This window comes from Onychostoma macrolepis, chromosome 19 (assembly GCF_012432095.1).
Source record: "Onychostoma macrolepis isolate SWU-2019 chromosome 19, ASM1243209v1, whole genome shotgun sequence".
Lineage (NCBI taxonomy): Eukaryota > Metazoa > Chordata > Actinopteri > Cypriniformes > Cyprinidae > Onychostoma > Onychostoma macrolepis.
Window position 1 is genome coordinate 9,499,292 of NC_081173.1, and position 144,179 is coordinate 9,643,470.

Sequence of the window (144,179 nt, forward strand, 5' to 3'; positions counted from 1 at the left end):
TCAAGGGCACACAAATATCAGTTTTCACATAACCAATGAGAACAGCTGCAGCCATTTGTTTTAACTGCTGGATGGATGCTATAATTTGAATAACTGATAAAATCTGTGACTTTCCATGAACCTAGTGTCTGGCAAGCAAAACTGGGGAATTAGGTTAAGTGTGTCTGGGCCCTCTTTGGTGTCTCAACAGTGCCCCCTACAGGCGGACGAGAGGGGCGCCACTCAAAACAAATTACATCATAGATTGCCTGCCCATTCAATGCTGCTTCTTGCAGACAAAGAGCAGACAGACTTAAAGCTGAGACACATTAGTCTAAACGTGGCGAGATAAGGGACGTCTGTAGAAGAACGTGTCTGTCTGTTCGTTCTGATGATGTTGGCTGCGCTGATGGCCATGGGACTCACAAAAATAATATGAAATTAAACATTTAGTCACCAGGGCTGAAATAATGTGGAATGTCTTTGAGATAATGCATTACATTTTGCAATAAAGCACTAAAGGTAGCCATGTAAAGTATGCAGGCCTTTGTGAAAGGAAAAAATATATGTGCTCACTGGGTTTTGAAAGAAGCAGTGTAAGATCTACATTAAATGGCACTGCATTGATTTTGAGTGGAACATTGTTAAGATTATGGTTCAGAGACGTTTCTCTTTCAAATGAAGAACATGCCATCTAATGGCAAGTGAGGGGAAGACAGGCATCACATTAATACAGAAATAGAAAAATATATTTACTAATTTAGAATAGATTCACTAGTAAATAAAAAAAACTGATCAAAACGTAAATAAATAAATTGACAACACACTGGAGGATCATTATACAGCTAGCATTTTAATTCAACAGTGAAGCAAAAAAAAAATAAAACAGTTCAGGGCTGTTCACTATTTATTCAAATATTTAATATTTTATTTGAACTGAAAATTTAGAAATTCCCCAGTGATTCTGCTTACTCCTAATATGGGTCACTAGACTTTTTTTTTCCCCCTCAAGGCCTTATGACAGACTGGTTAATACCAAACATCCTGACAATATCATTTGGAATTTGATTCATAAGTATAATTTCTTGTTAATATAAAAAATTAAAGTGGCACAGTATATCCTACATGCAAAACTGGTCAAACTATAGGCAACATCTTGTTCGGTTTTTTTTTTTTTATTTATTTTTATTTATTGGTAACTGAGGATTTCAGAAGTTTCTCAAGCTCCAATAAAGACAAAAAAAAAAAAAAAAAAAAAAAAAAACTATCCATCTCAGGATAAACTAATTCTGAATGATTGATGTTTAGCACCAACTCAGGACATAACAGAATTTACATAGAACTGGTTACATAAACTGAAATCATTGCTTAAGTGATACAATATAACGATACACAAAATCAGTAGGGCAGAATATGCAGAAATTCATAACTTTATTAAAAACAATTTGCAAACAAGTGATGTGCAGTTTACAATCCACATATAAAACTTCACATTTTCACACACATTGGCACACAAAACTGCCTCTTAATTGTTATAAAAAAAATAAATCAAAATCTACATTTGAGTAAATCAAACTGCACAGTAGAATAGAATAGGCCTACATACTGGTGATTAATCATAACATTTTCTATGCAATATGGATGTATACATGACCAACACCCTCATTCCAATGCAGAATCAAGAGAACTAGTGAGCATTAGCACTAATTCAAAATTATGTACCATAATTTACTTTAACCACAGCAAAAACTGCATTAACAAGTTACTTCACATTTGAAGTATTCAACAATTGAACTCTCCTAAAAAGGTTACAGAAAATACAACTAAAGTAACAGATCGGCAGTCTAATTTGCAGGAATAAAGATTGAAAAAGGTATTAGAACAGTGGCCTGTTTATAAGCATGTAATGAAGCTTTTCCAGAAGATGTGGGGTGGGGATAATAATTTATTGGAATGGACAAAGAAAGAGAAGAGAAATAATGCTGGGGAATTAATTAGAGCTACAAAAAAAAAAAAAAAAAAAAAAAAAAAAACTACTGAAAACCCTACAATTTTCTGTGGGACACTAAATGTTTCATAATCATGTGGCAATTTACGCCACAGATGTCCATGATGGCTTCGTAAGACTTCAGTCTTCAGTGCAATCCAGATACTGAAATACATTCAACATTGAGGGGGACTAGGGTCATATCCAAAGTTTACTTTCCAATCTAAAGTTTAAAACATAAGCCAAAACTGTAGTACCGGAACACGCAGAATCATTACGTTGTTGTTTACACAATGAAGCGCACCGAAATGCATCAACATTGCCATTTCTTTGCACAAAATCATTTGGTAACAAAAGGGATAAGACACCGTAGCTCAGGAAAACAAATTTGATTTTACCCAGAGATCACTACACAAAGCACTCGCTCCTTGATCTGTGCCCTGAGATGCTGAACACTGGCAAAAAGCATACTAAATGAAAGAGCACCAAATGCACTTTGGATCATTCAATAAACAACTCTGATCTTCTTTGATACTTAGCTAGCCTATGATACGGAGATGTTTCCTTTTCCCCAAGAGAGCAAGCAAGAGATTCTCAAATGAACAGAAACGTCCACATTGAGAGTAGAGAAATACTCCATTATGACGAAATTGTGACCTTTTGGCGTTATTTGTAGATGGGCCGTCAGGAAAACTAGTATGACAAAGTTCATAGACAAATCACACAGCTCATGCAATTCACCACACTAAAAATAACTTTAAAATGACATTATCAGGATACAGAAACCCATCTGTACAGTATCAGACAACAGAAACCTTGGATCCCCGTAGCAGTAAGATCCATGCGTAAACGGTCAATGTCAAATGCGACAAGGAAAATTTTAGAATTCATTAAGTTCAGTCTGTAGTTCATCCCCAGAGTTATGCCCACCAATCTCGCCAATCCAGATTTCATTCAAGAACCAAGAAGCACCCATCGACTAACTTGAAAACGTGTCCGATCGGTCCCCGGGATCGCTCATATCCTGAGCAGGTCATCCAATGCTAGTGTGTCCAGGTCGCAGGAGTCAAACAGATCGCTTATGCCCTGCTCGTCACCCAAACCCAGCATGTATTCATCGCTGAGAAGAGCAGGAGACAGCGGCACGAAGGGGATGGACTCCTCCGGCTGCTGGAGAATAGAAGACAAGGAGGAACTGAGGGGTGACATGGGGGCACTTCCAGTCAGGGGCCCATAACCGTTGACGCCACCGTTAGAGATGCCGTTCATCTTCACACCATCAGCCATTCCATCTGTAGCTGCTTCTGAAATGATAAAGAACAGGAAAAAAAAAAAAAAAAAACTTGAAATATGAACTTTTTTTTTGGAAGGACCAAGGTATTGTTGCTGTAGAAGTTCTTGCCTTGGGAGACTTTGAGAAACGCAGGGTGATTTCCATTCACATCAAGGCCATTTTGCAACAGGCTCCCGGAGTCACCACCGTCCGTACAGAGGAAAACATCAATGGGACCCTTGGAGCTACTCAGGTGGACCTGTAAACTCTGAATGGACATTAAAAAGGAGTTCTAAGTATATGGAACAAATACAAATCACTTTTACTTAAATGAGCTGCCTCTACTAGATCAAAGTAACTATTTGACCCCGTTTACACCAAGTGTAAGAAGCATTTTGGTCAACCCGAGCACAAGTAGACAAGTGAGACATTCCCATTTACCATCTCTTTTGGTCTCTTCTGTCTTGATTTCTTTGAGGGTAGGGTCGTGTGCATTTTACTTTCACTTCCAAATTAGCGGCAATTCGGCGTAAAGCAATTGTTCGTTTTCAGGTCATTTGAGTTTTCCCTCTTTTATTTCCTTCACTTTTAAATAGCTTAAAAGTGAATTCGCAGCAATTCGGCGTCAATTGCTTGAATGCAATTCAAGCAACAAAATACATCAAACTCACTTAACCTTTATATAAGTCATAGAACTTTTATTACAAATAAAAATACACCATGCTCGCGCCATGCTATATACCATGCCTTAAGTTTTTAATAAACTTAAGCACTGTATATAGGCCTATAGTTTAAATCTCTTAATCAAAAATTAAGATAATAAAGATATAAAAAATAAACAAATTCAGTGTTAACCAACAAGAGAGTAAGAGTAATCTTCTGCAGGAACACGGGTTCACTTTTTGATCACAGTCACGAACTGTAATTTCTTTATCCTGTAAAAAGCGGCGTTATATTTATATTCAGACAATTACACGCCGTTATCCCTTTACAGTTCCTACTCATAAAATGTGCACTACATCTTGACTTGTAAACATTAATTTAACGTTCAACAACATTTCAGCACAATGAATGTTTTTGCGCTGAATATTGTCTCCCTCTCCGACACGCGTTCACATGCCCGCCGCGCCGGCCCGTTGCACATTCAGTAAAGATTTTAACTTAGACTGTCAGGACGGAACTTTATGCAAAAATGGAAGTGCTCACGTGAATTTGTGTCTCATACAGATAAGGATATGACCGTAAACTGAACTAACCCTCAATCAGTCAAAGCGCCTGACAGGGCAAGCCATTACACTAATGTATAGGCTTAAAGCTTAAAATAAAGAATTCTCATGTTTTGGGCAGCTTGTGTCACAAACTTCTCCCGCAGCATCTCATTCTGTTTCTACCACTATTTTTAGATGCGTTTTGTACATAGAAATGCGTTATTCGGTGCTGTAATTTGACGCGACCGGCTGAAGCTGTACGTGCACTGTGGGCAGGCCCGACTAAATCGATGAGAATCGTTGTAGATGATTTTCATTATCGATAATAACCGATTTTATCAATTAGTTGTTGCAGCCCTATTAACGTTAGTACGTTGTTATAGCATGTACAGTTGAAGGCTACTCTCAATTACACTGCTTATTTATACAAGGCTAATCACATACAAAGAACATTTTCTCTCTATTTTCAGGTTATTGTATGAACATACAGAATACTGAACATTATGAAAAATATTAAACATTGACGTTAGAATACTGTTATGTTCTTGCATGGACAGATGTAGGCTACTGTCAATTACACTGCGTATTTTTACCAGGCTAATCATATTGTCAGCGTAAACGCATAACGCTAATGTCCACCTCGGGCTTGCATGCCTTTGACTAGCGATGGTATGTCAGGTGTAATTGCAGTAACAGCCAGTCTAAAATCACTGTGGACTTCCAGTCTGTTGCGGGACTGTTTTTATAGCCACTGAATGCTGCTTCAGAGAGGTAGGTGGTACAGAACGGAAGAACGATCTTTGTAATGGCATAGTTTGTGAGTTTAGGTGCAACAACAGCTCCCTGACTATCCAAAGCTTTTTGAAACCATTTTCCTGAAAGTACTTTGACAGCGAATCAGTCTGAAGTTCAGCAAGCTCATCTTCACAGCCAAAATAACCCTCCTCATGTCCATAACCCAAGAATCATTGGACAATGCACCAACATCCGCAAAGCGTGACTTTAATTCCACCTGAAGCGAAGTCATGTGATGGCAAAACTCTGCGTGCAAGATGCGCTCACGGTACCCCCAGAATATTGAAGCAGAAAGGGAAAGTGTTGTAAATTCCCCCGTGACATTTTTACAGTCTTGTATTACAGTTTGCGTATGAAAGCATTGATTGCTTCTTTGCACTCCAATATGTTTGTCTCAGTGCCCTGCAGTCTCTTGTTGATCTCGTTTCCCAGGGAAAGCAAGAGCTGATAAAATGTAAAAACTGTAACTTGAATGCAATGTAAGTCGCTTTGGATAAAAGCGTCTGCTAAATGCATAAATGTAAATGTAAATGTTATAAAGAGTGAATGTGTCAGCAAGGTATGCGCTTTTAATCCAGAACACATCAGTCAGCTGCTCCGACAAAGTGTGGTCTTGATTTTGTAGATATTCCAGGATTTTATCCCTCAGTTCCAGAAAGCGCACGAGCACTTTGCCCCGCGAAAGCCAGCACACCTCTGTGTGTAGCAGTATCGTTTGATGTGCTTCATCTTCACAGAGCTGTGCAAATAATCTCTGGTTTTTAGGGCGACTTTGAATTAAGTTTACGACTTTTACAACTGTTGCCAGGGTGTCACGAAGGTATCTGGACAGTTTTTTTTAACTGGCGAGTGCCTGGCAATGTATCATACAGTGGAAGATTACACAGTCTGGAGCTTTTTCCGTCAAACGGCTGTTAAATCCTTTATTTCTACCCATCATAACGGCAGCCCCATCAGTTCAACAAGCGACAAGATTTGCGTAAATTGGCAGACGCAAGTATGTCACTTTTCAACTCGTCTCTATCAAAATACTGTACATATACGATAAGCACAGACTCTCCCGCAACTGTGGTAGTTTCATCCAGTTGTATAGCAAATTGGACTTTTCTAAGCTTTTCGTGCAACTGTTTTTTGCCATTTGATCAATTCTGTCTTTGACGGTGTTGTTAGAGTGGGACAGATTTAACCTTTTCAGCTGCTTGTGGGCCACACAATCCCTCCACTATTTTAATGCAGGCGGGCTTGATTAGCTCCTTTCCAATATTATGCTGCTTTTTTGCCTTGACAATCAATAGCAAACACTAAAAGGAAGCTTTAGTTGCTTTCTGCAAGTCATTTCCTGCTCTTTCGAATACCTTTCTGACGTCTGTCGGTCTTTTTGGCAGAGCCATCTCTTTTTTTCTCTTGAAGAATTCCTGATCTTTACCGATTGTCTCTGGATGCTTTGTTTCCTGGTGTCGTTTCAATGTTTGGTTTCATGTCGTTTGCCAATTTTTCACCACAGAACACACATTCTGGCTGGGACTTCTCTTGACCTTCAATAAAACCAAAATTTAAGTAGGTTTTGTCATAGTGGCTAAACTTTTTCTTCACATCTGACGAAGAATCACCGCATTTTCGTTTCTCTGACATTTTTCATTTGATTGATATTGTGTTGACACGCACGTTATCTGAACCGACAACAGCCAATGACAGTCGTTCCAGCTTGGAACATGAACGTAACTGGCTAGCGTAAAAGAGAATCGTTAATATTTTATATAAAGAGAATCGTCTTATTTCAAGCACGATTTTTTAAAAACATACAAAAATATTTTAATATAAAACTATTAGTGGAACATTTTATCTTTATTTGACCTCAAATCATATAAGCTCCTGCGACCCTCAGGTTGGGAACCACTGCTCTAACTGAACTAAATGATTTTTATTACTATTAAAATGAAAATGACGGTTGGGGCGGTGCCACAGTGGACAAGTGAAGTAACTGGTGTTATGGCTCAAAGGTATTACCGCCAACACGGTCTAATCGCAGCAAGCCTAGTCTGTATGTTGTGCTTTTTCTAATCTTTCGAATGTTGCGAAATAAGTTTGTGTAATTACAGGAACCACTGGAAAATGATATGGAAAGGAGCAGCTTTCGTTTCTTCTCTAAAAGCAACAGAACTACACCAAATGCTGTGGTTTCATGTTAGAACAAGATCTGGGAAAAACCGGGACACACCAGTAGTCAGCTGTTGGCAAGCACAGGGTGTCTACAGATATGAATAAGTTAGATTTAAGACTTAAGACCTTTAATGCCACCATATGTAAAATTTAAGACCAAACCTGTGAAGGAAATACACATTATATTACATGCGTAAATGTAATATTTAATGTGTTTTTAAATTTAAAAAACAATATCATTGCTGTCAAAAATGCTATTTATTACGATATACAGAGAACTTTTCATATCTGAAGACAATATCCCATACAAAATATCCCTCAAAAGCTCCACATCAGCAATATTTTAGGTGGTGTAAATAAAGCAATATTTTCATCAGTTTTCTATTCAGCATTTACATATTTAAATTTGCATGTTTTTAATATTTACCCCAGGTTGTCATTTACCTCCACAAAGTCCAATATTTTTTAACCTTATTAAATGTATGTGTCTTTCATGTCAAATTCTTACAACTGAGGAGGAAAACAGGGCTGTTAGCAATCAAATAAAATTTTCACTACAAATTTACAACCCCAATAAATAATGTTATGAGATTAATGTTTTAAATAACTTTTTTTTAATATACAAATAAGAAATGTTGGTGGAAAAATGCATACTTTTAAACCAACTAAACCACCAGTAGGTGGCGGTAAGTCACTTATTCAACCGATTCATTCAAAACACCGAATCATTCAGTAACTACAATGCGAGTGCTGCTTGGAGAATGTGCAATACTTCTGATCTTTGTTTGGAACCATTTTCGTTGGTGAAATAGAACAAAATAGTCAATATTCTGTCTAAAATGTAAGTAACTACTTAACTACTTGTTTCTTGAGCCAAAATCAATGTAACATTTGCAATCATGAAAATTTAGCAAAATAGTCCCCTTGTCATGGTATGTTATCATCATCATCGTTATAAATAAACTAAACATTTTGAATTTTTACCTCAGTATGTTTGTTCTGGGAGTTTCTTTATGTTTGCTGTTATGCTCATTTGATTTGATTTCTCCATATAAGTCTCTCACAGAGACAGACAGCATGAGCCTCAACAGCGCAACATTGATACCAGAAATACACTATCCATTATCAATCGCCGTTTACGCTGAATGTAATAAAATGTCACTTAAGTTTTAATCAAGCTATGTGTCCCGTCGGACAAGTAAAATCCTCGAGCAATTTTTCAGTAAACTTGCATTAACCCATTTAAAGCAGCTAGGAGGCTTGTCAGCGAGCTGGTGGTATTCGACCTGCATTCTGCTACCGCAACTCTCTCTGATGATGCAGTAACTACAGCGGGGGGGAATCTTGCGTCTGTCCAATGATTGTAAACGGTCACTGGGTCCGTCTGGACACACTGAAGCATTTGCCGGATTAGTTTTTTTGGTGTGTTCCACATGTCGGCATGCTGAATCAGTGCCGGGGCCATCGGTAAGAGCGAGAACTTTGATTGGATGTTGAGTTTAGTGAACAAGTCCGTACACAAATCAAAAGTGATCAAAACTTTGTTTGTCATGTCACCAATGAGTCAACTTGTGTTATTTAGCGGTTCAACATGACAACACAAATCTAAACCACATAGTTTGTAAATGAATGACTCAAATTAAGAGGGTTTTTAACCTGTCAAAATGGCTCTTGAAAGAGTTTGACTCATGCCACAAATGGTTCACTCACTCAGTGAATCAGTTTTTAGAGTGGCTATTCAATTAACATCTATTTCACTCAACCTCAAGTCATTTCAGCCATATCCAACTCAAAATAAGCAGAGAGCTGTTAAGGCTCCCCATATTCTCTTGCTTGAGAATGCATTGTTAGGATTTTATTGATACTCATTGTCCAAAATTTGGTTCAAATGCGGCTTGATCTCCCTTCACGAAAATATTAACAACCGTTCAAAACAGGCTTTTAAGACCTAATGCATGAATGCAATATATTGACACCTAAATTCTTTCCCAACTGTGACATTGACTTACCAACTGCATTTATAAGAATACTCAAAGTGGGCATACTTGTGTATTTGACCAATCAGGAACAATCACCCCTATTCATTACCCCAGCATATTCATTTTTTATTTATTTTTTATTTTGTCTAACCTCAATGGACTTATCAAAGAACCAAACCTGCTTCCTGTCAAAGAACGCAAGAGCCCCAAGCACAATCACCTATTACATAATCATCATGAACCAATAACATTTTGAAGTGGTTTAACAGACAAAGTAAACCTTTCTGGAAAATTTGCACGGAGGAGAAAACTGAAACACCTTGGTTTCGGACAGATTTTGTTTGAATTGACATTACTTGCTCATATACTGTGCAATTTCATTTACAAGTATCTCAGTATTTTTGCTTTGTTGTAACTAAAACGGTAGAACAGGTGCTAGCAAGACCAAAGGTTATGGGTTCAATACCCAGGTAAAGAACAAACTGATATAAATGTAAATGAGTACCTTGAATGCAAATGCATAAGTGTAAACAAAAGAATACTGGGGACATTTATGGTGTTGTACTTAAAGGGATAGTTCACCCAAAAATTAAAATCACCCCACATTTTACTCACCCTCAATCCATCCTTGATGTATGTGTCATACGACTTTCCGCTAACTATCATATGTGCATTCACGAGAGAATGGCGCTCCAGCAGATGATTAGGACATGTAGCATATGCTCCTGTGAGAATACAGTATCCTGATAGCCAAGTTTTGTTTACTGCAATATATCGAAATCCTGACATTTTTCTTCACAAATCCCTGTTTTATATTTTAATTCAAGACTGGTGTTTTGTTTTGCTCTCCACTGCGCTTCTGCGTTCGTCACTCATCACCGGAGCTTACGCTGTGCTAGGCGATGTCAAAAATATAGCATCAATAATCGCCTTAAATATCCCGATATCATCTACCCAAGTCCCACCGCCAACAGGAGGTGTAGCTCAAATAGTAGAGCATGGCGCTAGCAACGCCAAGATCATGGGTTCGATTCCCAGGGAAAGCAAGAGCTGATAAAATGTAAAAACTGTAACTTGAATGCAATGTAAGTCGCTTTGGATAAAAGCGTCTGCCAAATGCATAAATGTAAAATGTAAAATAGAATAGGCCTATAACCTAAATAAGCATGAATTATATTGGAACGCATCTCCAAAATAATCACATACACAGATGCACGTTGCCATTACACTAGTCAGTGCCAAACAACAGGCAAATAAAATATAAACTGAGGTTACAAAAGTGATTCAGTCAAGATCAGTGAGGGATTTTCTTTACTTTTGTTCTTTGATTAACATTAATGACTGGCGGCAGCGGCTGCTGTCAATGCACACATCCAATACACCCTTGTTTTCTTTCTCAACTCTTTACGTTCACAGTCGGTTATGTCTCAAGTATTTATGGGATATTTTGATATAATTCTGACAAACACCGAAACACGAACAATGAAAAAAACGAACACCCAGTATAATTACTTGCAGAGTAATGAGAATTAAAATATTTGAAAATATTACATTTGTTGTGCGTTTATAACTTAGCCCAGTTATTATGGAAACAACGATGAAAATGTTTTTATTTATACTGCACGATTTTGGGTTGAGGCTTGAGCACCCACTGGCAGAAACATAAATCGGCGCCCATGTAAGAGGCAGCTTTTGTGTGTGCACGCTGAAAACAGCGCACGAATGCAGAAGAGAGTTCTATTTCGTCTTCTTGCGGTTGAATCTTTTTAAAATCACAAAAAATGCACACACACGAATCAAGATGCAGAATCTAAATGTAATTATATAGCAAGTAATTCGATTCCTGACCTTACGCATCTGATCTGATTTCCAAAATTGGAATAGCTTTTCGATTCCTAACCCTCCTACTAAATTATTTCATTCTAGCATGCAAAAAGACCTGTATGGTGACTACGTAAAATATTTTTTGCAACTTACTATCATGTGTTTATCATGTATAATTTTTTCCCGCCCCAATAATGTCGATAATCGTCTTTTACCAGACTGTTGACATCGACACCGTGATACTTACAAGACATCGTCGATACATGATAATATCGTCATATCTCCCAGCCCTACGCTGTGCCTGTGTCATCAGCTAGAACGCCACTCTCTCGTGAACACGCGTACAAAAGTGAGCCATGTGGAGCATTTTTTGTGATGGATGGATGCTCTTTATTGGACTTCAAAACCTCAACAGCCATTCACTGCCATTATAAAGCTTGGAGGAGCCAGGGCTGTGTTTCCCAAAACCATCGTAAGCCCAAGTTGATTGTAGCTCCATTGGTTTCAAAGGGTCTACGATGTACTTAAGCTTACAATGCTTTTGGGAAACACAGTCAGAAACATTTAATATAACTCTGATTGTATTTGACAAAGAAAAGTCATATACACCTAGAATGGCTTGAGAGTGAGTAAATCATAAGGGTAATTTTAATTTTTGGGTAAACTATCTCTTTAAAGATTGTGACACCTCAATCAGTGCACTAAATAGACATTTATAGGGCTGCAGTTAAAAACAGTCATTTTGTTGTAGCATTTAAAATGGCTACCAACAAGGCTTTTGAGAAGTTGTCTTATATAACTAATTTAACATAAGGCAAAATACAGTCAAGATTTCAAAGTGTAGAAAACAGTCCTCAACTTGTTAGTCCTCAATAGTTCTCATTCTTGATGTGAAATGCCTAAATATGCATAAACTAAAAGTTAAATTTGTTTACCTCCTTTGGGTCAGGCACCTCCAACTTTGTTTCAGATGGAGCTTTAACCGCTATGACAGTTTGGTCTTTTAGGCTCTTTATTCTTCGGATGTCCTGATAGGTCACATAGGCATATGTGAGAAAGGTTAAGGACAAAACAGGGAATTACTTTAATTCCTGCCAGTGCTCACGGTTTCTCATCTTCAGTGGCTATTACACACTTAAAGTACAGATGAGTGCTAAATAAAGGATATTTCTGACTGTGTATCTCTTCAGTCATCTGCTGGACGTTACGCGTGCAGGTCTGAATGAGCTCATCCAGGCGTCTCTCCTCCTGAGTGAGCGCCAGCATCTCTCTGGCCAGGCTGTGACTCTGCACGGCTGGAGATGGAAGGCCACCCTCTGACGGCAAACTGGAGCCCCTGCAAACAGCAAAGAACAAGTCAACTCTTAAAACTCCTTAAATCTAAACTAGAAGCTCAAATATACTAAACGTCCAAAATAATCAGCGTTGCTTAATGCAAACCACACTTTTAAGCAACTCACAGCCATTGTATGTTGTTCTTTGACTTCTTCTTGATGAGGCGCACCCCCTCCAGCACGTTGGTGATGTCATACAGACGTCTCTTCTGGACGTTGAGCACAATGGCGGCTTTATTGAGATCCAGCACTCCATCGGAGGACTGCGCCAGCAGTTGACAGAACTTTTTAGTCAAGAATCCCAAGGATGTGTCGTATCGGGTCTTCTCCGGTGGGGTTTTGGGAGCTGAAATGTAAGAGGTCATTTAATCATTCATAACTCTGCAGCAGAATGAAGGAGGGCTGGTTGGTAATGTAATTATATGGTATAACTTAATATTAGGTGGCTCTACACACTTATCACATCAGCAAAACCGTGGAACCACAGAATGAACTTTATACCTTTGGGGACCTTCAGTTTAAGAGCTCCCTTGCGACTCCGGAGGGTTTTAGCTGGCTCGCTGTACTGGTGGTCTGTGATGTCCAGCTCCAGTCTCCTTTTAGCCTGTTTCAAGAAAATAAAATATGAAAGGTGATCCAATCTTTCAGGGTTACTAGATTACATATAAAGTATAAGCATTACACAATTGAAATGTTGCATAAAATGGGATTTTTAGCTTTTCTGTACATTTAGACTAGTCAATGTCCTCATTTTAAGAACAGAACGGGTGCAATATTCATAGACATGTCTGAGTGGATTGAACCCAATACTTACGTTATTTGGAAAAGTTGGCAAAATGATTGGGTAATAAATCACAAAATCTGCCAATATATTGTCTGCGGCCCTTAAAAAGTACATTTATCAAGAGTAACACCTTGTAAGTGCCTAAAAGTGCATTTTTTGCAAACCATTCAGGATTCATGTAACAAAGCAGCAGATATTAGTTTTACCTAATAATACAACATTTAAAAGTCAACACACATGGAGCAGGGGGGGGGAAGCAAAATGGCTGTCCTCCATTACTAAAGTCTTAAACTCAGTGACCACTGAGAAACTTAAAGTACCACTGACCCAGAGATAATTATAGATGCAGTCAAGATCTATTTTTTGCATTTTGCATGTTGCATGTTGCAAAAACCCTGCTGTCATCATAACTTGTTAAATAGGAAACAGTTTGATGTCATAGGAAGTGCACTTTTAATGTGCTGCACAAATGCATACATGCATTGCAGCTTGTGTAAATGTACAGATAAAATGCATATTTTTGTATTTGGGGTAAAAAAAAAATAAAATAAAAATTTATAAATGTTTTGATCTTAAAATCAGATTTGCTGAATTTAAGGTCATACGTTACCTTGCTACGTCTCTATACAAATGAGACAATAGATTGTTGTAAACCTGTACATTTTGCAGGGAGAAAAATAACACCCACAAACAAAAATAGTAAGCCTAAATTTCATATTTTAACACCTCCTCTAAACGGTCTCAAAATGAGCAATTTTCTTATATCAACATTACATTAACATTAGAATGCTCATAACTGCATATTTAGCCTCACAATTTTGTGATTCATATTCACAATATAATCTGAATTAATCTTGTATGACATTATTTTTAGTTTTATTGTTGTTCCTTCATCCGCATCTGCTTTTCCTATCCATGTTTTTCTCCCCCCCCCCACTTCAGTTTTACATTTATCGTTTTTAAATTGAAACCATCTAGATTGGTTAAGTCTGAAGTAGTTATAATTGCTGTATTGTTTCATGTCCTGAACACTACCAAAAAAAAAAAAAAGTTTGATCTCTTGTAAGCCGTTTAAGTTTGGGTAATATGAAAACCATCGACCTCACGTACGCCAAATTGCATCCTAAACAGATGCCAGTCAGGAGGTTTTGCAGTAAATAACGATAAAAACAACAGTTAGCAAAGCATTTGGCTTAGCACAGAGTCCGCGAGCTCAGAAATGACTCCATCCCCCATCCTAAGACAACAAACCAGGGCCTAGACTCCACTAATTCAAGCTTTTGCGAGTTTAGCAGACTCTTAGACTTCTATTAGACCATATCTGATCGATATTACACTGCACACTATCTATATCAGACCTATATAAAGCGATTTACAGCAGCAACCCTCGAGCTTTCGAAGAAAACTTTAAAAGGCGTGCAACTGGACAACCAACCGAGTTACAAATACTACACTATTGTTATTTATAGTTTAAAAAATCAACAATGCATTAAAGCTTGTCTCATACAGTTACAGTCGTATTGTCCAATACAGTTAAAGTTAAATCGTAAAAACAGCAAGGACTACATTGCGGAAATATGCATGTCTGTTTGTGGTAAACAGTCATCATGCGTCATTACGCATTTTTTGGGGACAGTCAATAAGGGTCTTAATTAGTTAAGTATCTGAAACGTGCTGATTCGTTTTACACAATAAACCTGCCTACTCCAGATACTGAATGCACATAACGCAGCTCCAGCAGTAGCCATGATGACAGCAGAAGTAGGCTAAGTGGACTTAGCCTAACGACTTAACATTTACAGGATTGAATGTGCAACACTTAAACACTGAATTAAAGCAGACACTTACCGGTGGTCGTCCTAGTGTGGGTCGCAGTCCTGTCCCATGTGTCGCTCCTTGTAGAGGAGTTGTGTACAAACTGTCAGCAGAAGCCTCGGGCACACAGACATTATTAGTGGACGGCGGTGTGTTTATTTGTATACGGGCTGCATTGGAATAAGCTGCACACCGTCGATCGGAAACCGCACTAAAAACACCGTGTTGTTCACCTCTAACAACCCCTGTTAACATTACTTGTCCTGGGACCGAGGAACCCCCCTTTCTCATGATCCTCAGAGGCGCAGGTTCCCTTTGTCCCACTTGTGCTTTGAGGCTCGTTTTCTCTCAAATCCGAGCGAGTGGATATAAAATAATCATAAATGATGAAAGCGCACAGTGTTAGGAATGCATTGCTGTAATATGAGTGAGATTGCTAAAGCCTAAAACACCCGATGTAAGCGATTAAAATGCGATGCAAACTCCCTCTCGCTAGAGCGAAAAATGGCTCCAGGAAGCGGACAATGAAGTAGGGGATGAGGTTTACGCGCGAAAGGTCCTCCCGCGAAACTCAGATTTCCCGGGAAATATTTGAAACGGATTTGCATACGCGAAATCATTCGCCAGCACCGTTCTGTTTTCCGCCCTCAAGTGCTGACGTGTAGGTATAGTGGAGCCAATGAAAACGCACAATTGCGGATTTGTTTTAATACACCGGTTTGTCCTCTAGGGGGCGTCAGATGTATGACACATTCTTGGTGCACTACATAAGCTATTTTAATAAACTGAAAAATAAATCTAACAGACACGTAAATGTAAACATGAAACAAAACGTACACAAATCCAAAGAAGCTCAAAAAATATGTTTGTTTTTTTAAAAAGCATTTGAGAGTTTTTGTTACCCACAACCAAAAGAAACAACAAAATTAAAAGTTATTTGTTAATTTAAACAAAACAAACATTAAATGAAATCAAATATTAAAAAAAAAAAAAAGTCAAGTTATTTTAAATCAGTTACTTGGCAAGGCAGCATTTGTTGTACTAAAATTATTAAAACTAAAACTGAGATAAGAATAACAATTAAATAGATATATTGACAGAAACACACCAAAATGACTATTAATTAATCTTTAAAATATGGGGAATAAATATATATATATATATATATAAAACTAATTTTAAATATTGTTAAATATTGTATAAATGCTAGTTCAATAACACTAAGAGGGACTTCATTTGAAATCTTCTTTCCGCACCCTCCAAGGTTATACTATGGGCAGAGAATCTTTGTGTGGCTTTAGAAAACCTTAGAACTAGCATACAGAAAAAATAAATAAATAAATGTACTGCAACTTTTAAAATATAATCAAATTGGTATAATAATTATAATAATATAATTAAATAATAATTAAACAAAAAAAGAAAAACACTTTTACACAGTTTTATCTATGACATATGTATTACACATAATGGAAAATTCACACTGGCTTTGAACAGGAAACAAAGAACAACTGTTTCACATCTGTGTTTTAATACAAATTCACAGTAAATAGTTTAACAGGAATAATTTTTATGTTTTAAAATATAAATGCATCAAATGAATTTGAGCAGTCTTTTCTTAATCATCATCATCATCAAATCTGATCTTTTTCCCTTGGAACACTGTGATTTGTGCCTGCTGTTCCTTTCTCTTCCTGCTAGCCTCCCAGGAGGGATGAAGGGACTGCTGGGGTGGGTCTGACATCCTGCCAGGTGGACCTCTGGGATTCCGCTTCTGCTCAAACTGTGGCCTTCCCCTCCCTGCCCCTGAAGGTCCCGCTTGTTTTTGTTCAGCAACTTTAAAAGTCTGTCTATTGGGTTTGAATGGTCCCGTCCTCCTGTCAGCGCCAATGTCTTGGCCTTTATATTGAGATGCTTTCATCCTACCCTCAGGGCCTTTCCTCTGGTTCTGGAATCGAGAAGGTCTTGGGCCGTCACTGTGAGAGCCAACCTTTGCTTTCTGAGAGGACATGCTAGATTTGGACAACACTGAGCAAAACACAGACTGTAATTTACCAAGGTTCGTCTCATGGGGTTTTCCGGTAGCCTCCTTGTCAGTTTTTTGAAGCTCACTCTTTTTCTCCTCGACTTTACTTTGGTTACTTTTCCGCTTCTTGAATTTGCTAACTTTGCCCAGAAAGAAGTCATCATCATCACTCTCTTCAGACTGAGACGACTGCTTATGGAAACGTTCCTCTGTGCTGTCGTCGAAATATTCCTTCTCTTCCTCCTCATCTGATAAATCACTCTCTTCCTCGTCTTTTTCTGCCTCATCCCTCTTGGTCTCAGGTAGGTCTTTTTGTGGCTTTAAGGTGGTCTCCATTACTTTGCTTGCTTTACCAATGTTCTTCTTACTTACATTTAAAGACTTTTCAGGAGAACTTTTGACATTAGAAGCCGTGGCCTCTGCTTTCTGTGATTTAACTTCAACCCTTTTGGATTTTTCTGGAGATGTTGTGATGATCTTGGAAGGTGGCACCTTTACAAGATCAGAGTCTGTACTTTCTGTTGGCTCTGCAACACTAGACGTATGGATCTCAGTGGTAGGAAGGTTCAATTTTTCCTCTACCACATCACCATCGTCTTCACTGTGAACACTGTTGTGGTCGTCCTCTGGTTCCTTGTCTTCCTCAGGTTCCTCTTCCGATTCCTCATCTTCCTCCTCTGGTTCCTCATCTTCACTCTTGGACTGCACCGTATCCAGTTTGTCAGTTTTCTTCTGCTTAGCTTCAGCAGCCTTAGCTCTTTCTTCTTTGATGGCTTCTTTGACCTTCTGAAGCTTATTGATGAAGCGGGAATGTGTGGCGATATGTGCAATGGCTCGGTCCACTGGGCTTGCCTGAGGGTCCTGCAAATCCTTCTGAAGGTCATCATTCTCCTGAAGTGCAGTCATGGTCACCTGATCCAGTTTAAGGCTCCTTAAAGCCTTGATTTCTTTTATGATTTCTGCTGCTTTTTCTTGGCTTTCCTTCACCTCTGATTCCTGACCTTTCTTCTTCTTCTTCTTCTTCAGAGAAGCCACTTGCTCTGCCATTTTACTGATGATCAGTACCCTCGTCCTCTTCACTTCCTTCCTCATCCTGATTACCTCCTCTGGGATGCCCACTGTTTCAGATGATTCCTGTAAGAGGCATTTATTTCAGAACAACATTCATACAAAGAGCATCAATGGAATAATTCATCTATAAAGGAACATTCTTTCATTATTTAATCATCTTCATTCCAAACCTGCATTATGTTTTTTTCCAGTTGAACACAAAATTGAATTTCTGAGGTATGTACCTCAGATTTGGGGTCACGGTTCTGTATGATTTCAGTACAGCAGAGAGAATCTATCCAGCAATTATTTATTTTATAGACAGCAGCTGCAACATTTTTATTGTGAGGGTTCTCATCTGCACTGTGCATATAATTTCATCTGCTTCATAATAATTGTTTAACCTTAATCTAAGGCTCTGACATCGCAGTGGCTTAAGCATGTTAAATCCAGTGTATTCTATGAATGAGAACGATCACATACACTTCCATTCAGTTTGTCCCTTTGTTCACCAAGGTTGCATTTATTTGATGAAAAACAGTGAAAATAGAAATGCTCTAAATTATTATGACAATTTAAAATAACAGTTTTCTATATGAATGTATTTTAAATTGTAATTTATTCCGGTGATGGCTGAATTTTCAGCATCATTACTGCAGTCTTCAGTGTCACATGATCCTTCAGAAATCATTCTAATATGCTGATTTGTTGCTCAAGAAATATTTCTTACTATTAATCAATGTTGAATGGTTGTGCTGCTAGGTATTTTTGGGTAAACCACGATACATTTTTCAGCATCCTTTAATGAAAATAAAGTTAAAAATCAGCATCTATTAGAAATAGCTTTTAATTTAATGCATCCTTCATGAATAAAAAATAATAATAATCTTACTGATTTGGATTAAACTATTCTTAACTAGAAGAAAGTGAACGTGAACAATTTTATTTTATTTTATTTATTTATTTATTTGAAAAAAATGTTTAAATTTGTTTTCAGCATCAAATCTCAGGTTTCAAATATCCTGTTTTATTGCATGAAAAGCAAAAACTGAATTTCAGATTTACAATTTCAAACTTTCTGGTTATTTTTTTTTTTTTTTTACTTTGGCCTCATTTTGTTGTGGGAATGCGGATATGGAAATTGGCCATGCCAACTCAAAATTAATTAGTTTGATAATGGCACTCATCTATAAACAGTGCTGCCAGATTATAGTAACGTTATTGGCATGGTTTTCACCAAAGACGTTTGGTCCTGAGATACACATCTAACCTGACACAACGTGTAATGGAGGAATATTTGATTTGAAAGTGTGCGGAGGGACATATTTTCTGTGAGCATTGACTATCAGCCTCTTCTCCACACGAATCTATCATATGACTTCAATAGATGAGAAAAGATTGTGTAAAGATTCTTCAAAAATGTTTCATTTGTGTTGCACTGATAAAATAACAACATACGGGTTTGGAACAACATGAGGCTTATTAATTTTATGTGAAACATTTATTTAACATTATTTTATTAGCATTGTTTTATTGTATAATTGGATACAGTGTGTTTTATTAGGGAAGAAATATGTAATTATAGTTTTGACTAATAATTTCACCACTTCAAATACACTTACCTCAACTGTTGGTGATTCTTCCTTCTGGCACTGATTGGTCTGTTCATTTATTGTCTCTACACTCGTCTTCTGGCTCTCCTGTGTGGAACCATCAGTCTCCTCTTGCCTGTCTTCATCTGTCTTTTTATCACCATCATCCTCTTTCAGTTTCTCATCATCATCTTCATCGCTTGACTTCTCTGAACCCAAATCATCATCATCGCTGTCTGCTTGTGACTGATCTAGCAACGTGACATTTTCTGCATTGTTATTTGCTTGTTTTTCTGATTTTAATGCATTTGTTCTCTCTTCTTTGAAGGCTTTGATGGCTGCCTTTATGTTCAGGATTTTCTTGCTGAACTGTGGGTGTGTGGCGACGCGGGCGATGGCTCGTTCGGATAGGCTAGCCTCTTTATTCCGGCACACTTTCTCAAAGCTTATGTCCTTCTGTAGGGCGGCCTTGGTGACGCTGTCAGGCGTGATAGTCTTCAGCTCATGGATCTCCTCCCGAAGTCTGGCCGCTCGCCTGCGGAACTTCTCCAAGTCTGCCTCACTTCCTTTCTTCTTCTCCAGGACTGAGATCTGACGGATGAGTTTCCGGATGAGAAGCACCTTCACCCGTTTAACCTCTGGCCTCATCTTGACCACCTCATTGCTGAGGATCAGTACTGCAGGCATCTTTATGTACTTTATAAAAACTGAAATGAGAAAAGTAAGAAGTAGTGTAAGCGCACTAGTGAAAGGTGATTTTTTTATTTTTATGTTTTACATATGTTTTAACATCATCCTCATTAAGCCATGCTTCTTAACATTTTCAATTTTAGCACTGGGCTGTTGCTTGCTCAGAAACACAAGGAATTTGTCACAGAAATACTACTACTGTATAGGGATGTCACGGTACCAAAATTTCAGTATTCGGTACCGATACCAGTGAAAATCCACGGTTCTCGGTACCAATTTCGGTACCAAAGCAAAACACAAAAACATGCTAATTAAACATTTTTTTTAAATTAATAAAGTCAAACAAAAATAAAATGTATAAAAATCAATGCCATTCTTTATACCTATTTAAAATTGTGTTTCAAGTTTTTCCACAAGTAATAAAAGTATGAAAAACAGTAAACAAATTTCACTCAAATTTAATTTGTCTTTTAATTAATTAAATTTTAACATTTTATTTTTGGGTAAATAAAGGGGATTTACTATTAAAATTAAAACATGGAATAAATATTGAGTGATTATTTCTTAAAAAATAAAGATTTATTAATTTTTTCAACAGTAGTAGTAGTAGCCTATCACATACATTCTACTAAATAATAGTAGCCTAATGGTAGCCTACAATGTCTTTAGATAAACCGAACTTTTATTTTGACGGGTTGCCGTGAATACATTTAAATTGACGCTGGTTTTACTCAATGAAACGGTAAAATGCTCGTGAAGTGACTCTCAGAGCAGTTCTGTAGATGTTGTTTATGTATTTATGTCCTCATTGAGACGGCAGATGCTGAAATCACCGCGAGCATCACGCGCGCTTCAGTGTATAGTAAACAAAACCGCGCGTCTCTGCCATTCATTCACTCACACAGAGACTCGCAGAACATACAGGATTCACATTTGAATCGACTTTTGCGGCTTAATATTTGCAGATACTGGTCCATATCGCGATTTGATCTAAGTGAAATGACCTACTTTTGATTAATTCATCTAAACTCTGACAAATTCCGTGACATTCTGTGCTAAACTATAAATTCCGTTTTAATAACTGGATTCTGAGATTCCGTCCGCGTTTTCTGCATCGCGGAAATCATACGCCAAGAACCGGGTTGACCGGGTACTCGGTACCACCGGTACTTAAAACAACTTGGTACCGTGACGTTTTCATTTCTTTAGTACCGACTTGGTACCGAAGTACCGGGTCTTTTGACAACACTACTACTGTAAATATATAAACACATTTTAACATCAAATTATAATAAAATTTTGAGCATTTTCTATTTTAGATAAATATTCATTTATCTGGATTAAAAATATTTTGCACCATTATGTCTTAACTGTCACTTTTGATCAATTTAATGTATCCTTGCTGAATAAAATAAAAAAGCTGTATATATTGTATTGCTGTATTAAATATTGAGCATTTTCTACTTTACATAAATAATCATTTATCAGGAATAAAAATAGTTTGCAACATTGTAAATGTCTTTACTGTCACTTTTGATCAATTTAATGTATCTTTGCTGAATAAAATAAAATAAAAAAGCTGTATATATTTTATAGCTGTATTAAATATTGACCATTTTCTATTTTAGATAAATAATAATTTATCAGGAATAAAAATATGTTGATCAATTTAATGTATATTTGCTGAATAAAATCAAAAAAGCTGTAGTTTATATATATATATATATATATATAATTTATTTCAAAGTAAAATAAATACAATTTTTACTGACCCCAAGTTTTGAATGGTAGTTTATCTGGACTAAACTATTCTTAACTAGAAAAATAATAATAATAATTATTATTATAATAAACAAAAAAAAAATTATTTCTTTCTTTTTAAAGTTACATTTCAAATCTTGTTTTCAGTATAAAATCCCAGGTTTCAAATATAATTTTACTATTATTATAAAATGATTATTATTATTTTAAGTAAAAATCCGTTTTCAGTTGTACAATTATTTTTATTTTTTTTTTACTTTCTGACTTTTGGCCACATTTGTTGTGAGAATGTGGACATGGAAATATATATTCATATTATAATATATTTATAGATATTGTATACATTCAGTATGTGCAAATTGTGACAGCATGTAAGAAATTTAATAAATATGTACTGCACAGTGGTCATATTGCATCTGCATAATTGCAGTGATGTTTGTATACATAATCTTAAACATTTTGACAAAAACATTTCTTTAAGAGTTCAAAACAATTTGAATGAAATATCATAAACTAATGCTGAACAAGTATACATAAACGCAAAATGATCACACAAATGATTTAACATCACAACAATGCAATCACAAGTGCAAGTAAAAAGTCTGTGTGCGTAACGCTTTACTAAAACTGAGTAACGTTACTGTCTGAAAGATTATGCAACGCAAATATAAAGTTGACATGATCAGATCCGTGAAATCAACACTAATCTGTGAGTGACTTACAAAATAACACAAGAAAACATTTTGTGTTAATAAACATAGACATAACCTCCCCACAACTTATACTTCCAAACATGTTTTAAAATAATAATTCATTCTCGCGACATGTTTTTATTTCTTCTCATCCAGCTCAAGCATGGCTGAAGGCATGTGTCTGAGTGATCCGAAGTGTTCGGTTTAAAAACACCACGTTTGCACAATATGCCACCAGTTTTACTTCAGTATTATTATACAAACCATCACATCCACAAGTTATGTCAATGTTAACACTTACCCTCACAAAATAAACATGAAAATCGGACAGAAGAGTTGTCTGCTCAGGACGCCGCCATCTTGCCATGGGAACGTAGCGCAGAGCGTACGGCGTCGTTACGTCACGAGGCGTCCAGAATAAAAATGGGAGGGCCTCACGCAGACTGTTTTTATTTATTTCTTTGTGTCTAGTGGAAGGAAAACACTGACAGTCCCGCATTCGCTTAGCGATGCGCATCAGTATTAGGACGGTCACGTAGTTTCCCCTCGAGTGTTCAAAGTTACAGGAATCTAAAGGGTGGAGAATGAAGCGGCGCAATGCGGACTGCAGCAAACTCCGTCGCCCGTTGAAACGGAACCGAATCACCGAGGGTATTCACAGCAGGTACGGACGGAGAAGCTCCCGAGCACCGACCGCACCGTAATGGCGTCTCTGAACTGAGCTCGGCCGTTTAAGAGCTGTCACAGTCAGATACAGATGACAGTTCAGTGTGACCATTCACTCTGGCCTGAGTGTGTAGCATATGCGAGGTTGCTGCCTTTTGTGTATCATCCATAGGCTTCAATAGTGCAGGATGTGAAATAATAAGTATTACATATAGTACTGGCCATGTCATGAATGTTCTTATGCAGTTGTCTTTTATAGCCATCATCATAAGATCCAGCTTGTGCAAATGTGTTTTGGATCATGGTAACTGGTGTTTAGCTGGTCACTGGCTGCTCAATCAGCTACAGTACAAAAACGGCTTGACCAACTGGTTGCTGGATTGTTGCTGGTCCACTAAGAAAATAACTACAAAGCTTCAGCTGGAGCTTACAGTAGGGCATTGAGATGTCTTATGTTTATGTCACATTATTGTAACGTTTCTGCCATCTACACTGTTTTCCCACATGTGTTGGGTTATTGTAATGAAGGCAATCCTATACATACTGGTTGATTTTAGGCCGTTCTTGTTCTAGAAATGTTTAGATTAAACCCTGTGGAACTTAATCCTTCTAGTTTTGGTTAATTCCACATGACGCTGTGTTGACCGAGGCTTTATATATGTGGTCCCATCTGAAAAAAATTAGTGTGTGTGTGTGTAAACACTACCAAGATCTGCTCTGCCAAGACCTCATTGGCTGAGTATATTTGAATAGTTTTAATACATGTGACCCTGGACCACAAAACTAGTCTTAAGTGTCAATTTTTCGAAATTGAGATTTATACATAATCTGAAACCTGAATAAATAAGCTTTCCATTGATGCATGGTTTGTTAGGATTGGACAGTATTTGGCTGAAATACAACTATTTGAAAATCTGGAATCTGAAGGTGCAAAAAAATCTAAATATTGAGAAAATTGCCTTTAAAGTTGTCCAAATTAAGTCCTTATCAATACATATTCCTAATCAAAAGTGTTCCATTGTTCTCATTTGTAAGCTGCTTTGGATAAAAGCCTCTGCTAAATGACTAAATGTAAATATAATCAAAAATTTAAGTTTTGATATATTTACGGTAGGCAATTTACAAAATATCTTCATGGAACATGATCTCTACTTAATATCCTAATGATTTTTGCCATAAAAGAAAAATCGATCATTTTGACACGTACATTGTATATTTTTGGCTATTGCTACAAATATACCAATGTTACTTACAACTGATTTTGTGGTCCAGGATCACATATGGGGTTCACGCAGTTAACAATGTCAGGAAAAAAAAAAAAAAAAAAACCTGGAAGAGTTATGGAAATGGGAAATGTTGAAAGTCATTGAAATGCCTATAGTTAATGCAAATTTCTGTGGTTATGGCTGCTCACAGAAGCAGACTACTTTATAAAATGTTGTCTTTTTGGAGACTTTTGCACACACATGTGTAACATAATGAAAATTACATAATTTATAATAATAATGTATTTGTTTTTTTTATTGTGTTTAAATGAAATTCATACCTGATATATTAATAGAAATCCTCTATATAAATTATTTTAAAAGTGCTTGCATGCACGCACTATGGACAACTGGAAAAATAATCAAAATTAATTTATAAAAAGGATTTGCATAAGATTTCAGTAATTCATTTTTATGATTCTTCTGATTTCTCTTGATCTGGCAGTACCTTCCTGTACCTAAAGTTCCTGGTCGTTTGGGCGCTGGTTCTGCTGGCTGATTTTGTGCTGGAGTTCAGGTTCGAGTACCTGTGGCCTTTCTGGCTTTTCATCAGGAGCGTTTACGATTCCTTTAGATATCAAGGACTGGTGAGTATTTGATCTCTCTGTGTTGAGTAATTGAGCAAGTAATGGCTCACTCTCTGCTTGATAATTTATCAATCAGCCTTATAAACTTCTCTGAGTGACGTGTCCTACACAGGCTAAAGCGATCATCTCTGCACTTCTCATCTGATTCCACAGGCGTTCTCTGTGTTCTTTGTGTGTGTCGCATTCACATCAGACATCATCTGCCTTCTGTTCATCCCCAAGCAATGGCTGTTCTTCGCCGCCAGCACGTATGTCTGGGTACAGTACGTGTGGCATACAGGTAGGTCGACATCGCCCAAGCCCCGTCTGAATGTCCATGAGTATCATTTTAGGAGTAAGGCCGCTTACACACTATAAAGTTGACTGAATTTTAGAGAACGCACAGGAGAAATGATTTTGTGAAACAATGCTCTAATGCTGTAACCGAAAGTTGCACAATCTGCCTTAGGCTTCCATTGACCAATGAAAACTTCAGACATGTGTATTCACTTGTGCTTTCAGAAACACAATTGACTGTTTTCTTGTTTGATTTCAAACTGTCCCAGTTGGTTCCACATTTCTGTCCATGAAATGCTCTGTCAGAAGTTTTGCTAGCGTGTAAGCACCTAAAACCTTTGTCACTGATTATTCAGTGGCATAATTCAGGAGCATTCTGCTAAATATTACACAACTGTTCACTTTTATAGCAGTTACTAGAGAGGGTGATGTTGAAAGGGCTTTTCTTATGCAAACGATACCATTTAGATCTCTCTGGATGTTCCTTTATTTTCAATGTGTTTGATGATTGCACAAAAGAAAAATATGAGCAAGTGGGAATTTTTTTATTTATTTTATTTTTTTCCTCCAAAGCACTTGTTGCTGATTGACATCATAGTTTATGTATTCATAGTTTATTAAATTTTTTTTTTTAATGTTTTTGAGAAGTCTCAAATTGATCAAACATGCAGTAAGACAGGGATCTTATGAAATAAAATTACATTTTAAAATAACGGTTTTCTTTTTGAATATATATATATATATATATATATTTATTTATTTATATATTTAAAATGTAGTTTATTCCTGTGATGTCAAAGCTGAATTTTTAGCATCATTACTCCAGTCTTCAATGTCACACGATCCTTCAGAAATCATGTCGATTTGCTGCTCAAGAAACATTTCTGATTATTATCAATGTTGAAAACCGTTCTCAGAATTCTTTTTTTCAAACATTCTTGAATAGAAAATAGAAAACAGCATTTGAAGTAGAAATCTTTACATTATAAATGTCTTTACTATCACTTTTGAGCATATTTAATGCATACTTGCAGAATATACTGTATATGCTTCCATATAGACATTTACCCTGCTCTTGTATGTGAACTCTGAATGAATAGCAGAGATCTTTGATGGCTTTTCAAGTGTTCCTGTCATTATATGTCCTTTTCTTGGGTCGATTCAGTGATACCTCAGGATAGAGGAAGAAAAGCATTGCTGACACTGAGTGATTGTTCCTTGAAAACTGCTTCAATATGCCTTGAGCTGTGACTTGATTGCTCCTTCTGACACACAACTTGCATCGTGTCTCAACAAGAGAGGGTGCTTTCAGCAAACTAGGGTTTTGTTTGCAGCCTAGAGCTTGTTTTGTGAAACCTGTGATGTTATTGATCTCCCAAACAGCCAGTGGCCTTTTATGCAACGTCTTAGATGTCTAGGTCACTAATGGGCTAGAAGTCATTGTAGTTTGAAGAATTATGCTTTCTTAGATATGCCGTAAGAATGTCATAACTATTAACAGCAGGCTAGAGATCAATTGTTGAACGTTATACATAGTTTTCCCTCTCTCTCGTTGTATTTTCAGAGCGAGGTGTGTGTCTGCCGACTGTTTCTCTCTGGATTCTCTTCGTCTACATCGAAGCAGCCATCCGATTCAAGGATTTGAAACATTTTCATGTAGACCTTTGCCGTCCATTCGCAGCTCACTGGTAAGCTTTTCTTGCATTTCACTTGCCCCCATGTCATTCCAAACCCGTATGATCTGCTTTCTGTTATGCAACAAAATAGGAGAAATTCTGAAGTATGTTCATGCTACTCTTTTCCAAACAATAAAAAAGCAAAAACTCACTAGCTTCCCTCACAATGCATCCTTTTGAGTTCCATGTATAAAAGAAGGTTTTGTAATTTTGGGTGAATTATCTCTTCAAGCGCAAAGTCACACCACATTATGCTTCACCAATTTTTGAGTATTAAACATGGCGGATGTAACTGTGCTACGTATAACGCAGAAGTCAGCTTTGTATTTGTAAACACAATGGTGGCGTCTCCATAGCAGCAAATGGGAGTGTTGCCATTATCTGAAGGTGTCTGATGTTGAGTCATCACTAGTTGTACCAATCATGTTTTTTTTCTGTTTTCTGTAACATGCTGTTCTAACTCTTTCATTGCAGCATTGGTTATCCCGTGGTGACGCTGGGCTTCGGATTCAAGAGTTATGTGAGCTATAAGATGCGTCTGCGCAAACAAAAGGAGGTGCAGAAGGAAAATGAGTTCTACATGCAGCTCCTACAGCAGGCCCTGCCTCCAGAACAACAGATGCTTCAGAGACAGGAACGAGAGACAGAGGAGGGTAAGATCACCATTTGACCAGTTTCATAATATGATTACGTCGTTTAACTTGTTAAAGGGGAAACCATGCAAAACAAAGACAAAAATTTCCATACTTTTTCATTAAATTAATGAAAAGTGACAGTAATGACATTTATAATGTTAAACAATACATTATAATTATATAAATATAAATGCTGTTCTTGTAAATGGGTCATGAACTGCCTTTGTTTTTTAGTTTGTACTGTTCTCTGAGGTCCACTTATAACGTTATAAGATTTTTACATTAAAAACATCATAATTTAGAAGTAATAGGCTATTGTCTGTCCTGCTTTGACCCCCCTCATCAGAACACTGTTTGAATAGGCGCTGCGGATTGTAGACTCCTAAAAAAAAAAAAATGTATAATTGTTACACGAATTATTAAGCAGAACAACTGTTTTCAACATACTACAACATAATACATTTTTCATGAGCAGCAAATATTAGAATGATTTCTGACAGATCATGTGACATTGAAGACTGGAGTAACGATGCTGAAAATTCAGCTTTTCCATCATAGGAAGATATTATATATTAAAATAGAAAAGTTTTATTTTTTTATTTATTTTTATTTATTATTGTAGTATTTTGCAATGCTACTCTTTTTACTGTATTTTTGATCAAATAAATGTAGCATAAGAGACAGAAATATCTTGACGACTCCAATCCAAACCCCAACCATTGAACAGCAGTGTATATTTTTTATTAACATTTTTATCTATTATGTGAAACGGTACAAAACATTTAAAATATCTCTAACTACATTTATTGCATTATTGATTCCACAATTGGAAACCAGTTATCATAAACATGGTTATTTCGCAGTTTTATTAAAAAGTGTTTGTCATTTTTGCCAACCCAATCAAAGAGATGAAGTCCTGGTTGATGAATGCATACTGGGAACGAAAGGGTCAACTTTAGTGCATTATAGGAAATGCTGTTTGTTTTGGATGTATACCAAACATTTTGCCTAATGGTATCTAGGTATTCCATGCATAAAGAAGATTTTCATACTGTACACATTAAGCATACTGCAAAAATAATATCAGTCACATGGTAGTACTAAACAGCCTTTTCATTTGCATGATGCTTTCTGTCTTGTTTCATTTGTAGTCATACCAGTCAGACAGCTTTGCCATGTAACCTTAAAATCTCTTTCATTCATTTGGCAGCCACCTCAAAAGGCATGTCTGAAGCAGACTCTGTGTTAGTGGCTCAGAACGGCACTGCTATTACCAAGAAGCTGCCCATCTCTCTGCCTGAACTGGAGTACAAGGAGAAGGGCAAAGACGGGGGGAAAGACAAAAAACAGCAACAACAGCAGCAGCACAGCATAGGAATAAACAACAACATCCTACAGACTGTGGATGCTAAACTACAGGACATTGAGTATATGGAGAACCACCTAAACACTAAGAGACTCAACAACGAGCTCGGTGGCAGCGCCGAGAACCTGTTCCTGAAAGAGGAGGTGGGCGGTGGAGGAGGAAGCTCTGCCACCTCCAAACATTACAAAAACTCCTCCCCCCATAGCCACAACTCCACTAATGGCAGCGTACCGTCCTCCTCGTCCAGTAGGAGTGAAAAGAAACAGAAGTGTGCAGGGAAGAACCTTGCACCTCACAGAGATCTGATGGAGAACTGTATACCTAACAACCAGCTCAGTAAGCCAGATGCATTAGTGCGGTAAGAGTCCTAACTATGGTCTGATTCAGCAGTTGGAGTGCGTTCGTCCTGTTCATTCTCTTTTTCTCTTTCTGGCAGGCTTGAGCAGGACATAAAGAAGCTGAAGGCTGACCTGCAGGCGAGCAGACAGGTGGAGCAAGACCTGCGCAGTCAGATCAGCTCTCTGAGCAGTGCTGAGAGGAGCATGCGCTCTGAGCTCGGCCAACTCCGCCAGGAAAACGAGTTGCTGCAGAACAAGTGAGAAATCAGCTGCTTAAAACCCATTCACGATGATTACCAGTATATGCCAAAACACATTTTACATGGGGCTCTGACTCTGATTAATTAGGGACCACTTGACAGGTGGTGTTTTTCATTGAGGGTGAATACTAGTGTCAGTTATTTGAATATGTCAGACTGAAAATTCATCATTGATATGATAAATGATTGTGATGGCCAGTACTAATCAGCGCTGAGAAAGGTACAGGTAGGGACAATAATTTACACCTGCATAAAGACCATTCAACTAAAAATACACTATGAAAAAATAATATGGTTATTTAGACCATTGTTATTATTGTTAACTAAAACTAATAAAATTATTATTATTATTTTAAATAAAGCTTAAATAAAATACAAATATTAGATGCCAATTTGTTAATAAAATCAATGTTGCCTTGGCAAAAAATTATTTATGTGGAAAATAATTGTAATATTATAATAATATAGGAATATAATAAGATTATAGAATCAAGAAGTTTCTATTTCACAGATTTATGTTTTATCAGGATAATGTTTGTTTTTTTCATATTCATTTTCAAATTATTTTTCTATAATTTAGTAAATTTGATAAAGAAATAAATATATAAAAAAATATATATATATTTTTTTTTTTTGCTATTTTTACATTTATATTGTGTGTATCAGCATCAGTGTTGGCCATCATAAAAAAGAAAAATCAATACCACTGAAAAAAAATGTTAAAAGCACGTTTACAAAATGACTAAAAGTTTGACTTTAAAAAAAAAAACTGAAAATACTATAAAAGCATATAAATAATATTAAAATGACACTGATTTAAACCCATATAACTGACCAGTTACATGTTTGTTTGTTTGTTTGTTTTTAACCAGTAAATACCATCAGTAAGAATTTTTAATAATATATATTTTATTTGTATATCACCTTTCAAACATCAAAATCTCAAATTGAAGCAAAAAAGCTCAAACACTTAAGAATACTTAAAAAAAAAAAAAAAAAAAATCTGTTTCCAAGGCCCCCAGTTTTATGCTAATCACTATTGTTAATTATTAGTACACTACAGCTGTATCATATTATTTTTCTGTGGAAACCCCTGCCTTTGTATCATCAGATGCATATTTCCTTCTCTCTACCTGCAGTTGTTTATGCCAGTGTTGATTGTGTGTCTCTGTATTAGGCTTCATAATGCTGTGCAGGCTAAGCAGAAGGACAAGCAAACGATTGTGCAACTGGAGAAGCGGCTCAAGGCAGAACAGGAAGCGCGAGCCGCAGTGGAAAAGCAGCTTGCAGAAGAGAAGAAAAGAAAGAAGATGGAAGAGGCCACAGCCGCACGTGCTGTCGCTCTGGCAGCTGCCTCCAGGTGAGACTTCACCCAAAAATATTGCTTTAACGCCTTATTCTGTGGAATAGTCTTTAAAAGTTAATATGGTTTTTTGTGTGTTTGCATCTTGTTTTTATGTATGTGTGCTGGTGGGCCTGACTCTCGCCTCCCTTCACAGAGGAGAGTGCACAGACTCACTGAGGAGTCGCATACGTGAGCTGGAGTCGGAGTGCAAGAAGCTCATGCATGACATGAAGCTGAAGGAGGAACAAATCAGAGAGCTTGAGCTCAAAGCACAGGTAAGCCAGAACCCCTGCTGACATGCTGCTTTAATATGCTTTCCCAAGAGCAATATTTAGAATAAAGCATTCAGGGAGGAATGACCTTTGTGAGGCACATTGTGGCTCAGAATAAAAAAAAATAAAAGTTGGTGTGTGATTTGTAGGAGAAAGTTATAAACATTTAAAATCAACATGAAATCAGAATTGATTTTTTTTATAATTTTTTTCAGTGCCCATTAATTTAAATAAATCAAATTAAGTGATCAAAAAACAAATAAGATCCGCACACGAGAAATATGCCAAAAACCTGATATGAATTTATTATCCAGAGGCTACAAATAAAGTGCGAAAGTGCGAAGTGTGCCAAACATTTTTGGGTTCAACCCTTCATCAGTGCCATGTTTCCAAGCATACACCTGCACCCATTTACAGTAACAGGCTGCTTATTGTAATCATTACAATATACCGGACATTGATTATGGAACACCATATGGATCCAAAAATACATATATATATTCTAACTGTACCCATAGTAAATTCAAAGCCAAACCTATTATAAATATTCATACTTAAATATTCATACAAAATACCATCTTCACATGATTGAAGAAAAATGTTATCACAGTAAAATAATTTTATAATACATCTTTACCAATATATAATTTAACAAATATAAATAAAAAAAAAGAGCATCAATCAGCATTTACCAAAAAACTATGTATTAATTAATTCGTGAAAATATACCATCAATCAAAAGTTTGGGCTCAGTAAGTTGAAGTTAAAATAAAGTCAAAGTCTCTTAAGCTCATCAAGGCTACATTAATTTGATCAAAAATACAGTCATAACAGTAGTATTGTGAAATATTATTGCATTTTAAAAATACTGATAGATTTTTAACATGTATTGTATTGCTGTGATGCAAAGCTGAATTTTCAGCATCATTACGCCAGTCTTCAGTGTCACATGATCCTTCAGAAATCATTCTAATATGCTGATTAGCTGCTCAGGAAACATTTCTTATTTTGTTGAAAATTAACATTTCTTATTATTTTGTTTTTTCAGGATTTCATGAATAATAGAAAGTTCAAAGAAGTTTTTTTTTTTTTTTTTTTATAGAAATGCTGAGTGCTTGAACATTTTAATGCATCCTTGCTGAATAAATTGGCTAAAATAACATTTATAAATAAAATTTACTGACACCAAACTTAGTATAGTAGTGCAAATGAGCAATGATTTCCTTAAGTACTCAAGAGTTATATATATGTTTTTATATGAATAGCGAATCAATAATGATTAAATAATGTTCATATAAAAACATAGTTAAATATACACATTTGAAAAAAAAAAATTTTAAGTGATATTTAGTCTTATTTGGCCTGACTCCTGGGTCAAAGTGTTTATTCACTACACGATTGACTGCAGATTCTCATTCAAGTCTGGAAGCAGCCTCATACTGTTCAGATGGATAAAATATAACCTTAAGATTAATTTACCCCTTTATTTATATTTTTCAAAATATTCTGTTTCACTCAGAAAAATATACCAAATTATGGATGCAAAATAAGTTGAATGGTGTTTGATATCAATTAAAACGTACCTTTAAATACTTACCTCTTTGTTTCTTTACGTGCAGGAGTTGCGCAAATATAAGGAGAACGAAAAGGACACAGAGGTTCTGATGTCAGCGCTGTCGGCCATGCAGGACAAGACCCAGCACCTAGAGAACAGTCTGAGTGCCGAGACCAGAATCAAACTGGATCTCTTCTCAGCACTCGGAGATGCCAAGAGACAGCTAGAGATCGCTCAAGGTCTGCCCCCTTCCTGTCTTAATGTGTCTCTTCGGCTTGTCTGCTTCTGCTCACTAACCTATTCTCTCTCTGACATAGGTCAGATTTTGCAGAAGGAGCAGGAGATAAAAGAGTTGAAGCAGAAGATCGCAGAGGTCATGGCGGTCATGCCCAGCATCACCTACTCTGCAGAGACCAACAGCATGACCCCTGTGACCCCACATTACTCCTCCAAGTTCATGGACGCCAGTCCTTCCAGCTTGGACCCCAATGCCTCCGTCTACCAGCCGCTCAAGAAGTGAATGTCCAATCACATCGTCCACTTTGCTCTTTGATTAGTCTAAGAAGTTCAGTATGCAAACCAATGGGATGGGGTAGTATTTTTGTTTGATTTACCCCTCCTCTGTTAGTATGGCTCTTCTTTGTTGTTGATTAAAATAAGTGGAGAAAATGAGAAAAAGGGATGTCACATTGACCAGGACTGCCCTCCTTGTGCTTAAGGTTATTTTTGAAGCTCTTACACCTAAAATCTTTTCTTGGTAATGGCACTTCAGCCTGTTGTGGTTCTTTCTTTTGTCGTCCTCCATCTGTTTTGTGAGGTCTTTATGAAGATCTTTCGTGATTTTATTAGCGCCTCCTCATCTTTGTGTTAAATCTGAACAGTTTTATGTGCCAATGACTTCTTTTACTTCCTTGGTGTAAACGTACCATCTTTAAGTTTATTGAATGTAAAAAGAAAAGGGAAAACATATATAAATGAGACTGAAGTATTTGTGATGGTAAAACATTGTGTTTGTTGCAATGGAGTGATTAAGAATGCATTTCAGTTTAAGTATGACCATAGTATTGTACTTTTTCTTTTTTTTCTTTTTTTTCGAGGGAGGTATAAAACATTTCATTACAGATGTTGGATTTGAGTTGGAAATATTTTTGGTTTCTGTTCCTCCCGTTGCTGTTTTCTAAGAGGTCGAAGACATGAAAAAACCCATGTATTTAAAAAGGGACTGATCTTCACATTGTATTTGTTGACAAAAATGCTGCATAAATATTCGGGAATGTTGTCGTATTTTGCGGTCAATGCAAGTCCTTTTTGTTACCGGACGAAATTGAAATAGAATTTAGTTGAAACCAGTTGAAAAGCTGAATATATGATGTCTTGTTTGCCAGTTGTTATGTTACACAGTGCCTTGAAATATCTTGTTTAATATAATATATGCCGTATTCACCCACCCCTAGAATCCATCTGATTGGTCAGCACACCACATGACCTGTTTTTTTTTTTTTTTTTCCCAGCATGGCATTTAAAATCATCTGCCCTCTTGTTGCCATGTGTTTTGTCAGGGAAAATACAGTAACAGCAAGCCCACTCTAAGCCACTAGTTATTATGGGTTTGCTGTTTTTGTCATGTCTCTGATTTACATTAACATACTCATTGCATTTTATAATACTTGCTGAATGGTTTGATTTTGGTAAAACGTGCCAACTTTTCCTTCCTTCCACCATTTAATGTCATTGAGGACAATGCAAACCATGCGTCATTTCATAGAGACATCATTCAGTGACTGGGATAACACCTGAAAATCAATCCATTAGTGCTTCATGACAGAGTTCTCCTTCACATTTCTTCTTCAGTGGTTTACGGTTTGTGTCATGATGCAGGCAGAATATGCTTGTTTGGTTTAGTCCTTGTTTTACAACAGGACTTTCTTTTTTATTTGTCTACCTTGGGAAAGTATTACTGTGGATTGCATTTGGTGTTTTTATGGTAAACTTTGTGGAGAGTAAAGAACACGCCTTCGTTTCTCATTGTTTGTTTTTTTTTTTTTAAGAACAAAGCTAAATATTGAGGTTGTGTGTGTGTGTGTGTGTGTGTATATATACAGGGGTGTAAAGTAAATTTGCACTTCATTCAAATGCGACTGAAATTGAATACTTTACAATTACATTCACAAGGGGAGAAACAACTAAACTAAAACAATAAAATAAAATATTAAATATTTGCAATAGAATTTTTATTTTTTGCAGCTAGTTGCTGTGACAGCATTTTTCATTTTTGTTTAGTTTAAGTTGAAGGACTAAAATAACTAAAACTAAAATGTTATAATAAACCATATAGACAAACACAACAAAATTAATACAAATAACTAAAATTTAAAACGCATAAAATATGAAAATAAAATTTAATTAGAAATACTATAACACTGTTCTGCCTTAGGAAACATTTAGCAGATTTTTAACATTATTCATACAATTATTATTATTCAAAAAATATTGAAATGCTAAAAAGTGCATTAAAATGAAGAATTCTGTTATATTCTGTTAGGCTTTGATATTGAGGAGCCTTCAAATGTCTTATATTTGAACATTTCTGAAATACCTTAACTTATATTGAGGGGCCTTCAAATTGTGTTGTGTTATTATAGCCATAGTGGAACATAGTTAACTTGATTTTATAATTTCATCAAAGCAGGCTTTAGTTTCACAATAGGACAATTTTTTATAGCCACATGAGGGCGACAAAGATGAGATCAGTAGATTCCACCATGCTGTCACTTGTTTTTCGTGTCTTTCTGGGAATCACGGACTGTGTTCTAAACCTTATGAACGTTGACTCGTCAGGCATTATAGGGAGGAATGAACACATTACGGCGCTCACGCCACGTTCCTTAATACAAACCCGCTGTCTGCTAAGCTGTTTGATATTCGCTCACAGCCATTTCCGAAAGCGCGCATCTAACAAGGCTTCGAATGGCGTGTTTAACGCCGTTGCCATGGAAACAGAATCTTTGCGTCGCGTAACTCGAACGTCATTTTGATTGACAGATGAAACACCGCCCAGGAGACGCGGAGCCTCAAGTATTCCCACAGATGTCTGCATCGACACGGCGACAACAAAGTTGAGAGTGAGAAGACGTAGTTCATGGCCAACAGCAGCACCTGAAGACGCTTCTCCGCTTTGAAACCTCGCCATGGATGTGCTAAAATCAGCCAGAAGGGCTTTTATTCGCAGTCCCAGCCTGACCAAACAATCCTGGAGCTCAGGCAAACACCAAAGTGAGTATTTGTGTCAACGGCGAGACTTTTGACTCATATTGCGTGCTGTCGATGCGTTAGCATCTGAACTTGTCATGGTTGGTAATACACTCAAAAGATGAAGTTTTCCTAATAGTTATGAAGCTTTGTTAGTTTGTGGGTAATTATTTTTTTTTATTATTTTTTTTTTTTTAAATGGCTGTTTATAAAATTTTATAAATGTTCTCTGAAAATCTGTTTAATGAAATGCGTAGATGAGTATTTAAGTTACATCTATCGACGAGATTCACAACCTTCATACGAAACTACACGTTTTAGTGTTCATTAGTGGATGGCTGGGTCTCAAAACCTGTTGAGCTACCTAACTAGACAGCAGTAATGCTTAAAAACTTTTAGGTTTTGAGAAATTGCTTTGCTGTAACGTGTCACCAACACTTGCATGCTTTTCATTAGCCCTCAAAACCCCAGACATTTTATTTTAGCAAACCACTTTTGTTTTTAAGTGCGAATTTTGGGAGAGAAAAAAAGTTGCAAAATGTTTCCAGGGTTGCACAGTTTCACCACTGTAATAATGCACTATGCAAGTACATACTTTCTTGGTCCGGGAGGCTGGAATGTGAATATGTTCAGCTCTGACACTCTGTGAAGGTCCTGAGATATTTCTACACCTCACTGACCTCCTGTAATATATTCTGGAAAAGCACATGCAGAGGCCCACCGTGCAGTGGCTTTGACCTTTATAAATCTTCCAGAGAGATATCTGAAATTTCAGTATGTTCTGTATCTCTGAAGGCTCCTCTGACTCTCTTAAAAGTTTTAGTAGGATGCATCCAAAATATTTAGGAATATTTAGCTGTATAGTCTGACTTGTGTGAATAAAATAAAATGTTGCCCAACATGGCCCACTGTTGCTTTTAAAATCTAACTTTGTCTCAGATTTACACTACTGCATCGGCGCCAATAGACTTGTGGGCAAGTGCGCCGTCGTATAGCACCGTTGCGTTATTACTCGGATTGTCCCTCTCTCTCTCTCCCACATTTCTTCCTGTCTGCTCTACACTATCCTATCATAATAATAATAATAATAATAATAAAAAGATTTACACTACTGCTTTAGAATAAAAAAAAAATTAAGACATTTTATTTGATATAATTAATATTGCAAAAAAATTAATGTTAGTATATTTTTTTTTTAAAATGCTTTTCTTTTCGTGTATCAGCATCATTACTCCAGTATTCAGTGTCACATCACCCTTCAGAAGTCATTTTAATATGCTGATTTCAAGAAACATTTATTATTATTATTATCATCAATAATGTAGAAAACAGTTGTGCTGCTTAATATTTTTGTGTGAACCACAATGCATTTTTTTTTTTTTAAGGAAATTTCAAAAGAACCGCATTTATTACAAGTCTTCTGAAACCTTATAAATGTCACCTTTGATCAGTTTAATGCGACCATGTGGAATGAAAGTATTATATTTTTAAAACTTCACTTATAAATCACTTATAAAATACTAAACATTTGGGCAATTAAGGATTAAATGTATTATTACTATATATTTTTTTTCCCCTTAATTGTCCACGTTTAGTATTTTATAAGTGATAAGTTTTAAAACTGTAATTGAATTGCTTTAAACAATTGTTGCAGTTTTGCTACAGTGGGTCTTTGAGGGTTAATTGAAAAGAGACCTAATGAGAGGGATGAGAAGTTGCCTACAACGGTTTTGTGAAATAAACATGATGCAAAGCCAGCAGTGTGATTTTGTCGGCATCTGAAATCTGTTTCCTTCTCTTTGGCATCCATCCTGGACTAGTCTGCAAGTAGGTACTTGTTTGCTGGCAGTTTCCAAGCCATTCTAAAGCACATTTATTTCAACAAAGACTTCTTCAAAGTTGCAATGAACAAGCTCAGAGCAGAGATTTGAAAGCAGGTGAAGTGGGCTGGATTGGTCTTTACAAGGGCAACGTTTTTTCTTTAGTGGGATCAGAAAGTTTGCTGTGCATTTTCATTTCCCCTTTAATTCTGTCTCGACTCCACAAAAGCGGCTCTGTTTGTCGGCTGAGAGCTGCTTATCTGCATGACCTGGAATACAAGAAGTCTGCAAGTACACGGTTACGATTGTGTTCGTCATAATTCAGTCACAGTGAAGGCTAAGGCTTTGCCAAAATGGTAAAAGTTTCCAACATCAGCAAGCTACCAGTGTTTATAGGTTGTTCTCTCAACGGGTGAATGATGAAGAATAAGACACATTTGTGTGTTTAACATTCTTTTGTTGATCTACTGACCTACTTTTAGCTGCAATACAGACTTCAGCTCATTTCACTCCTTTTTTTATTTGACTGGATTGCAGTTGTTCATTTTGAGTGCTGGATTGTGTATGTTCTCTTTAAACTGGTGGGTCACGACTAGGGTTGGGTACCGTTCACATTTGAACCGGTATCGGTATCGGTACCGGTACCGGTACCTGAAATTCGGTACCGGTACCCAACGGTACCTTTTTTCGGTACTTTACTCTCTCTGTGTAATAACAAAAACATTTATTTCAGTGAAAAAATAAGTCCAAAACTCTCAATTTCAACATTTTTAACAATAGGGCCCTAGAATTTTTTTTTTCTTCCAGACATTTTTGGGTTTTATTTTTTCTGATAATCAAATGAAGACATTAAACATTTATTTATTTTTAATCATATGAAAATGAAACCATTTTATTTTTGGCAAACAAACAGAGGTTTACTGTTAAAATTAATACATGGTAGAAAAATTGTGTGAATATTCCTTTAAAAAAAGTTCTAATAATAATTGTATTTTTTTTCCACAATTAAGTTATTAATGTGGTTGTAATTATTTTTTTCATTTAATTGTTTTATTTAATTTTTTCAGTAAGTGGAATATATAAAGATGTACATTATACAGTACAAAAGTAATACAAGAGCAATATATTTCTGTTACGTGTTAAACCGCACTTTTATTTTGACAGGTTGCCGTGAAGTGTGTGTGTACAATATAATATGCTGGTTTTCTCAAATGTAATGGTAAAATTCTCATGAAGTGACTCTAACAGCCTGTAAGTTCATGTGTTCATGTTGTGAGATGCAGAGTTCACGTGTGCTTCAGTATTTGTGTAGTAAACGAAACCGCGTCTCCGCCATTCATACATACCGAGGATAACGGAACATGCAGGATTCATATTTAAACCGTCTTTTTGCGTTTTAATATTCGCATACACTAGTTCATATCGCGAATCGAATTAAGTGACAGACCTTCTTTTTTTCATCCAAAACTTGACAAATTGCGTGGCATTCCGCGCTATAGAGTAAATTCCGGTCTTATGAATGGACTCCGTATCCTGTCCGCGTCTTCTCGGAAACCATGACCCTAGAAATTTAAGCACACGTCAGAACATTTCGGTTTGCCCTGTGTGTTGTGTTTTAAAGAGTTGTAGTGGTGACATCATCTCTCTCTCTCTCTCTCTCTCTCTCTCTCTCTCTGTCTCTCTCGTAAGCGCCCAAATGCGTTCTCAGGTACCGAAATGTGGTACCGAATGATTTGGTGTGAATCGATACTCGGTAGTACCGACGCAATTCGGTCGGTACCCTTAAAAGTACCGAGTTCGGTACCCAACCCTAGTCACGACCCAAAAAATGGGTGGCAGGTCTGTTCTGACAGGGTCACTGTTGAGCCGTAAAAAAAACAGGCTCAGTGACAAGAAGTGTCCATGCTAAATAAAAGAAGCAATTTAGTTTAAATCACATGTTTTAGAATTATAATCTTTTTCATGTTGTTTTAAAAACCTTAAAGACATAAATAAATAAATATAAATATATATATATATATATATATATATATATATATATATATATTAGTATTAATATTTGTATTAATATAATTATTTACAGTTAGGAAAGCAAAATATTATACATAAAATATAAGTAAAAATAAAAAGATTTTTCTTACTTTGAGTGTACACATCATTATCATTATTTTTCAAAAAAGTTTTTAAATATATTTTTCATATATATGGTTACGCTGCATAACTTTGATTTGGTTGATGAAAGTTTTTTCAGATATTAATGATTACAATTTCTTAACTGATGCAAATGTGAATCTTAATGTATTTTCAATTAATTTAAATGAAAAAAAGTTATTGACCCAAAACTAAATGCATATTCAAAAATGAACACAAGTGACTTTCTTGTGCACAGATGGCAAAATGAATAGGCTTATCAACTTTTAAACGGGAGGTTTGATAACAATTCACCTTGTTATAGCTCATAATTACTTTCCTTCCTCTTGGAAGCATCTCATTCAGCTATCTCCTATGATCACTTCTCATCAGAATGATCAGAAATGTCCTTCTTGCTGCTCCAAAGTCATGTGCCTGAACAGAGAAAGTGCATAGCTTGCAGCAAACATGGCTGCATTGTAATGAAGAGAGAGTTTTTATGGTGTTTTATAGTGGTGAGATTTATTGCTGTGCCTCTGGATCTTTGGTGTGTCGGTGCCCTGCACATACTAAAGAGTGCAGCAGTCTGACGCAGAGAGCCAGGGAGACGTCCAGCAGCAGCTGTTGAGCTTTTTCCAGCCAGTCCATTTGATAAAAGCATTCGATATTCACCTCTCATGTTTCATGAGGAGCTGTGTGGAAGTAGAAGCACTAGTAGCTCTAGTTTCCCCCAAAGAAATTATTATTATAATTTAGTAGTTGTTTATAATTCACACACAAATCTCTCATATCAAGGTTCTCATTAACATGTTACCATCGCTTGCGTCATCTACTTTTATCTGCATTTTTCTCGAAGCAAGAATGACTTTCCTGTTTCCGAGAGTGCTGTTTATTTTTCCATTTTGAAAAATAAACAAAAGGACACTTTTTTTTTTTTTTTTTCCTCTCTATCTGGCCAAGATTGAAATAACTCCCAACCTTACCATGACCTCAGAAAAAGAAAATCACCATTTTGCACTATAATCATATCTGGCCCAACAGCCAGTTGAGTTTCTGATTTTGGAGCTTGAAGGCAGGCGGTGGTTGGGGTTACTCCACCCTTGGATGGTTCTTCAGGGACATGGTTAAGACAAAGTAGTGATTCCCCCCCCCCCTGTGATTAAGGGCCCTTGGGTGTGTCACTAATCAGTATGTCAGTAGGGCTGTATTATTACGCCCTTTTCCATCTCTGCGTGTCTGTGAATTACCCTAGTTTCATGCTGGGGTTGTAGAGCATCATCAATAATTTCAGCATGATATGTTATTTCAGGAGCTGTGGGAAAAGTAATGATATAGAGACCCTGCAGCTTCCTAAAGTGATTTAAGGACACAAGAAGTCACTCAAAAGCATTTCAGTTTCTTTGTAATGATTTGATCATCTTTGGCATGGCTGGTTTTGTTTATGCCACATTAGAGCTGTGAATTTTGACATTTTTCAGTCAGCTTTGTTTTCTGTTGGCTGTGCGCAAAAATCAACAATCTCTTTCTGAGACAATGATTCACTGTTTCCTGTGATTATGATTCCTGTAAATATGTATGATTCATTGAACAGGTGGTACAGTAGCTTTAATGGTTGAGCGTTTGAGAGGTTTCTGGGATTCTAGCAGATCAGTGGCTTGTATTATTCACTATAGCTGTTTAACACATCTGACTAAATGGAAAAATGTCTTGTCTGTTTTGGATTGGTTCATTTGTGTTGTAATTCCCAGAATTGGTCTGTGGGGATTTTCTGAATTTTAAATGTTATAGCTCCACTGCCAAACGGAAATAACGAGAGCGTTTATTTGTGTGCATCATAGTTAATGGATAGCTGAAACAGCTTAATGTGTTGTAATCAGATTGGGAAATTATGCAGATTGTGAAGGCAGAAGTGTTGGAGGTTTTCTAATCACATTTACATTTTATATAATTGACACGTTCCTGGCATTAACTTTACAAGTAATAATTTCTCAGAACTGTTAACTGAGTATTCAAAACACATGCTAATACAATACATATGTGTTAATAGTCAACCTAACCAAATTATTCTCCCCCCAAAGATGTGCAGTAGGGGTTTAAGCAAGACTTTTATATTTTCAGATGTTTTTAGTGAAGATGAGCTGAGAAAACGCACTTCAGGATAGAAATTGAGAAAAACAAAAAACAAACAAAAAAAAACACACTGGTTCAAGAAAGACACATTTAACTTCATTGAACTTTTTCATCTCTTAGAGCTGTTCCAGTCCTTTTTCGAGTCAGCCTTGGAAATAAGGATGTACAGAGGCATCCAAAATGTTTTTGGCCTGGAATATTTGAGTCTTTAGAGCAAAGGTTGATTCCAACAAATATTTGCTCATGCAGTGAGCAGTGATTGTTTTTTTTCCTTCAATATTTCATAACTCTTCATGACCTTCATGACTCTGTTTGTCTGTGCTGACTTGGTTTAACCCACATGTGTGAATGTTTTTGTAGCTGTTTAGTGTTGCCTCAAACTCTTCACTCTGTTCGTCTTTTCTCCCCTTGCTCCAGAGCTCCCTGAGAACTGGACTGACACGAGAGAGACTCTTCTGGAGGGAATGACCTTTAACCTTCGGCATCTGGGCATGACTCTGGTGGACCAACCCAAAGGCGAGGAGCTCTCAGCCGCTGCTGTCAAGAGGATTGTTGCCACGGTGAGTTCTGTCATTTGACATATAGCTCAGATTAGGGCTGGGCGATAAAACGATAACAATAATTATCACAATATAATTGCCCTTGATGAAACGATAACACGAGTTTGATAAATGTTCAATATAAAGTTTATGTACCAAAAGTGGAACGAAACAGCACGGCTCATTTGAAAATTTAAAATTTGAAAATTCAAACAGCAGTGCAGCGTGAGCTCACTAGAGCAGATGCATTTATTTCCTGATAAATCTCGGGCACTTGAGCACTAAACAGCACTGAGATCCAGTGTGAAGCGCATTAATTCAGCGAAGAACACAAATGACTGATTTAATGAATAATTTAAGCTAGTTTTACGACAGCACTGAGAACACTGTGCACAACGATACAGTCAGAAAGCTTTTCAATCTACAAATCGCCATCACTTACCATGAATTTACTGTAGTAACACTAACTGCACCTTGGTTTATTGTATTATCAAAGTATTAAAGGAATAATGAAATATAACTAGCATTTTTTGCAATTTAAGCTATAGTGTTTGTGCATTTTTATTTAATGTATTTACACTACTGTTTTTCATACAAATACCTAGAAACCATGTATTTACATTTTTTTTTTACCATGATATTGAGGTGATATGTTTGGTTTTAAGTGTGGTTATCATGATCTTCTAAATGTATGCTACTATGGAAGACCAGTGGTCAATTTTTATGAAACTCAAACAGAATAATGAAATTTCACAATATAAAAACAATGTTACTGTTTTTTTTTATGTTTTTTTTTATATTGATTTAAATTCATGCAAACCTGTTTCATGATCTGAAACGATATCACTCATTAGAATCTTAATATCTTAAGATATTTAAGGAAAATTATTGAAAGTCTAAAGAATTCAAATATGTGAAGTGTTTGTCATGTTCTGACCATAAAGAGTAGTTTTTAAACCACAATTTAACGGTCTGGTTTCTACAACTTTGACTTGGGAGTAAAAATCAGCATTTAATCTTGAAATAAATGAAACTTGTGAAATTTATCGTGATATTGTGAATTTACTGTGGTAATTTTTTTTTTGGCCGCATTTCCCAGCCCTACCTTGGATATGAAGATATAAGAATATACAAAGATTATATAGTGAGACCCCTAAAAACACCCTATTATTAACAACGCAATAAATCACACAGAACACCTTAGAAAACTCATAACCCTTAAAGTAAACACAGAATATCCTAGAATCAAGAACCAAGTTCTGCATGGACAAGCACTACTATGAAAATCAGTTGACAACGTACAAGCAACAATATTAAAATCTTTAATTCATTTGTTTTTGTTCTTTGTTTTGTTAATTTGTTAGGCCAAAGCCAGCGGGAAGAAACTGCCTAAAGTGGCCCTGAAAGTGTCTCCTCAGGGAATCGTCCTGTGTGACAGTGTGTCCAACCAGCTGATTGAGAACATTTCCATATACAGGTGAACTCCACACACGATTTCTCTCACGTTCACCTGCCTGTTAAACATTCACACGCTGTACCACGCAAACACATTAGACAATGAAAAGTAATGGTCTCTGTAGGCTTCCTCTTCTGAGAAGTGAGTGTGTCTGACCTACAGAAGAGATGATTTATCCTTCCATCCAGTGTTTTACCACACACACACACACACACACACACTCACCTCTGAGTTTCTCACTAGGGACATGTGAAATACAGCATGCTGCAGGAGACCAGCAGTAGTTCCAATGAATCTCATCTGCACAGTTGGATGTGCTTCAGCTGAGCTTACTATCCACACACTCACTTCCTATATTTGTTTAAAGAAAAACAGCAGCCGTCAGTTCTTCAATGTGTAACAGCAGTACAAAAACAGTCCTTGAAGATCCAGCGCAGACAGCTGTGTCTGCTCCATATCCATATCTCTGCAAAACATAATTTTTATTTACTCAAAACTGACTGCAAGTCCTTAACTCTGGTCTGTTTTGTGACCCTTTCCCCCAGGATATCATACTGCACAGCTGACAAGATGCATGACAAAGTGTTTGCTTTCATCACCCAGAACCAGCAGAATGAGACGCTGGAGTGCCACGCATTCCTATGTGCCAAACGGAAAGTGGTGAGTTTTTGATGCTTTCCTTATGAAAGCTGTGAATCCTCAGTCATCACAAAGACTTCTGACTGGAACAAAAGCAGTCAAACAAAGCATGAAGAAGGGGGACAGTTTTTTCCAGAATAGCTGACTAGCTCACTTTGTGTCTGTTGAAGGACAGGCTGTTCTTCAAAGCATTCACTTCACCATCCCAAAACATGCCTGTTTAAGTCTAGATGCTGAGGGTTAGATGCAAAAGCTTTCCTAGTGAGCCGCCTACCTAGGCATCATTTGAAGGCACCATATGCGCACTACTGAAACAAAGGCTGATCAGGAAACTGAGTGAATTCAGAGATTTATTGTATTTATTGCAATGTATTTTTGCTTTTTGAAATACTGTGTTGCTAGCTTAGCAACATGCTAACGTAAAACTATTCAAATCTATTGTGAGGATGTTTGCTTTTGCGGTTGTTTCAGATGGGATTTTTATAGACGTAAGGCAGCTCTCTAAGTTTCACATATAATTTATAATGTAATAAATATAAAATATATTACCTTTTTAAATTTACATTACTTACTTGGCTCCAATAGTTACAATAATGTGTTTTATGCTCACTAGGTTTCAGAACAGAGCTTTTGTTTTATAGATGATATATTCAATATAATTCATAATATAATAAATTGAAATATATAAAAATACTATTTCATATTTTCAATATAATAAATAAAATCTCTTATCAACCATTTATTTATGTCTGTCTGCCTCTATCTGTCTGTATCCAATAGTTACCATAAAGACTTTTATGTTGTTATTTATGCCAGAGATGCTAAAATTGTGGCATACATGCTGCCCGTAGCACACAGAACATTCCCATGTGGTACAGTGCAACTGGAAGTGTGAAATACTTTACAATAAACAAATATAGGCCTATGTATTTTATTATATATATATATATATATATATATATATATATATGTGTGTGTGTGTATTTATTAATTATTATTACAGCTTTGTGTGAAATTCGGACTACTTCTGTGCATTTTGGTTTGATTTGTTTAGCTATAGTGGTCTAAAAAGTTTGTAAACCACTGAAGACTGCTGTTGAAGATGGTTAAAAAGATTAAAAAGATGCGTATATGTTGTATTTGCATGTTGTTCTTGAGTGTATAATGTACAGACGCTACAGTCCTCCTCCTTCCTGTCTGACTGACTCGCTCTTGTTCTGTTGTGTTCTCTCAGGCCCAGGCAGTCACACTCACGGTGGCTCAGGCCTTCAGAGTGGCCTTCGAGTTCTGGGAGGTTGCCAAAGAAGGTACAGAGTGTCATATCTCTCCACAGAACAATGTGGAGGTTGTATATAACTGCAGAGGATCATACTCCACAAGTGGAAGATAATTTGTCACTTTGTTTTGAAGAATATGCTTGCCTGATAGGGTCTTTGAGGGCACTGAGGCTGTCGTGATTGATTATGGCAGGCGGGCCATTGCTCTGTTACCTTTTCGTGTTATAGAAAAGATGGACACACAAAATGATTTTATTTTTAGATTTGGTGAGCCAGTTAATGCATCACAAAAAAATTCCTTGTATCAAAAAAATCCTAAAATTATGTGACCAGAATACAACATAATGTTAATACTTAAAGGAATTAAAAATGTCCGAAATTAACATCTACTCACCAAGTGAATGGGTGCCATCAGAATGAGAGTCCAAACAGCTGATAAAAACATCACAGTAACCCGCGCCAATCCAGTCCATCAGTTAACATCTTAGTGAAGTGAAAAGCTGTATGTGTTTGTAAGAAATAAATGGATTATTGCAATGTTATTAATTTAATTGATTGACTGGATTACGTGTAGATTATCGTGATGTTTTTATGAGCTCTTTGAACTCTCATTCTGAGCAATTGATGTTTTCACTTTGGGATTAACTTTTTGTTTAGTGTTCAGTATATAAATAAGTATATATTTCTGTTCTACTTTATGGTACAGCATGAATTTAATTCATGTGGTGTTCTACTTTCAGAGAGAGACAATCGTGTGAAATGGGATTCAGCTGGAGAGACGTCCAACAGTTCACAGTCGGAGAGATCGGTCAGCCTTAACAGCCTTAAAGTAGGAGGTACAAACTCCTTAAACTCGCTGTGCCTTCTATTCTATTCTTTGTGTGTGTGTGAGTGATCTATCCCTTTAGCACTTTGATATTAATGGGCTGTGTATCTATTCTAGCAGTAGCTACAGAGAACCTGTTGGACATTGATGATTACTCATCTGCTGTGGAAAATGTGGACAATCCTACCGAGCCCAACAACAACAGCACCACCCTATGGGTAAGATCTTGTCCTTGTACACTGGCTTTTCTCTTAAATAAGACTCTCAGGGAGGATTCTACATCAGTGATTGCTGACCATTAACTTTGCTCGTCTTGTTACAATTCAACTACCATTTTGTTCCTCTTTTCAGGAGATGGATGATGGTCTGGAAGAGGCTTTTTCAAGGTATGAGGCACCCAAAGCTGTTCTTATCTCCTCTCTCAAGCTTCTGTCTCGTCTAAATCTCCTTTCTATCTCTCTTCAATGAGGGACAGGAAGGGCAAATCCTTGAGAAGTGAGCTGCATGTTAAAAAAACATGCTGATAACCTCTCGCACATCAAGACGATCTCAGACTACAATCTTTCTGTTTGTTCTCAAAGATTGTTGGAACCATTTTAAATATTTCTTTTAGTTTGTTCCGCATGCTTCTTGGCCTTAGATTAATCATCCGGAGCAATTGAGCAAAGGCACTTTTCCCATACTAAGGTCTCATGAGACAGTTTTCTGATTTTATTTGTTTATTCTCCACAGAACCAAGCTAGAGCTTTACTTAACAATAGTTTGCAGGGCAAATTATACCCTGACAAACTATTGTTGAGTTGGCCTTCAATGATTTATTTTTGATGGCATAAAGATGAAAAACCTGACCTGAATATTTGTGCTTTATGAGTACAAATGTTTTCAATTGTATTTGATTAAATCCACCAAACAAGCTGAACATGGAATGCTTGGAAATGTTTCCTCAACAAGCTTCTTATTTATTTTTTTCTTTCCTGTCAACTGCTGTTTTTATCTGCTTTTTGTTAGACTTATAATGGTTGCAATAAATAATTAATACTGTAAATAAGAAAATAAAATGTGAATAATAATAATAATAATAAATAGATTAAAACTGGGCCAAAGAAATCTAACTACTTTTTATTTACTGGATGTAGTTTGTTACTTATTTGGTCACTTATTACTTAATATATCTTTTATATAAGTCTTGCATCAGAGGAGCCATGTGTTGTCTGGATATTTATCAGATTAATTGAAGATGGGTGCAGCCTTATTGAGCAGCAACATCTCCATCTGCGCTGAAGCAGCTAATACTGCATTTAACCTTTCATGCCTACTGGAAGATTAATATAAAAAACTGGCTGTTTCATGCATTATCACTTGTTTTAAAATAGAACTGTTTCTTAAAGGGGTACAGAGAAGCATCCTGCGGCCCTTGATTGTTGTGCTCTCTCTTTGTTCCTAGCTGCAGTTTGGATAGCTATGAGTACTCTCCAGGTAACAAGTACAGGTTCAGTCCTGTACCAATCCAACCCGAGCTCAACTTCCACCCGCTCCATACCCAAATCTGTGTTCCGTTTATATACTGTCTGTCAATCTGTAACATCATTCCCCTCCCCTGTTGTCTTCCAGAACCCTGCCAACTTTCACTGATCAACCCAACCAAATTAGCATCCTGGGCTGTTACTGACCCAACATACAGATCTAATTGTGAATTAGATGGCAGGGTTCTGCAATGATCCATATTTAAATACAATGTGGTTTGTTTACAATATCCCGTCATTCTCAGTCTAGCCAGTTTGTATGTTATTCGTGTTTTCATCCTGTTTTTGTTTTTTATCCCTGAACATAACACTTAGTTAAAAGTGTAATACAATTACATTGATGTACTGCATGCCTTCTAATCTTACAAATAAAACCATACCAGTTATTAGCATAGTAAATAACCAACCAAATGTGGCTTTTCAAGGAATAGTTCACCCACAAAAATGAAAATTTGTTGAAAACGTACTCACCCTCAGGCCATCCAAGATGTAGTGGAGTTTGTTTCTTCATCAAAACCGATCTGTAGAAATGTAGCATTACATCACTTGCTTACCTCTGCAGTGAATGGGTGCCATCAGAATGAGAGTCCAAACAGCTAAATATTAATCCACACAACTCAAGTCTAACTATTAACATCTTGTGAAGTGAACAACTGTCTGTTTGAAATAAATTCATCAAGATGTTTGTAACTTTAAACAAGTTCTCTATCCATAATATTGCTCTGTCCATAATTGAAAACATATACATACAATAATGGATTGACTGGAGTCGTGTGGATTACTGTGATGTGTTTACCAGTTGTTTGGACTCTCATTCTGACGGCACCCATTCACTGCAGAGGATCCATTGGTGAGCAAGTGATGTAATGCTACATTTCTCCAAATCTGTTCCGATAAAGAAACAAACTCATCTTCGAAAGCCTGAAGGTGAATACATTTTCTGGAAATTTACATTTTTGGGGTGAAATATTCCTTTAATGAAACCTTTAGAGCCATATGGGCAATTCCAGCTTTACAAATGTGACGAAAAACAGAGGATTTATACTTCATTTATATTTTTCCGTGGTTTGGTTAACATTTTAATGGAATTACCCATATGTTAATCAAACCTGTACGTCTGCATCACTGAAGAGTTTCAGCTTTTTCAGTTGACATTCTTCTGTTTCTTTCCCCGTAGACTCGCTGAGTCTCGTACTAACCCCCAGGTCCTGGACATTGGGGTGACGCCTCAGGACTGGAACTCTGAGACCGATTGGGACAAGACCAATGGAAACGCACCAAATGCCGAAGAGCTCTTCAGTCTCTGAGCACAGATAGGTTTGTGGGAGGAAGTAGATCCGGGAACCTCATGCAGGAATCTGCTGTCAGTCGAGAGGGCCATGCACTGGTCCTTCTCGTCCCGATCATCTGGTCCATTACACCAAAGCAATAGCAGATGAGTCTATTTTGCAACAAAAAAAACTATACCATACCTGAGTTGACATGCTTTATTTTTATCAATCAAATTGTATACAGAATAATGTATGTAACCAGAGTCAGTATTGTTTCATGTATGTTTATCATATGAAATGTAACATTGTGTATATTCAGGAGCACTGTAGAGTTACTTTAAGGTCTAACCCTGTAGTTTGCTGCTTTGAGATTCATTTATCACCACAATGCTCTTCATTAACGATAACATGGAAACCAGTGTTAAATTGTACAGCTTATCTTTAGCGTCTTGTGAGGCCTGTGAATCATATTTCAGTATTTACATATGTTATTTTTTATTTAATCCAGACTGTATGATTGTTATAACACCCAAAGGGGGCATTTAATATTTCTCTAAAAAATCTAATAAAAGTGTTGATATTATCGAAGAATTTATCCCTTTTTTTGTGTATGTGTCTCTGTATTTCATTATACAGTATTCCATGATAGTATTATTATTATTATTCCTTGATATTTCGTTAACTGTTATATTTTATTTTAAAATTATATTGTATTCATCTATCTTTTGTAGGGTTGTTGGGATTCTGGAGAATGTATCTCTGGCAGATATTATTACATTACATTAATATTTAGCTTTAATAACTTAATTATTCATGCATATTTGTCATTTTCAAAATTAATTTCTCACATTGCTACATCCATTTAATTCAATCAAAAAGATACTAAAAATTTTTATATTAAATATAAATTAAAAAAAATTTGTCGCATTTAAAAATGTTAAATAAAATTTGTGTACATCCTATAACTATATTCTTTATCCTATAACAGGACACATTGTTTTGATTTTTATTGTTTTTTAATCGTTTTTAGTCACCAGGAGAGGGCAGCATTGCCTTCTATATTTCTCTGGCTCTTCATCTCCATTTTAGTTTTTTGTGTCAAACGGTGTTTTTGTGCACGAGGTGGATTTTTCACTTTTTCTATATTCCTCCCAGATGGCACAAAATGCACTTGACACATGTAGAGCAGCTGCAGCATATTCTATTTGAAATACCACAGGAGAGATTGTTCTTTAGTTTATTGAAGCACGCATTCAGCATGAGAAATCCCTGTACTCCTCACGTATGACAGTTATTGTGTCCATGGATGGTGATGTATTGGCAAGAGGACCCTATACTTTGCCTGAAAACCTCAGACCTATAAATCAAATACCAAGCAGTACTTATTGAGAGCTCACTTTGACAATGCAATACAGATTCTATATAATAGTGTTTTCCTGTAACCCAAAGACAGCTTTCCTTAAAGGGATAGTTCACCCAAAAATGAAAGTTCTGTTATTAATTACTCACCCTCATGTCATTCCAAACCTGTAAGACATTTGTGCATCTTCCGAACACAAATTAGGATATTCTGGATGAAATCCGAGAGATTTCTGACGCTTCAAAGACAGCAACACAACTGACATGTTCAAGGCCCAGAAATGGAGTAAGGGAAATCATTAAAATAGTCCATGTGGCATCAGTGGTTCAACCGTAATGTTTGAAGCTATGAGAATACTTTTTGTGCACAAAGAAAACAAAAATAACGACTTTATTCAACGATTTCTTCTCTTCCGTGTCAGTTTTTGACGCACATTCGTGGACTATTTTAATGATGTCCTAACGACATTTCTGGGCCTTGAATGTGTCAGTTGCGTTGCTGTCTGTGCAGGGTCAGAAAGCTCTCGGATTTCATCAAAAATATCTTAATTTGTGTTCTGAAGATGAACGAAGGTCTTCTGGGTTTGGAATGACATGAGGGTGAATAATTCATAACAGAATTTTCATTTTTGGGTGAACTATCCCTTTAAGTACATGTGATTTTGTTTGTCAACATGGACTAACTTGACCTTTGTGTTCCTATAAAAATGGACGTTTTTCCTGTACCTTTTGCCTCTGCTTATAGAATGGAACCCAAGGGGTTGACTTGTGTGTGGTTGTGTGTGTACATGTGTGGAGTCAGGTGTGCATGTGGGTTGAAGCGTATGACGCAAAGTGCTCAAGAGAATCCTTGACGCACACACACGCGCGCACACACACTCAAACATAAACGTGTCTAAAAACGTGTGGGAGGCTCAGAGCTTCAGAAACGCGGCTCTCCTCTTGTTCTCCCCTCACGCAATCCATATCCTCTCGCTTGAGGACTTTCCCTCAAACTTCATTTGCATTCGTTCTGTAACATACACCTCCAAATTGTGTGAAAAGTTATATTTCCTTTTCTGTCTCTCGTCTATATATAGGTGAATTGTGGGTGAAATGCCATCGATTTTGCCAAGGTCTCTAGTTCAGAACCGATGAAGCTTACGCTTTACAGCCAGTAAAAATAGATTAAACCTAAAGGGCAGAAAGTCCGGAGCGCATAGGCATCTGTATTCACAGGGCCGCTGTCTGTGAGTGGCTGATGGGATTTTGCTTACACTTTAAACACACCAAGGTTGAACAAGATAGATGGGTTTGATCACAGAGAGTCGGTCGAGAATCTGCGGCCCATTACTTTTTACTTTATTTTTGACTTCAGAAGCCATCTTCTATAATTCACTGCTCAGCTGCTGTGTAATTTTGATATAACAGCCATCCTTTGTGTATGTTTGACCCAGATGAATAGTTCCGATCTGAAAAGTTCCTGCTGAATGTCTTTATGCCGAACGTGTGATATTTCTTACCGTTCAGCTAGTTTTAAGTCGTGCTGTATTATATGGAGTGCATAGCCGATTTGTTTAAATTACTGTTTAAAAAAGTTTTTTTAAACAGTCAGTGAAGTGTTATTTCTTCATTTGTCAGTGATGGCTTAAATACATCCTGTCAACTTCTTTTTTACTGAAGAAACAGTTTGGAGGAAGTCCATAATTAAACCCTCATGATTTGATGAGACAGACAATGTTTTATTGGTATTGTAACCTCAAACAAAATGCACAATGTGGTTCCAAAAAGTATTTGGATGCTTAATTTATGAATGCCAAACTGATAACAAACCGAGTGGCATGCACTCACTAAAAATGACCCAGTTATGCGGACCAGTTGATTAAAAGTAGTTAGAAAACGATCAAAGTGATTTTTTTTGTCATCTAATGCAGAGATATCCGTACATTGTAGTAATTACAGTCCATTGTTCTAGAAGAGTATGTTCACCTATAGTCCATTTCTGATGAAGAGGCCGTGTAAGTGCTGGTTTGAGGCCTGCTGACTGAAGATTTGCTTGCTGTTTTAGGTCAGTGCTGTGTGCCGTCACTGGAAATCTTGCGTTTACTTTGTATGAGTCTTATACATCTATTTTTATCTTTGTTAAACTTAAACATTTGGTTTTCTGAGATGTATCCCACGCTGTTGCAAATTCTGCTGATTTGTCAATTAGACCGTGTTCTTTAGCTGATTAACATTGATTCGGTTTTGCTAAAACTACACACAAAAAAAAAAGGTCTTGAAAGCAGGCAAGAATGTGCTGGAAACCTCAAACCAATAGTGCTTTGCCTCATATGGCATAGCAAATCGTGTTTATAAATTTATGGATGTTGATTATAGCTGAATAATTCATTTGCAGCTTGTTGCAAATGTTCTCTCTGTAAAGAAATAGAGAGAGAAATTTATAGATTTTTTGTCTTAATATGTTATTTATTTTTGTCTCAAAATATCTTTTTTATTTCTTACATTTTTTTTTAAATATTATGTAATATTTTTTGAAGACTTTTTTTAAGAACTTATAATGTTACAATATATTTTTATTTTTCTCTGTGGGGGGAAATGTAAAGAAAATAAAATGTTATTAAATGATAAATATAAAAAATATGCCTGTATTAAGAAAATATAAATGCTTTGCTAAAAATAAAAAATATATAAACCTAAAATATTTTGTAAGGAAAAATGTACATTTTGTGAAGGAAAAATGTACATTTTGTGAAGGAAAAATGTATTTTATGTATTTTTTTTCTTCACAAAATTTCCATTTACCTGTTTCAAGAATATATAAAATTGCTTTGCTAAAAATGAAATGATAACTCTGAAAATTCAATTGGAAATTATTTTAAGAAAAAATCTACAGAAAACATAACTGATTAAAAATCTAAATATTTCTAGGAAATGTAGAAATACATTGCTAAAAATGTAACTTGAAAATTATTTTTTTTGCTTTTACATTTTTTGTCTTCAAATGAAAAAAAAAAGTACAGAAAAATAATTTTAATCAAAAAATATACGTTACTTCTAGGTAAGAATAAAATAAATAAAATAAAATCCTTACTTTGTAGCCAACAAGTAACCACCTTTTTACTAAACATATGACAAATAATACATTCTATAAAGTGGAGGGAGATTATACGGTAATTTCTACAAAATACAGTAATGGGCTTCTAGAGAAAAAAATAATAAAAAATCAGACACTAGCTTGAAAATACATGATCCTTTATTTTTTGTGGTTGTACATAATTAGACATTTATCTATTTTATGCCCATATAAATTGTATAATTCTGTGTAGAATAGCAGAAACATGCTAGCCCTCATGAAGCATTGTTCAAGAACAACAGTTAACATAGACTCAATGGATTACATAAAACATTCCTTCTGTTTTGAAATCCATGCGTTATAGTAAATATGTGGAACGAATGTTATCGTCACGTTAGTTATGCACCACTCTGACTCCAGCCGTCACGTCTACTGAGTTCATCTCGCTCATTTGGGTTCTTTAAGGCATGATCTCTCTGCTTTGCCTTCAGTCCACTCTTAAAAATAAAGGTGCTTCACGATGCCATAGAAGAACCTTTTTGTTTAAATGGTTCCATAAAGAACCTCTAACATCTGAAGAACCTTTCTGTTTCACAAAAGGTCCTTTGTGGCGAAAGTAGGTTCTTCAGATTATACAAAGTTAAGGAAGAGATGGTTCTTTAAAGAACCTTTGACTGAATGGTTCTTTGTGGAACCAAAAATGGTTCTTCTATGGCATCGCTTGAAGAACCTTTTGAAGCACCTTTATTTTTAAGAGGATGCTTTACTGGAAATGCTAAGTTGCCACAACACAGAACTATGTACAAGAAATGCTAATTTGAAACACTCTTAATGTAGCATAATCTTAACCTGACGCCTTATTTTAAGTTATGGTGTGAACTGAGTGAAAGGATGATTTCACACAGACTGTCAATACACATGTCCATACACAGGCCAATGCATTGATTCACAGAAGCTTAACATAAGCATACACATACTCTATCACTGTACGCAAGGCTGTTTGGTCCTCATCATGACAGGCTGATAGAAATAGTAACGTGGGGCCTATTTTTGTTTCTGATTTTAAACAGGGACTGAACCTTTTATGATGAACTATTTATTCTCAGTCTTCAAAGACGCTTGTGATGCTTCAAATATAACTTAGAGATTGTTCATCCAAAGATTAAAATTATGGCTTCCGTTCTTATGCAAAACACAAAAGATGTTTTTGAACTGTTTTTGTCCATACAGTGAAATAATTATTTCTTATTATCATTGAAAACAGTTGTGCTGCGTAATATATTTGTGGAAACCTTTTTTTATTTATTTATTTATTTTTTATGAATTTAAAGTTCAAAAGAACAGAAATCTTAAATTTGTCACTTTTGATAAATTTAATTCATCCAGATTGTTTAGTAATTTAAATATTTGTATTTAAAGGCAGTATAAAATACTACCATTATGCATTAATATTTTATACTTTTTTTTTTTTTTTAATTAACCTTACAATAAAGACAATGCAGCTTAATTTCAAGCAAAAACCTTTTAATAAGCTAAATATCATTTCTTATTTTTTTATTTAGATTCTGAGATAAAATTTGACTCTGACATTTCAATAGATTTCATGTGATCCATGCTATGAAAGTCAAGTCAAATTAACATTTTGGACCCCAAAATATATGTATATATTTTTTCTTTTTTGTGTGTGTGTTCTGCAGAAAAAGGAAGCCATTGGAGTTTGGATCTTTGAGAAATTATGACAAAAGTTTCATTTTTGGGGGTGAACCAATCCCTTTAAGACATTGCCATTCCTACAACTTTTGCTCCCACTATTTTCAGAGTTTGCAAATCTAATGAAAATCAATTTCGAAACTTCAAAAATATACTTATTTTATATCTGTCAGCTAGTGAATCCTGACAGTTATGATGATAATCTGAAACGTTCTACTCTACAATGAGAGGAACATATTAAGCTCATTTAGACCATGTGGTTGTTAAATACATTTGGTTCTTAAAGGGACAGTTCACCCAAAAAAGAAAATCCTGTTATCATTTACTCTCTCATGCTGTTTTAACCCTTTAAGTGTGACTTTCTTGCGTAGAACACAAATGGAGAAATTTAGCAGAATGTTCAAGCTGCCCATACAGTCTTTGGTCCCCATCCACTTAATATGGAAACATTGACTTGGACATTCTGCTAAATTTCTTCATGTTGAACGAATATGGGTCATATAGAAGACATCATCTGAACTATCCCTTTTAAGCTTCTCAAATTAGTTGAGCTATTTGTGTCAGTGTGTTTTCTACGTCATGAGACGAGCACCAGAAGCCCGTCCAGCTTTTCTAACTGATGACACAAGCACGGGAGCACAAAATGTGATTACATTTCCTAAATCTCTCCAACTGTGCAGCCTGCGAAAGCTCTCTCAAGTGTCACTAACAGGAGAATTATTCTCTTCAATAAGTAGCAAATGAGCTGCCTCTCTTAAATCCAGACGTTTGAGCTCGTTCTTTGGAGATTTCTCTTTGAAAGGACTTTGGAAGTAAAGAATGGGATAAGCTTGGATTGCAGGAGGGGAATACATTGCTCATTCTGAAATCATTTCAAACTGCTCATGTGAAATGTGAATCCTGATCGCATGACACTCTATTAGTGTTGACTGCTGGTTTTCATATGCAGGGGAACATTGTAAGCTGATCTGTATGATTATGGCTGTGTTCGGGAATAGCATAATACTATATTAATATTCAGTTTGCATGAAAAATCTACTGGGTGCATCTAATCGAAAATATCCAGGTCATAATTCAACCAAAAAATAAAATAAAATATATGAAATAAGACATTATATTTTTCATAATGTAAAGCCTATTTTAGGACCATTAATATATATATTTTAAATGACCATTTTTTTAATTCAAAATGCATCCTGATGTATTATGATAACTTCCTGAAACTTTTTATTTTATTTTATAGGCAGTATAAAAATACTACCATCATGCACACTATCATTCAAAAGTTTGGGGCTGTTAAGAGTATGAAAATGTTTTTGAAAATAAGTCTTTTGTATTCACCAAGGCTGCATTTATTTGATTAAAAATACAGTAAAAACAGTAAAATTTTACAATATTATTACAATTTTAAATACCTATTTTTTTTTATTATAACATATTTTAAAATGTAATTTATTCCTGTGTCAAAGCTGAATTTTCAGCATCATTACGCCAGTCTTCAGTGTCACATGATCCTTCAGAAAAAATTCTAATACACTGATTTGCTGCTCAAGAAACATTTCTTATTATTATCAATGTTGTGCTGCTTAATATTTTTGTGCATACCGTCATAGTTTTTAGGATTCTCAGATAAGTAGAAAGTTCAAAAGGACAGCATTTATTTGAAATAGAAATATTTTGCAACATTACAAAAAACTTGTCACTTTTGATCAATTTACTGCATCCTTGCTGAATATAAGCATTCTTTTATTTAAAAGAAAAAAAAAATGGACCCCAAACTGTTGAGCGGTACTATGCAAATCTTTTAAACATTTTAAAATTAGTTAATATTTTTAAAAATAATAATATTAACCTAAATATTCTGTATAATATTTAGCTTGATATTATTATAAATATATTTCTTTTTTAATAGTTTGTGTTAAAATATGACCCAGACATGTTCTTGAAAAGGTTTCATAAGATTTGCCAAAATATGCAGTATGTAATATGGCAAACAGCAAAGAATACAAACTCAATCCTCCATTCCCAGTGTGATGAATTAACCAGCTGTGATTTTTAACATCTCACTCTTCATTATATGAAACAGACATTTTTTTTTCCATAAATTGGAAAGCAAGCAGTAAGCAGCACACTAGTATTCCACTCTGAACAAAGCCCATATCTGTTCATTATGCCACTTGTGTCACATGAAATGATCAATAATCTTGATTATCTTGAAAGTGCTGCAGGTTAATACAGAACCCAAAACCTCAACGCATCTCTGAAGAGAAAACACGTGGCCGGTCCTCTCTGGTTTAAGCCAGTCCTCACACCCAGCCTTCTGTTCTTCTGCGTAAGCCGCTCAGACAGAATATTGATATGAGCCATTTTTCACCCAGCAGTCTGCCTGAGCTCTCTTCCCCATGGCCAAGGTTAATTAGCAGTCATTAAAGAAGAAATATACGCTTTCCTCCTCTGACAGGAATGAAAAACGAAGGTGCAGATGACTCGTAGATGGCAGTCGAGTGAGAGGACAGTCCGTTAGCCTGTCGCCATGGTGATAGAGACTGGGAAGTAATGGTCACCGATGTGGGGATGTTTAATTGTTCTGAGATTCCTTCAGGTGCCTTTCAACACGCTTGATTAATGGTGCAATCCATCCCCACAATAAGGGCTTTTGAATATGAATGGCCACCCAATCTGAAGTACTCTATACTCAAAGTATATAGAAGTATTAACTTTTACACTCTTATATGTGTTTGAAAAATGAGATTGCTCTATTTCAATTCCACTGCTCATTGTGTACACTGGTTTGGAGATTAATGGGAGGTTTTGTTCTTCAGATCAGATACTAACAGTCTAACACATGTCCTTGGGAAATGCATACGGTCTGTAACCTTATTAAAGTCGAACTGCTGCAATGTCGAACTGAACTCAGATTGTGTGGAGTCCCGAATGACCAGCGGCTGAGGGAATCGATGTTTTCTAGACCTCTGACCTGCATTACCACAATTCTTCATTCCTGACATGTGAGGACTTCTACGGTTTAGCTGATAAGGACACTATCCCGTCAGACAGTACACTAACGGTCAAGACTATTTTGTGGTCAAACTGCTCGCCTGCACTGTAAAAAAGTGATAAGTTGACTTAACTTAAAAAAAATTGAGGAAACCCGTTGCCTTAAAATGATTAAGTAAATGATAATAAAAAAAGTAAGTTAAGTGAATTGTCAAGTTCACTTAACTTTTTATTATTATTATTATTATTTACTTAATAATTTTAAGGCAACGGGTTTCCTCAATTTTTTTAAGCTAAGTCAACATCACTTTTGGTGTGTGGTTGTACATTTCACTTGAATTGTCAAAAAGAACACTTCTTGTAAATTATGCTTCTTAATGAGAGGGAATTTAAAGTCGACATGAAATGTGCTCACAACCTTTTTTATTTTTGTAATGTGATCTTGTCAACCAAATTACTGACAAAATGTTTGTTTACAAAGAGCTTTTTTTTTACAATTTTCTCTACAATAGTGGGTAAAAAAAAAAAGATGAAAAATGTGCATCATGATGATAGTTGAATGGATAATTTTTTACCTAAAAATGACTGGAAATTATTAAAAAAAAAACATCACAGAATGTTACCATTGAACTAACAATTATTTTGAGGAACACAAATCTTAGAAAAATCTAATTCAGATCAGCTGAATGAAAACAAGTAAACTGAAGTGCTTTGCTAGCAGTTTAATATACTTACCCCTTCCTATTCGGTGAAGTAATCATCTGATGATCATATATAAAATGTTTGAATATTTGGTTTAACTTTTGCTATTTTTGTCAACTAAATTGTCAACAGAAATTAGAAGTGATTTTATATAAAAATTGCTCAAATTAATTAATAAATTTGAAAAATAACAAATAACCATGACTATCAAAAAAAGTGTGTACAATTCATGCAGTCCCATATATAAAATGCTGGAGAAAAAAAAAAAAAAAAACAGATATCATGGCCAATAATTAAGAATTATTTCCCACGTTTTACTCATTTGTGCACTTGTTTTAATTTAGGAAAAATGTGACCATGATTCAATTAAATGTGGAAACAAATTCTCAATTCGTGGCTGATATCTTGTTTTTTCCAACCTGCCATGTACCAGAGGAGAAAAAAAAAAAAAATAATAATAATATATATATATATATATATATATACACACATATAAATGTGACATATTTAGATGTTAAAGGCAGGGTAGGTGATTTCATTCAAAACCATTTTTGTTATGCTGGTTGAAAGTCTCTTCACATGCCGATAGCAATCATTAAGTTAAGTGATCTAAATGTATTTATATGTATTTGTATCGTCTGTGGAAGGTGTAGGACCATGAAATGTTAGTCTAATCATATCCCTCAGTCTGCGGGGCATGATAGACTATCTTACCTGCCTGTCAACGCATGTATTTGCACACCCTGTTTGCACAGACATGATTTGTCATCAGTGCAGTCCATTACGCTACTGCAGAGCGAGCGAGAATGGAAGGCGTTATAGTAATATTATGCGCTTTGTGCTGTAATGTTTTCTCATCGTTGAATGAGACATGAGCTAATCTGACAGCACTGCATTCATCCCTCATCGTGTCGCTGTTTAGCCTCTGGTCTGTGTTCGTGTATTTTGGAGGAGGTGTGGCTTTGGAGAGTGATTTGCAGGGAGGGTGGGATCTTATGCTTTCAAAGCTAACTTGCTATTGCTAGCCTCTCTGAAATCACCTACCCTACCTTTAAAAATGATACTGAACCAGTAAGAAAAAAAAAAAGGATGGGATTATCAATCAAGAATTGAATGGATTGCAAAAAAGCTTATTTTTAACTCTGGAAGAAGAATCAGAACAATCACTCCCAATAAGACTTGGAAGGTGTAGTATGAAAGTAAATAGGGTCCGCTTTGATTTCATGTCGACTTTAAGACTGAATTGTTTAAAGGGAAAGAAATCTAAAAGAAAAGCCTGTAGAAAAAAGGCACCCAACTCTATTTCATAGTGGCACATAAAAGTGGTTAATAGCCATACTCGTGACCAATATACTAATGATTGTAATATGAGGACCAAAATAACCATCACTGTACATTAATGTGCTCATTAGAGACAGCAAGCTGTTGATTTACTTGAGACACACAAGCGGTTAAATACGTTTTCTATCACTATTATAATATGGAGCTCTTCATCGTCAATGGCTGATGTGCAGTTCGCTGTGATTGGGCCGCAGGTAGGTGAATGCGACGCGGCCGATGTGGTCCATCGTTTTCCTGAATGCCCTGAGAGCGAGAGTGCTGAGAAGAAAGATCCCACCGCACCAATTAAACCACATCAAATTAGCCAGACTGTCCATGATTGGCTGCTGGAGGGAGAATAATGGAGTAAAGAAATCGAAACTACAAGTGAGAAAGAAGGAACCGAATACACAAAATAGCGACGAGTATGGAGAGATAGTGAAGTATCGTAATGTCATCCCTGTCAGAGACCTGATCCTGGTTCGGAGCTGATAATGACGGTGAGCTCGGAAAAATGCTCTTGCTTCTTTCACAACACACCTTCCTGGTTTATTTGGGGTTTATGCGGGGTGGCAGGTTTCTCCTTATCTCTGTGAGTCTACACAGGAGCCGAAGACACTCCTGGTGGCGCGGCGTCTCTGATTTTCCAGCTCACAGCGGCGTTTGAGTCCTTCAGCTGAGGCAGCCGTGGATCGAAATTCAACAACTCGCATCAAACGGCTCAAGCTCCCATTTCTGGAACCATCTTGTCCATTTCGTCCTCAAGTTTGTGTCAGTGTGCCAAACAGACAAGCACCAAAGAGTTCATGTTGGTCGATGGGAATACTAAAAGGTCGTTTGATTGAGGATGAGAGGAGGACTTCACAACTTTGTGATCTGATGGCTTACTTGTTATGTCTCAGAGCACTTTGGGGAAGACAAAACAAAATGAGAGTTAGACACCATTTCCTCAAGGAGATATAACTATTGCTTGCAAGGCAGTAAAAGAACAGTGTTCAAATTTTAGGGTGCAGCAGGACACTAAAAGTGCTTCTTATTGTCAGTTGGCTGCACACAGGAATCAATAGGCACACTATATTCCAAAACCTAGTGAACTGCCTAGGCAGCAATTTAAGGCATCATGGATCTGCCATTGACACAAAGCCTGTTCTGAAAGGTAGGCAGCGTAATTATATTGGCAATCCTTTGTGGACAAGAATGCATTGCGATGAGCAGTCCAATAAATCCAAAATGGTGAACAAAGTGAGAGAAATGTCAATTGTAAATATACTTCTAATTCATTTAATACTGAAAAGCATAGCTACAAATTCTTTAAAATGATTAAAAATGAACTATTTAATCGATCCTTTTTTGTGATATGTTCATTTATGCTTATTAGAGTATCATATCATTATGCCAGGAAGACAAACCCAACTAAAAATCACAATTCATTGTTCATTTTCAAACTTTAATCCAAAATGTATTCTAAAAGAATCATAAAGTATGATAATTATAATATAATAAATATAATATAATATAATAATAATATAAAAAATATGTAAAATATAAATTTCTGATGAATTATTAACTACCATTCAAAATTTTGGGGTCAGTTGTTTTTTTTTTTTTTTACAAAAGTCTCTTATGCTCACCAAGGCTGCATTTATTTGATCAAGTACTTTAAAATTATTAACAGTAACATTCAGACATATTACAATTTATAATATATTTTAATATATTTAATATAAAATGCAATTTATTCCTTCCTATATTACTTTATTTAATTGTTCCAATCTTCAGTGTCACATGATCCTTCAGAAATCATTCTAATTTGATGATTTGCTAAGAAACATTTATTATTATCAATGTTGAAAACAGTTGTGCTTCATATTTTGTGGAAATTGTGATACAATTTTTTTCAAGATTCTTTGATAAATAGAAAGTCTCCAAACAAACAACAATAATTTTGTAACATTTTGAATATCTTTACTGTCACGTTTAATTAGTCTAATGCATCCTTGCTTAATAAAAGTATTAATTTATTGAAAAAAAAATAAAAATCTTACTGACCCCAAATTTTTTAATAATATTGTACATTAAAATCTAAATATATATATATATATATATATATATATATTTATTATTCAATTCGAAAGGTACTGTATAAAGTTTACAAAAACAAAACAAACAAAGACATTAGATAAATAGAGTCTGGACGGTCCAGGCTTTCAGAAGTTTAATACTTTGTTTTAACGGTTTTGAACAAACCTGAACTACAATGAGGAACATTAATACAGTGCTGCCTTGCAAGTACTGTAATTAATTTAATGAACATTTCCCATGTTTGTAACCATAACATCCTACACTGTAAAAAGTGATAAGTTGACTTAACTTAAATAATTTTCATCAGTTAAGTGAATTGTCAAGTTCACTTAACTTTTTTTTTTTTTATTATTATTTACTTAATAATTTTAAGCTAACGGGTTTCCTCAATTTTTTTAAGTTAAGTCAACTTATCACTTTTTACAGTGTATCAATGGTGAGTAAAATGGTTTGTATAAGAGAAGCAAACAATAAAACATTTCTTAAAAACTACCAAGTAACAAAAGATCAAACCTCATGTGATATTTTAGCATTTTCAATTCTGTCAAGCAAGCACATAAACAAGTGAACATACCTGTCCTGAGGCTAAAGCCTATTATTGCCGACAGGGGAAGGCGTAATTAGACCTTGCTGCGCAGTAGTCCCCCCGTAGGGTGCTCTGGGGTACTGCACTCTGACGAGTTCTTGGCTTTGTCCTTGTTATTGTTGGGCTCGTTGTCTTTGATGATGTCATACTGGCGGCAGAACAGAGCTATCACACCTGTGCACAAACAAGCATGAGGAGTGAGAGAGAGCACGACGATTCAGAGAGTTGAAGACAGGATGGTAGAGTGGTAGTGATGGATGGGACGTTGTCGAAAAAAGGAAAGAAAAAAAGGTATTGATGGATTGCACCATGATTCTGCCCAAAATAATAACATACCAATTATAGCCGGACTAGAACAGGATGATGAGCTGCGCTGCGGCCCTAAGTTTACATTGTGCTAGCACTGTCCCGTTTGATGATTTATTCTCTAGACTTCTCAAAGGCTTGATGTGGATAATAAAAAGATAAGGAAGGCCTCTAAGACCCAATTATAACATTAGAAACTCTCTCGTCTTTTCTCTGCTTTACAAGAATAAAGGAAGGGTTTATGACCACAGACTACAGAGCTTGAAAACTAAATAAGTAAAACTTAATGACATTTTTATTAAATTCCTGTGTGCCATCATTTGCATTTGTACATACAAAGAGTTAGAAATGGCATCAAATTACAGAAAGTGAATGAATGAAATTAGATTTGAAATGCATTTTTCACTCAAAGATTGCTAGTAAATTTCACAAAGACACTGCAACAATTGCAAAGAAATGGCAAGTAACACAATGAATTAAATGTGAAATTTTGAAGTAGAAAAACTGAAGTATTTTCTCCTAAAAACCCAAAATCCTTTTATACAGTATATCAAATATATTCAAAAAATTAATAAACTTTATTCTAAAATTGTAAAGAAGTCGCAAAAGTTTTACAAGAAGTTTTCTGAATGTATTCTATAGTATGGATTCTAAGACCTTCACATGTTTTTCATATTAAATGATATGACACACACGCAGTATATATATATATATATATATATATGTGTATATATATATATAAGTAATTATTCATATATTAATTTTTATATTAATATATATTTTAATTATATATGTATATAATGTAAATATATTAATTTATATATTACTGAAACTTTAAAAATAAACTTCATTATAAATCTTTTAAAACCTATAAACTTTTGTGATTTAGAAATATTGTATTCTACAGCAAGTGTGAACAGAAGAAATCTCACTCAATCTGACATTTTCAAATTGAATCTAGGTGACTTTGAAATGTGGAAATACATTTGTGTGAATGTAGCCAAAGTTGCAACAGTAAGATGATTCTCAACAACAAACTGCTCACGTTCTTACCTGCCCACATGACGAGAACCACCACAATGATAATGAGCTCTCCAGCCCTGAGCTGGGCGGCCTGGCCAACCTCCTCCATGGTCACTTCATCTGTGTGAATTCAAACAACCACAGTTCATTCGCAAAAACATGCACAGCTCTGCAGTTATCAAACCTCAGGCACTGTGACAACATGCAAACCACAGAAGAATTATTCAAAGAACTAAGGCCACCTTCGAATATCTAATTAATTCTTTAATTAGCCTCAAGAGGATATAAAGCCTAAAGCAAACATTCTTCTCTGGCTCAGATATGACCAAACCGTCATCATTTTCATCAAACTGGCTGCTTCCAGCCAAACCAAAGTGGGATCTCATCAGAAGCCATGCTAGAGGATCACTTCAGGGTTGAGCTCTCCTCTCACTGGGACGAGACCTCAGGGGTCACTTTCTTGTCTGGAGATTGAAAGCGTCTAGTAATTAAGGCCTTGTTAGTTAAAAGAAACTACGCAGCGCTCTGGTCTGTGTTCACTGATTAACCGCAGAGGGAAAAGCGAAGTTCTTCGGCATCCTGCTTATCTGAAGGAGCAGAAATGTGCGTTTTGTAATGACTGGGAGAAGTTACACTCGTCTCTTTGTGCGCCTCTTCTTTCTCTGAAGAAAACGTCGATACCCTTCAGGTGAAACTGAAATGTTACTGGATGTCTCAGGCGTTTGAGTGCAGGGGAAAAGTTGGGGCATTTTTCAGCTCACCATCGACATCAATACATGTCATGAGTCCAGTAAGAAAACAACATGAAGCCACCCTGAAGCGATGAAGAGGGGAGGCCCGCGGAGAGAAAGATTAACTGTCTGTGTTTATTAGCCGCTCTGGTATTTAGTGAAGTGTAATGGTGCTCGCTTGATTAATTAGAGTGTAACGTGAGCACTAATGCCTGATGATTAAACTGTTTTTTTGTAAATGCTCCTGCTATCTAACTGACACATGCGTCAGCTAAGAGTTAGCCATCCGTAAACCACTCTCTGCTGCGCTCAAGCACATTTCTACCCTGATCCATCACAAATGACATTAGAGCAAAGTTAACAGATTTTAGATAGATACGGAAAAAGAGAGCTTTATACCTTAATGAAGAGTGTGCTTTAATTACAATAACTTGATCAAACAGGTCAGTTTGTAATTTGGTCAAGTTGTCAATTTGTTAATATTCAAAACTTGCAAAAATGCTTCTATTACAATGTGAAAAACAGACATATTGTAACTACTTGATTCTTTTTTTATTAATTTAAATTGTATTTATTTATTTATTTTATTGGTAAAATAATGTAAACAAGAACTTCTGACTTAGAAATAGTTCAGAATATATATATATATATATATATATATATATATATATACATATACATATACATATACATATACATATGAATAAAATGAAAACTAAAGGACTTTCAAATCAGAGAAAAAATAGAGAACATAACAAATGTTTAAACTGAGAAATTGTACACTTTTATCCACTAAATGAGCTCATTTCAAATTTGATGCCTGCTACAGGTCTCAAAAAAGTTGGCACAGGGGCAACAAAGGGCTGAAAAAGCAAGAAATTTTGAAAAGATTCAGCTGAGAGAACATCTAGCAACTAATTAAGTTAATTGGCATCAGGTCTGTAACATGATTAGCTATAAAAGGGATGTTTTAGAGAGGCAGAGTCTCTCAGAAGTAAAGATGGGCAGAGGCTCTCTAATCTGTGAAAGAGTGCGTAAAAAGATTGTGGAATACTTTAAAAACAACGTTCCTCAACATTAAATTGCAAAGGCTTTGCAAATCTCATCATCTACAGTGCATAACATCATCAAAAGATTCAGAGAAACTGGAGAAATCTCTGTGTGTAAGGGACAAGGCCGAAGACCTTTGTTGGATGCCCGTGGTCTTTGGGCCCTCAGACGACACTGCATCACTCATCGGCATGATTCTGCCATTGACATTACTAAATGGGCCCAGGAATACTTCCAGAAACCACTGTCGGTAAACACAATCTGCCATGCCATCTGCAGATGCCAACTAAAGCTTTATCATGCAAAAAGGACGCCATATATGAACATGGTCCAGAAGCACCATCGTGGAAAAGTGTTATATGGTCAGACGAGTCCAAATTTTACATCCTTGTTGAAAATCACGGATGCCATGTCCTCCGGGCTAAAGAGGAGGGATACCTTCCAGCGTGTTATCAACATTCAGTTCAAAAGCCAGCATCTCTGATGGTATGGGGGTGCATAAATGCATACTGTATGAGCAGCTTGCATGTTTTGGAAGGCACTGTGAATGCTGAAAGGTATATAAAGGTTTTAGAGCAACATATGCTCCCCTCCAGACGACGTCTATTACAGGGAAGGCCTTGTGTATTTCAGCAGGACACTGCAAAACCACATACTGCAGCTATTACAACAGCATGGCTCCGTAGTAGAAGAGTTCAGGTGCTGAATTGTCCTGCCTGCAGTCCAGATCTTTCACCTATAGAGAACATTTGGCGCATCATTAAAGGAAAAATACATCAAAGATGACCACAATCTCTTCATCAGCTGGAAACCTATATCAGGCAAGAATGGGACCAAATTCCAAAACCAAAACTCCAGAAACTCATAACTTCGATGCCCAGACGTCTTCAAACTGTTCTGAAAAGAAGAGGAGATGCTACACCATGGTAAACATGCCCCCGTCCCAACTATTTTGAGACCTGTAGCAAGCATCAAATTTGAAATGAGCTCATTTTGTGCATAAAATTGTAACATTTATCAGTTTAAACATTTGTTATGTAATCTATGTTCTATTGTGAATAAAATATTGGCTTATGTGATTTGAAATTCTTTTAGTCTTCATTTTATTCACATTTAAAAAAAAATGTATATGTATATTTCATTTTATTTATTTATTTAACTTTTCATTAGTTTTCATTAGGCTTAGGGTTTAAAATAGATTTTGTTTTGTTTTTTTGGCCCCACTGTATATTATATTATAATGTTTAACACTATTTTAATATAATATTGTGTATATATATATATTTTTGTTTGTTTGTTTTGTTTAGTTTTAGTGACATAAACCTATGAAATGTTGTTTAATAGTTGATCAATAGGATTGTTTTTCATTTAAAAAAAAATACCGAAATCAGTATCTAGAGAACATAGCAAATATGTTGTTATATACTACCATTCAAAAGTTTGGGTCAGTGTGATTTTTTTTTTAAAGGGGTCCTATTATGCTTTTTCACTTTTTGAATTTTAGTCAATGTGTAGTGTGTATGTTTGGGCATAAAAATATCTACAAAGTTACAAATCTCAAAGTCCACTCCAAAGGGAGATATTTCGTTCTTTAAAAAAAAAAAAAAAAACTTTTCCAGAACTACAACTAGTTTGGACTACAAAGTTGTTTTCCTGTATTTGTGATATCACAAAGCAGCCCATTAGAATATCATTAAAATAAATCCCGCCTACGGGAAATTCAAATGGTTGGCGGGTGGGGAGAAGGCTTAGTTGAATTAAAGAACAATAAACATAATACATATTACCGTTGCACTTATCTGTACATAGTAAATGCAGTTATTTTTAAGCTGTTGCTGACATCCTATCTAAAACGTGATTTAGCCCCCATAAAAACAACAATAACATTACCACTTTAATATGTCTTGCAATATCCGTGCGTGCAAAGGTTCTGCCTGATCCTCAATATTCTCGAGGTCTGAATTGATATAGCAATATTGATGAACTTGCTGCTTTGGCAAGGGGCGGGGCAGTACTGAAACACCATCTAAGCTGTTCGCCAATCACAACGCACTGGGACAGCTAACCAATCACAACACATTTCGTTTTTCGGAAGGCGGGCATCAAACCCAGAACTTCATCAAACCCAGAACTAATCAAGCTGTTTGTGCCAGGCTGGGGAGAAAGGTATTTTAATCATGTAAATTATGTGAAGTTTATGTAAGTTTATATAAGAAATGTATGTAAAGTATGAGAGCATGTTCTAGTACACCCCAAAACAAAATCAAGACTTTGTAAAAGAGCATAACAGGACCCCTTTAAGAAATACATACTTTTTATTCACTGAGGATACATTAAATTGATCAAGATCAACTGGTAATAAAGACATTTATAATGTTACAAAATGTTTCACATTAAATGCCATTCTTTTGAACTATTTATCCTGAAAAAATGCCATTATGGTTTCCACAAAAATATAAAGCAGCAACACTGTTTTTAAAATGAATGATAATAAGAAATATTTATTGAGCACCAAATCAGCATATTCGAATGATTTCTGAAGGATCATGTGACACTGAAGACTGGCGTAATGACGCTGAAAATCAACTTGACATCACAAGAATAAATTACATTTTACAATATTTTCAAATAGAAAACAGTTAATGTAGTTTTTTTACTATATTTTTTGATCAAATAAATGAATCCTTTATGAAAATAAGAAATCTTCCTGATCCTAAACATTTGAATAGTAGTATACATAATTTTATGATAGCAAATGAGATGTGCACTAAATGTATTACTTATTTTTCACATTTTTTGTAAGTAAAATTCCCTGAAATGAAATCATGGTTCACTGTTCTTCAAAAGCTTGGATGTGAGGGATGAAGAGGTATCATCATTTGACATTTCACTGATGTCTGAGGTTACACCTCCGTGAAAACTCCCATGTGGATCCTGCCCGACTCTAACCTGCATGGCTGAGAGTTTGACAACAAATGTCATCAGCACGGTCCAGTGCCAAAGACTGACGCTCACCCACAAAATGGCAAGCATTTCTGGAACATAAACCTCCCCAGCAGATGTTTGTCCAAGTAAGTAGGTCATCGAAATGGATTATACAACAGAAAAATTGACTGTATTGTGTGTTGCTCTAGATAAGACAAGCTCCTAGTAACAGAAAAATTAATGGGAAAACGCACAAAAGTGAACACTTTATGCCCTGGATTATGACACAACACCATTTTTAGAGCGGTTGTATAACCACTTCCCCGCTGTGTTTTTTTTCCCTTTACGGAAGTGATTTGACTGTTAGTCATCTTTCAAATGAATCTATTTTTTTAAACTGTACAAATCTTGCACCATGAATGTGTTTTATCAGCATTGTATCTCTGCATATAATAAGTCCCAGAATCTGAATCTAATGTCTGATTTATCCTAAAATCAAAATTTTGTCATAATTCATGTCATTCTAAAAATGTATGACTTTGGTTCTTGTAACATAAAGGGAAGTTTAAAAAATTTAATAAAATAGGCCTATTAGTTCCATGCATTTGCATGAAATAGATCTCGGGGACTTCAAGCTTCAAAAAGCACCATAAAAATCATAAATGGGGTCCATACATTTGTAAACTATGAATCATTCAGACCTGGTTTGTGAACTTGGTCCATCTATTCACTGAAAGATCTCACTTCAAAGAAGAATCTGCTCGTGAGTCAGACATAACAACATCTCATACAGAACCATAGCTGAAGTCAAATATTTCAGTTAATAATGCAGTAAATTTCATCTTAGTACTCAGTGCCTGTACTCCTTATTCCAGCACTTATCATATTATTGCCCCCTTAGCGTGAATCGCTTTGTTTCATTCCCTATTTGTAAGTCACTTTCATAAAAGCATCTGCTAAATGAGTAGTGCTAAATGTAAGCTTCAATCTGTTCATAACACAAAGCTATCGTATGGCTTCAGAAGACTTGGAATATAGTGCACAAGGCATATATACTAATTGTATGACACTGTTATAGAGCGTTTTGCTTTTTTGCAGCTCAACAGCCCCAGTCCTCATTCACTGTCATTATACTGAAAAGAATCACCAGCATATTCCTTTGTTTTCCATTAACAGGAAAGACAGTCATACAGGTTTGGACTGACATATCAATGAGTAAATTATGAGTGAATTTACATTTTTGGGTGAACTATGCTTTTAAATTTTATATTTTATTATGATCCTGCTAGCCCCTCTTGTCACAGCTGCAAGATATAATGTCAAAATTGCAAAAAATTACATTGTATATGCTAAATAAAGTTGCAATTGCAGGACATGGATTATTTCCATTTCCGAAATGGTACTCTGAAGTACTTCAAATGGTAGTTGTTTGTTAGTGCTGGCTTACCTGGACTTTTGGAGGCCAGTTTCTCTGACTCTTTGGGAGTGCGGAACAAAACAGGTTCACTAAGGGGGCTTGTGCCGCTCATGCTAATGGACTGCACATGGACAATGTACTCTGTGTCTTCCTCCAAGTCCCATAATGCACATGAACGAGTGGTGGTGTTCACTTCCTGGATGAATCGCAGCATACGAACGTCCTTTTTCTATGAACATCAAAATGAATAAAAATCTGAGATTGAGAACGCAAATAATCTAAGAAGAAATGTGGTTGATGCCACAACATGAAATCAAAATCCTTCCTATTTAATTACTTAATACATGTTCCTGTTCTAATTGCAAACAATTCATCAGTGCATGATATATCTGTAATAATCAGTATGTAATATTCAACAACTTTCCTCTTTGGTTGATGTCACTCTTCTGTTTCTCTTCTTTTTCTCTCCCTTTCCATATTCAATGATCCATTTTTATCAATTTATTTATTTAATTTTTTTGGAAAGATAAAAAGGGTAATTATAGCCATTAATATTTAATTTAATATTTAATATTTAATTTGACCAATACTGCAAATTAGCTACTGGTATATATATATTATTGCTTATTATTTAAATCTCTCATTTATTATTAAAACCAATTCCAGAACAATCACTTTTATGTTCTATGCTTTTAATAACTTCAAATAAATAAATTGCAAATGACATCCCCATGAAAACCAACATAACAAATACCTCATGAGTCTTTAGATATTGTTTCTCTTTCGTTTTTCTCTCTACTCTGTTTGTGCATGTTTGTGCATGCATCAAAAAAAAAAAAAAAAAAATGAGAGAAAGGATAAATAGTTCATATCCAGTGTAATTTGATAATACTGTTCACCCCCACTTCAAAGCAGGGTTATAATAACTACAACTACAACCATAAAAATTTTATTTTTTTAAATAAAATAAACAATAGCTGAAATAAGCAACATTTCCCAGTTTCATTTAGTTTAACCTGATGTACTAAATTAATTAAAACTAAGACTGAAATAAAAATAATAAAAACTACAAAAAACCAACACACTAATAAACAACATCAGTATCGAAAGTATTAGTACAAGATCCACCCATCCGACATGTTTCACTCAAATGCATCTTCTTATAAAAGTAAAATAAGTTTCACATATTGACTGTAATAATGTCTTTGTCAGATAAGATTTACAGCGTGCACTAATAAAAAGTGCTATTGACCCAATTCATTCTTAGTGAATTCCCACCATACTTGTGATAAGAAATTCATGAGGAGATAAACAGTTAACACACACACACACACACACACACACACATATTCATGCACACTGCAGAAACTCTGTCTCGCTCAGTTTGGTGACAAGCTGTAATGGCTTTGTACTCCAGCAGATGGTCACTGCAGTCCTTATTACGGAGGTCTCCACAGTGACTGCTTTCCTCAAATCTGCTTACACACACACACAAACTAATGCATGCATGCATAAAACATTTACAGAAAGCTCAAGGCCACCTAAAATATCAACAGCATGTGCCCTCGAAGAGAAAGCAGCCCAGTCTACATTGACACATAATCAACATGCTTACACAGGCATTCCTCCATGATATTACCTCATCAAACTTGAGTTATGAGGTGATTTTGCTGTGTTTTGCACATGTAAGGACTCGAAATTGACCATAAACTGGTTCAATACCTGCTGGGTGATGGCGAACCCAATGACTGGGTCTCCCTCCAGAATGTCCCATGTAACTATCGCTGAGTTCCCCTCCAGTGCTTTGATGGTCACATTGAGCGGAGCAGATAAACTGTCTGAGGATGACAAAAATAAAAGACATAAAGAGATAAAAGGAGCTGATGTGATATACTGCAAGACCTCTTGTGCTTACAGTCCATGTCAAAAAACATTAAAACTGCAGAAAATGTGCTTAACTGTGCATTGCATGCACTCTCTGCATAGGAACTTCTAAGTTAATGTCTGCTTATCTTTAATAATGAAACTTAAAATAATTTTAAAAGATTTTTGATTGTTGAAACGATAATCATTCTTCTATTTTAACTCTTCACTGTGTATGATAACAATAATGACATTTTCCTAGTGTACTGCTGAAGCAACATATAAAAGCGCTCAGAAAGCACTTTTTTTCATTTTACCATTTTACTTTTAGGTTTACCGGAAGCAGAATTGACCAGTTACAGTCGTTTGTGTCGTTTATTTAACAATTTAACAGAAATAACAGTGAGAAAAAATCACTGTCCAGTTGATAAACAGTATATTTAAAATATAAAAGTTAATCTGATACCCTCCACCTCCCCCAGCACCACCTGTCTAGATATTTATGCAGCAGCAACAGCATATATTAAATGCTCACTGGAGCAAGTCTATTGCCAGTATCAAATAACTTTCTCTGCTGCAGCAGTGTGCATAGTAGATCTTTTCCACCAAGAACAAATAAAAAAACATTGCCATATCCATCACATTCTAAAATTGTTCTGAGAGTTGTCCTGATTAAGAAAACAGGAACACAATATCCTGCCATACACAAGCTAATTGCCTATATAAAGTAAAACAAATCATGCACAGTTATGCAGAATGTACACATATACTGAAGCGAAATTGCAGTTCTTATTTGATATTATCCTTATAACTTATTTCCAGTTCATATGTTGCTAGGGTGTTTCTATATGGTTACTCGAATTCATGAGACCCAAAACACCCAAGCACAACTACAAAGCCATGATGTGTTCAGTTGTGAATTATGATGGTAGTACAAAGTTATTTTCACCCCAAATGATTCATTCTGTCTTCTCTGTTATGTCATTCTCTAACTCTTTTTCTAATGCCGAAATGAACAGTGTGGTTTGGTTGATGGAAATGCCCTGATGCTTAGCTCTATGTTTTCTCTAGATCAATATTTCCACTGCTCTTTACTTTTATTTACTGTGTGGAAGCTCTTAGATTGTTATCCGAACCAGCCTCTTTGTCTTTGATGGTCATCAAACAAAGAAAATGGCCTGGCACAGCCTAGAGTACACAAAGCCACCCGCCGTTTGGCCACTGGGCATTTTTTCACGAATTAAATGGAAATGGTTTGCAGCGAAGACATCAGAAGTTGTGTGTCATCACTTGTCAGAATGATAATATGCCGCTACATAAATCAGTGCGTGAAGATCTAATCATCAGTAATGTTTGTTGACTACAGAGTGAAATGGTTGTCTGCTCAACGTCATCCATCACAATGTAACAAATTCACAGATGGGAAATAATGTATTTAAAGGGGATGACAGACAGAGAAAGCCAGTCATCCCTGAGGACACAATATGTCTCCCACTGGGCAGGATGTGTTTGGAACAGTCATACATTACACTTTAAATAGGGGAGTAATGTAACATGCATTCAGAAACATGCCTCAGTAGTTTATTGATGCCTATGAGGAGCGCATTCGCATCCAAGAATTCATGGTTCATGAAATCTTGCTGTGCAAAAGGTTAGTTTCCCCCAAAATGTAAATTCTGTCATCGTTTACTCACCCTCATGTTGTTTTGAACCACTTCAACCATAGAACACAAAAATAAAAAGAAAGTGTTCTTTTTCATACAATGAAAATTAAAAGCAATTTAATGGCCTATGTGTTATATTCACTAAAACTATTAAAAAATGTTTTCGTTAATTTAAATAAACTGAAATAAAATATAAATATTTGATGAAAAACTTAAAAAATGAAAAACGATGTATTGATAACTAAATGAGGAAAGTACTAAAATGAATCAAATTAAAACTGAAAAAATAAAATAAAGCTAAATATAAATACTAAAAAAACAGAATGTCAAAAGCACCTCAAAATTACTAAAAAGTAAACAAAATTCAAACGAAAATATAAAAATAAAAGCTCATTCATAATTTTAATTGATTATTTTTGAATCGATTATTCATATTTTTTTGAAGTCAGACAATAGCTTTGTGTAAGGAACAGACCTCAATTTAAATAAGTTACAATGACTGAATACAACACGGCAATGAATATGCTGAAGTAAAAATGAGATTTGAGAGCTATGGTGGAAAATACAATTTTCAATTAATAATAACTTCGGTCTCTTCCTCACATGAAACTATTGTATGAATTCAGAAGACTCTTAATATACTGCACAAGTCATATTTATGACTGTATGAACTTTAATAAGGTCTTATGTTCAGCTTTTGGTTACTATATGCATTCATTGTATGGAAAAGAGCAGCATGAACATTCTGCTAAACTACTAGAAAATCATGAGGATTTGGGATGACATTTTCATTTTTTGGCTGAACAACTCCTTTAAATAAGAAATAATTAGTTCGAATTTTTCTTATTCCAGTTTAAAGCTACTATAATCAAGCAATTTGTACAAGTTTCACCTTTAATGATTGGATGTGTTTTATAATTTGCCTTTTATTTGGATATTTTCCAAAAATCTTCAACACCAGGGCTTCACCTAATACTCACTGGCGATGGCGAAGCCTTTCAACTTCAATTACCCTCTTAAAAATGAATAAGGTCAAGCTGCCTCAAACACATTTGTTACCAACACTGAAGAGTTGAGGTTTCAGACATCATGTTAACACATACAGTACATTAATGTAACCTCAGGAACCTCAGGCTGAAGACGTTCGTTCAGTCTTTCTGGATCCCATCGGTTGGTAATGGCTTCTCTCATGAGACGCATGTTCTATAGGTCCTTGGCTTGCAGCCAGACACCAAACCTAAAGTGTATTAGCCTGTCTGCAAAGACAAACGTGATTTGAATGTATGGACTGTCAGGGTATTCAATCTTGCAATGAGCACTGCTTAGGAATACCATCCCCTTGAAAAGTTCATGCGATTCATTTTTCAAACTGTCAAGCTGAACTCTCAATTACATTTGCTAGTCGCCCTTGTAGGAAGCATGAGCGTTCTGGTTCCTACTGTATGTGTCTGAGGGGTGTGCAGTCAGGTGGGCAGTAGCGGTCCGGTGATACTTGTTACCTAGACCTGCAGCCGTGATTTAGGGAGCCCTGGCTATGAGGTGAATCTCCTGGCTTGGCTTGACTGCATCCATGGTCCCTGGACATGGCAGCCCTCGTAAATATGTAGCTTAGCGCTGCCGTCCCACAGGAAGCCTTGGAGCGATTTTTATTGGTGTACATTTTGGTGGAGAGAGGTTGTGCTATTTTGTTTCAGAGTAAATGCAATATTTTTTGAGTAGAGAAATATTTTTTGTGTGTGTTTGTATGAGGCCGTCAGGTGCTGCAGCTTTTCAAAACAGTATTATGGTGCAGCATGAGAAAATTGTACATGACTGATTTTGTAATTTTGCGTTGCTCCTATGATGAGTGTTCAAGTCTTCAATGTATCTTTAAGAAGATTTTCAGAAAATATGCCAAAAAGAGGCAAATTATACAACATGTCCCATCATTAGAGGTGAAATATTTAACTTCTCATAACATCTCTTATTATTAGAAATGTTGAAAATGGTTGTGCTTCTTAATAGTTTTATGGAAACTAATGTATAAATATTATTATTTTTAATACTAATATTTTTTTTTAGGATTATTTGATGAATAGAAAGTTCAAAAGTATGGCATTTATTTACAATTTTGGGGGAAAACAATGTAAAAAATCTTCACTTTGTCTTTTGATTAATTTAATGCATACTTGCTGAACAGATTTAAATTTTTATTTTTCAGATATTAATTCCAAACAAACAAACAAACAACATTTCCAAAAAAATCTGCCAAAATTCAGCTGATGTTGTGCATTCAGAGGTGACTAGTTTGGGAACAAAATTTCCAAAAGTGAGCTATATCTGACAAAAGCTAAATAAAAATTATAATTAGCTTTATATAAAAACATAAGAAATCTATTGTATGTCCTCATTTAGTGAAGGAAATGTTTGTGTTAGTCAGGTTTTGGTGGGGTCCAAATGGATGGTAAAAACTTGAGTTATTTAAATTGTAGAGATCAGCCAATGGTCCCCTCGAGGAAAAAAAAAAGCCTAATAAACACTAAATCTCATGTTAATGGAAATCGAGTTAGGGAACAGAAAATATCATTAGTTCAGCATAAAAATAATAGAAGTCAAAGAAAATCCTCACCATGACAGGAAAAAAAGTGAAAAGTTGATGAAAACTAGCAGCTTAGACCACAGTTTCATTATTTCCTTGACCTGCGAGATTATTTCTCACTGTAAAGTAATTTAGCAAAGCTCCCTTATGGGGAGGAAGAACTGAGCCTCTGATTAACAATTCAGTGATGTCAGAGATGACAGGATGCAGTTTGGCCTGAAGTCTGTAAGCGGTTTCACAGCTCAAGCTGACCACTAGACTGAGAATATTACACCCTTGAGATTCAAATCCCAGTCTCTGATCCAGAGACCCGTGGCCTGCTTCAACTCAGAGGAAGTGATGCAAACAGCTTCCCTCCAGCATCTAATAACATCTTAGCTTGGAGTCTGTGCCCCACCTGACCCCCTCTTATTTCACGATACTTTTGGCAATATTTTGTGTGAGAGTAATAGCAGCCAGTGAGTATCCACCATCGTAAAGTTTGTGTTTTAATTAAGGCTTTCAATTCAACTCGCTAATTCTGTGTGATTTATTATAAAAATAAAATTGCAGAGACTAAAAATGAACACATTTAATCAAACCCTACGACCCCCCCAAAAAATCCTTAATAGAGAAGAAGAGAAGACATGTCCTTTCTGTATGAATAATTCATGCAATTTGCACATGGCAGATTTTACAGTATTGCATTGCTCTTTTGAGAATATATATACAGCATGTATATATATATTCAAAAACATTACATATTTATTCTACAGTATTGCATTGCTCTTTTGAGAATATATATATATATATATATATATATATATATATATATATATATATCGGTCAAATGTTTAGAATAAATATTTAATGTTTTTGAAAGAAGTCTGTTATGGTCATCAAGTCTGTATTTATTCATGTGCAGTAAAAGTTATACAGTAATATTGTGAATTTTTTTTTTTATAAATATTTACAATTTTAATATGTTTTAAAGAGTAATTTATACCTTTGATGCAAAGCTGAATTTTCAGTATCATTACTCCAGTCTTCAGTGTCACATGATCCTTCAGAAATCATTCTAATATGCTGATTTGCTGTTCAAGAAACATTAAAATATTATTATCAATGTTGAAAACAGTTGTGCTGCTTAATATTTTTGTGGAAACCATAATATACTACCGTTCAGGAGTTTAGGGGTAAGTAAGATACTTTTATTCAGCAAGAACGCTTTAGTCAAAAGTGATAGTAAAGAGGTTTATAATGCTACCAAAGATTTCTATTTCAAATAAATGCCGTTCATTTGAACTTTATTGTGACATTTTTTTTAAACTCTTAAACATTGATAATAATTATACCCATTATTAATAACTGAGCATCAATCAGCATATTAAAATGATTCCTGAAGGCTCATGTGACCCTAAAGGCTAGAGCAATTATGCAGAAAATTCAATTTTACCATCACAGGAATAAATTACATTTTAAAATACATTAAAATGTAAAACAGATATTTAAATTATCACAATATTACTGTTTTTACTGTATGTTTGATGAAATGAATGCAGCCTTGGCGAGCATAAGAGATGTCTTTAAAAGACATTAATAAGATCAATATATATTAGCATTTTGTCTCTTTTGTTAAGTTTTATTATTTAGTTTTTTATTATTCAGCAAATATAGCAAAGAGTAAAACTGTAAAATGCATTAACTACTTCACCACAGTTCCAAACATCTGAGCAATTCAGGCTTCATGTGCCGCACCAAACTACATTTATACACACATGACAGACAATATATTGACATGTCTTTTTCTTTGTCTGTTCAAGTATTGCCAGCCTTAATTGGGGAGCTTTTATCAGTTAAATATTAATTTATGTGATTAATCGCGATTATCTCTACAATTCTGTGCAATTAACATTTTACTGGCTGACATCCCTAATGCGTCAAAACAAAACATCAGTCTGATAAACTGATATATTTGCTCTAGTATGCAATGCACAGGAGCGACTGGCCCCACTAAACAACATCAGACTCATAAAATATTCACAGTGTCCTCCCGTAGCTTTGATGAGATGCCTGACACTGTCAGATGAAACAAACATGTGAGAGCTCAGAGCGAGGAACTCCGCGTTGCACATTGCGGGGGCACCTCTGCCTTTCATCACAGGCGTCATAACAAAACACACCAGGCCTGTAATAAGACCAAACCCTGTAAAGTTGATCAGTTATTCTCTGACATGTTTGTTTCACCTGCTTCCTCTGTTGCTTCTGTGTTTGAAACTGTGTTCTTTTCATAATGGTGAGGAAATGTCACTTGCTCTCTTCATTAATATTCCTCCGTCCTGCATCACTGCCAGAGCCTCAGTATAAAGACGTATGCTTTGTTGCCTCTCTAGACCACATAAAAGAGAAAAGCAGAGTGAAAATGGTTGGGTGTGCTTTGTTTGTGTGGATGTCTATTACAGTTAATCTGTACATAATGTTACACATTAACAGCCACTACACCGTAATCACGTAGCACATGCTGTGCTCTTATTTCCACAAACAGAGGAGTAGGTTTCCACATCCCAAATTTACATCTTGACAGATATATGGCACGGCCATATCATTTCACAGCAACTTTTATGATACACTTCTATTTCTACACTATTATAGCAGTATATAATTTTCAGATTGCCAAACAGGTGCCGCTGAAGTGAAATAGTAGACTGTTTTAGCAGACTGCCCTCCTTCACCAAACAACTGTAATAGAATGAAATTGGTGACTTCCTCTAGAAAGCCATACATTTAAGTCCTGCAGGTTTCTTGAGGCACCGATTTATTATGCGATTAATGTAATTGTCTGTTGAACTTTAAAATCCGATTATGTCTTGTCAATCAAAAGGGGACGGGAAAAAAACTCGCTCAGTGTATAAAATGTCAGTTTTTTTTTTTTTTTTTAATAAAGTTATATACAGAATAACATTCAGTGCTCTCATCCATTATATCATTAACAAATCTGTCTACAATGTACAATAATCACAGTGATAATGGTGCATGTTTGGTGTTACAGATGCATATACGCTGAAAAAAGGTAACCTAAAAATCATAATATTTCAATTAAATGGTTGTATTCTAGTCAGAAATATCAATCTAAATACATATACAGCACAGCTACTTTATGTAGGTTAAATCACGTAGAAATAGCTCTTAAAGTAACAATTGCAGGTTACCATTTCAAGCAGCATGACATTAGCAAATTCAAATTAATTTCAAATTACTGCCAACATATTTCACTTTTTTCTAAATTATTACGAGATGCACTCATTTTCATGCCACAACAAACAGAAATAAAACTTAAAGCACACATTTGGACCAAATACCTCAAAACTTGCTCATTAGGACCAGTTATTGTTATGAATATTTACATTTGCATTTGCCATTGCCATATTCATGCATCCTAATATGCTTTGTAATGCTTTTGTTTCAGTGGCACTGATTTTAATTAAAAAAGAAGAAAAAAATATGAATGTGCATTAACTGTGATAGTCATTAGTTTACATTTGTCATGCAAATTGTTTGCACTGTATTTTCCAGAGCTATGCTTTTTATACTGAGAAACTGAGTTTTAAAGCACTTTACGAAAGTAAATTATTATAGTAATTTCTTTCCAAACTGTGTAATTACTTATCTGTATTTTAAAATAAGATATCAGAAAAGGCTGAACAATCAAAAAAAAAAAAGAAGAAGATATTGCCAACAATCTGATATTGTTATCTGCATACACATCTTTGAAACAAGCTAATATTTTTAGGTTTGCAAACGAATAAAAATAATAAAATGCCATGATTCTCGGGATACATCAGGCCAGAAAAAAAGCATACTAACATCGATATTAAATGATATAGCCTATTGCTTTGAAAGGTTCAATTAATGGAGAAAGAGCAACGCAAATACGATTGAAGGGAATGGATTTGTGACGCTGACCATTAAAGTAATCATTACTCTGCTGTATTTAGCTGTTCTAGTTATCAGATCGTTTCCCATTTAACAAATGAATTCAGTATAGCCTACTATAAATGTGTCTGCGTCCAGACACATTCCCTCAACCCCACTGCCCTAAAATGTGATCTATTGTGCATTAAAACTGTCATTTCTGTCTGGCGACCAGGTTTCTGCTGTCTCTGAGAACAGAATCAATTAGGATCACATGAATTGTCCACAGCATCTACATGCAGTCTGAATGAACAGTGGAAACCCACGAGCGTCTTGGAGGGCTGAACAGGTAGTAGCGCATCATTTATTCATCTCATACCCGCAACCTGTCTGTTCTCTGCCAATGTGAACAAATTAGATTGCATTGCACTATGAATATTGTTTGTAGTTAAAAGATAAAACCGTTGCCATTCTGTTCATGCATGCAAAAATAGTGCAATAGGGGTTCATGTCTGTTTCTATATCGTGCGCCAAAGCCCATAAATGTCCATATGCAATAATGACATTCCTTACAAAATGAGTAGCCTACAATCACGCAAACTTACCGGCATTAACCGAGGACACGGAGATATAAGCCAAAAACAACAATAACAGCGCAGCACACGAGCCTTTAATTCCCCACATCCTTCAAGGAATTCTTTACATTCTGTTCGGAAGACGTTGAATCCCATTTACTCGCAAGATTTTTTAACTTATAAGTCGGCGTCTATGTGTTTAACATTCACGACTGGTTGCCGTCTTTATTCCTGCATCAGTCCAGAACAGCACTGGATCTAAACTCCGTACTTGCCGCAGAAAGTCGACATGAGAGGATCCTGCGTGAGCCCATTGGACGGCATTTGTCACTATTACCAATGGGACATAATGCATGCTTACTTCAGGGGGCGCTCGGTGGCTCACAAAGCTGAGTCCTCGATTGAAACGCATTCAAATTCAATTTGGCTTTCAAGAGCATTTCTAAGCCAAAAAGCATAATGGATTACATTTATTATTATAACTCTTCGTGTCTGGCGTATAAATGATGAGTCAGTCACAGCAACCGCTGTATAAAGGCTAAATAAAAGACTATATTCTGAGGTCAAAAACGGCTGTGATTAGTCCGCCCTGCCAGCGCTGAGAAAAGTAACATGCACCACGTGACAACGCTGTCCAAGTTCCAGCAGCGGTCTGGACGATAATTCACAACCGAATAAATATACTGAGGATCTTCATATTAGAAAAAGAACTGGAATTGAAGAACTAGAGAAGAGTACTTAGACCGTTAGGGGGTCTAAATAATAACTCTCAAACTGAGGCTTGACCCAAAAAACAAAGGCTGAGGGAGACTTTAATAGGCTACATAAAGGCCTACTAAACACTTTTGACACAACAGCCTATTTAAATAATATTTCACAATCACAAAAGTTCACCTAGCACAAAATAAACCCTTAGATAAAGTAGCACAAACACTGCTTGTGTGCTTTCTGTTAGGATCATTGACTGACAAAACACACATTTTGTAATAGCCAGATTTCCTACACTAGTTTTCTGTTTAAGAAGTATTTAAGATTGATCATCTGTGCTACACTGAAAAAAATAAATAAAAAATCACCGTAGCCTAAATGTTGACATTGAATCTACCTAAATACACCCAGCAGGCACAGGACATCAATATAACATCAGGTTAACGTCAGACAAAAGTTGCATTTTGGTTGAGAGTGAAAATCGAGTTGACTTCACTTTTTTGACGCCAATTTGACATTAACTTAACGTTGGATTTTGGTTACACAACCTAAAAACAACAAATATCAACATCAGCTGACGTTGGTATTGGACATCGAATTAACATTGACATTAGATGTTGAATTGACATTGAATTTTGGTCACTCAACTTCAAAACCAAATTTTAACCAAATATCAACCTCTTTTGATATTGTGTGCCTGCTGGGCATTCATTTATAGCCTACCAACAATACAAAATGTTATGGCTTAAAGCAACAGAAATAGATCACCACTTTTTACGTTGTGTGCTGGTAAATCATTATCTGGGTTACGACAAGACAAACCTTAGCTGATTGCAAGATTTTCCATAGAAGTTTAAACCCCCTCCGCTATAAGTTGCACACTGACTGTAGACAGAGAGACAATGTCTGTGTTGTTAAGCTCTACCTATTTTAGGACTCCCTTTGTCATGGTAATTGCCATTTTACCCGTGTATTACATTTCTATGGTGTAGCCACTACCTGGGACAGCGCAATGAGCTCTGCATGACAGCCTCAGCTTTAGCACGCATCGATGGCTATCAGTGTACAACATGGGGTACACAACTACAAAGCAGCTCAAAATGCGATGACTAAAGCTAAACGGACGGTTCAGTGACTGCTGCTCTATAGTCATCTGCTGCAGCCTATTCAGTCTCCGAATGAAATTCAGAGTCAAAGTGCTGGCAGTGTCTTCATCTCTCCCTCTCGCCTGTTCCTGCCAGAATGCTTACTGAGGGAAACCACTCTTCCTAAATTTGTGGGGGTCTTTCCAGCTCTCTCCTTTCACTCTTGTGCCAAGTGCTGAGAAAATACCCTCTGTGTACCGAAAGGAATTGCCTCAGGATGACACCACTTTAAATTCACACAATGCACTTTCCATTCACACCATCTGACACATTTTCATTATTCTAATGCACCTACAATTGGCCTAATGTTGTCAGAATGCCAAGTATAAATACAACATCTACATTTAGAATATGCTGACATTTACAGTCAGCATATCAAGTTTGACACTGCATAGGCCTATTAAAAAAAGTCACTTCTTGACTTTCATGTACTGATGTAGTTCCATTTGGGGTGAGAAAAATTACATATGTGGCCTAAACATCCAACTTCATTTCCAAGTCACGTCTTACATGCACCCCAAACCACCTTCGAATCTGTCTCAAATGCCCCTTGAAGGGCATTTAATCTTGCGCTACGTCTGAATTATGGCTATTTCCATACCAGTAGGTGAAATGTGAAAAGAGCTTTTTCACAGTATACAAAAAACATGTGAAAAATACTCGGGTGACCTATTGCGTTTGGCGAAATTCTGAAGTGCGCATTCGATGGATAATTTACTATCCCATCAGAGTCCATAATGTCTTTTTATTTAATTTTACAACATCACGGAGTCACAGAAGTATGAAATAAATTACAGGTCTTTAACGCTTGCATTTTTCAAGATTACTGGCTGATTTTGGGAATGGAATGAACAAAACCTCATAAACTAGCCACTTCTAAAAAGGCACACCACAGGGACCTGATGTGAGACCTCTTGAGAGGTTCCCGTATCTCAATCCTTTTTTTTTTTTTTTTTGATTGATTAATGGAGAATACCTTGTGTTTTTCCATGGGTGATCAGCCATTTGAAGAGGGTTTTATAGTTGTAAAGTAAGTTTCAATCCTACCAGACAGTATGCGATTTCAGATGCAGCTTTGATCTTTTCATGACTGGATAGCTATATATTCAGTAAAAAAATCTTGAAATACCAATGTTGTATTGTTACCTAAAACTAAATCTATTAAACATTCATTTAAAAAGTAATTGTAATTGATCAAATAAAGTAATCAGTTATTGAAATGACTAAAAATAAAATATAAACTAAAACTAATACTAATATATACTAATAAATACTATAATATATACATATTACACTAAATTATCACTGGTAAATACACTTACTATCAACAACTCAGCCCTCAGCACAATAAAGAGGTCTAACTATCTGACCTTCCTCTAAGAAACAAGTCCAACACATTCTGATCTTAATAACTGAATGAGATGTTAAGAGAGCAGGACATTTAGAGACAGCATGTTCCCACACAGTTTCAAATGCTGCCATTTGTGCAGGAACTTTTTGTCCATCTTTCTGTTATATCTGCCCTTGAGACTGGTAACTTGGGTACAATATGTGGGACATTCTTCCATCTTTTTGGTAGATGCTGAGTTGTTTCTTTTTTCAGTGTACAGAATGAAAATCATTTTAGCATTATCCTTTGTCTCTCTCTCTTCCACTGTTTGAATATGTTTATGTGCTTGTGTTTGCATGCATGAATTAGCGCCTATGTAGGCAGAAATTTAATCGGAGTGGGATTTTGATCTAATGAGATTGTGCTGTGGCTGCTTTGGACAAAAACTCATATTTACATGGATAGCGTTTATCACTTATCGCATTATTGTGTCGCACCAATGTGTGCCAAATCAGGTTTTATTATTCAGAATCCACTAGTGGTTTGGGTCACTGTGGACCCCAGTGAAATTCAATATAGTTGGATGTGTAAATGCAGTTTTTTAAGCTGTAACACTCTACAGTGTTTCTTCTGCCTTCAGCTGCTGTGTGATGATTATTGAGTACTAGATCAAGAGTGAAATAGCTCTTAAATGAGAACAAAGATCAATACATAATTAGCATTTTGATCAAACAGTTGTTAAAATCTCTTTTTACAACGTTTTACTAAAAATGAATAAATTAGAAAAATCGATAACACTTGAGGGAGGGTGCAAGACTTGCTGAGTTGTCTGTAAGAGAAACATGCTTCTTAGTAATAGAGTGTTGCCTCAGGCTAGAGGTTCTTGTCACGGGAACTCTCAGAATAAAGTGCTGTCCACAGGAGATGTTGGCTGTTTTCAGTGCTGTCTCATCCAGAACATACAGAGAATGTATGCTGAAAGTAGCCTTCGAGGGAGTTGAAGTAAGACTGCCACATTTATGTAATGGCCATATGGCTGCTGTTTCACTTGAATGCTCAGTCGGATACTCTGTTTCTCTTTCTTAAAGAGATACTTCACCTAAAATTAAAATTCTGTTATTATTTATTCACCCTCATGGTGTTTCAATTGTGTTTTTTTTATTTTGTGAAATACAAAAGGAGAATTATGCTGGTTGTTCTTTTCCATGCAATTCAAAAGCATCATTCGGCTTTTGAACTTCAACAAGGACACAAAAGCACAAATAAAATATGTTCAAAATGATCCATATGACTTGTGAGCTTCTGTATATTTCAAGACTTCTGAAGTCGCACAATAGTTTTGCATGAGGAATAAAAAATTCAAACCAGTTTTAAAAACTGGATCAACTGATTCATTGAAGACATTTGATAATAATAAAAAAAATTACATTGCTGATTCTTTTATGAACTCTCATTAATGAGCCAAAGAGAATGAGATCAGATGTTAAGGTTTTCAGTGAATAATGACTATTGACCACTTCAGAACTAGAAAGATACAGTTTCCATTAATGTTGCTATTGTTAGTTGTTAATTGAAATAAAGCTACAATATAACAAAATACAAATATGAAAAAAAAAAATTAAATGCTGCCAACTAACTGAAAAAAGTTTAAGATGAAGCACTAAATTACTAACTTGAAATAAATAAAAACTGAACTAAAACGAAAATGTACGGTACTTAAAAAACACCTTGTATGTATGTATGTGTGTGTGTGTGTGTGTGTGTGTGTGTGTGTATATATATATATATATATATATATATATATATACAGTATACGTGTGTGTGTGTGTGTGTGTGTGTGCGTGCGTATATATATATATATATATACACACACACACATACACATGTATGTATGTATGTATGTATGTATGTACAGTATGTATATACACACACACACACATATATATATATATATATATATATATATAAAGCACCAGGCCCAGATTGTGCTACACCAGTCTGTCTGAAATCCTGTGCTGACCAGCTGGCCCCCATCTTCACACAGATCACTGGAGCTGTGCGAAGTCCCTTCATGTTTCAAACGCTCCACCATCATCCCCATCCCCATCCCAAAGAAATTCAAAATTACAGGACTAAATGACTACAGGCCTGTGGCTCTAATGTCTGTGGTCATGAAGTCTTTTGTAAAACTGGTGCTGTCCCACCTGAAGGACCTTACTGGACCCTTACTGGATCCTCTTCAGTTTGCCTACAGAGCAAACAGGTCTGTGGACGATGCTGTCAACATGGGACTGCATTATGTTCTGTTATGTGACCTACTACAACAGCTGCAAGACTCAGCACCCAAGGACGACTTTCTGGAAAACAGCCAGGGAAGCCAGGACAACATATCACAGCCACCGGAAACACCAGAGCCAAAGCCCTGCTCACCAGACACACTATCCCTCTCTCCAGCATCTCCGCTTCTCACAGAAAATGGAGGAACTGGTGTATGCTGGGACCAAACCCTCCCACTCTTTCGCTGCAAGCCCCCAGATATCAACTAAAAAACGGCGGGCCCCACAACCACCAAAGACTGCAGGCCTAGCTCTCGTACGGCTTGAGAAGGCCTTAGACTTTCTAAATACATTGCAGATATGCTCACTGAATATAAACCTAACATACCACTCAGATCATTAGGATCGAGTCAGTTAGAAATACCAAGGGTTCACACAAAATAAGGGGAGTCCGCTTTTTTAGCTATTATGCCGCCCACAGTTGGAACCAGCTTCCTGAAGAGATCAGATGTGCTAAAACATTAGCCACATTTAAATCCAGACTCAAAACTCATCTGTTTAGCTGTGCATTTCTTAAATGAGCACTGTGCTATGTCCGAACTGTTTGCTCTGATCATTTTCTATTCTTAACTGTTTTAAATTCTTTTTAAATAAATTTTTATATATCATTTTGTTTTTATTGTTGTGATTATTTATTTCTTTTAATTCCTTGTTTTTATTGTTGTGATTATTATTATTTTTAATGACTATTTCATGTCCTTTTATGTAAAGCACTTTGAATTACCACTGTGTATGAAATGTGCTATATAAATAAACTTGCCTTGCCTTGCCATCTAGACAGACCAGGGACTTATGTGAGGATCCTGTTTGTGGACTTCTGCTCAACTTTAAACACGATCATTCCAAACCTCCTCCTGCCCAAACTAACTCAGCTCTCCGTGCCCACCTCCGTCTGTCAGTGGATCAACAGCTTTCTGACAGACAGGCAGCAGCTAGTAAGGCTGGGACAATACACATCCAGCACCCGCACCATAAGCACTGGAGCTCCTCAGGGCTGCGTTCTCTCCCCACTGCTATTCTCTCTCTACACCAACGACTGCACATCTAAAGACCCCTCTGTCAAGCTCCTGAAGTTTGCAGAGGACACCACACTTATCGGCCTCATTAAGGACGGTGACGAGTCTGCTTACAGACAGGAGGTTAAGGAGCTGGCTGTCTGGTGCAGTCTTAACAACCTGGCGCTCAACACGCTCAAAACAGTGGAGATGATCATGGACTTCAGGAGAAACCCCCCTGCTCTCCCCCCACTCACCATCATGGACAGCACTGTAACAACAGGTCATTCAGGTTCCTGGGCACCACAATTTCTCAGGACCTGAAGTGGGACATAGACTCCATTGTTAAAAAGTCCCAGCAGAGGTTGTACTTCCTTCGCCAGCTGAGGAAGTTCAACCTGCCACAGGAGCTGCTGAAACAGTTCTACTCTGCCATCACTGAATCCGTCCTCTGCACTTCAATAACTGTCTGGTTCAGCTCAGCTACCAAATCTGACCTCAGAAGACTACAGAGGGTAGTCCGGACTGCTGAGCGAATCGTTGGTACAACCCTCCCCACTCTCCAAGAACTGTACTCATCCAGACAGAGCAAAAGGGCCTCTTGACCCCTCACATCCAGCACACTCCCTCTTTGAAATGTTGCCGTCTGGTCGACGCTACAGAGCTCTGAGCACCAGAACGGCCAGGCACAGGAACAGTTTCTTCCCTCAGGCAATCCATCTCATGAACACCTGACAATAATTGTGGAAAACACACTATGTCTACACTTATACACTTATTTATGTAACACACATACTTAGTCTGCATTTCAATTTGCACATAATATACCTGTACATACAATTGTCAATTTGTATATTTTTATTCCTTATTTACTTGTTCTATTTTTTAATTATTCTTTTTATTTTCTGTGTTTTTTGTTTTGTCGCTGTCATTCTGTTGCACTGTGGAAGCTTCTGTCACGAAAACAAATTCCTCGTATGTGTAAACATACCTGGCAGTAAAAGCTCATTCTGAATATATAACAACAAAAGCTATTTTTAAATACTAATAGAAACCGTGATAGCATATTAATAGTTCTGAAAACACTGTTTCCCACTCAATGCTCTCAGAGGATTGGTATAACAAAGGTATAAACTTTCACACTTAGGTAATATTTACCTATTTAGGGGTAAATGAGGAACAAATATGTACCTTTTAGCTTTTGTACCTTAGGGTTTGTACTTTTTTGCATAGTGTAATTGCATTAAAAAGAGCATCCTGCACAATCTTCAAAATTTCTCCTTTTGTCATATGCCATTACTAAATGATGTCAGAATTAATTTTTGCTGAACTAATTATTTCATCTCTCAATTTCAGTTCCATCCTCTCCCAGGTTCTCATCCTATAGTATTCATTTATCTCTGGATGTAGGTTTTTATATCACTCCATTCCTATTTTTTGCAGATTGAAATAGAAATGAGGGCACAGTGGTTCTGCACACAGTGTAGTTCAGGGCAGCAGAGTCTATAAATTGGCATGAAGGTGAATCTGTCTCTCGCGTTACTGGGGCTGATCCTGAGGGATAACCCCACATCTTGTGTTCCTCCAAGCGTAAGGCCATTGTCTATACTTCCTGATCCATCTCACATTCTCCCAGTAAAGCAGTCATTCCTGCAGGGCTGAGGCTTATGGAGATATTATTGCCACAGTACGTGAGCGTTTATGTTTTATGTGTTTGAGCATGCATGACTGTAGTCTCAGCCTTACAGTCTGGTCATAATCTATACACATTAACAGCACATACAAAATGAGCATTGATTGGCTTTACATGTCAGTGGGTGGTTCTTGGACAGAACAAGCTGCAATGAGTACTAGACCTCTCAAAAGTCTGGCTGTGAAACTGTGACTGTGTTGGTGTGTTTCAGTTTATTGTTTCTACTCCTACAATAAAGCTAAAGTAGGTGACAACAACTAAAATGAAGCATTTGTTTTTAGCATCTGGACTCCTAGACCTCACACACTGGTCTCAGTGGTCTCTTAGAGAACAAATCACTGAACAGGTTTACAAGATGCCATTTGCTTTATGTTGCAGACGGTCCTGCTGACTCACCGATGGGCCGCAGTGGTTCTGTTGACAGGATGAGAATCTCTGAGCGTGAGCAATGATTGATAGGCGGGGGTGACGCTTTTTCTGCATGCAAATGGATAATTTTCTCCTCCATTTTTTTCTCTGGCCTCATATATCTTTCTTCTGTTCCTTCTGGAGGTGCTTCAGATGATTCATGCACTTTAGAGAAACTCACACGTTTTAGAGGATTTAATTGACTGCTCCAAAGAGCATCATAAATATTGAATGGTGGTCTGGTGGTCGCTATATTTCATAATTAAGCTCCATGTCAGAAAGTTCATAGTCATCTGCAGAGCAAAGTTCGGATGGCACGGATCATGGGATTCTACTTTGGTGTAATGTTTTTCCCTCTGCACTTTAAATAATGCATTGATGAAATGTTACTAATTATATCCCTTAATTGATTGTGCACCTGTAGTGTATTTCAGATATTGAAAGTATATGTTTGCACTTTAACCATATTTCAAAGACAATAAGTTATTATGAGTTTACATATAAAGATGCACTTAAGTCCTATAAGTGGGCCAAGAACACTCTAAAGTTCAGCTAACTGCATTTAATATAGGCCTACATTTGAACTATAATCCATTTTTCATTTAAATGTAACATGCAGTTAAACGTTCTAAAACATTACATTCAGTTCGCAGTTCAGTATATATATATTTTTAATGTACATTAATTCTGAAATAAGTACTGTTTTTTTTTTTTTAAATGTTAAAGTGTGCTTCATTTTCACAAATAAAGCAATAAGCAGTAGTCAAGTAATATTGTAGTTGAACAAATTGGACAAAGAAAGGAAAAAAGTAGAAGAGTGAGAGAAATATGTGCTATGAGCAAAAAGACAGAAGAATGAATGGATAGATTTTCATCAGACATAAGAGACCTGACATTCAGAAACTGAGAAACAGGAAGAAAGAGAGAGCGGCTGCATCCCTACAGTCCAGTTGAAGTTTAACACTTCTGCAAAGTCACCGACAGCATTTAAGGCCCTGTTTGCTCCTGCTGTTAACATCTGTATCGGGTGATAAGTGGTCTGCCAGTGCACAATGCTGCTTACACCTGGTGATAATGTGTCTCTGATCAACCTCCTGTGAATACTGTATGTGTGATTGGATTTCAAGAGGAGGACCTCACATTAATCATTACAAAACTTACAATGATATTGTTAATACATGTTAATAAAGCACAAAAAGTCAAAATAAATTGCTGGTCATAACCAGCAAAGTATAAAGAAAACCTTATTTTAGTGGAGTGGTTGATTGACAGGCTATAGGCAGTCCTAAAGTGCTTGCATTGCAATGGATAAGCATTATACTACAACTGCATCTACCTCAGAATGTGATTTTAGTGATCAGATCACAGAACATTTTGAATTTTGACATGTATTTTGTGCTTTCCATTGTCAGATCACCTCAAACAGATGTTACTACCAGGTGTAAATGGAGTCTAAAAACAAATAAAAAGGAAAAGCACATGTTTAGCATCACGTTCAAACCCTCTATAACCTCTAAAGTGGGTTGTTGTCTGTCTCTGGCCCTCTTTTTCTTCCCAGCGTCCTTCTTGCCTCTCCGCTTCTAGGCATTTCTGGCAGAGAGCTGTTCCTCTGGGTGATTGGTTGTGTAGAGCGAATTTACTTAAGTGATGTTGGAATGCAGAGTTAGCATGAAGCAGAAGGAGAAGCTGTCCTCCTGATAAGGAGACTGAAGCAAATAGCTGGAAGAAGTTTGTAAATGACCCTCCTTTTTACGTCAGCACTTTCCTCCAGCCTTCAGAAAGGGCTTGCATAAGAAAGCAGTGTCGAGGGGAGGGCACAATCGGCATGATTAGACGTCAATGAGAGCAGCCCTGGCCCTGCTCCATGCCTCAACACTGCATCTTAACCACACACAATCTTCTAATTAACCTCCCTGATTTTAATCTCAAATATGCACAGGCACACATACACAGTTCACGGTGAAGGACAACACTCATCAGTAAGCCCTCATGATAACACATGCACAAGCAAACACACACAACGGTGGGATATTCCTTTTAAAGGATAATTTAAATACATAATTTACATTTTACACACCTGTCTCTGTAAGTGATTGCTAAAGGTTTATCTTCAAGGTTCAGGTTCATTTTATTTATTTATCATTTTATTTTATTTATGGAAAAATTTGGTCCCCTCAATGTAGCATAAAGAAGTACACACACACACACACACACACACAGAGAGAGAGAGAGAGAGAGAGAGAGAGAGAGAGAAAGAGATTTGATTGATTTCTTTCCAAAATTGATTTGACTGCTCTAAAATATGAGACGCCAATGTTTCAGGAGTTTAGGACACAGAACTGGACACATGCTTATTTGATAACTGTTTTATTCCCTATTTAGCTTCATGTATATGCTTTATTTTTTAAGATTAACAGTCCCCCAAAGCATTGTTAGATGCCAGTGTTTCCTGTCACAGCTATGCAAAGATATCAAAAACCGTATCATAGATATTAAAATATATCTTGATGATTTTAAACCCATTTTGCATTTAACCTCAGAATAATCTCAAAGTAAGTCTAATTTTATGGTGACTGTGCTTTAAAATTACATTTTTATAATCAATAAATCAAGTGATGAAGGATTTTGAAAGTCTATTTTAAGGATAATGCTGTCTGGTTTAAATGTTTGAAAATGATTAACAGTTGAAAACATTAGAAATTTTGAAAAGTTATCAAAAAGTAATCAAGTGTAATCAGTTACATTACTTTAATAAAGTAATTGGAATAGTTACACCATTACATTTTAAATAGGGTAACTTGTAATCTGTAACCTATTACATTTCTAAAGTAACTTTCACAAATTATGTAATCACATTAAAAATTATGAAAAAATATAAAACTATTTATGTAAAGTTTAACGTTAAGATTAAAAACATTTATATATTGTACAATATTGTATTTATTGCAAAATACTGAGATAACTAAAAAAAAAATATTTTAGTATCATTTATACTATTAGGCTATTTTTGTTAATATTTTGAATTAAATTTTAATACTATTATTGTTTTTGTTAATATTTTGAATGACACATTATTTGATATTCTTGTTGACACACAGTCCAGCAAATCAGAATAGAGTATTCAGACTTAACAATATAGATCGTTTACAATAAGATGTCATTTACAAAATAGATTTTCAAAAACATTAATATAAGAAGTTTTTGCAGGCTATCTAGTAGGCCTACTATCTAGTGCTACGTTTACATCCATCGTGTTACTCCGTGGTCTTGCAATCTCATCATTAGGTTAGCGCTTACCTGAGTCTCAAACGGTTACTGACAGTGTAAATAATGGCCTCAGTGTGGTGAACCTGTTATGAACAAAACTTTTGATGGATGGCAATTACTTTTCTATTTACACCATGAAACCGAAAAACAACGAACCGGTAAGAACTCGATGAACTACAACTTAAAACATAGGAAGTCATGTTATATTATAGCAAGATATGTTAGCTAATTCACAGATAGAAACGTATCTTGATTTGCAGATTAGGGTCGACCCTGTAACATGTTTTGCCTTTTGCAACACAAAAAGTAGCTAGTAATTAAAAAAACAAAACGTGTATTTTTTTTTTATGTGACATTTCTTTTATTTGTCTACCGAATAACCAGAAATAGTTAATATTTTCCACAGTTAGTTCATAAAGACAAGAAGTTGCCTACTTTTGTTCAAATTTTGTCAAGTACAGTTGAAACACTCATCTTTATTGGTTTAAAGCAGCCTAACCAACTAATAACTACCATAAATATTATTTTGAGCTCTTCATTTGAATCCTGTTAAATAGGCCACAGTTCATAAGCTAAATCACTTACCAATTTAAGAGTTCACATAAGGAATAGGATTCTCTAAAATATTTACGAACAGTTGTTAATTGCTTAAACACTGAACAATTAACTGTAACTCATTCAAATACTCATTAATCAGTTTACTCGTACTCAACTCAAATGCATCTGATACAATAGGATTCTACAGCGAATACAGCTGATAGTGTGTTTTATTTGTACCCTGCCCACCACCCAGCACATTTCTCAAAATGGCTTGATAACACTGAAGGGCACCTTGTTATAAAATATGGCAGTTTTTAGAAGACAGAAAAAAGTTAAAAAAACATCAAAGTTCATATTTGTGCTCAGATAGGGAGGGTAGCTCATGACCTCCCATGGCGTGTTGTTTTAACATAAATTATGTGCATAACGACACTAGTGGTTGACCGATATTGGTTTTTTGACAGCCGATGCTGACATCTTGGAAAGCAGGGTGGCTGATGGCCGATATAAAGTAATATAAATTTATTTCTAATCAATATTTAAGAAATTTTAAATAATTTGAAAATGGATTTAAAAATAAATGTGTAAAATAAACTTACAGTGAACGACGACAACGAACAAGAGGGAGAATGTGAGCACAGGTGCTGCTTTTTTCAGCGCCATCAAAAATAATCGGCCGGTGCCGATATTTGAAAAATTCCAAATATCGGCCGATATATCGGTTGACCACTAAATGACATGTTTAGCTTTGTTCCTTGTACATAAACGTGTCATATACGTAACGAAAGCTTAATCCGTGTTTGCCCAGCAAAGCTGGCAGGTTAGAGTAAAAGGCGGGCAGACAGGGTTTCTGCACAGATGGAGCCAGATCTGCGTTTATTCGGTAAATATTTACCCAGCCTGTGAGTGGGTGCTACAGCATGCAGAGGACGGTCGGCCTTGCTCACTGGACAGTGTGTGCTGAGCTCGGCCACCTGGGTGCACGTGTGTGTATGTGTGCATGGGCTTGTGTACACAGCCCAGCATCCCTGTGGAGAGATTTAGACAATTGACTCTCCACTCGCATCCACGCTGCACTGTAAATCAGATTTTCCCCTAGACTCATATGAAACACACACTCTGACATTTATATATGAAAAAATTAAATATTGTATCTGCCAATCGGGGGCAGCAGCTCAATATATCAAAGCATGGTGGCATAGACAAGAGGTTCAATTGCTGTTCAAACCAACCACCAGAAGATAGAAGAAATGTGATCTAAGTGACTTTGACTGTTGAACGATTGTTGGTGCTAGACAGCAGTTCGAGTATCTCAGCAACTGCCGATCTCCTGGGAGTGCACAACAGTCCCTGGAGTTTATAAAGTGCGATGCAAAAAATCAAGAACAAAAGTCTGTTTCATACTACACAAACTCAAGCATGTGTGACGCTCACTGTTTTCAGTGTCTGTCGTCTCACTGTGAGGATATGAAATTCATCTCCAGAGCTGCTCTGAGAGTCACTTCACAAGATTTTAATTATTATATACACACAGAAACTCAAAATAGAAACTCTTCACAACAGCCCATTTAACTTGAATTTATCACAAATATTACTGGTACTATAGTACTTCTCAAAGTCACAATATTTTTCAGCCATATTTTACATTTTATAGTAAACCTCTGCTGTACAGCACTTTGTTTGTTAGAAATTAATTTAATTGTTAAAGTTTCATTTGATTACATTTTAAAGGATTACTTAGTTTTATAATGTTATAATGTTTTATGCCTTCATTTGATTACCACAATCTGATAATAAATTTATATTAAGTCATAAAACAGGAAACATAGTATTTCTGAAAAAATAAAACATTTAATAAAATACTAAGCTGCTAAAGTTATATAAATTCAGTTGATTAGTCATGCTTTTAGATAATTAAATTTGAATTAAACCATTCAAATGGAATCCAGAAAAAGTAAAACGGAAAACACTGAATTTGAGAACAATAAAAAATAATTTGAGAAAAAACATAATTTATATAATATAATTTTTTTTTATTTTTTTTTAAAACTTTAAATAAAATGTCAAATTGTAAAAGTTAACCATTAAAATATTGTGTGTAGTTTCAGGCATGTGATTTCCTTAACATGATGAATGATTGGACACTCTTAGCCTCAATTACTTCTCCAAAGTATTTTTAGATACAGTGTAGATTTGTTAGTGTGTGTGTTACGAGCACTGAGCTTTGGCATTTTTCCGATCTGGGACAGTCTTGTGCACTTACTTCCTGTCGCATTCACATGCCAGTGGCCAAGACCACAATGGTGGGTATTTGGGCAGGCACAATATTTTCTTGGCAATATGAATAGCTCCTAATCTCAGCCTTAAAGACGTTGCTGACCAATCTCATTTTAGGAACTGTTGGCATCTGGGATTTTCTCATTTTCAAAAAACAAACAAATAAATAAATTAATTAATTCATTGTGGTTCAGTCAAATGGTCAAGGGCTGGCAGGTTGGTATGATCCCATTATTTTTTTTTACAGTATTGTAATGATAGATTATACCGGTGTACAGGTTTGTTTTGTAGGCTCTTAAAAAGCATAAAGAGGCATATTTTTCTGTTGCCTTTGGCATCATAGACTTTTGGGATTGTGCATGTTGTGTGAGTTTTTGTGCTGCCATCAGTTGGTGTCATTTTCTTGCAGCTCCAGAGCAATTATTCACATGGCTTTTACGGCTCAAGTTGCTATAGGAGAATGTCTGCGCTCAGACTCTAAGAGGCTTTTTCACAGTACACAGCCTCAACTCTGAACCTCATTTTGGTCCCCTGTATTGCATGTCTGGCGGTGTTGGTATTAAAGAAGATATATTAAAGTCCCACTCCAGCTGCATGAAGACGGGCTGGTTGCTTCGCTGGATGTGGATGGGGTTTAATTAGCTCGTAGGCCCTGAGGATGCAGTGAAGACTTCCTGGGATTAGTAAATTGCATTCCTACGCTGCCAGCATTTTCCCATGTCGGGTCTCATTTGTATTCATGGGTATTTGGAAGGGGAAAAAAAAAATCATACTCCCCAGCATGCTTTTTGTCTTTGTGTGTTGTGAGGGAAATTAAGATTATTGTTTAAAGTGCTAGATTGTTATGATAGTGGTTGGATTGGCTAAATTATTCCCTGAGTGTTTTCTTCTGCTGAGTCTGTTAAGAACTTTTTTCTTAAGTCTTGTATTGTGTGAACACACTTGGAGTGATTCATATGTTACTGTTTATTGAAAAGTCAATGTAGGTTTGGTTTCGTGTCCAAAGTAACAAAATATGGTGACTTCTGTAGCGATGCTGCAGGACATGTAAAAGAGTACAAATACAGATAAAATTATGATTAGAAAATGTTTTAATAAACAGTAATTTTAGTTTAGTTTTTTATTCATTTAAGCAATAGCCTAACCCTATATGTATGCAGTGAATGACCCGGAAGAGAAGAAATAGACACAAAAAGTATTCTCGTAGCCAAGGGCGTAAATTTCTTCTAACTGTAGGTCAATAAACAATTTCTCAAGAGCAATTAATACAGCCAAAATTGTACTTGTAATGATAGATGTGTACATAGCATGGAGACCGTGTTTAAATATGAGTTTGGTTCATAGGTTCACCATGCGGTCATATTATAATTATTAAATTATTTTGCATCCTCCACATAGTATCTTAGATTTCGACTGGGACTGAGAACGTCTCTTATTTAGATATTTATCTGCAGTAAGCCCACTGATATGCCACTTAACATCATACTGAGCAAAACCCAACACAATCGGTAGGTCTACAATATTAGCCTACAGCCTACCAGCTCACACTTATCGGCGTGTTAGTTGTAACGTTAGTGGGTGAAACTACGGTATTAAACAAGCTAAGCTAGGTAACCTTATAATCGCTCATAGAAAATTAACGATCTAAACTTAAAATGCTTTTTTGCGTTCATATTGTTGTTATGGCTCATAACCATTTTAAATCAAACAATTAATAAATAAATACACGACGTGCTACTAAGTAACAAAGAATATCACACATCAAAACCCAAAATTAACAAAAAGTTAAACCTAATTGTAGAAAAACAAAATGATGAGAGAGACGCCCGCAAGAACAAAGGGAAGCGGAGCAACAGAGAGAGAGCACCATACTTCTTTTTCTAGCTTTACAGCGGATCGCAAACTTATAAGTGCATTAGAGAGTGCCATTGTCGCCTCGCAACCCTATTTATACGGAGTCCTTAATGACGTCACGTGACTCTCGTGGAATGGGAATCCCCCACAACGCCAACTAGGGACTCAGAATACAAGCGTCACACAGATACATGTAACAATTGACCTATCAGTAAGTCCCTCCTCAAACGCAGACTGGATTGGAAGATCCGAAGCTCGCATCGGTTTTATGGGGTTTATGTTTCAAAAATGGAAAAACGATGTGCCTGGGGTACTTGTAACACTGATTCCAGGTATCCTGAGAGGATGGGCAATAAAATTTATTTTATTACATTTCCTGAATCCAAACAAAACAGAGCAAAATGTCCCTAAGTATTCACCCCAATACAAATGAAAACAAAAACGTTCACTTTCTGGTTGTCATACAGTCATTAAGTTACAATTTTCATCTGCTCAAGCAGAACATTAATGTTATCTCTGGCTAAAACTAGCTAACGTTAAAGTTAGTGAGTCCATGCTAATGTACAAACCTAAATAGCGGACTGTTCTTGCGTCTTGAGTGTAGGTCAAAAACACATAAACGAAGGTCTAAATTTCAGTGCCTCTCCATATTAAACTGGTTAAATGTACATATAATTTAATCGTAGCCTGCGATACATGAACAGTGTTGATCCTGCATGTTGTCATCCGATCGTGATGACCGACCGTAATATGAGGTTTCTCCCGCTTGCATTGTGATCTGTAAACCCTCTTTTGAGTTACCCACCGTATTTATTTTTAAATATTTTATAAAACCCTCCATGGAATATTTAATTCCCATTTGGTGGCCTTCTGTGTCCAAAATTGTGCAAAAACTTCGAGGGACAAGGTTTTCACACAGCAGCTGTCATTGTAAGACAGTGGGCAACTCCGTTTGTTTGTCCGAGGGAGCAATTATTTTAAGTATATGTCCATTATATTATTTACAATGAGTAGTTTGTAATGATATTTTTAAGGGGAACAGCCCTCAGATGGGGGGGTCCTGATCCCCCCATCCCCCCGCGATTTACTCACCTGCTCTTAGCTTCATAACATTACGGTTGAACTACTGTGACGAGTCGGTTGCCTCCCCCCTTATTATCATCACCACCCCGTCCCTTATTCGCCGCCCTTCACCAGGCTCCCGACGGGAGTGGGTGTGTGAGAGAGGAGGGGCGTGGAAACAGCGAGGGCTGGCGGCGTGTAATGAACTCAATGGAGCCTCATCACCGCCGCTGTTTAAATACCGAGCGCACCTCTCCTTGAGAGACCAGTCTCTTCCCTGTGCATGCACACTGGTGTCCTCGTGGGTCCAGGAAGGGAGCGTGGAGGGACTTCCGTGCCGCCAGAGATGTGAGCTGCCGGACCCATGTTACGGCCGTCGGGCCAGGATGCCGGGCCAACCAAGTCCCGCCAAATGCCGTGGACCAAGAGGAAGAGCCGCCGCCCCTCGCACCCCGGACCTGAGTGGGAGAGCGTGCGGCCACCGGACTCCGCCCCTTACCTGGACCCTTCCTTCCAGAACACTGCCCCTCCTTCACAAACCCCGCAGCACGACAAGGACACCAGATCCCCTGTTTATTTTGGACACTTTATCCCCTTTGGACACTTTATTTTATGATTTCTGTTTAATAAAAGCCTCTCCGAGGCCTGACGCCACACCCACTGTGTCTGTCATTTGCTCCTCCCGCCACACTACTGATGTCACATTGACTGTTTTATCAATGTCCTTACTAGTGTTGTCAAAAGTACAGACTGCAATACCATTTGGTACTGAAATTTGAAGAACTTTCATTTTCTGCTAAGATTTGAGTGCTGTTGAGCAGATCCTTAAACAGAGCTGATTGGTCATTGTGTTCACGCACTCAACAGATATGTCCGTGATTGGCTACAATGATCATCGCTTCACAGTCTTCACCGAGTGCTCACACAGAAGCACACGAGAGCGTTTGAAAGCCGCGTCTATCAGCGGATCCGTCTATGTGCAGATACTGTATATTAGGGATCCGCTAATGGTGACTGATCTGCTGATAGACGTGGCGAGAAATTTACATTTTTAAGGGGCAGTAGGGGACGTAAGGGGAAGTTGTGGCCTAATGGAGAGAGAGTCGGACTTGTAACCCAAAGGTCGCGGGTTTGAGTCTTAGGTCCGGCAGGGACTGTAGTTGGGGGGAGGTGAATAACCAGTGTTCTCTCCACCTTCAATAGCACAACTGAGGTAAGACCATAGTGCAAGGCACTGACCCCCAACTGTGCCGCAGCATTGGCTGCCCACTGCATCCAAAGTGATTTAAATACTCTGCATATTGATAGCGGCTCCCTGATGCGCAAAAATGGTGACTGTAGAAAGCAAAGGCTGAATCCCGGACATTTTGGGCGATTTAGAAATCCCGGCCGGACGCATTTTTTTTAGGTCCAAAAAGAGGACATGTCCAGGGGAAAGAGGACGTATGTTCACCCTAAGTAAAGGGTGTCCATTGGATGCATACTTCAGAATCTCAGTGGAAGTAGTGGGTCATCTGGTTACTTTTTTGCCTATGAATTTGGACATACTGTTTTCCACCAACTATATAGCAGAGAAGTATGCAGCCAGTCACTTGTTTTGTTCCTGAATGAATCAGTGTCCTTGAATGATTTGGTTGAATGAATGATTCATTGCTCTCTCATAAAGACAGTCAAAAGAATCTGTGTTTTTAAGTTAATCAGTTGAATGAATGATTCTTTACTCACTCATAAAGGAAGTCAGTTGTCTCTGAATGAATCAGTGTGTTGGAGGCAATCGGTTAAACAGATGATTTATGAAATAGCAAATCACGTACTTATGCACTATTCTATGACGTTTTGTAGTATAAATAGCGCGAGTAGTGTGTTCACACTGAAAATTCCAAAAAGAAAAAGTGCACTTTAAATCCCCGGATGATGAAGTGTAGAATGTTGAACACATGCACTCAACTGTCACAGCTTTAATTATGTTGCGAAGGGGGAGGGGCTATCAGACTCTGATTATTAATGACAAAATAACCTTATATAATTCATACACTACATGGTTGAGAACATAGTGCATAAGTACATGGTGTATAAGTGCATAGTGTATAGTGCGTTATTTGGGACGCAGTTATAGCACCTTTTTTAATGAATCAGTGTCTTTGAATGAATCATTGATTAAATGATTCATGACTCGCATATAAATACAGTCACTTGTTTTGTGCTTGAATGAATCAGTCTTTGGCTGAATCTGTGTATTTACGAATGAGTCACTGAATAATTCACTCACTTGTAGCATAATGATGTAACCAAAGGGAGTAACTGAAAAACTTCAATGGGGAAAGATAAACCCACACTGTTAAAAATAAATGTAATTTTACAGGTAATGGTCTGTAATTTTCCCGTTTTTTTTTTTCATTTATACAATATAATACCTGTTGTTTTACAGATATTTGCTGTATTTTAAAGTTCTACCATTATATTTACAGATAATTGCTTGTATTTTGGTATTACAACAATTTTCTGCTTTTAAAATGACATTTTCTGTATTTTTACAGAGTAATGTGTAATTTTACATAAAATTTACAGATTTTTCCTGTAAAAATAGGAAAAAATGGTATACCCACAAATCAACAGTCAGTCACTGTGTACTGTCCAATTATTTCGACAAAATTTTATTTTGATGCTTCGGGAAACATTTGATTTGTTTAAAGTTTCATGAAAAAAACACTTCCCGCGCCCCTGGGTGTGACTGACTTTAGCCCACTTGTCCCACTAATTTGAGAGAGGTGAACTGTCCCCCGCGGCCGCACCCCCCTCCCCTTTCCACTTCTCACACAGCTTCTGTGCTCGGTACCTTCTCAACAAGCAGGGGCGCCAATTTGCCAATTCCCCGCACAGTTATATGATAGATAATATGATAGATAATAGAAAACCGCTTAGCGGCGCAGATGATTTTTTTTTTTCCAAGTGCTTGTGCCGCCCCCCACGTGTCATGAAAAAATGCCGCCCCGGGCGGCTGCCCCGTTCGCCCATGCCTAAAACCGCCACTGAGCAGTAGTATAATGTTGCCTACTCAAATAAAGATTTGTGCATTTTAACAAATACCAGCAAATTTTTACACAGCATAATTGAAACAGCTTTATTTCAACTCAAAACAGTTAATAACATTCAAACTTTTATTCAACAAAATTTATTCAGAGGCATATGTATTTGTTTCATAGACAGTATAAAAACAGATTTGTTTATGGGTGTGTGCGCACAAGTGATGAGGCAGTTTCAAATCGCCCGCCAAAACTTTTCCGTTTAGTCCCGCCCACAATGCAGGCTGCGGAGCTGCTCTCTACTTATCGACAGTAAAGGAAGGGCGAACGGATGATTTGAGTTAATTTCAGCCTATCCATTAGTATGGAATTATTTTGTGTCTTTATTATTCAAACAAAAATTCTATGTTTGAGATGAAAACTAATTATTTTGTAATTTAAAAAAAAAAGATAGCAAAAAAAACCTCTGAAATTGATAACAAAATTATTTGCAGTGCATGCAAATCTTTAAAAATATATATTTTTTCTTTGTGCACTTCAAAAACTTTTCATCACGAAACCACAAATGTTGCTCTCTTTTTTTGCGGGTCTAAAAATTGTTTGCAAGTTGAAAAGTTTTGCTTGCGAGTGAAGCTGTGTCTCAGTGGGCGGTCTCTACCCACCAGGATGAAAGGCCTTTTTCTATTGGTCACACTCGATTGAAGACACAGGTTGACCACGCCCACTACGTTTCCCCGGAATATGTGTATATATATTATATATATATATATATATATATATAAGCTAAAAACAATAAAGCAAAATTTTCTGCATAATTACTCCAGTCTTAAGTGTCACAATATAGACCCTTTTTGCGCCGACGTCACGATTACGTCACAGCGCTAGCTGGAGGCAAAACAAAGGGAGAACTGGAGGCGGCTCATTCAAACCAGCGCAGATTCGGCTACACAAGGAGCTTAAAATATCATCTTGTTGTGATGTTGGATGCAAGAATCGACGTAGTACAGGCTCCAATTTGAAATTTTAACTCATGCCTGCTGCCACTCCCAGACAAAAAAAACGATGACAGCTGTGTTTAAACGAGATAAAACGAGCGGACTGGACAGAAACTATCGTCAAAAATGCTCGCGTTTGCAGCGCACACTTCTTATCAGAAAAGGTTCAATAAAGTATTGTCTTTTGTTGTTATGGATTATAGTTTGTGTTACGTGTCTAAAGATTTCTTATGCATCTCACAACTATGAAATAATGTCTGTGTGCATGCGTGTAAAACAACAAACTGACGATTTATATGCTTCATCATCTGTAATTGTTGTGATTGATAGTGGCTGGACTTTCTAAGAACTTACTAAGAACTAAGAAGTTAGCTGTAAAAATAGCCCGCTGAAGTTGAAATATATGTACATCTTCATGACTAGATAGACACAGGTGAGTTTCTCTTTACTACTCGTTAGGTTTCTCTAACGTTATATGCCACTCGAGTCACTCAGTCGGAGGTAATCCTGTCAGATCGTCCATCCATGAGCATAGGGTCGGCCAATCTGACTTTGTCCGTTAAAGTTAACTTATTTAAATAACAATAATAGTCCTGCACAGTGAGTGACCTTACATATGCAGGTAATATCGGGTTTTCTCCAGCCATTGTTAAAAAAAAACAAGGTAAACAAACTTCATAGCTAGCCTTAGTGAAGCGGTCAGTGGAATCTTTCTGCCTCCAGCTAAGCCCCGCCCACAGAAAAACGTTACATTGTTTACTAACAGAAAAAGGGTCTATAGAGCTTGGCAACCGACGTCACTGCGCAGTGCATTCTGGGACGTAAACAAGAGGGCGCCGCCATATTGTGAGGCCATCTCGGGCAAGACTTAAAACAACCACATGAAAAACAATGTTGAAAAGTCGATTAAAAGAACAAAATGTACTATACAGAGACAAACTTCTAACGGACGCAAGAAAACGGTACCTGGAAAAGATGGCCAACCATCCGCACCTATATTTTTGCCTGATTTTGATTTAGATAACCGCACCCGATCGTCACATTCAGGGTTCATATACGGTCATGAAAAACCTGGAAAAGTCATGGAATTTTAAAACAGCAATTTCCAGGCCTGTAAAGTTTTGGAAAAATAAATAAACCCAGAAAGTTTTGGAAGTGTCATGTTTCACAATTCTATGTACAGTAGAATTATGCTTAATCAGGTCCTGAATTTCGGTGCGGGATTGTCAAAATGGTTGTCCTGGCGAGTATCCTCATCAGCATTGTCAGTTTTGTCTTAAGTTGCGAAAGAAAACGCATATGTATAAGTATTGGATCCTGAAACAGGTCTTGTGACAGTAGCCTAATAAAGCTGTGCCGTCTGTCATTAATGTTAATCAAACAACAAAAGACAGAAGAAATCCCTCACTGCTCTTGACTAAATAATGTTATGTTGATTTACACTTTATTCAATTTCTGTAGCCTATTTAAAACAGGTTCATATTACAACTTCCTCGGCGCGTCGCAACAAGTGGCCTCACAAAATGGCGATTTTTCCCATCAGCCACCGCGGCGCTAGAGCAGTGACGTCACGCCCCCATCCCCTATAGCAATATGCTTATTTTTTTGCTCAAGAAACATTATCATCAATGTTGAAAACAGTTGTGTACATTTTTCTTTCTTTCTCAGAATTCTTTGATGAATAGAAAGTTCAAACGAACAGCATTTATCTGAAATAGAAAGATTTTGTAACAATATACACTCTACTGTTCAAAAGTTTGGGGTCAGCAAGACTTTTTGGAAAGAAATGAAAGAAATTAATACTTTTATTCAGCAAGGATGCATTAAATTGATCAAAAGTGGCAGTAAAGACTGTTATAAACCATTTCTACTTCAGATAAATTTCTCTTTATCAAAGAATCCAAAAAATATATATTTTTTTTCAACACTGACAATAATAAATGTTTCTTGAGCAGCAAATCAGCATATTAGAATGATTTCTGAAGGATCATGTGAAAAATTCAGCTTTATCATCACAGGAATAAGTTACATTTTTAACATGTATTCAAATACAAAACAGTTATGGTAATAATATTTCACAATAATACTGTTTATTTGATCAAATGAATGCAGCTTTGATAAGCAGAAGAGACTGATGTCAAAAAACATTAAAAAAGCTTAATGTTTCCAAACAACTTTTGTATGCGTGTGTGTGTTTATGTGTATACACATTCCATATGATATTTTTATGACCTTTGCAATGTACTGTTTTGAACCAATGTAATGAACAGTCAGGTAGGTTACCATGATGAGATATGATCCAAATCAGAGAACCTTTTAGGTGTTTTTTTAAGCTTTAATGCGAGTCACTATTACCATTACCTTTCTCCACAAAAGCTGGTGTTACAATATATTCAGTTCCTGAAATATTTGGTTCCACTGGGTGGCGCTTACGTGAATATTCATCAGGATAACGCCGTGGGCGGGGCCATCCACAACAGGACTAGTGGAACAGAAATTATTAGTGTGAGCGCCTCAGATCGCGTTTTGTTTTACGGATTATTTCAAGCAGGTAGTAAAATTGAACGAAGTTAAGCTTCAACTACTCATATGATTGTTCACATTTTGTAAATAATTAATTGTTTCTGTAACGTGTTTCTTAGTACTCTGTTTACCTTCATCCTATATCAGAACTGATCACTATTTAGGTAGTGTTGAAATACAACTACAAAAAAAAGCGTATTTCTCCGAATTTCTCCATGGCGTTATCCTGATGAATATTCACGTAAGCGCCACCCAGTGGAACCAAATATTTCAGGAACTGAATATATTGTAACACTGGCATGCAGTTCAACTTCTGACACTGGAAATGTTGCTGTGCATATCGGGCACTGGGCCTCAAGTGCCTACACATTAAAGACAAAAATGTATGCAGGGCAAATTTTGTAAAATAAGAATTGATAATGTTCAATTTAGCTTTTGCTTGTGTACCTCCTGAGGGTGATTGCAACATTGGATGATGCTACATCAGGTCTAAGGTTTTGCCTCCTCTATCAACACCAAATCTTCCTCCTGCAAACAGAAAATAAAAATCTGATAGATTTCTAGGCTGTTGGGAGTAGACACAAATAAAAACACCCCTTAGAAGTCAGGGGCATATTGAAATGTAGAAGTTAGTTAATTAAAAGGTCTTCAAAACAAAGTCTCTGCAAGGCTACAGTGGTACTGGCTGACAAGTCCTGATTATCAATCGTTACTATTGAAGTAATACGTTTTGCAATTGTCAGTGCACAGGTCGTAAAGATAGTACAAAACAAACCTGTTATTAAAATGCACAATAGACAGTTGCAGACTAGGGTGAAGTCCGAATGTACAGACGTCGGTCCCAAATCGTTGTATTTTAGAAAAATATAAAATGGCAAACTGTACGTGGCGCTGCTTGATTTTGAACAGCTGTTGGGTGCCGATAATAAACTTGAGTGTGCATACGGACATAATTTATGAATCATAACCCGCCAAATGGGTTAGTGATTTGATGTGCGTTACCCACCTGACTTCACTGGAGCTATAATAATCTCTGGAAATATTGGCCTGACGCTTTACTATTGGCGGCTCTGGCAACTAGCTATACTGTTGGCTAATCTACAACGGGTTTAGCTAACGTTACGTATTTAGATGGGAGAGCATGAGAAGAGAGAATAATTAAGTTCACTTGTCACTGAGTTTAGGATGTTAAGTTAGTTATCTTACCCAGTAAACGACCTGTAGCTCGCTCTTCTGTCAGACTGCGGCGGCAGAGGCGGGGATTCCGGGGAAACGTAATGGGCGTGGTCAACCTGTGACTTCAATCGAGAGTGACCAATAGAAAAAGGCCTTTCATCCTGGTGGGTAGAGACCGCCCACTGAGACACAGCTTCACTCCCAAGCAAAACTTTTCAACTTGCAAACAAGTTTTAGACCCGCAAAAAATAAAAATAAATAAATAAATAAAAATAATAATAATAATTTTGTTTTGTTTTTTAATTACAAAATAATTAGTTTTGCTCTCAAACACAGAATTTTTGTTTGAATAATAAAGGCACAAAAATAATTCCATACATTAGGAGCTGTGTGAGAAAATATCGCGCTCTTACATTGAGCCTGTTTTTCGATAACTACAGCACATTTTGATGATACCACAGCAGACATCATGCCAACCATCACCGACTGAGGTAAGTCTCATACTACAGATACGCCTCTTTCAAATTTGTTTTCCATTTGTTTTAATGCAAGAAAGATCAGTTGACCTCAAAACACTCAAAACAAGCTTTAGTAAACTTGTTATTCATATTAAAGTCCTTTCAAGTGCATTAATTCTTTGCTTATATGGCAGTAACTTACCAGCCAAGTTTTGAAACTATTAAATGGCGGGACATTTTGAAACGCTGAATGTGGCTAATGTCTGATGTTATATTGTCATTACATATTGGATCGCTAGTTATAAAAATTGCACCAATCCAGATGAATGGACAGTTACGCCCCTATGTAGTAATATGATGCAGCTAAGTCAAAGTAAATAATATAAATTTCTCTAAATGTTTATATAACTTTTGGTAAAACCACATGGCAGACCAAGACATCACTGTTAGCCTTTACTTCTCAGCTTCCAGACCATTGTCTCAGTGGAACATATACTGTAATGTGTGAAATGTAATACAAATTATTTTAATATTTATTTATTTATTTTTTTTTTTTAAATTGTGGTTTCAGGTCGGGTGGAAAGACTGGAGATCTACAGCAGATGAGCATGGCAATCCAGGTGTGAAACAGTGAACTTTTAACTTATTTATTTTATTTATTTATTTTTACCTGAAATCAGCATGGACAAGTGTTCTCATGCCATATGATAATTGTTTGTGTATAATTTGCAGTTCCTATGTGGTAAGGGGTGAATAAACAAACCAAGGACCATTTAAAACCAAAATCAGTGTAAAACAGCTGCATGAAATGATGTCTGTGAATTTTATTGTATGAGGAGAAGCATTTTTAAAGAAATCTACATTATGTAATGTGTGAAATCTCTGGCACTATGCCAACAGTCATTGTCATTTTAAACGGAAGCAAACGTTTTTAGTTAAACCAAGGTGCTTGGAAAAGTTCTGGTTTCTAGAAATCATGAAAACATGTAAGGGTGTCTAAGGAACTGCACTCCAGTGGTTCAAGTCTTCCCTCACAGGTAGGTCCTTCAGGGTGTTGTGGAGGGGTGAGGTGTCCAATTCGTAACATCTAGCTTCTGGGGTACCTCAGGGCTCAGTGCTTGGAACATTTCTCCTCTCCGTGTACATGTCATGACTATGGGTCTGTCATTCAGTAATATGGCTTTTCATATCACTGCTATCTAGTGTTGTCAAAAGTACTAACTTCGGTACCAAGTCGGTACTGAAATTATAAAAATGTGACGATACCAGCATTCCCCCCTAATGGTCAACGCTTCAAAAACATGTTGTAAATAGACATCTTTGACGCTTTTCACCAAGCGCTTGCACAGACACACACGAGAGCATTTGAAAGCAGGATCTGCTGATAGACACCTGCTTTCAAGCGCTCCCTTGTGTATCTGTGTATACGCTCGGTGAAGAGCATCAAAGATGTCTATTTACAACATGTTTTTGAACCATTGATCATTGTAGCCAATCACAGACATATATGTTGAGTTCGTGAACACAACGGCAAATCAGAGATGTTTAAGAATCCGCTCAACAGTGCTCAAAATGCTAGGGGGAAATGCTGGGATCGTCACATTTTTAAAATTTCAGTACTGACTTGATAACAAAGTCTGTACTTTTGACAACAGTATTGCTATTCTAATGACACGCATCTTTACCTTTCATTCCAGCTGGATGTTCTGACGGATGCTGCTTGCATCTCAGCCTGCTGGATGGAAATTTCTTGCTGGATGATGGATGACCTTCAACTCAACCATGTCAAACTGCTCATGTTTTCAGCCGACCCAACACGTATAAACTTCACCAACCACATTGCACTGCCTGATCCTGTGGATATGCCTTGTACAACATTAGGAAGATCAGGCCCTTCCTTTTGGAGCATGCTATCCAACTCCTTGTCCAAGCTTTTGTTCTATCCAGACTGGACTGTTGTAATGCTCTCTTGGCAGGCCTTCCAGCATGCACTGTCAGACCTCTGCAGCTGATCCAGAATGCTGCAGCAAGAGTGATCTTTAACTAGCCGAATAGAGCACACGTCACACCTCTCTTCATCAGTTTGCACTGGCTGCCAATTGCCGCTCACATCAAATTGAAGGCACTGATGTTTGTCTGCAGAACAACCACTGGCTCTGCACCCCTATACATAAACTCACTACTTCAGACCTGTGTCCTCCAGAAGTGAATTACGCCTTGTGGTGCCATCCCATAGACACAAAATCACTTTCATGGCCCTTTACTTTGACTGTTCCCTGCTGTTGAAATAAACTGCCTAACTCCACCCATTTTCAAGAAATGGCTAAAAATGCATCTTTTCATGAACACTTGACCTATTAATACTAACTCTTTCTGTTTATTAAAAAAAAAAAAAAACTGTCTACTGTGCTAGACTAACTGGGACTTCGTATGTTGCGCTAGATAAAATGTAATTTTGAATGTATAAAGGTATACAGCAATTTCCTTTTAATGTAGGTATTTTTGAATGTTCTAAATGATGTATTAAGTATGTATTTCCTATCATTTTATTATTCATGTAACTTGACGTAAATGTGCAGGTTCCTTTAAAATTATGCATAAGTACAGAATAGATTTTTACAGAAATTGGCTGTAAATGTTGCTATTTTTATGTATTTCTAAGTACTATGCTTGTTTCTCAGTCCAACAAACATTTTAAACTATAATACTTATGGAAAATAAATGATTAAAATGTATATCTACAGACATTTGTCTTTGTGTTATGTACTTATTACATTTTTATACAATATTTCTTAGTTATTGTAGCTAATATCTGTATTTTAACAGAAAATGATTGTAGGTAGACAACCATTTCATAAAATAACTACTAAATACCTTTTAATTAACAGAGATTGGTTGAAGTTGTGAGATTGCTTATGTAAAAGGAAGGATTAATCCTGTAAATATACAAACTTTATTTGTTTTAAATTTGTGCATATTGCAATTTTTAAAATTATTTCTTAGTTATTGTACATGGAAAAACTTAAATTTAAAAGTAAATTACTGTAGATGGACAGAGTAGTTTTATAAAAATAAAAAAAACTAATTAAAACCCAAAATTTACAGAGATTAACCTGAAAGTCGGTTGTTTTTCTTTGTAATTTGACATAATTTGTCAGTTTTTCCATAGTTTAAAAACATATTATCAACAGTAATATACTGTAATTTAATTAATTTTGACTGTAAAGTCTATTCTGTATTTTTACAGTTTTTGCATGTATTTTTGTGAAATGCTGTCAGACTTTTTGCCGTTTTTTTTACAGGATTTGTTTTTACAGTGTGCAGTAAATCTGGTAAATTTTACTAAAGACTGAAGAGATAAAATAAGACACACTCGTTACTGAAGAAATAACATCAAAAATACAAGTACATTAAACATTTGAAGCCCTCTGACTTAAATAGTGAGTGTTCTTTGCATAAATTGAGGGCTTAATCAGAATTTTTCTGAAAATGGTGCATCGGAGTGTTGCTGTTTTTAGTTTGCATGTGTGCAGTTTGGCTTCAGCATCATCAGACTCATTACTATGAAGGTAATGACACTCTCACACCACATTAAGCCCTGCTCTGCATTCCTGCCCACACCAGTCCACACTAGCCGCGGTTTAATAACCTGTACCACACACACTGCATCACTCATTCCTCATTACACACACACTACACAAACATTTAAATTTGCCTCCTGAAGGGAATGAGAGCATTTGCACTTGTTTGGGTGGGAGATAGCGAGCGGAGGAGAGAGTCAGGGTGAATGCTTGTCGATGCAGGACCTTGTTGAGAACAGCAGCGCTGATGTGTGGGCTCTGATGCATATTTATAAATGTCATGGTGTGGCCCATGAGCTGGTCTGTGTGGATGTGTGAATGAGATCTCCGTACAGACACCAGCCTTTTACCCACAATTCTCTCTCATTCTAATGCACATTATAAAACAGCCTATTGTTGTTCCTCCTGGAACGTTTCTTTATTTAATTTGGTTTATTTATTTTTATTTTTTTTCCACCAAATTGTTCCAATTATTTTGTTTATGTAAACCTGACATTTTTCAGTAGTTTAATATTCTTATACTGATAGACCAGATAATAGCTCAATTAACATTAAAGTATCTTTTTAAACTTCATGATGTTTGCTAAGAACTAATTCTAAACAAAATTCTAGCTGGAGAAGATGCATCAAACTCCTTCCCTAAAAAAATGATATGAACATAAAACTTGAGTAAATGCAATGGATTTTCATATGTTATTTTTTTTTTTTTTTTTTTTTTTTTTTTTTTGATTGATGCATAACAAGTTTTGTTCAGTTGTGTGTGTTTTTGTTTTTTGTACATTGATAAACCACATGATTATAAGTTACATTTGAAAAGTGTGTGTTTTTTTCAGGATACAACAGACAGTTTAATATTCAATAATATATTCTTACTACACTGTTAAAAAAAGATTTTCCAAAGTTGTAAATAAAACAAATATTATTGGAGTATGTTATACAGGAAAAATACTTTGTTTTTCTACTGTAATAGTTTATGTACTTTACTAGCAATTTGAAACGTGTAGTAGCAATTCCAGCAAGTGAAAATTGTCTCTGCACCTATGTTTTTCATTGCAGATTTGACTATAGGTCAGTTTTGAAATTGCTACTATTATTCTCAACCTAACATAGCTGAGAACCTTTTATTTCCTTCTAAGAGTATTTTAACACATCTGACCTGTAAAGCTTCCCTGGATGATTTCTGCTTGCTTTACTGCATTACATCTACAGTATTTAATCTATGTGCAGTGCATTTTGAACTCTCCTAACACCTGTGTAATCTCTGGGGATTACACTCCTGTAGGTTCAGATTATTTGAGAGCTTTTCTACTGTTGGTTTAATATAGATTCAGCAAGTTGCAACTAAAGGAGAGAGAAATGGAGGCAACGAAGGGGCTTGATGAATAACTGCGGTACTGCTACTGACAGCAGACAACAGAGCTTTGTTTGCACTCCTATTGATGCGTGTTTCTGTTTGTGTGTGTGTGTGTGTGTGTGTGTGTGTGCACGTGTCACGCTTGCTGCTTCTAATGCTGAGACGAAAAGCTGTAGTCGCTGTTATCATTCAAAGGCCTGCACTGGAGTATGTTTATTAGGGCTGCCAATTGATTACAAATTCAATCCAATTTTAATTGAATTAATGACATGAAATGGCCATTAATTAATCAAATGAATCACATAGTTGTAATTTAGAGAAAGCCAACAAATTAAGATAAAGACATTACATTATTGTGACAGCTAAAGCATTAAATAGATTTACAAAAAAGTGGATATGGAAAAAAACTTTTTTTTTGTAATATCATTGACCATAGTCAATGAAGTCTGACATAGACTTGAGAGGTGTATGACATGTTCTTTATATACTGTATGCATGGAAAAAGATTAACTACTCATTCAACGTTCCAAAGTGTAGTTCTACCAAACATACATTTACTTGAATGTAAAAGTATAGATGTATTGACAGCATCTGAAATGTAAATAATTTACCTATGGACAACTTTATATACAAATGTTTACAAATCCTTATTTATGAATATTGGTTGATTCTGTTGTATTTATGGCTAATGAGAGTGTTGTTCAATCCCAGTTGTTTAACACAATTCATTAATTGATGTGAATTTGTTACATTTAATTAATTTTTTTGTGACTTCTGGAGCCAGCTTGTTTCAAAGGATTTCATAATGTTAAGAAGACTTCAGTTTAAAATCTTAAAATTAATAACATTTCTGTAATCTTTTAACTATTAATATTTATTTTGTTTGCCATGGGACAAAAAAAAAAGAAGCTTTTTCATGCTGTGACTAATAAAAAAAATACCATAAAATATTCTAAAAACAGTGAGATCAAACACTTACTGGCTCTTTCCTGCTTCACCACAGATTGTGACATGCATGTTTTGAGTGATGTATGCAGTTTAATGTGATAAGCATGCCTTCACAAAGTGGATCGAGATCAGATTTTTAGAAATTAATGACTGTTTCTGCTCTGTACATAGATACATACAGTACTCATATTAAAATATTGTACTGTATACTATGAGGCGCCACGTAGGATTTAAATCAAACTTCACTTATCAATACATACATAAAACACATGCATAGACACCTATAAATTACTCACATATACATGTATACTATTGGCGAGTGTTTTATGGGTGTGTGCGCGCATCGAGTTTATATGTATGTGCGAGTGTTTATAGGTGTATATGCATGGATCAAGTTTATACAGTATGTATTTATATATATTTTGAACATCCAATAGTATACATGTATATGTGAGTAATTTATAGGTGTATATGCATGTGTTTTATGTATGTATTGATAAGCGAAGTTTGATTTAAATCCTACGTGGCACCTCATAGTATACCACCAGGGTGGACTATAAATATTTGAACTTCTTTGTTACCACTTCATTTTTAAGAAATGGTTAGATGTGGTAGTGGAATTAGTAGCTCAAAAATATATATTTAATTACATATTGTAACTAAATTTGGCATTTTTCTTCTCATTGTGTTTTATGTATTCTTTTTATACGGTCTATAAAACAATAAAAATGTAACCATATACAAATATACTTTATATATTTTGCATATTACGCATTTAAAAATTAGCTGTAAATACATAATAATGTTTACATTTTAGATGCTTTCGATATGTTTCATTATGCCATATGTTTCAGCATTTATCCAATCTACGGAAGTAAAAATGTTGGCCTGTTTTAAATGTTACATACTAATTGCTGCTTATAAACACTGAGACCAATTTGATGTTTATTAATAGAGAATGTAAGTGTAATCATATTGATTTACTAGCTTGAATTGCTTAGATGGCAGGAAAATGCCTTGTTTTTGTGTGTTGTTCTCTTCAATACCTTGTTATTTGTAAGTCAGCAACTGAGTGGCCATTCTACTGCTGTAATCTACACAATCTAGCCAAACACACTCTTTTGTTCTGCTTTGCATCTGTCAGTCGGCCAGAAATTCATTCAGAGGATTGTTTAGTTTGCAAATGAACATCGGTGTGATTATTTATTGACATTTTCCTCTCAGTTTCGAGAGCTCATTTCACTGCTCAGATCAACAGCCACCTGCATCTGATCAATCCACACTGTAAAAAAAATTCAGCTGTGGTTGCCGGAATTTTACCGTAAAAATACGGTAGCAACATTTTAGTTTTATATTTACATATTTAGTTTTTTTATTTATATTTTAACATTTTAGTTAAATACCGTAATTTCATTAACTGATATAATGTTAATATACCAACCTACTGAAGTAATGAAATCGGTTTTGTACCTTTGAAATACACTGATAACCACCAAATGCAGGTGGTGATGAGAACGTCACATGATGAACCAAAGCCCATCACAAGCAGCTCTTAAATATTAACATATATAGAAGGTGCACACTGTCATTCACACAAACACTAAACACCATCATGGTAACACACATGAAACTGAAATAATGCAATAAACATTCATTTAACAACATTAGGTGTAACATACAACCCTAATGTACAAAACTGATAAGAAAAAAATAAGAAGAAACAGTTATTTCAACAACAAAACAACAACAACAACAACAAAAAACCCAAAAAACATCAAATTTGAAATGTAATGCAGGGAATTCTGGGAATGTCAATTTATAGTTATTACTGTAAATTATAAGCTTTTTTCACTTTCAAAAATGTTATACTACTGTAAAATTACATGTAATGTCAAATACAGTTTTTCACTGTATATAGTAGGGGAATTTACTGTTAACCATTTAACAGGTTTTTACTGTACCATTTTTACAGTCTTTTACCTTTAAATTCACGGTCATTTTTACAGTGCACGTCCTCAGTCAGCCACACACTCTTTGGATCTCACTGTGCATACAGGTTACAGAAAGGCAGATAGAAAGAAAGCAAGGTAGAGGAAGATGTAGATATAGAAGAATGAAAGTTGTGTTTTTTTGTGGTCTGCAGGGCTCAAGTCTTCCTGTCCTTCACAACAGTTTACCAGCAGCAGATTCACAAGCTTCAATCGTTTAACAGTCACTGCAGGCCCGCACATCCCCATTTCTCCTTCATGTTCACTGAATCATTCTGGCCCTGCGTGGACTCAGGGGAAGGCGGATCAGAGAAATCCTCTTTCTCTTTGTCTCCTCGCTGGGTGCTCTGCAGCCACCCTGTCCTCATTAAAAGGAAATGGGGGCACATTTGCTATCTCGGCTCGATGAAGGAGCAGACCTCTTCTCCAGCGGTTTTTCTTTCGCTATTATCAGCAAATAGTTTCATTTTCCCATTACCACCATGCTCTGTCTCTCTTTATTTTCTAATTTCCATCACCAAGAAGCTCTTTCCTCCTTCAGCCCACACACAAAGCGATGAATCGCATGGTGATGCATTTAGATGTGACGTACTGTATAAGGTGAAGGAGATTCTTGCATTTAAAAATGAAATTTGTCCAGTAAATGGAAAGACTAGCATTACATAAAATGTATGGTAATGCTTTATAATAAACATTACTTTATGTAATGTATGACTAGCTATTCTTAGTTAAATAGTGGGAACATTAATCAATGTATATTCAAATAATTCAAGGAATAGTTCACCCAATAATGACAATTTGCTGAAAATGTACTCACCTTCAGGCCATCCAAGATGTAGATGAGTTTATTTCTTCATCAGAACAGATTTGGAGAAATTTAGCATTCCATCACTTGCTCACCAGTGGATACTCTGCAGTGAGTCATCACAATAATCATAATAATCCACAAGTAATTCACACGACTCCAGTCCATCAGTTAACATCTTGTGAAGGAAGTGAAAAGGTTCAAAGACAGAAGCAGTGTTTTGAAGTTAAAAATGTCCTAATGATAGATTTGTTTATTACAAACACACAGGTTTTCACTTCCACTTTGTTAACGTTAGCTAGTTTGTAATGTTGCTGTTTGAGCATAAACAATATCTGCAAAGTTACGACGAAAGTTCAGTGCAAACGGAGATATCGTCCTTTAAAATTATGGCAGTTTAATGCCTACGAAAACAGCTCGTAGGAACTACAACAACTTACTTCCCGGGTCTGTGATGTCATAAACCCTGATAAACCCCGCCCCCGGGAACATGCAGCAAAGAGGGCGAGGCCAAGTTGAACTGCTTTAGAGAAGAGGAGGAGTTGTTGCCATGCCATCAAAACTAGGGGTGCACGAAAAAAATCTATTCATATATGAATCACGATTCTGTATTCTAACGATTCTAATGGATTGAGAAGTTTCAAAATCAATGTTCTAAAGCAGCAGTTCATAATCCCGTTCCGATTTTTCTTTTATGCCAAAAATCATTAGGACATTAAGTAAAGATCATGTTCCATGAAGATATTTTGTAAATTTCCTACTGTAAATATTTCAAAACTTAATTTTTGATTAGTAATATGCATTGCTAAGAACTTCATTTGGACAAATTTATAGGCGATTTTCTCAATATTTAGATTTTTTTTGCACCCGCAGATTCCAGATTTTCAAATAGTTGTACCAAATATTGTCCTATCCTAACAAACCATACATCAATGGAAAGCTTATTTATTTATAGCTTATTTAAGGGTCAAACATATTTCACATAACTATGAGAAGCGTTAAACATGGAAGTGCATGCGGTTGCCGTGCTGTATTAAAGCTTTCATCAGGATAAAACCATATATTAAAAGCTAACATAAGCAGTAGCATTTACAAATAACAGTGTATCTAAAAGTCTGAGACAACAACAAACAAAGAAACATACCATTCTGAAACGTCCTGTAAGAGCCGTGCCTGCACAGGTTCTGCGCGATCCTCTTCACTAATAATCTCTGGGTCTCAATTGGCTCAAATTGATAAGCAATATTGATGATGCCATTGTTTACAATACAACTGGAGCACGTTTAGACGCACACTGGCGGTTTAGCCAATCACAACCCACTGGGCCAGCTAACCAATCTGAGCCCATTGCGTATTTCTGATGGAGGGGCTTCATAAAAGCAGGAAATCATCAGCGCGTTTATAGGAGAAGGGACAGAGCAGTCTAGGAAGCATTAACACATGTTAGACTGCACCCGATAAACACAATCAAGCCAAGCAAAAAAAAAAAAAAAAGTCAACCACCCCTTTAAGCCAAAAGATGACTTAAACATACTTAAATTATTATAAATATAGTAAAATAATTTCTTGAATCTAAATTAAAATGCTTAAAAAACAAACAAACAAAAAAAAAAACATGAAAACAGAAACTAAAATCATATTTATCATATTTATGGGTCCTTAATGCAAACTGATGATATTCACAGTGTTAAACTACTTGGCACAAGCTGATTGGTTCATGTTGCATACGCAGCCAAAGAGCTTGCCATGTTACATTTAAATGCCTGTTTAGCATTTACAAGAGCACTTCGCAGAGTTCCTCTGAAACCATCCACCTTCCCCAGCTCCACCTGCATTTGATATTGTTGGGATCGCTTTCAGAATGTTTTTATTTTCCAGCTGATGAATAAAAAAGAGAACCCACCTGACTTTGAAACATATGAACAGACAACAAATCTGCAGTGTGATTTTACTGATAAAATGTGTGAGTTTCTTTACATTTTGCAGTGGCTTCATACGCAGCATTTAGTCTGAACTATTAATTGTGTAGTAAGGAGAATTGTTCTTATATTTGTATTTTCTGCAGTGTTAGATGTTCTTTCCAGTTTCTTGTAAAGCTCAGAGAAGAGTTCACCTTTATGGCCTTTTGAACATGTCTACAAATGCTCATTTGAGCACCTATTCTTAGCATTTCCACACATTCTCCCAGGGGCAGAGAAACCTCTTACAGGAGTGTACGCTTGCTTCCTAAAGCTCAGCCAACTCATCTCGCTTATTCAGGGCAGTAAGTTACAAACTCCTCTGCAGTGAGAGACTGATGACGTTGTTTGTCAGTGACCTTGCAGCACCACAACAAACTGATGTGAGCACTGCATAAATACTCCTGCTCGAGTTTAGCCGTTACTGACATTATAGCTATTTTCTCATTCACACATTTGGTCCATATGCAGTGACCGACACATTCAGGGGGAAGATACCTGTACAAGTTGACTTAACTTTACAAAATTAGTTTATTTGTTTATTTTGATTTCTGAAGGATCATGACACCGAAGACTAGAGTAATGATGCTGAAAATTCAGCTTTACATCACCGAAATAAATTTCAATTTAAAATATATTAATATACAGTTTTTTTTTTTACTGTTTTATTATAGTTTTGATCAAATAAACACAACCTTGGTGAGCATAAGAGGCTTCATTTAAAAAACATAAAACATTTTACAAATCCCAAATTTTTGTTAATATAGACAGTGTAATTTGTCTTAATTAAATTTTGTGATTAATTACTGGTGTCTTAATTTGGATTCTATATTTGTGAGGGTTTTTTTTTTTTTTTAGGGTATTTTACAAAACAAATGTCTTGGGCAATTTCATATTCTTTCCTCTCTTTAAGTTCCTGACGAAGGCAGCATGCATTTTGACAGCTAGTACAACAAAATGAAGAGCGATTAGGTGTGTAATTGATGTTTTATGTAATTTTATCATTCTTGTGCTGCCACAAAAAAAGATGGAATGTGTAGTTTTGTCGCTTCGTAATAATTTTTTGACAGGCTATTTTTCATCAACCGTTCAAACTAAATTGTACATTCAGCATTCGTAATTTATAACCAATACAAATTTGCTTTCACCATGAACCTTTAATAAATGCAAGGCTCAACAAATTGAGCAAACTGTTCATTTTCCCTCTTAGTTTCTGGTGTGGTTCACATCCTTTCAGCTTGTATATGATCATTCTGATATGAATTGTGGCTATTTGGTTGTCAGAAAGGTCTTGTCAGCTTATACTGTTGTTTGATCATCAATAGTTTTATCCACAGTGACTTCAGTAGCTTGATTGCTTATGTGTCCCTGTAAAAACACTATTAAATTTACTGTAAAAAACAACAAAAAAAAGCCTGACAGATTTGGTTGCCAGAAATTCATTGTAAAATACAATGACATTGTTTCCTGTATTATGAGGTGGCTTTAATATTTTATAGTTGTATATTTCATTGTTATATAATAACGATATACTTAAAACAATGCCCACATGACACTAAAATATTGCAATAAACTACTAAATAACACAAAACACACTAAATTATATTAATGATAACAAGACAACTGTTTCATGCAGGGACTTTTCTTTTATTGCTTTTTCAATGTTAGTTTTTACTTAAAACATAAATTTGACTGTGTTTTACAGTAAAATGACATATACCATTTACAGTTTTACAAACCTTTTTTGACTGCTGTTATTTAACAGGTTGTAGAGGATCTATACTAGTCACTAGCGGTGGGTGGATTTCCTACCTAGTAATTCAGTTTGAGAAGATGCCAGTATGAGCTTCAGAAATCATACGGTATTTTTGGTGTGATGGAAGCTGTTCTGAACTGTGCGATTGCAATGAGCTGTTCTGAGGGAAATAGATCCCATTAAGCGTAATGAAGCTGGCTGGAATCATCGCACCCTCATGAAGCCCAATATATGAGTCTGAGAACCGGCGCTCTCCAAAATGCTTCAGCCTCCACAATCATTACCCGCCTCCACCCTCCTCATCCATACTGTCCTGAGCTGAACCTGTTTCTGGGGGGGTGGGGGGGGGGGAGAAACAGATGCTCTCCTTCCCCATCTGACGGCCCCCTCCCCTGCCAAAGACCCCCGCAGGAGAGAGCTGACTTTCAGTGAGTCATGCTCTCAGTTCTTCCTCTGACATTCATGGGGATGTTAATGGCTCAATAAAACAGAATGCTTCGATTAACTTAAGGAAGTTTTGTTGGCTCGGGGCCACCTTCAAAGTCACCTTGATTTCGACAGCGTCGAGCATATTCCACCCCACAGATGGGCGTATAGGTCATGTATGAACTACATTTCCCAGAGTGCACTGAGTGTTTGTGGAAACAGTGGGACAGATGTGCCGTGGTCAGCATGCTTCATTAGGCACCCAGCGTGGTTTGAACTTGACGGGCAGACGTCGTGACCATCGCCTCTCGTTTCAGAGCCTGGGGAAGAGATGTCTAATTAGAACAGGTGTCTCATTCAGGTCCTTTCCTCTGCTGTGTCATTACCTGCTGCTTCCAGTCAAGAACAAGTTTTGCCTGAAGGTGATTTTCGGGAGATTGTGATAATTTCCTTTGCTTCATGTCATCCTCAGAGAGTATTTATCATCGTGAATAATTTACACGGGCCTTCTGTAGGTACTTGTGATGTAAGTGAGCATGTGGACTGAGGGCCGGATTTTAATGATCTAGTGTTGATGTGCAGTCCAGATTGCAGACTTCTAATGAGGACTGTCCAGCATTAGAGAGGGACTGTCTCAACTCCATCTGTCGTGTTATCCCAGTTCTTATCACTTTGTCTTACTCTGCCATTTTTAACCTGCAAATGGATATAAATGGATGGTTCAGCCAAAAATGAAAAATCTGTCATCATTTACTCACCCTCATGTAGATCAAAACCTGTATGAGTTTTGTTCTTTTGTGAAACATAAGATATTTTGAAGAATGTTGGCGACTAAACAGTTTTGGTTCCCATTGACTTCCATTATATGAACAAAAAATACAATGGAACTCAATGGAAATTGAAATGGTTTGGTTCTTATTTTTTTTATTATTATTGACAAACTATTACTACAGTAATTCACTTTTGAGCACAAATGCAAAAGAGCAAGTAGCTATATTTGTTGTTGGGAGATGTTTTCAGGTTGCAGAAGTTGTCCATGAGCAATTACCGTCCTGCCCTTGAGCGTGGCACCTGTCCTGGGGTTGCTCCGGGGGGCTGTCACTATTATAAGTCAGTTTAATACCTACTGTATGTCACTTTGGTTAAAACTGCTGCTATTGCCTAATTAAATACAAATATGAAAATTAATGTTATAGTCAGCATTACTGAAGTTTAATTAAATAGAGGAAAAAACAATATAACTAGAAACAGCTAAAATAAAATAAATGAAAATAAAAATCAATGTATTATGAACCAATGGCATTTGTTTCTATAGGAATTTTAACTAGTGATGTTTATTTTTATTTTTTTGAATTACTTTCATGTGAAGATTTCATTTTTCTTTCGTTTCCCCTTGCATACAACCAGAAATCTAATATGTAAAGTAATCATTATTAAAATGTAGTCTTTTCAATTTTGCCACAAATTATGACTGCCCTACTGTAATTTTTTATTTTTTATTTTTTAATCAAGGAGACTGCAGAGTCAGCTTAGAGCTTCAGATGAAATATATGAGATATGATGTCTCAGAAAAAGAAAAAAAAAAAAAAAAAAAAAAGGAAAGGAAAGGAAATATCACTTGTGAGCAATGTTATTTTAGTATTATTTATATACTATTAATACTAATATAATAGTACTAATATAGTTTTTATTAATATTTTGAATCCAGCTAAAATAAAATATAAAAACATTTTTTTCCCCATTTTATCTAAGCTGAAATGTAATCAAATTATGCGAAAATGATTGAATTTTGCAAGAAATATTTAATATTGTTTATGTAGGAATACTTAAACTGCAAGGAAAATCACTGTTTTTGCCACTGTAATTTCATCACTGTCATGTCTACAATTTCCACTATCAATCACAATACATTCGTTTAGGGTTATGAGAAAAGTGGGGTTTATGAAAATAATTTATTATGAAATTATGTATATTTGATGAAACACCTGAATATAGGTCACAGCTTTCAAGTTTTCTAGTACAACTGACCTCAAAACTACCAACTATTGAACATCTACTTATGTAAACATGCAGAGTTCATTTATTTGCTCTCGGACAAATTTGGTAAATAATTGTGATCGACTAACCATCTCTTCAACACAATAAACTGCACACCATGTGTTATACTAAGGCCTATTTCTGACAAATTCAAGAGTCCTTTGAATGACAAAAATAAAACGGGTATCACGCTCTACCTATCTCCTTTTACAAAAGTGCCAGTAATAGGGAATATTTTTGCTCAGCGGTGTGGACTTTTCAGGCGGACCGATAAGCTCCCAGTCATTCAGGTGGAGAGAGGATAAACATGGCAGTGAATTCCCAGAGAGAGGGATAGGGATTGATTTCCCGCTGAAACCTGCTTTAGTGGAGCGTGAGAGAGTGTCAAGGGACTTCATCTCTCCTCACCGCCAGACTGTGTCTGCGGCTCATCTCAGTGTGGGTGAAAGAGCCCATCAACGCCATGAGCTAGCGCCGCGACTAGCGTTTTATTTGGCCATGTCGTGTCGCTAGCAGTGTAGATGGAGTGTAAGAGCCCGAGACAGAGTGTGAATGTGAGAGAGATAGCTTCCTCTCATTAAACTATTTACACTGCAAAGTGATAGACATAATTATCCAAGTGTTAATGTGAGAACGGTGAATAAGAGACTAATTAAGGGCGTCACAGAGGAGAAAGAAGAGGCAAGCGTGCACACAAACACACACTGATACTGTGGATGATGGATGATGGAGCAGTGTTTGGGAAGATTGTTTGAAACCCATACTCAGTACTCATAATTTAAAGTTTAACCACAGTCAGGCTACCTTTCACTACACTACAAGCTACTAACAAAAATAGCAACAATGAAGCTATTTAAGCATTTTTTTTTTTTTTTTTTGGTGGTGGTATGGCTCAATATGAAGCACAATTATGCTAGATTAGCATGATTGCATAAAACTTGAACATACTTTTACACTAAATACAGCTAATGAAACTAGGAAAACACTATATTTATATTAAACGGTTACTAAGAGCAACATTTAACTTCATATTTCACTATGAAAAAGAAAGACATTAAAAATGTTTTATTTTAGGAATTAATAGTTATATTCTGCAAGGATGCATTAAATTGCATTAAAGTGACAGTAAATACATTTATAATGTTACTATATGCAGGTGCATCTCAATAAATTAGAATGTTGTGGAAAAGTTCATTTATTTCAGTAATTCAACTCAAATTGTGAAACCCGTGTATTAAATAAATTCAATGCACACAGCCTGAAGTAGTTTAAGTCGTTGGTTCTTTTAATTGTGATGATTTTGGCTCACATTTAACAAAAACCCACCAATTCACTATCTCAACAAATTAGAATATGGTGACATGCCAAATCAGCTAATCAACTCAAAACACCGGCAAAGGTTTCCTGAGCCTTCAAAATGGTCTCTCAGTTTGGTTCACTAGCCTACACAATCATGGGGAAGACTGCTGATCTGACAGTTTTCCAGAAGACAATCATTGACACCCTTCACAAGGAGGGTAAGCCACAAACATTCATTGTCAAAGAAGCTGGCTGTTCACAGAGTGCTGTATCCAAGCATGTTAACAGAAAGTTAAGCCTTAATGAGGATTGTCAAGCAAAATCGATTCAAGAATTTGGGTGAACTTCACAAGGAATGGACTGAGGCTGGGGTCAAGGCATCAAGAGCCACCACACACAGACGTGTCAAGGAATTTGGCTACAGTTGTCGTATCCCTCTTGTTAAGCCACTCCTGAACCACAGACAACATCAGAGCCGTCTTACCTGGGCTGAGGAGAAGAAGAACTGGACTGTTGCCCAGTGGTCCAAAGTCCTCTTTTCAGATGAGAGCAAGTTTTGTATTTCATTTGGAAACCAAGGTCCTAGAGTCTGGAGGAAGGGTGGAGAAGCTCATAGCACAAGTTGCTTGAAGTGTTAAGTTTCCACAGTCTGTGATGATTTGGGGTGCAATGTCATCTGCTGGTGTTGGTCCATTGTGTTTTTTGAAAACCAAAGTCACTGCACCCGTTTACCAAGAAATTTTGGAGCACTTCATGCTTCCTTCTGCTGACCAGCTTTTTGAAGATGCTGATTTCATTTTCCAGCAGGATTTGGCACCTGCCCACACTGCCAAAAGCACTAAAAGTTGGTTAAATGACCATGGTGTTGGTGTGCTTGACTGGCCAGCAAACTCACCAGACCTGAACCCCATAGAGAATCTGTCAAAGAAACCTGGGCTTCCATACCACCTCAGCAATGCCACAAACTGATCACCTCCATGTCACGCCGAATTGAGGCAGTAATTAAAGCAAAAGGTCTACCAAGTATTGAGTACATATACAGTAAATGAACATACTTTCCAAAAGGCCAACAATTCACTAAAAATGTTTTTTTTTTATTGGTCTTAAGAAGTATTCTAATTTGTTGAGATTGTGAATTGGTGGGTTTTTGTTAAATGTGAGCCAAAATCATCACAACTGAAAGAACCAAAGACTTAAACTACCTCAGTCTGTGTGCATTGAATTTATTTAATACACGAGTTTCACAATTTGAGTTGAATTACTGAAATAAATGAACTTTTCCACAACATTCTAATTTGAGATGCACCTGTGTGTGTGTGTGTGTGTGTGTGTGTGTGTGTATATATATATATATATATATATATATATATATATATATATATAATCAGTAAGTTCTGCAAAAAAAAAAAAAATCATAGTTTCCACAAATACTAATCAGCACAACTGTTTTCAACATCAGCAAATCAGCATATCAGAATTATTTCTGAAGGATCATGTGACACTGAAGACTGGAGTAATGATGCTGAAAATTCAGCTTTGCATCACAGGAATAAATTATATTTTAAAATATATTAAAATGGAAAACAGTTATTTTAAATTGTAACAATATTTCTATTTTGTCAAACTCAATTCCTGGATGGCCACAGCTCTGCACAGTTTAGCTCCAACCCTAATCAAACACACCTGATCCAGCTAATCAAGCTCTTCAGGATTACTAGAAACTTCCAAGCAGGTGTGATTTGGAGCTGGTTGGAGCTAAACTCTGCAGAGCTGTAGCCCTCCAGGAATAGAGTTTGAGACCTCTGCTGTACAATACTGCAATGTTACATGATTACCATGCTATATATATATATATAAACGAATATCAGGTAAAATCTGCATGCATCATAGTTTGTCGTTGTTTTCTATAGAAGGGATTGTAAGTGCAGCCCTTCCTTTCCTGCTGTTGATGTCAGATCATGACGTCACTGGCCGAAGTTATGTCAACTTAAAATCAGATTTTCTTTTTTCCTTTAAGTGGAGTAATTTGTTTACTTGTTGTCTCTGTGGACGTTCCACACAGATATATTTCCTTGAGCGTTGCCATGGGTTGCTGAGGGCAATGGAGATTGATTATTCCTCTAGATATCGTGTTCATAAAATAAGAGCCATATATCCCTGTACATTTGTCAGTCTCCCCTTGAAGAAATGCAAAATTCTTCTCAATCTCATATAAATGCCATTTTGACTCATGCTGAGGGTGTTCCATAAAACTCCATAATCATAAACAAAATGCTTCTTCAGAAACATTACAAAGCCAAGTTCAAGGTTTATTGTCTCATAACCATTAATAAAAGTCCAAGCGAAGACGGTCGCCCGACCTTGAATAAAATACACTGACTGTCTGCGCTTTGCCCTTGTGTCGCTGAGTTCACTGCGAGTCTCATTCATCTTTCATACTTTTCTTTTCAGTGTTATCTTCATCAGCCATTTGCCTTTGTTTATATACAGTGATCAAGTATTCCAAGGTCAATCATTTATGAAGATTTAACACCTATTTAACGACCCCATGAAATTGCTTGCAGAATGCATTTTTGTTTCTTATGTTGACATATTTACTATATTGAAAGGAAGTTATTTGTTGTATAACCAATAGCCATTATTTTATGTTACAGTGATGAACCATGAAATACTAGGCTACTTAATATTACAGACAGTAGGTGTGTTTGACTCAGAAAACAATCAGTGTTTAACTTGAAGCAGTGCATATTGATTATTTCTGTCCAAAATACCACATTTGGGGTATTTAGTATAGAGCTGTATGTTTAATTGAAATAAAATCGAAATAATTTAATGCGATTATCAAATCGAAAAGACTGCAATTTAATTAAATTATATGCATTGCATGATTTAGTCAAGTGTAACACTGTTATTTAACATGGTTTTCAGAAAATGTTGCTTTACACAAACCCAAACTTCTAATGAAAAGTGCTTAATAAACCAGCTTATAAACTCTCTGTGGTTTTTCACTCAAATAAAAGCTTGATGGTTAATGTTTGAAAATGAAGAAATTAAAATAACCATTAATATTAATATTGTATTTGTACAGTTGTGCTGTAAATTAAAATAATTTTCTATTAATCAGTAAATAATGAAAAAAATTTATCAGTTTCTGCAAAAATATTAATCCGCACAACTGTTTTCAACATCGATAATAATAATAAAGGTTTTTTGAGCAGCAAATCAGCATATCAGAATATGTGGTAGAAAAGTGCAACTTTTTAAATAAAATTTATTTTACAGTAAAATATCACAATAATAATATACGTATCTTTTTATTTTTTTATTTAGTAATTTATTATTTACTAAACATAATTTATTATTATTATTACTTTATAGTCATATTGATATGTAATAATATAAAACTATGAAAGTGCGCAGCTTTATAAACAAGCATAGCAACCTTAGAGCCTTTTTCTTTCTTTCTTTCTTTCTTTAAAGCACATTTTAAATCTCAATTGTAAAAATCACAAATGTATTTATTCCTCAATTTGTGTTGCCCTAGTATTTAGCCTAAATAATATAGTTTTACCTTCCTGTCTTATTTTTGTCTTTCTTTCATATTCAGTGAAAAATAACTTTGAAGATTCAAATGGCTGTTAATTTTACAAATTCTGCATTTCATCCTCTTTGTCTTGAAAACAGCAAAAGTCATTGTGCTCCACTGTGAGAAGCAGAAAGAGACAGCACCGTTTTGAACTCCTCCCTCGACTGCAAGCAGCAAATCCTGCTGATCGGTAAGGCAAGGAGCAGTCAAACACAATTGCTTCTCTTTGTCAGGTGGTGTTAGGGGAGGGGCTTTCTCATTCTAGAGAGCATTTGATTGGACAACAATTTGGATATGCACCTGAGTGCAAGGTGAGTTTCCCAAAAGAGAAATGTACATTTTAAATGTGTGTATCTGCTAAAAGTGAACCGTACACTAGTCTTCAAAGTTAGCACACTTGGACTACAAGCCACAAAACGTTTTTTAAGTGTGTTTCGGACCATGGTTTAATATCATGCCCTTACAACCTCTCTCATGTTTTACATCTCTCTTGGCATATTAACAGGAGTCTTGATTCCAGTTTGCTTCACATGCAGTGGAGAGTCATTTCAAAGCCTGACGGGACCAGATAAGATCTCCCAGATGTGCTACTTATCACTCCTACACTGTGTGGAGAATATTGCCAGATAATCAACTTTGCCACTCTATAATTAGTTCTGGTTCACTAAAGGAAAGTGTCATCATAGATGCTTCCCTCACTTGCTCTGTCTCACTCTCTCTGTGTGTTTGTTTGTGGGAACACCTCACAGAAAATACCTAATCTTAAAATCAAAAACAGCTTGCAGGAGAGTGGGCTGATTTTTTGCTTTTCAATGAAATTCCATGCAAATGTGGTTATTAGATGCAGGTGCGAAAACACACAGCGGGGTGTAGCAAATATCTTCCAACATCTAATTTCTTCCGTTATTACAGTGATTCAACCATTAGTGGCAAAAGCCATTTTCACTGTTGTCTGTCAGAAAAGGATTATATTTGCATGCACAGACTGTATCCGTAACATTGCTCCTGCCGTTGTGTCCTGACCTCTCTCTAGAGTTTACATGAAGATCAATCTGTCTGTGTTAGGTTCTCTTTATTATAGTCTCTCAGCAGATGGGAAATAACTTCAAGGCTACAGCAGCAGTGCCCTAAATACAATGTTCTGCCTCCGTTAGAGGCTGTGTACAATTTATGATGGACATTTGCATTTACCAATATTATAATTTTGTGATACTTTAATGTTCTGTATAAGTTTATTTTTGCCTGCCGTTATTGTGTAGGTTGTTATGTGAGGACTCTTATTTTGACGTGTTTCCGCGAGCGACGCAGATGAGGTAACAGGAAGCAGCAAGCTCGTGACACAGCAAGCCTTGATATGTTTGTGACGCATTTAAGTTAATCCTTCTTCTAAACCCTGTCGAAAGCATTGGCTGTAAGTTCATTTAAATCATTAATATGTCCAGTTTATATTACAGAAGAGTATGTTCAGTTTAAAGGTGAAATAATTAAAGATGTTGTGATTGCCGATCAGAAATTGCATTAGTGCTCTGCATTGAGAATGCTCCTAACTTGCTTCCGAGTTAGCTATGTATCTGTATACATTTTAATTGTTAAACTGATAAGTTTGTTACAGGTTTGATAATTACTTTTCTATATTTCTTTTATTTCATTTACAGTTTTACTCGGTTCAATGGCTGCGGAGTTTGATTGAGTAAACCACACATTGGACTATTAATGGAGCAAGGTGCTCATATCCTGGCTCTTGAACAGAGTTTGGCTTGCTGTTTATTTATATTACACGCTAGGAAAGCAAAACATATAAAGAGAACAGTACAGTAAAAAGCCATGGATCAGCAGGTGCAAGAGGAACTCTCAGAAGCAAATATGCAAACTGAAGGGAGCAGAGGGAAAGAAAAGGCACCTTCAGAGGTCAGTTCTAAACGATCATTGTCTTCCTCCAAGTCTTCAGTTGCTAGTGCTGCTGCAAAAGCTAGAGCCTCAGCAGAAGCTGCACGTGGCAAGATGGCGTTCACAAAAAGACAGCTTGAAATGAAAAAGGAGAAAGCAAGGCTGGAACAGGAAAGGGCTACGGTAGAAGCAAATCTGGAAGCATTGGAATTAGAAAAGGAAGCTGCAGCTGCTCTGGCAGAAGCGGAAGTGTTAGAGGCGGCAGCAATGGAATGTGATGACAATCGCAGTGAAATAAGTATACTTTCATCACATGTGATTTAAATGAAAACGGAAGAATATGTAAAACAGCAGACTCGGGTAAGACCCTGGATGGTAAGACATGTCTTGATCTCCCACCACTGATTGAGTGCAACGAGATAATGAGCAACAGATCCGAAATACCCACTCCAGAAGTCGCTCTTGCCCATCCACACTTGAAAACTTGAAACAAATCAACGGGCCTCACAATGCACCTTTTGCGCAAAGGTTAGATTTAGGCTGGGTGATTGTAGGTGATGTCTGCATTGACAGAGCCCATAAGCCGATGGTGAGTGTCTTTAAAACTAACATCCTGGACAATGGCCGCCCATCACTTCTCACTCCATGCCAGAGCCACATCAAAGTGAAAGAGAAATTGTGCCATGGCGGGGAGCATAAGTCTGTCGTTTTTCCCCATGCATTCAATCACGCTACTCATGGTGTGCAAGCAGAAGACGAACTTGGGCTCAAGGTATTTGACAGAACCAAAAATGATAACAAACCTGCCATGTCCTTCGAGGATGAGACCTTCTTGAAGATCATGCAAGCAGAGTTCCACCAAGACAAACAGAAAAATTGGGTCGCTCCTTTGCCATTCAGGTCACCCAGACCATTACTCCCAAATAATCGGGAACAAGCATTGTCTCGCCTTAATTCTTTGCGTCGCACGCTAAGTAGAAACCCTGAGATGAAGGAACAGTTTTCTGCCTTCATGGAGAAACTCTTTCAGAACCACCATGCAGAAAGAGCACCACCTATCCACGAGGATGAAGAGTGCTGGTACTTACCCATCTTCGGAGTGTATCATCCGCAAAAACCGGGACAAATACGGGTGGTATTTGATTCCAGTGCGCAACACCAAGGTATTTCTTTGAACAACGTGCTCCTCTCAGGCCCTGACTTAAACAACTCACTGTTAGGTGTGCTGCTACGGTTCAGGAAGGATCGCGTTGCAATTATGGCGGACATCCAACAGATGTTCTATGGTTTCCTGTTGAAAGGGGACCACAGAAACTATTTGCGATTCCTCTGGTACAGTGACAGCAACTTGAGCAAGGAGGTGGTAGACTACCGTATGAGGGTACATGTTTTTAGAAACAGTCCTTCTCCATCAGTGGCTATATACTGTCTACGGTTGGCTGCACAGCGAGGTGAACAAGAGCACGGAACTGACACTTCACACTTTGTTAACAGGCACTTCTATGTGGACGACGGCCTCATGTCCTTTCCCACAGAAGCTGAAGCGTTCAGCCTCCTCGTGTGAAGACCGACGAGGGTAAAGACCATCGACTTTTCCTGCGCGACTTTAACCGAGCGACACACTTAAGTATCCTTTTTCCCCTTCCCTTACACACTCTCCGTTTCCATCCTCTTTCCTGCCACCTCTATCATGTGTTTCCAAACCATTCCGGTTCTCTCTCAACCACGCCTAACTTTTTTTTTTTTTTTTTTTTTTTTTTTTTTTTTTTTTTTTTTTTTTTTTTTTTTTTTTTTTTTTTTTTTTTTTTTTTTTTTTTTTTTTTTTTTTTTTTTTTTTTTTTTTTTTTTTTTTTTTTTTTTTTTTTTTTTTTTTTTTTTTTTTTTTTTTTTTTTTTTTTTTTTTTTTTTTTTTTTTTTTTTTTTTTTTTTTTTTTTTTTTTTTTTTTTTTTTTTTTTTTTTTTTTTTTTTTTTTTTTTTTTTTTTTTTTTTTTTTTTTTTTTTTTTTTTTTTTTTTTTTTTTTTTTTTTTTTTTTTTTTTTTTTTTTTTTTTTTTTTTTTTTTTTTTTTTTTTTTTTTTTTTTTTTTTTTTTTTTTTTTTTTTTTTTTTTTTTTTTTTTTTTTTTTTTTTTTTTTTTTTTTTTTTTTTTTTTTTTTTTTTTTTTTTTTTTTTTTTTTTTTTTTTTTTTTTTTTTTTTTTTTTTTTTTTTTTTTTTTTTTTTTTTTTTTTTTTTTTTTTTTTTTTTTTTTTTTTTTTTTTTTTTTTTTTTTTTTTTTTTTTTTTTTTTTTTTTTTTTTTTTTTTTTTTTTTTTTTTTTTTTTTTTTTTTTTTTTTTTTTTTTTTTTTTTTTTTTTTTTTTTTTTTTTTTTTTTTTTTTTTTTTTTTTTTTTTTTTTTTTTTTTTTTTTTTTTTTTTTTTTTTTTTTTTTTTTTTTTTTTTTTTTTTTTTTTTTTTTTTTTTTTTTTTTTTTTTTTTTTTTTTTTTTTTTTTTTTTTTTTTTTTTTTTTTTTTTTTTTTTTTTTTTTTTTTTTTTTTTTTTTTTTTTTTTTTTTTTTTTTTTTTTTTTTTTTTTTTTTTTTTTTTTTTTTTTTTTTTTTTTTTTTTTTTTTTTTTTTTTTTTTTTTTTTTTTTTTTTTTTTTTTTTTTTTTTTTTTTTTTTTTTTTTTTTTTTTTTTTTTTTTTTTTTTTTTTTTTTTTTTTTTTTTTTTTTTTTTTTTTTTTTTTTTTTTTTTTTTTTTTTTTTTTTTTTTTTTTTTTTTTTTTTTTTTTTTTTTTTTTTTTTTTTTTTTTTTTTTTTTTTTTTTTTTTTTTTTTTTTTTTTTTTTTTTTTTTTTTTTTTTTTTTTTTTTTTTTTTTTTTTTTTTTTTTTTTTTTTTTTTTTTTTTTTTTTTTTTTTTTTTTTTTTTTTTTTTTTTTTTTTTTTTTTTTTTTTTTTTTTTTTTTTTTTTTTTTTTTTTTTTTTTTTTTTTTTTTTTTTTTTTTTTTTTTTTTTTTTTTTTTTTTTTTTTTTTTTTTTTTTTTTTTTTTTTTTTTTTTTTTTTTTTTTTTTTTTTTTTTTTTTTTTTTTTTTTTTTTTTTTTTTTTTTTTTTTTTTTTTTTTTTTTTTTTTTTTTTTTTTTTTTTTTTTTTTTTTTTTTTTTTTTTTTTTTTTTTTTTTTTTTTTTTTTTTTTTTTTTTTTTTTTTTTTTTTTTTTTTTTTTTTTTTTTTTTTTTTTTTTTTTTTTTTTTTTTTTTTTTTTTTTTTTTTTTTTTTTTTTTTTTTTTTTTTTTTTTTTTTTTTTTTTTTTTTTTTTTTTTTTTTTTTTTTTTTTTTTTTTTTTTTTTTTTTTTTTTTTTTTTTTTTTTTTTTTTTTTTTTTTTTTTTTTTTTTTTTTTTTTTTTTTTTTTTTTTTTTTTTTTTTTTTTTTTTTTTTTTTTTTTTTTTTTTTTTTTTTTTTTTTTTTTTTTTTTTTTTTTTTTTTTTTTTTTTTTTTTTTTTTTTTTTTTTTTTTTTTTTTTTTTTTTTTTTTTTTTTTTTTTTTTTTTTTTTTTTTTTTTTTTTTTTTTTTTTTTTTATGTGTAGGTTGAAGTCAAGTAGTGTCGAAAGAGATGAGTTTTCAGCTGTTGCTTGAAGATTGACAGGGATCCAGTACTCCGAATATGGGTGGGAAGATCATTCCACCAGCCAAAAATGATAACAAACCTGCCATGTCCTTCGAGGATGAGACCTTCTTGAAGATCATGCAAGCAGAGTTCCACCAAGACAAACAGAAAAATTGGGTCGCTCCTTTGCCATTCAGGTCACCCAGACCATTACTCCCAAATAATCGGGAACAAGCATTGTCTCGCCTTAATTCTTTGCGTCGCACGCTAAGTAGAAACCCTGAGATGAAGGAACAGTTTTCTGCCTTCATGGAGAAACTCTTTCAGAACCACCATGCAGAAAGAGCACCACCTATCCACGAGGATGAAGAGTGCTGGTACTTACCCATCTTCGGAGTGTATCATCCGCAAAAACCGGGACAAATACGGGTGGTATTTGATTCCAGTGCGCAACACCAAGGTATTTCTTTGAACAACGTGCTCCTCTCAGGCCCTGACTTAAACAACTCACTGTTAGGTGTGCTGCTACGGTTCAGGAAGGATCGCGTTGCAATTATGGCGGACATCCAACAGATGTTCTATGGTTTCCTGTTGAAAGGGGACCACAGAAACTATTTGCGATTCCTCTGGTACAGTGACAGCAACTTGAGCAAGGAGGTGGTAGACTACCGTATGAGGGTACATGTTTTTAGAAACAGTCCTTCTCCATCAGTGGCTATATACTGTCTACGGTTGGCTGCACAGCGAGGTGAACAAGAGCACGGAACTGACACTTCACACTTTGTTAACAGGCACTTCTATGTGGACGACGGCCTCATGTCCTTTCCCACAGAAGCTGAAGCGATAGACCTGCTCAAGCGCACTCAAGAATCACTTTCTAAATCGAATATTAAGCTCCACAAGATAGCCTCAAACAGTGTTAAAGTCATGCAAGCTTTCCCACCGAAAGATCTCGCTTCTGGTCTCCAAGATCTGAATTTTGGTCATGAGAGCTGGCCTGCACAAAGAAGTCTGGGTTTGTACTGGGACATAAAAACAGATACTTTCACCTTCAAAGTTGCAGAAAACGACCAGCCCTACCCTCATCGCGGAGTGCTCTCTGTCGTGAATAGCCTCTTTGACCCTTTGGGCTTTGTGGCACCAGTGACAATCCGGGGCAGAGCGTTGGTACGTGAGCTGACCAAAGAGGTACATGATTGGGACACAGTCCTTCCTGAAGAGAAGAAAAACATGTGGGAGGAATGGAAAACCTCACTTCAAAAGCTAAGCACTTTCTAACACTTCATACACTGAGTTGTGTGTCTTTTCAGATGCCTCGAGCCGGGCCATAGGGGCAGTGGCTTACCTCAGAGCTCTGACTGATGAAGGTGAGGTCAAAGTGGGATTTGTGCTGGGCAAAGCGAAGCTGTCACCTCTTCCTGAGCCTTCTATCCTTCGCCTGGAGCTGTGCGATGCAGTGCTGGCTGTGGAGATGGCTGAACACTTTCTCGATGAGCTAGACCACAAGCCGAATGCAGTGAAATTCTATTGTGACAGCAAAGTGGTCTTAGGATATATTTACAATCAGTCCAGACGCTTCTTTGTTTATGTGCACAACCGTGTTCAGCGGATACGTCAGTCGACTTCTCCAGACCAGTGGGGTTATGTGCCTACGGTTCAGAATCCAGCTGACCTGGCAACAAGATCTGTGGTTACTTCACAGCTGAATGACACCATATGGTTCACAGGACTCAGCTTCCTCTACCAACCGCCCCAAGAGCAACAGTGTGAGTCCTTCGAAATGGTTAATCCTGAGACAGACGCAGAAGTCAGACCTTGTGTAACCAGCTTCGCTACTCGAGCTGAAAGAAGACTCTTTTCGGAACGGTTTCAACGGTTTTCTACCTGGGAATCTTTGCTAGGAGCGGTTTCTTTTCTGATTCATCAAGCACGTTCTCACACGTCAAGTTCTATCAGTGCATCCCATACATGCAAAGGATGGCATCAGTGCAGCAAAATACACACACCTGAAGAGCAGACAGCAGCAAAGAGACTAGTACTTCTACACGCCCAGAAAGAACTATATCCAGAGGAGTATGCTGCTTTGCAGAGAAACGAACAAGTTTCACATTCAAGTGCACTGTGGAATCTCGACCCCTACATCGATGATGGCCTCTTGAGGGTTGGAGGACGTTTGAAACATGCTTCAATCGAGTCAGAGGTAAAGAATCCAATCATCCTCCCAAAACAAAGTCATGTTGCTAAACTGTTGGTGAGTTACTACCACTCCAAAGTGCACCATCAAGGGAGACAGTTCACAGAAGGAGCAATCCGACTGGCTGGCTTGTGGATTGTAGGGGGGAAAAGACTGATAAACTCTATCCTTCACTGTTGTGTGACATGCCGCAGACTCAGAGGAAAGCAAGAAGTTCAAAAGATGGCAGATCTTCCTCCTGAGCGCCTCAGTACATCTCCTCCATTTACATACGTGGGGTTAGACGTTTTTGGTCCATGGACAGTGGTCACTCTACGCACCAGAGGCTGTGTAGCTGAAAACAAAAGGTGGGCTATACTCTTCACATGTATGAGTACATGAGCAGTACACATAGAAGTCATAGAGTCTATGAACACTGCCAGTTGCATCAATGCACTGCGAAGGTTTTTTGCTGTGCGAGGACCAGCAAAACGGCTCAGATCAGACAGAGGAACCAACTTAATTGGTGCAAGTCAAGAACTAGGCATGCAACCAGCAAAAGAAAACCAGACTAGTCTTCTGAAATACCTCCATGAGAATGGCTGTACATGGGAATTCAATCCACCACATGCATCCCACATGGGTGGATCATGGGAACTCATGATCGGTGTAACCCGCAGGATTCTAGACGGCATGCTGTTGCAGAAGAAACATGCTCACTTGACCCATGAGGTACTTTGCACTCTGATGGCAGAGGTGTCAGCAATCATAAGGGGAGAAGCCGAATATTCACCAGAAGAGACGGACAGCAGCGTAAGTGTTGCAATACTTGGTCATAGATCTGTTGTTTAAATTATTTACTTGCTGTTAGGAAGGAATACTTCGTTTCCCATCTATTTCTATTCTGCATTTTCGTTGAGGTTTCTATGTTTGATTGCACTTACTGTTAATTATAATAATTTGCACCTCGGCTAAGAAGGAACCTGGATCATTTTCATTGCTCCTTGCAAGCGAAGTGTTAGTTTCGTCTTGAGCTATTTGCACTTGGCTATTGGCTGGGCCAATCAGAAGCCGCCACAGCTGTTTTCACTGTAGTGTTTTAGGCTGTATTTATCAGAGGTCCGAGCGCTGACGCGAAGCATCAGCGAAGCGTTCAGCCTCCTCGTGTGAAGACCGACGAGGGTAAAGACCATCGACTTTTCCTGCGCGACTTTAACCGAGCGACACACTTAAGTATCCTTTTTTTCCCCCTTCCCTTACACACTCTCCGTTTCCATCCTCTTTCCTGCCACCTCTATCATGTGTTTCCAAACCATTCCGGTTCTCTCTCAACCACGCTCTAACGTCACACGCAGACGGCAACGTAACCCTAATAACCTGTGCCTTATCTCTACCTCCTCCACTACACCTCTTTCCTTCTCTGTGGGTCTCTGGAATTGTCAGTCAGCTGTCAACAAAGCTGACTTCATTTCTGCTTTTTCTTTAAAATCCACGCTCAGCATCTTGGGCTTGACTGAGACCTGGATTCGTCCAGAAGACTCAGCAACCCCAGCTGCTCTCTCTACTAATCTCTCTTTCTCTCATACCCCGCTTCAAGTTGGCCGGGGTGGAGGCACTGGTCTGCTCATCTCTAACAATTGGAAATACTCAACCCGCTATCCCCTATGCAACTACAACTCATTTGAATCTCATGTCATTACTGTATCAGCTCCCATAAAACTCCAGATTGTGGTCATTTACCGTCCCCTTAGCCAAATTCTAGCCACCTTCCTAGAGGAGCTGGACGGGCTGCTGTCCTCTTTCGTGGAGGATGGCACTCCGCTCTTAGTCTTTGGTGATTTCAACATTCACCTAGACAAGCCTTATGCTACAGACTTCCATTCACTCCTAGCTTCATTTGATCTCAAACGCCTTACCACTACTAGCACGCACAAATCAGGCAACCAACTTGACTTAATTTACACACGCAATTGTACTGCAGATAACATTCTGGTACAACCGCTACATACTTGGACCATTTCTTCATTACATTTGCATTACACTTTGCTTCTCCTGTGCCACCAACCCCTACCAGTTACTTTTAGACGAAACCTGCGCTCCCTTTCTCCTTCCCATCTCTCCTCTGTAGTATCCTCCTCTCTTCCATCACCCACCCATTTCTCATCTCTGGATGTAAACGCCCAGAAAGAACTATATCCAGAGGAGTATGCTGCTTTGCAGAGAAACGAACAAGTTTCACATTCAAGTGCACTGTGGAATCTCGACCCTACATCGATGATGGCCTCTTGAGGGTTGGAGGACGTTTGAAACATGCTTCAATCGAGTCAGAGGTAAAGAATCCAATCATCCTCCCAAAACAAAGTCATGTTGCTAAACTGTTGGTGAGTTACTACCACTCCAAAGTGCACCATCAGGAGACAGTTCACAGAAGGAGCAATCCGACTGGCTGGCTTGTGGATTGTAGGGGAAAAGACTGATAAACTCTATCCTTCACTGTTGTGTGACATGCCGCAGACTCAGAGGAAAGCAAGAAGTTCAAAAGATGGCAGATCTTCCTCCTGAGCGCCTCAGTACATCTCCTCCATTTACATACGTGGGGTTAGACGTTTTTGGTCCATGGACAGTGGTCACTCTACGCACCAGAGGCTGTGTAGCTGAAAACAAAAGGTGGGCTATACTCTTCACATGTATGAGTACATGAGCAGTACACATAGAAGTCATAGAGTCTATGAACACTGCCAGTTGCATCAATGCACTGCGAAGGTTTTTTGCTGTGCGAGGACCAGCAAAACGGCTCAGATCAGACAGAGGAACCAACTTAATTGGTGCAAGTCAAGAACTAGGCATGCAACCAGCAAAAGAAAACCAGACTAGTCTTCTGAAATACCTCCATGAGAATGGCTGTACATGGGAATTCAATCCACCACATGCATCCCACATGGGTGGATCATGGGAACTCATGATCGGTGTAACCCGCAGGATTCTAGACGGCATGCTGTTGCAGAAGAAACATGCTCACTTGACCCATGAGGTACTTTGCACTCTGATGGCAGAGGTGTCAGCAATCATAAGGGGAGAAGCCGAATATTCACCAGAAGAGACGGACAGCAGCGCGTAAGTGTTGCAATACTTGGTCATAGATCTGTTGTTTAAATTATTTACTTGCTGTTAGGAAGGAATACTTCGTTTCCCATCTATTTCTATTCTGCATTTTCGTTGAGGTTTCTATGTTTGATTGCACTTACTGTTAATTATAATAATTTGCACCTCGGCTAAGAAGGAACCTGGATCATTTTCATTGCTCCTTGCAAGCGAAGTGTTAGTTTCGTCTTGAGCTATTTGCACTTGGCTATTGGCTGGGCCAATCAGAAGCCGGCCACAGCTGTTTTCACTGTAGTGTTTTAGGCTGTATTTATCAGAGGTCCGAGCGCTGACGCGGAAGCATCAGCGGAAGCGTTCAGCCTCCTCGTGTGAAGACCGACGAGGGTAAAGACCATCGACTTTTCCTGCGCGACTTTAACCGAGCGACACACTTAAGTATCCTTTTTTTCCCCCTTCCCTTACACACTCTCCGTTTCCATCCTCTTTCCTGCCACCTCTATCATGTGTTTCCAAACCATTCCGGTTCTCTCTCAACCACGCTCTAACGTCACACGCAGACGGCAACGTAACCCTAATAACCTGTGCCTTATCTCTACCTCCTCCACTACACCTCTTTCCTTCTCTGTGGGTCTCTGGAATTGTCAGTCAGCTGTCAACAAAGCTGACTTCATTTCTGCTTTTTCTTTAAAATCCACGCTCAGCATCTTGGGCTTGACTGAGACCTGGATTCGTCCAGAAGACTCAGCAACCCCAGCTGCTCTCTACTAATCTCTCTTTCTCTCATACCCCGCTTCAAGTTGGCCGGGGTGGAGGCACTGGTCTGCTCATCTCTAACAATTGGAAATACTCAACCCGCTATCCCCTATGCAACTACAACTCATTTGAATCTCATGTCATTACTGTATCAGCTCCCATAAAACTCCAGATTGTGGTCATTTACCGTCCCCTTAGCCAAATTCTAGCCACCTTCCTAGAGGAGCTGGACGGGCTGCTGTCCTCTTTCGTGGAGGATGGCACTCCGCTCTTAGTCTTTGGTGATTTCAACATTCACCTAGACAAGCCTTATGCTACAGACTTCCATTCACTCCTAGCTTCATTTGATCTCAAACGCCTTACCACTACTAGCACGCACAAATCAGGCAACCAACTTGACTTAATTTACACATTTACATTTACATTTAGTCATTTTGCAGACGCTTTTATCCAAAGCGACTTACAATTTGGGGAACACATGAAGCGATTCATCTTGAAGAGGCAATTCGACAAAGGAAGTGCTTGTAACACCAAGTCTCAGGCATTGTTTAAATAAGTACAAGCTAGCAAGGGAAGGAATAAGTAAGGAGAAAGATTTTTTATTTTTTATTTTTATTTTTTTTTTTTTTATGTGTAGGTTGAAGTCAAGTAGTGTCGAAAGAGATGAGTTTTCAGCTGTTGCTTGAAGATTGACAGGGATCCAGTACTCCGAATATGGGTGGGAAGATCATTCCACCAGCCAGGAATGGTGAACGAGAATGTTCTGGAGAGTGATTTTGAGCCTCTTTGTGATGGTACCACGAGGCGTCGCTCACTAGCAGATCTCAGACTTCTGGAGGGGATGTAGATTCTTAATAGTGAGTGCATGTAGGCGGGTGCTGAGCCTGTGGTTGTTCTATGAGCAAGCATCAGTGTCTTGAACTTGATGCGAGCTGCGATTGGTAGCCAATGCAATGAGATAAAGAGAGGTGTAACATGGGCTCTTTTGGGTTCCTTGAAGACCAGTCGTGCCGCCGCATTCTGAATCATTTGTAGAGGTTTGACTGTGTTTGATGGAAGTCCAGCCAGAAGAGCATTGCAGTAGTCCAGCCTAGAAATGACAAGGGCCTGGACAAGAAGTTGTGCAGCATGCTCCGTCAGAAAGGGCCTGATCTTTCTGATGTTGTGTAGTGCAAACCTGCAAGATCGAGCAGTCTTTGCAATGTGGTCTTTGAAGGTCAGCTGGTCATCAAAGATTACACCAAGATTTCTGACCGAAGTTGATGGGGTAATTGTTGATGAACCTAACTGGATCGTGATGTCATGCTGTAGAGTTGGAGCGGCAGGAAAGACAAGAAGCTCAGTCTTTGCCAGGTTGAGCTGGAGGTGATGTTCTTTCATCCATGCCGAGATGTCTGACAGGCAACCTGAGATCCTTGCAGCTACCGTTGGATCATCTGGTTGAAAAGAGAGATAGAGCTGTGTGTCATCAGCATAGCAGTGGTAGGAGAATCCATGTGCCTGTATGATGGGACCCAGTGATGTAGTGTATGTGGAGAAGAGGAGAGGTCCAAGAACCGATCCCTGAGGAACCCCAGTGACCAGTGTATGTGCTTTGGATACCTCCCCTCCCCAGGCCACCCTGAAAGACCTACCAGTGAGATAGGATTCAAACCAGCGAAGTGGAATTCCAGCGATGCCCAGTGATGAGAGAGTGGAGAGGAGTATCTGATGATTGACAGTGTCAAACGCGGCAGATAGATCCAGCAGAATGAGGACTGATGATTTGGAATGGGCTTTTGCAATTCGCAGGGCTTCAGTGACCGAGAGAAGCGCAGTCTCAGTTGAATGGCCACTCCTGAAACCTGACTGTTTAGTGTCCAGTTTGTTGTTCTGTGAAAGAAACAATGAGACCTGGTTGAAGACAACACGTTCAAGTGTTTTCGCTATGAATGGAAGGAGAGAGACAGGTCTATAGTTTTCTATAAGAGAAGTGTTTAATGTAGGTTTTTTGAGCAGTGGGGTTACCCGAGCCTGCTTGAACGCAGTGGGGAAGATGCCTGTGAGGAGGGATGTGTTGATGATGTGTGTGAGTGTCGGTAAGAGCGTGGGAGAGATTGCTTGCAGAAGGTGCGAGGATTGGGTCAAGAGGACATGTTGTAGGATGGTTGGAGAGGAGAAGTTTGGATACTTCAGCCTCCGTCAGGGGACAGAAGGAGAAAATGGGAGGTTTAGCAGTGGAAGTGGTTGGTTGGGGTCCTGTGTGCGTGGAGATGAGAACTGATTACTGATCGATCTAGTTTTGTCTGTAAAAAGTAGCAAAGTCATCAGCTGTAATAGAAGTGGTGGGAGGTGGTGGAGGGGGACAGAGGAGAGAATTAAATGTTCTGAAGAGATTACGCATGTCTGGAGCGCTGTTGATCTTGTTGTGGAAATGTGAGGATTTGGCAGTGTGGACATCAGCAGAGAAAGATGAGAGCAGAGACTGATACCTACTCAGGTCCGACGGGTTGTTTGATTTGTGCCATTTTCTCTCTGCCGCTCTGAGTTTAGTCCGATGTTCACGAAGAACATCAGATAACCAGGGGTTAGAAGGGGCAGTCCGTGCTGACCTAGAGGAGAGAGGACAAATGTCGTCTAGACAAGAAGTTAAGGTAGAGCATAAAGTTTCAGTAGCTGTGTTTACATCCAGAGATGAGAAATGGGTAGGTGAGGAAGAGAGGAGGATACTACAGAGGAAAGATGGGAAGGAGAAAGGGAGCGCAGGTTTCGTCTAAAAGTAACCGGTAGGGGGGTTGGTGGCACACGGGTAGCAAAATGTAGTGTAAATGTAATGAAGAAATGGTCCGAGATATGTAGCGGTTGTACCAGAATGTTATCTGCAGTACAATTGCGTGTGTAAATTAAATCAAGTTGGTTGCCTGATTTGTGCGTGCTAGTAGTGGTAAGGCGATTGAGATCAAATGAAGCTAGTAGCGAGTGGAAGTCTGTAGCATAAGGCTTGTCTAGGTGAATGTTGAAATCACCAAAGACTAAGAGTGGAATGCCATCCTCCACAAAAGAGGACAACAACCCGTCCAGCTCCTCTAGGAAGGTGGCTAGAATTTGTCCAGGGGGACGGTAGATTACCACAATCTGGAGTTTTATCGAGCTGATACATTAATGGCATGACATTCAAATGAGTTGTAATTGCAAAGGGTAGAGTGGGTTGAGTATTTCCAATTGTGTGAAACGAGCAGGCCAGTACCCCACCCCGACCAACTTGACGCGAAGTATGAGAGAAAGAGAAATTAGTAGAGAGAGCAGCTGGGGTTGCTGAGTCTTCTGGACGAATCCAGGTCTCAGTCAAGCCCAAGATGCTGAGAGTGGATTTTAAAGAAAAGGCAGAAATGAAGTCAGCTTTGTTGACGGCTGACTGACAATTCCAGAGACCCACCGAGAAAGCCAGAGGTGTAGTGGAAGATGTAGAGATAGGGCGTAGGTTAGCAGTACACACGCAATTGTACTGCAGATAACATTCTGGTACAACCGCTACATACTTCGGACCATTTCTTCATTACATTTGCATTACACTTTGCTTCTCCTGTGCCACCAACCCCCCTACCAGTTACTTTTAGACGAAACCTGCGCTCCCTTTCTCCTTCCCATCTCTCCTCTGTAGTATCCTCCTCTCTTCCATCACCCACCCATTTCTCATCTCTGGATGTAAACGCAGCTACTGAGACTTTATGCTCTACCTTAACCTCTTGTCTAGACGACATTTGTCCTCTCTCCTCTAGGCCAGCACGTGCTGCTCCTTCCAACCCCTGGTTATCCGAGGTTCTTCGTGAACATCGGATTACACTCAGAGCGGCAGAGAGAAAATGGCGCAAATCAAACGATCTGTCGGACCTCAGTAGGTACCAGTCTTTGCTCACATCCTTCTCTGCTAAAGTCCACACTGCCAAATCCTCACATTTCCGCAACAAGATCGACAGCGCTCCAGACATGCGTAATCTCTTCAGAACATTTAATTCCCTCCTCTGTCCCCCTCCACCTCCTCCCACCACCTCTATTACAGCTGATGACTTTGCCACTTTCTTTACAGACAAAACTAGATCGATCAGTGGTCAGTTTTCACCTCCACGCACACAGGACCCTCAACCTACCACAACCACTGCTAAAACTCCCATCTTCTCTTTCTGTCCCCTCACTGAAGCTGAAGTATCCAAGCTTCTCCTCTCCAACCATCCTACAACATGTCCTCTTGACCCAATCCCCTCGCACCTTCTCCAAGCAATCTCACCCACACTCTTATCTGCACTCACACACATCAACACATCCCTCCTCACAGGCAACTTCCCCACTACGTTCAAGTAGGCTCGGGTAACCCCACTGCTCAAAAAACCTACATTAAACACTTCTCTTATAGAAAACTACAGACCTGTCTCTCTCCTTCCGTTCATAGCGAAAACACTTGAATGAGTTGTCTTCAACCAAGTCTCACTGTTTCTTTCACAGAACGACAAACTGGATGCTAAACAGTCAGGCTTCAGGAGGGGCCATTCAACTGAGACTGCGCTTCTCTCGGTCACTGAAGCCCTGCGAATTGAAAAAGCCCATTCCAAATCATCAGTCCTCATTCTGCTGGATCTATCTGCCGCTTTTGACACTGTCAATCATCAGATACTCCTGTCCACCCTCTCATCACTGGGCATCACTGGCATTCCACTTCGCTGGTTTGAATCCTATCTCACTGGTAGGTCTTTCAGGGTGGCCTGGGGAGGGGAGGTATCCAAAGCACATCAACTGGTCACTGGGGTTCCTCAGGGATCAGTTCTTGGACCCCTCCTCTTCTCCACATACACTACATCACTGGGTCCCATCATACAGGCACATGGATTATCATACCATTGCTACGCTGATGACACACAGCTCTATCTCTCTTTTCAACCAGATGATCCAACGGTAGCTGCACGGATCTCAGGCTGCCTGGCGGACATCTCGGCATGGATGAAAGAACATCACTTGCAGCTCAACCTGGCAAAGACTGAGCTTCTTGTCCTCCCTGCCACTCCGACTCTACAGCATGACTTCACGATCCAGTTAGGTTCATCAACAATAACCCCATCAACTTCGGTCAGAAATCTTGGTGTAATCTTTGGTGATCAGCTGACCTTCAAAGACCACATTGCAAAGACTGCTCGATCTTGCAGGTTTGCACTATACAACATCAGAAAGATCAGGCCCTTTCTGACAGAGCATGCTGCACAACTTCTTGTCCAGGCCCTTGTCATTTCTAGGCTGGACTAT

The 144,179-nt window shown here is 36.7% G+C and overlaps 6 protein-coding genes across 11 annotated transcripts; 2 read left to right on the top strand and 4 right to left on the bottom strand.

The window, feature by feature from the left end:
- Nucleotides 1-1,143: 1,143 nt before the first annotated feature.
- On the bottom strand, nucleotides 1,144-15,957 carry e2f3 (E2F transcription factor 3). Of its 2 annotated transcripts, none has more exons than XM_058752950.1 (7): nucleotides 15,172-15,957; nucleotides 13,041-13,143; nucleotides 12,666-12,885; nucleotides 12,370-12,541; nucleotides 12,141-12,251; nucleotides 3,369-3,507; nucleotides 1,144-3,270 (listed from the first exon to the last, which is right to left on the bottom strand). In XM_058752950.1, exons 1-7 carry the CDS (start codon nucleotides 15,427-15,429, stop codon nucleotides 2,984-2,986), a joined length of 1,290 nt encoding a protein of 429 aa, XP_058608933.1. In that variant the 5' UTR covers nucleotides 15,430-15,957; the 3' UTR covers nucleotides 1,144-2,983. The 2 variants fall into 2 exon arrangements, with proteins under 2 accessions (XP_058608933.1, XP_058608934.1); XM_058752951.1 differs by lacking the exon at nucleotides 15,172-15,957 and adding an exon at nucleotides 13,354-14,277.
- Nucleotides 15,958-16,652: 695 nt separating this feature from the next.
- srfbp1 (serum response factor binding protein 1) lies at nucleotides 16,653-23,375 on the bottom strand. The gene is made up of 3 exons (XM_058752948.1): nucleotides 23,251-23,375; nucleotides 19,837-20,513; nucleotides 16,653-18,298 (listed from the first exon to the last, which is right to left on the bottom strand). The coding sequence occupies exons 2-3, from the start codon at nucleotides 20,491-20,493 to the stop codon at nucleotides 16,757-16,759; spliced, it is 2,199 nt and encodes a 732-aa protein (XP_058608931.1). The 5' UTR covers nucleotides 20,494-20,513; nucleotides 23,251-23,375; the 3' UTR covers nucleotides 16,653-16,756.
- A 97-nt stretch (nucleotides 23,376-23,472) lies between these two features.
- maco1a (macoilin 1a) lies at nucleotides 23,473-35,215 on the top strand. The gene is made up of 11 exons (XM_058752949.1): nucleotides 23,473-23,613; nucleotides 25,326-25,467; nucleotides 25,621-25,747; nucleotides 27,308-27,431; nucleotides 27,894-28,072; nucleotides 29,265-29,778; nucleotides 29,857-30,015; nucleotides 31,196-31,378; nucleotides 31,518-31,638; nucleotides 33,255-33,429; nucleotides 33,508-35,215. The coding sequence occupies exons 1-11, from the start codon at nucleotides 23,534-23,536 to the stop codon at nucleotides 33,708-33,710; spliced, it is 2,007 nt and encodes a 668-aa protein (XP_058608932.1). The 5' UTR covers nucleotides 23,473-23,533; the 3' UTR covers nucleotides 33,711-35,215.
- A 999-nt stretch (nucleotides 35,216-36,214) lies between these two features.
- On the top strand, nucleotides 36,215-50,643 carry ldlrap1a (low density lipoprotein receptor adaptor protein 1a). 3 transcript variants are annotated; one of them, XM_058754576.1, is made up of 9 exons: nucleotides 36,215-36,463; nucleotides 42,937-43,079; nucleotides 44,423-44,535; nucleotides 45,060-45,174; nucleotides 46,388-46,460; nucleotides 47,171-47,266; nucleotides 47,377-47,474; nucleotides 47,608-47,642; nucleotides 48,701-49,289. In XM_058754576.1, exons 1-9 carry the CDS (start codon nucleotides 36,379-36,381, stop codon nucleotides 48,972-48,974), a joined length of 1,032 nt encoding a protein of 343 aa, XP_058610559.1. In that variant the 5' UTR covers nucleotides 36,215-36,378; the 3' UTR covers nucleotides 48,975-49,289. The 3 variants fall into 3 exon arrangements, with proteins under 3 accessions (XP_058610559.1, XP_058610557.1, XP_058610560.1); XM_058754574.1 differs by having other exon boundaries at nucleotides 36,217-36,463; nucleotides 47,374-47,474; nucleotides 48,701-49,288; XM_058754577.1 differs by lacking the exon at nucleotides 48,701-49,289 and adding an exon at nucleotides 49,957-50,643 and having other exon boundaries at nucleotides 36,226-36,463; nucleotides 47,374-47,474.
- An 8,850-nt stretch (nucleotides 50,644-59,493) lies between these two features.
- fndc5b (fibronectin type III domain containing 5b) lies at nucleotides 59,494-107,326 on the bottom strand. Of its 3 annotated transcripts, none has more exons than XM_058753738.1 (7): nucleotides 107,247-107,326; nucleotides 106,488-106,568; nucleotides 73,036-73,151; nucleotides 71,344-71,542; nucleotides 65,221-65,310; nucleotides 63,850-64,035; nucleotides 59,494-62,099 (listed from the first exon to the last, which is right to left on the bottom strand). In XM_058753738.1, the coding sequence occupies exons 2-6, from the start codon at nucleotides 106,507-106,509 to the stop codon at nucleotides 63,896-63,898; spliced, it is 567 nt and encodes a 188-aa protein (XP_058609721.1). In that variant the 5' UTR covers nucleotides 106,510-106,568; nucleotides 107,247-107,326; the 3' UTR covers nucleotides 59,494-62,099; nucleotides 63,850-63,895. The 3 variants fall into 3 exon arrangements, with proteins under 3 accessions (XP_058609721.1, XP_058609722.1, XP_058609720.1); XM_058753739.1 differs by lacking the exons at nucleotides 106,488-106,568; nucleotides 107,247-107,326 and adding exons at nucleotides 79,645-79,786; nucleotides 81,915-82,165; XM_058753737.1 differs by lacking the exons at nucleotides 106,488-106,568; nucleotides 107,247-107,326 and adding an exon at nucleotides 81,915-82,165.
- Nucleotides 107,327-139,322: 31,996 nt separating this feature from the next.
- On the bottom strand, nucleotides 139,323-141,016 carry LOC131525112 (uncharacterized). The gene is made up of 2 exons (XM_058752481.1): nucleotides 140,543-141,016; nucleotides 139,323-140,344 (listed from the first exon to the last, which is right to left on the bottom strand). Exon 2 carries the CDS (start codon nucleotides 140,286-140,288, stop codon nucleotides 139,536-139,538), a length of 753 nt encoding a protein of 250 aa, XP_058608464.1. The 5' UTR covers nucleotides 140,289-140,344; nucleotides 140,543-141,016; the 3' UTR covers nucleotides 139,323-139,535.
- Between the last annotated feature and the right edge of the window lie 3,163 nt (nucleotides 141,017-144,179).

Coding starts and splice junctions, on each gene's coding strand:
- LOC131525112 (XM_058752481.1), bottom strand. CDS start 140,288: ATGAAAGAACATCACCTCCAGCTCAACCTGGCAAAGACTGAGCTTCTT.
- e2f3 (XM_058752950.1), bottom strand. CDS start 15,429: ATGAGAAAGGGGGGTTCCTCGGTCCCAGGACAAGTAATGTTAACAGGG. Junction 13,144..15,171: donor CCACACTAGGACGACCACCG/GTAAGTGTCTGC, acceptor TTCTTGAAACAG/GCTAAAAGGAGACTGGAGCT. Junction 12,542..12,665: donor AAGAACAACATACAATGGCT/GTGAGTTGCTTA, acceptor TGCTGTTTGCAG/GGGCTCCAGTTTGCCGTCAG.
- maco1a (XM_058752949.1), top strand. CDS start 23,534: ATGAAGCGGCGCAATGCGGACTGCAGCAAACTCCGTCGCCCGTTGAAA. Junction 25,468..25,620: donor CCTTTAGATATCAAGGACTG/GTGAGTATTTGA, acceptor CTGATTCCACAG/GCGTTCTCTGTGTTCTTTGT. Junction 28,073..29,264: donor GGAACGAGAGACAGAGGAGG/GTAAGATCACCA, acceptor TTCATTTGGCAG/CCACCTCAAAAGGCATGTCT.
- fndc5b (XM_058753737.1), bottom strand. CDS start 81,993: ATGTGGGGAATTAAAGGCTCGTGTGCTGCGCTGTTATTGTTGTTTTTG. Junction 65,311..71,343: donor ACTGGCCTCCAAAAGTCCAG/GTAAGCCAGCAC, acceptor GAATTCACACAG/ATGAAGTGACCATGGAGGAG. Junction 64,036..65,220: donor GGTTCTCGTCATGTGGGCAG/GTAAGAACGTGA, acceptor GTTTGTGCACAG/GTGTGATAGCTCTGTTCTGC.
- srfbp1 (XM_058752948.1), bottom strand. CDS start 20,493: ATGCCTGCAGTACTGATCCTCAGCAATGAGGTGGTCAAGATGAGGCCA. Junction 18,299..19,836: donor AAGAATCACCAACAGTTGAG/GTAAGTGTATTT, acceptor TGCCTCTTACAG/GAATCATCTGAAACAGTGGG.
- ldlrap1a (XM_058754574.1), top strand. CDS start 36,379: ATGGATGTGCTAAAATCAGCCAGAAGGGCTTTTATTCGCAGTCCCAGC. Junction 43,080..44,422: donor TCAAGAGGATTGTTGCCACG/GTGAGTTCTGTC, acceptor TTAATTTGTTAG/GCCAAAGCCAGCGGGAAGAA. Junction 47,643..48,700: donor CTGGAAGAGGCTTTTTCAAG/GTATGAGGCACC, acceptor CTTTGTTCCTAG/CTGCAGTTTGGATAGCTATG.